This window comes from Haliotis cracherodii, unplaced genomic scaffold (assembly GCF_022045235.1).
Source record: "Haliotis cracherodii isolate W230 unplaced genomic scaffold, xgHalCrac1.p SCAF_12, whole genome shotgun sequence".
Lineage (NCBI taxonomy): Eukaryota > Metazoa > Mollusca > Gastropoda > Lepetellida > Haliotidae > Haliotis > Haliotis cracherodii.
The window spans coordinates 42,828,671-42,972,849 of NW_027266267.1; the positions used below are offsets into that span (position 1 = coordinate 42,828,671).

Consider the following 144,179-nt stretch of genomic DNA (forward strand, 5'->3'; position numbering starts at 1 on the left):
ACAGTTACCCACAGACAGTTGATACAGGGAATATGTGCCGTGCAGGTAGGTGATGTAGACTACTCCTGAGAATGTTCTATGGTACTTTGTAATACAGTTATCCACAGACAGTTGATACGGGGAATATGTGCCATGGATGTGGGTGATGTAGACTACTCCTGAAAATGTTCTATGGTACTTTGTAATACAGTTATCAACAGACAGTTGATAGGGGGAAGATGTGCCATGGATATGGGTGATGTAGACTACTCCTGAAAATGTTCTATGGTACTTTGTAATACAGGTATTCCCAGACAGTTGATACAGGGAATATGTGATGTAGATGTGGGTGATATAGACTACTTGTTGTTCTGTGCAACTTTGTTAAACAATATTACTCAACTCTGGGACTATGTACGGTAGAACTGTGTAATATTGAAGACCACAGTCAGACACTTGTTTGTGGGTTTCTGAGATATTTCATGTCATTACAAGCCTTAGATGAAGACAGTTTGTGGAAAAGTGTAGCTTCTTTGGGTATCCTTGACAGCAGTCATTAGTAGCATTCACATGGTCATCTGTTTCTCTTTGGGGGCGGTCGGGTAGCCTAGTGGTTAAAGCGTTCGCTCGTCACGCCGAAGACCAGGGTTCGATTCCCGACATGGGTACAGTGTTTGAAGCCCATTTGTGTGTCCCCGCCATGATATTGCTGGAATATTGCTAAAAGCGGCGTAAAACCATACTCACTCACTCACTCATGTCACTATTACCAATCAATAATGTATCGATTCCTAAAGCTACAATATTATCAAAACCTTATGGATGTAATCAGTTCAATAAGGAATACGAACCTCCCCGAAATAGTGTGTGCTTGGCAACTCACTCACTCACTGTTTCTCTTTGGCTGCTTTTATTATCTTGTTTATATAGATTTTATAGATATAGTTAAACAGATTTTGTAGCAGAAAACTTGGATCCTACATATAGTCTCAGTATCATCCAAATAGTCCCTGGTGTGTCAGCAAAATGTCCAGGGTTCTGGCTTCAATAAAGTGGTAAATGTTGATGATCAAGACCCGAATGGTTATTGACATTTGAATATTTTTTGTGCACACTTCTCCCTTTTCTGTAGATCAATAACACCATCAAATTAATATCCGTAATGAATTGAGGTTGCAAATTAAAAGCTCGGAGTTACCTCCCTTCATAATATTTGACTGGTGGTTTTTAATTTTGGTTTACTGTATTGATACTTTCGCAGAATGAACTTTGTGGAAAAGTAACCTATCCGTTATTTAAGCTAGTGAAATTTGAAACTTTTAAGGATAGCTAGCCCACCTGTCCAACAATAGTTTGAGACTTTTTCACACACTGGTAGTGTATACAAATCCTTGATATCATATTCGAAGTAATAAACGCCCAGGGCGCTCTCAATATTATAGAAATAGGGGGCTCTTATTAGAATATTGTTTTGGTGAAAAAAAGAGAGTTGAAAGATAAATTTCGTGGTTTATGCTGACAGCCTGAAATGTTTTATGTGACAGATATATTTTTCCAAAATTTTAATTGCCCATAATTAATGATGCATATAACACACGAGTGCGTATTATATCGAATAAATAAGTCTTTTGTACATTGATCAATCGGAAGGGGTGCTAATTGGGATTTTTCACTAGCCAATATATTAGCAAATATCGCCGCGGGCGCTTATTACGTGGAATACGGTATATTGATGATATGCCACACCATGTCAGCCATGTTCTTGCAAAATAGATACTGTAAATCTTGAAATTAATGCGTCTCCATATAAATATGACTGCTGACTCCTACCCAAAAATGCTGTGCAGTGAGGCTGCCTTATCGTTGATAGTCATTTTGGGGCCATTAATGCAAAGTTTAGTTAATGTGAGCGAAGACCACTCGCATTTTTCACGATTTACGGTGATTAGTTTTGTTTAAATCACGAATGTTTGGTTTTTGTGTACAACTGGACATGTGCACGATGTTTAATGGACTCCACCTGTATTGAATGCATGTTGAGTGCGGCAGTATCTGGGAGGTTTGTGTGTTAATGACGTTTGTTTTCTGTGGACATTCCATCATTCAGTTTACCGCCTCCATGGTCTAATGGCAGAGCGTCTGCCTGGAGAGCGGAAGGTCCGGGGTTCGATCCCCAGCTGCGTCATACCAAAAGACGTTAAAAGATGGTAGTTGTTGTTACCCTGTCTGGCGCTCGGCATTCAGGGGCTAAAACAAGGACTGGTCGGCTCGGAGTCAGTATACTGTGTCTGAGTAGGGTATTCATGTTAAACTGCGGCATGGTATCTCAGTGGGCTAGCACTATAAATCAGTATCAGGCTGGACTAGTACAAGCAGAAACACACACACACACACATACACACACACATACAGGTGCATGCACGTCGCTGTATAAGTGCAATTATCTTGGACGCGACGTTAAACACCATTTCACCTCACCTCACCATCATTCAATCAACATATGTACATATTTAAATACATGGGATTTGTTTGGACGGTCCGGGATATGAGACCACACTTTATCAGAGTGTGTTTGTGTTTTGTCGTTTAATGCTACACCTCGCAATATTCCAGAGTCTTTTTAATAATCCAGTGATTGATTTGTGAACAACGATCCACACCCGATCCATTTGTTGCCTCTTGCGAACAGCATGGGTTGCTTTTAATAGAGGATCCCCACCCGAGGCATGGTAAATGATAAGAAAGTCATAACGTATTAAGTATTTTAGATATAAGGATCCGTGAAGATTGAGGTAGAATTGGTTTCAGCAACCCATGCTGTTCGTAAGAGGGGATTAGGCTTGTCATTAGAGGCGACTACGCTTGTCGTAAGAGGCCATTAGGCTTGTCATTAGAGGCGACTACGCTTGTCATTAGAGGCAACTACGCTTGTCGTAGTTACATACTCTGAGGTAGTTACATATTTTGTCACATTTTATTTGAGAATGTATTTCAAATGTTGATGCAGATTTTGCTGATTTTGAGAATGTGTTTCAAATGTTGATGGACAATTTACTGATTTGCGAATGTAATTCAAATATTGATGCAGATTTTGCTGATTTTGAGAATGTGTTTCAAATGTTGATGGACAATTTACTGATTTGCGAATGTGTTTCAAATGTTGATGGAAATTTACTGATTTGCGAATGTGTTTCAAATGTTGATGCAGAATGTGCTGACTTGCAAATGTATTTCATCACTAATCATCTGTTAATTTTGTTCATTGTTAATAAGATAAAATCATCTTCATTAAAAGATAATGGAATATTATTGAATTACCTTATCTATCACGTGAGCATAGCATTATCCAAATGGTGTAATTGAATGTGTGGATAAAATCATGCTAGTACAGGGACAGTGGAATTTATTGGTATTCTAGGAAGTTCAATTTGTTTGTCCCGAACCCCAGATAACTAAAACATTTGACGTCCCCATGAATTCGACTCAATGAGGTTCAACTGTAATGGGTGATCCTTCATATCACAGGCAAGCCAGGGATTGCTGTGACTGTTCTCAATCTGCATGCAAAACATAAACACCCATGAAGATCCCGGGTAGAATAGGTCTTCAGCAACCCATGCTTGCCGTGAAAGGTGACTATGCTTGTCGTAAGAGGCGACCAACAGGATTGGGTGGTCAGGCCTGCTGAATATTCTGGTGCAGACTTGATTATTTACAGACCACTGTAATATAGCTGGAATATTGCCGAGTGCAGCTTTAAACAACAAACAAACCAAAACAAACATGAACAGAGTTGGTAAATGTGCTGAGGGCGTAAGTAACACTGATTTTATGAATGCTTCAATCAGCTTCTGGGTTGCCATTGATGGGATGTGTTCCCTCGGGGTCAGCAACTTGTTCTGTCCTGGATGAATGTGTATTAAGAAAGTACATTCTCCTTTCAGTAGCTTTGGAACATGACTCCCACGACATTGTTGATGTGGCCTGTTTTGTTTGTTTGTTTGTTTGTTTGTTTGTTGTTTAATGCTGCCCTTTGCAGTATTCCAGTTATGAGACAGCGATCTGTAAATCTGAGTCACGACCAGTCAATCCAGTGATTGACATCATGAGCATCATTTTATGCAATTGGGATACAATGACATGCATCAACTGAGTTGGTGACCTCTTGCGACAAGGATGGGTTTGCTGAACACCAGTTCTAGCCCAGATCTTGACGGGTCTATGTGGCCTGTACATACACAATCATCAATTTGGTTTCAAACAAGAAATAAACTCAATTATAAGATTTATTACTTCAATTTTATTTACATTACATTTTTGTCAGACCAATTTATTTTACAGATAGATGGTATTCTACGGATACCTGATAGCTGTGTCATGTTACAGATAGATGGTATGTTAAAGATAGATGGTATTCTAGGGATATCTGTTGGCTGTGCCATGTTACAGCTATATGATGGTGGTCTGCAACAACTGTGTGATGTTACTAGAATGGTATTCCAGGAATACCCAACGAGTGTGTGATGTTACAGTGAGATGGTATTCTAGGAATACCCAACAGATGTGTGATGTTACAGAGAGATGGTATTCAAGGAATACCCAACAGGTGTGTGGCGTTAAAGAGATAGTATTCTTGGAATACCAACAGATGTGTGATGTTACAGAGAGATGGTATTCAAGGAATACCCAACAGGTGTGTGGCGTTAAAGAGATAGTATTCTTGGAATACCAACAGATGTGTGATGTTACAGGGATGCTATTCTAGGAATACCCAGCAGGTGTGTGATGTTACAGAGATGGTATTCTTGGAATACCAACAGATGTGTGATGTTACAGAGATGGTATTCAAGGAAAACCCAACAAAAGTGTGATGTTACAGAGAGATGGTATTCTAGGAATACCCAACAGATGTGTGATGTTACAGTGAGATGGTATCCTAGGAATACCCAACAGATGTGTGATGTTACAGAGATAGTATTCTAGGAATACCCACCAGGAGTGTGATGTTACAGATATGGTATTATAGGAATACCCACCAGGTGTGTGATGTTACAGAGATGGTATTCAAGGAATACCCAACAGGTGTGTGATGTTACAGTGAGATGGTATTCTAGGAATACCCACCAGATGTGTGATGTTACAGAGATAGTATTCTAGGAATACCCAACAGATGTGTGATGTTACAGAGATGGTATTCTGGGAATACCCAACAGATGTGTGATGTTACAGTGATGGTATATCTAGGAATACCCAACAGATGTGTGATGTTACAGAGATGGTATATCTAGGAATACCCAACAGATGTGTGATGTTACAGAGATGGTATTCTGGGAATACCCAACAGATGTGTGATGTTATAGTGATGGTATTATTGGAATACCAACAGATGTGTGATGTTACAGAGAGATGGTATTCAAGAAATACCCAACAGGTGTGTGATGTCATAGAGATATATTTAGGAATACCCAACAGTTGATGTTACGAGCTAAGTGGCCTACCTAGTTTCGTCAGCCTTGCATTCATCAATGAGTCATCTTATTGTCCCACCAAGGAGAGGCTGACAGTCTCGTGTGTGTGTGTGTGTTCTTTGGCTGGCTTACTGTCCTGGTTTTATTGGACTGCAAGATACAACAGAGCTGAAGGTAGGTGAATTATATATACAAAGTGCCTGAATTTCCATGGGTCCCAGGGACTGACACCCCCTGTTATTAACAAGGGCCCATGAAGTTGGGGTTGAGTATCTCCGGGGAACCCTAAAAGATCTTTCCCATTGTCACTCAGGGACCTAGAAATATTTTTTACAAGTAGTGTACACACTAATTAACAACAAAAACACATGTCAATCTGGTTGCAACTCTTTATTTTGTATCCTTTGTTATGATATACGGTCTCAGGTTGTAATGTCCGGCTAATATTTTTTTCAAAAATGTCTGTTCGCCCGGAGGGAGGAAGGTCCGGGGTTCGATCCCCAGCCGCCTCATACCAAAAGACGTTAACAGGTGGTACTTGTTGTTACCCTGTCTGGCGCTCGGCATTAAGGGGCTAAAACAAGGACTGGTCGGCTCGGAGTCAGTATACTATGTCTGAGTGGGATATTCATGTCAAACTGCGGCATGGTATCTCAGTGAGCTAGCACTATAAATCGGCATTAGTCCAGACTAGTACAAGCAGCCACACAAACACACACATGTACATGCACGTCGCTATATAAGTGCAATAATCTTGGACACGACGGTAAACCCAATTTCACCTCACCTCATGTGTTAAATCCTACAGTTAACATGCTTCAAGCATACCAGTCATTGATCAAGTCAGATGGCAGTCCTGTGTGAAAACATTTGTTCATCTTATCGATTTGATTTGTTTGCTTCAGGGGAATGGTTGGAAGGGTGGGGGGGTCTTTGGGGCACCTGATGGCATCAAACCTGTTACACAATAAATTCTTACAAATTTCTTCCCCATAAGTTTTTGTAATATAATATTTGAAAGAGAAATCACCACAAAAAGTGTCTAAGCCTCATAAGCATTGTGTTAAGATTTTGATTACCGTATTTGATGTAATAAGCGCCCAGCTCTTATAAGCACCCATGGCACTATTTGCTAAGATATTGGCTAGTGAACAATCCCAATTAGCACCCCTTCCAATCCATCAATGTACACAAGACTTATTTCTTCACATATAATACGCACTCGTGTGTTACATGCACCCTTAATTATGGAAAAATAAATTTTGGAAAAATATATCTCTCGTATATAAACATTTCAGGCTGTTAGCATAAACCATGCAATTTATCTTTTAACTCTGTTTTTTTCACCAAAATAATATTCTAATAAGAGCCCACTATTTCTAATTTTGAGAGCACCCTAGGCGCTTATTATGTCGAATACGGTAGTACTGGAAATATCGACTCGTGACACTGATGTAAATATGTGATTTCCAAGTTGTATTAGTCATTGCAGGAACTTAAGAAATAGTTGGGTTTTTTTTCAGTAAGCAAGAAAACATTTCAGTCAAAGATATTGATATTGATTGACAATAATTATTGTTTTCTATATATAAAAAATATAATACCGGTATGCATGAATATCGGAAGATTTTTCTTACTGACAAAAAAAGAGAAACGTTTTACTCACTCACAAATATATTTACAACATGAGGTATCAGGAAGACAAGGGAGACAACTGTGAGGCTTTTTTTAGATTACCTCCCCCTTCCCCACTGTACAGCTCTATTGGTCACACACAACCAAACGTTTTCCCATGATGAGGTGAGGTGAGGTGAAATGGGGTTTAACGTTGTGTCCAAGATCACTGCACTTATATCGCGACGTGCATGTATGTATGTGTGTGTGTGTGTGTGTGTGTGTGGCTGCTTGTACTATTCCAGACTGATGCCAATTCATAGTGCTAGCTCACTGAGATACCATGCCGCAGATTAACATGAATACCCCACTCAGACACAGAAAACTGACTCCGAGCCGACCAGTCCTTGTTTTAGCCCCTTAATGCCGAGAGCCAGACAGGGTAACAACAAGTACCATCTTTTAACGTCTTTTGGTATGACGTGGTCGGGGATCGAACCCCGGACCTTCCGCTCTCCAGGCGGACGCTCTACCACTTGACCACGGAGGCGTTTTTTCCCATGATAGACGTCTAAAGTGACATTACATATTTTTCAACTAGCCATTCAACAGCCATTATGTGTACAAGTATGCTCAGCATGGCCTTAAATCTACAATAAAAGCTTGAATTTTGCCAAGCTAAGCCAGTTCCTTTTCCAAGTACAGGAAGCTAAACACACTGACACCAGTTCCGCACCAAAATTGTCACCTGCTTGAAAATATCTGTTGTCACATTCAGGATATGTCATCTTGTTAAAAGGACAGTACTAAATACTGAAAAGATGGACAGTTTTAATTACTGGGTGGATGTACGTTGATGAACTTATACAATATCATCCAGTGACAGCTGCAAGATATCTCACTGCACACTCAAACTACTCAAAGAAGAGGAGCAGGCGGAACAACTGATTCTGATTTGGTGTAGTAGAACATATAGACAAATTTGAAAACATTTGAAAACATATGCACTTGGCAAATTTCTTCTTCTCAAGGCAAGCATGTCAACTAGCCTATATCAAAGCCTAGTTTCTATTCTTGGCTCTTTTCTTGGCTCAACCCTGGAGCCACCTCGTGTAGATCACAAGTTGTGCCCCTTGTAATGAAAGGTGATATCCAATCAGATCGCTGTTCTTATCTCGTATAGCTTCACAATCAAATTTAGCTTCACAGATGGCGACTACCAAAGGCGACGACCTAGATGATCAGATGACAAAAACATTCGTGATTTCATCCCTGATACAAAGACATAGGCAATTGTAGGGGGGTTTAAAAGATGAAAAAGGCATATTTGTGTGAACAAAGTCAGGCAGCGGTAAGTCACTTTCATACGAAGGTGTACCAGTCGTGTATGTTTGTGGCAGTTACATATTTTGACTATTTCTTGTATTTTACCTTTTCAGTATAATTCATGTACATAATTAAATGCAGTTGTAGTCATTCTTTTTTCATTGCTCAGCCTACTTTAAACACTTAACCATCAGTCACATCACTCTTACCAAGCATGCTTACTGCATGGTTTGTTTGTGAATGTCACACCCTGTGAACTAATACAATAGCCCCAGCCTTCTCCCTACTCAAGCCTTTTGTCTATATGGCCAGCTTGGGTACTCAGCCATGCTGTATGCTGGACGCCTAAGGACTGTGGTCACTCCACATATGCCTCTCCACGGATAAAGATATATATATATATTCACGTGTTTTTTCACAAGGATCGTTTTTGGGGAACCTTAGATCAAATTCCAAGACAAGTTTTGCACTACTGTGCAGAAACTTAGCGCGGCATCGTCCCCAGGTGTGATATCAACCCAGGCCCACACACCTGGATGGTTTTTCTTTAAAATCACATTCGCATTTCTGCAAATAAATATTGGCCATTGAAGAACACAGCAGTGTCTGTGGTCTGTGGGCATCGGACCCAGTCCTGCTACATGTTCATTTTGGGAAACGTTTGGATTGAACTATGGATAAGTGTGATAGTACAATCATATTTAGCACAGGAAAGTGGGCTCAATATGGCAAGGGTGGAAACAAGACTTTGATGAAAAGGCTAGAGGGTGGTCTTGCCTCAGGAAGATGGGCAAATATATGATTTATTTATCATATATGTAGTTTCTTAGAAACAAAGCAAGTTTTGTTAAACTTCAGTTCTTTTTCCTGTCCCGGATGCCCACTGCAGGCTCAATCTTCACTATGAAAGCAGCAGGCCTAACCTGTAGGTTCTACTAAACCAAATCAAAATCAGTCGTTCGGCCAGCTGCTGTGGGAGAGATCAAATTTAGATTGAGAAATCTGGCAGCCCTGGTTGGTTGATATTGTGTAAGATTTTTATGTTTTCTAAATGTATATCCTTCCACTAATTCAAATTGACCATGTTTTTCTGTATTTAGTGTTGTTGTTTTTCAACATGAGGACTGATGCTGTTTGTGACCATGGACATTTTCAAGCAGGTGACATTCGGTGCGGAATCAGGGTTTATGTGCTGAGCTTCCTGTATTTCGAAAAGGAACTGGCTAAGCTTGCCCAAATTGATGATTTTCTTAAAGTTTTCAGACCAGACTGTGGAGACGTAATTGTACATGCAATGGCTGTTGAATGCCTATTCACTGAAAAAAGTATATAACCTCACAATAAATATCAATGGGAAAACATTTTTTGTGTAACCTGTGACATGCAGCACCTTTAAGACAAGGGAGACAACTCTGTAAGTTATTTTTCAGATTACCTCCCCCTTCCCCACTGTTTAGCTCTGTACACAACAACATGAGGAATAAACATTGTATTTAGCGATATTTAGCGAAATTGTATCAGTGATATTTACCTGGTGGACTAGGTGGGTCACACAGGTGGTCTGCTCACGCTTTGCAGGATCCGCAGGCCTCACACATATTCTTCATGATGTGAAGTCACTGAAACATTATACACAAGTTTAGTTTAATTGAGAGAGGAGTCGATAGTTTCATTGAGAGAGGAAGGGGGCACAGGTGGCCCAGTCATCTAAGGCGCCGCGATTTGCTGTGCAGGGTTGCGTCCCTTGGGCACGCCAGAAACCTATGATCGTGGGTTCGAATCCCGGTTCGCCCTGATTATGTTTCTAGGTTTGTCAGCACTATACCCGTGCTCGTGGGTTTCACCGAAGTGGTAAACGTCTGAGACTTGCATCACTTTGGACTTTCCTCCCACATTAAGCTGACACACCGTGATGTAACTGGAATACTGTTAAAAGCGGCGTTAAATCCAACTCACTCACTCACTCACTCACTCACTCATTGAGAGAGGAGTCGGCAGTGTTTCAGTTATGTCACAGTGTCTGCTTATGTGCTATAAAGGCTTGACATGACTTAAATCACCAATGGTAGTGCTGCACCATGACCGTGGAATATAAGTATTTTATGAAAAGCATATCCCTCCAGTAATTAAAACTGACCATGTTTATTCAATATCTCATGCTGTCTTTTTCAACAATGGACTTATGCTGAGTGTGACTGTGAATATTTTCAGTTAGCAGGTGACATTCATCAGGTACGGCACCAGGGTTGTTGTGCTTAGCTTCCTGTTCATTGTAAAGGAACTGGCTAAGCCAGCCACCATGGTGATTTTGTTGGTTTTCAGACCAGACTGTGCAGACATGTACATGTACTTAAGAATTGACCTTCACTTTGAGAAATGTCAGAGAGCGTGACTGCATGATTGTTCACTAATATCCACGCTACGGCCCATCCTAATGAACAAACAAAGAAATGCACATCTAAACTAGGCTGACATTGACCGTCTCCAGCAATCTATGAATTTACCTTAATGTCTGTTTGACGCATCTTTATTCACCTTTCAATGATCGGCCAGTTGATCAATGATGACTAACACATGTAACTGCCACAGGTTCATTAACAGCTTCGGAAATCTCTCCTGTCACGTTTATCGCGTCGGCCATTTTGACGTCTTGTATTTGATGTAAATGTATTATGACGCGCTGTCATTGTCACCGACTTACTGAGGTAGTTCTTTACAGACCTTTCTCATCTAATGAGGATATGATTTTAACACATGTCGCAAGCTCCGACGTTCATACAGTTTGGCCCTCACTCTATGAAGGTTCATACTCCAATGAACTTACACAAAGTGAAAGTCAATTCTTTAATTTTTTTATCACAATTTCTTACCTCAAAGGATGTAGGCCTAGATCTAAACACAATTTTATTTAGTACGTGTGACTTCATGTTTACACTGACAGCCAAACAACAACCAGCTGTATTGCGGAGTAAAATAGTTCCTCAAAAAGAGAGGTGACATAGGCGTATGGATGCACAACTTGCTCTTCAGAAACACCTTACGCAGCACACGTGTTCAAATCATATGCTCATTAGATGAGAAAGGTCTGTAAAGAACTACCTCAGTAAGTCAGTCACAAAGACAGCGCATCGTAATACATTTACATCAAGTACAAGACGTCAAAATGGCCGACGTGATAAACGTGACGGGAAAGATTTCCGAAGTTGTAAATGAACCTGTGGTTTTATGTATTATCCATCATTGATCAACTGGCTGATCATTGAAAGGTGAATAAAGATGCGTCACACAGACACAAAGGTAAATTCATAGATTGCTGGAGATATTCAATGTCAGCCTAGGCACGGATCGTGTCGATACTACGATAGTTTAGATGTGCATTTCTTCGTTTGTTCATTAGGATAGGCCGTAGCGAGGATATTCGTGAACAATCATGCAGTCACGCTCTCTGACATTTCTCAAAGTATAATGAAACGCTGAGACCAAGAATAAAGGTTCTAAATGATCAGAAAGAACGCTTATGCATGTTTTCCTGCTAGGGAATTCCCAGGGGTTTCCCCAGGAATGTGGAAGTAGTCCGTCAGTGTTAACGTCATTTCAAGAACACTGTCTCGTGAAAAACGTTTGAAGGTCAAATTTTGTCGTTCATACACTTATGAACGTCAATTTCGCGGTCATGTGACCGACCTCTCGTCCAATGGAAAAGCCGTATATCATGTAAACTTCAAATTAAAAAATTATTTGTTGTTGAATGCCTATTCAATAAAAAAGTAAAACCTTACAATAAACATCTATGGGAAAACATTTGGTTTTGCATAACCTGTGACATGAGGGATCATGAAGACAAGGGAGATAACTATGTAAGTTATTTTTCAGATTATCTCCCCCTTCCCCACTGTTCAGCTCTGTACACAACAACACGAGGCAGTGGTTACCATGAGTAAAGAACCTAGCTATGCTTGACATTTTCTGTACACGGACAGTTGTCTACATAGTATCTTTACCGTTGATGTTTGTGGAAGGAGATTTGTCAGTGTTTCGAATGGTAATATCCAGTTAAAGGAATAAACATTGTATTTAGCGAGCCTTGGGAAGCAAACTAATATTGTTTCTTCCTAATACATGCTCATTTGAAAACTCAACTTAAATATGAAATCTCTTCTGATTACACTGGATTCCCTAAAGAGACTTTCGTTAAAAGAGTTAAGAAAGCTACTAGCCCTAGAGACTTGTGCCCATGTCATCAGTGATATTTACCTTGTGGAGCAGCTGTGTCACACAGGGGGTCTGCTCACGCTTTGCAGGATCCGTAGGCCTTGCCCATGTCATCAGTGATATTTACCTGGTGGATCAGGTGTGTCACACAGGTGGTCTGCTCACGCTTTGCAGGATCCGCAGGCCTCGCACATGTCATCAGTGATATTTACCTGGTGTACCAGGTGTGTCACACATGTGGTCTGCTCACACCTTGCAGGATCTGCAGGCCTCGCACATGTCATCAGTGATATTTACCTGTTGGACCAGGTGTGTCACACAGGTGGTCTGCACACGCCTTGCAGGATCCGCAGGCCTCGCACATGTCAGTGATATTTACCTGGAGGATCAGGTGTGTCACACAGGTGGTCTGCTCACGCCTTGCAGGATCCGCAGGCCTCACACATGTCATCAGTGATATTTACCTGGTGGACCAGGTGTGTCACACAGGTGGTCTGCTCACGCCTTGCGGGATCCGCAGGCCTCACACATGTCATCAGTGATATTTACCTGGTGGACCAGGTGTGTCACACAGGTGGTCTGCACACGCCTTGCAGGATCCGCAGGCCTCGCACATGTCAGTGATATTTACCTGGTGGATCAGGTGTGTCACACAGGTGGTCTGCTCACGCCTTGCAGGATCCGCAGGCCTCACACTTGTCATCAGTGATATTTACCTGGTGGACCAGGTGTGTCACACAGGTGGTCTGCTCACGCCTTGCAGGATCCGCAGGCCTCACACATGTCATCAGTGATATTTACCTGGTGGACCAGGTGTGTCACACAGGTGGTCTGCTCACGCCTTGCAGGATCCGCAGGCCTCGCACATGTCATCAGTGATATTTACCTGGTGGACCAGGTGTGTCACACAGGTGGTCTGCTCACGCCTTGCAGGATCCGCAGGCCTCGCACATGTCATCAGTGATATTTACCTGGTGGACCAGGTGTGTCACACAGGTGGTCTGCTCACGCTTTGCAGGATCCGCAGGCCTCACCCATATTCTTCATGATGTGAAGTCACTGAAACATTATCCACAAGATTAGTTCAGTTGAGGTAGGAGTTGAGTGTTTCAGTTATGTCACAGTGTCTGCTTATGTGGGATAAACATGATAAAGGCTTGACTTGATATAAATCACAGATAGTAGTCCTATACTATGACTGTGGAATATAACTATTTTATGGAAACAAAACTTGTAGATATATACAAAAGCAAGTCTAGACAGCTCTAGCAATATCTAGCCACCTCTATTCCACAGCATCAGAAAAATGATTCAGGAAAATTATTTGTTTTAATTTTAAAGGAGAGAAATGCATTGTGTAATGATAGATTTCATTGACTATATGTTGGTCGACATAGATAGAGATTTCTTGTGAATACGGAAGGGTTTTGTTGCTTTTATTTATTAGAAGTTGATGGATGACAAAGGAGACATAATTTATGGATAACAACTTCAATAATATACTATTATAGCAATGCCTTGGTATAGATCCTTGTACTGTTGTCAAGCTAGACAGCTTGTAAGCTTTTTGCATATTTTATGCGAGTTGGCTGAAAAATTAACCACAAAGAGCCTAACTACAAAGTGAGTGAGTGAGTGAGTTTGGTTTTACGCCGCTTTTAGCAATATTCCAGCAATATATCACGGCAGGGGACACCAGAAAAGGGCTTCACACATTGTAACAATGTCAGGATTCGAACCCAGGTCTTCGGCGTGACGAGCGAACGCTTTAACCACAAGGCTACCCGACTGCACTCCTAACTACAAAGGATGAACAGTACATCCTAAATAGTTTGCATGTATTCAGTACAATAATTCCCATACTTACAGGCTGCACTTTACCCAATACCAACCAGGCAGCATCTGTCTGCCGGCATCAAGGTGTCTAGGTGTTATGTGTTGATAAAGTATCTCCAGCTTAAAGGGCAGTCAGCTTAACAGAGACAGTGTTCCTTTCTTTGCTCCTGTCCTAGGTGGGCGGTGGAGATCAAGGTGTCTAGGTGTTCTGTACGCGTTGATAAAGTATCTCCAGCTGAAAGGGCTGCCAGCTTAAGGGGGGCGGTGTTCCTTTCTTTGGTCCTGTCCTGGGTGGGCGGTGGAGATCAAGGTGTCTAGGTGTTCTGTGTTGATAAAGTTTCTCCAGCTGAAAGGGCTGCCAACTTAAGGGGGACGGTGTTCCTTTCTTTGCTCCTGTCCTAGGTGGGCGGTGGAGATCAAGAGTCTTGAAGATGATCCAAGATCAGGAAGAACTTCATCTGCCACCACAAAGGACAATTGAGATAAAATACTTAATGTGCTCACGGATGAATAACAACTCAAATGCATCACACAGCACTACTTGAGAGTTGAGAACATCTTGAGGAATGAACTGGGCACACCAAAGGTTTCAGCAGAACTTTCAAGCCACCCCTAGCATCTAGACATTTTCAAATATATTTATATGATCATTTCATCAAGTTTTGATCACTAATTGTTCAGAAATCTATTTCCTATGAAATTTGATTGCAGCAATTGAAAATATTACAATTGTTAACGTAGGTAATGGCGTGATGGCTTATACTTTAAGGGAGATAACTGTTGCATGTTACTTTTCAGATTGCCTCCCCCTTCCCCAGTACAAACTCAGAGTTTCATCAAGCCTGTGAAAACTGGGAGTCACCATGACTCACTGCATGTTTGTTCAGTCATGAGCACAATTTGGATGGTCATGCATGACTTTAACTTTTGTATGATCATTACAAGAAATTTTAACCCTTGTAAAAAGTGTTGGAAGAGTTTAAGAATGCAGCTTGCAAATGATTAATAATGTTAAAAAAATAATTTCCAAAACAGCCTGTTGGACTTTACTGAATACAGTTGTGTGCTTCAAATATGACTGATCGAAAAAGCAAACTTTTAAGAAATTTTTTGAGAAAAATCATGTCAAAATAATATGCAGAATTCATGCATCATGTGTTTGTCTGTTTGCTTGTTAACTGTTTAACACCGCACTCAGAAATATTTTAGCCATATGACAGCGGTCTGTAAATAATTGATCCTGGATCAGACAATCCAGTGATTGACATCATGAGCATTGATCCACGCAATTGGGATACGATGACATGCATCAACCAAGTCAACGAGAGTCTGACCACCAGATCCCATTGGTTGCCTGTTACGACAAGCATAGTCTCGTTTTACGACAAGCATAGTCTCGTTTTACGACAAGCATAGTCGTGTTTTATGACAAGCATATTCGTGTTTTACGACAAGCATAGTCCCCTTTTACAACAAGCATGGTCACGGCTGGCCAGGCAAATGTTGTGACACTGTGCTGTCTCAGACAGTCGACTGCAACACGGGTTCTGTGAAGACTTCCATTGTCATCCTCAAAACTCCTAGTTCTGACCTTCACACTGGGCAGATGGGATTACCACTGGATGTAACATTACGTCCACATTACATTGCCTGGTCTAGTTGCTTTACGCGATCATCCAATCTGTCCAGTTGTAGTATGTGATGTCAGCTGAGATCATGACGCCGCCGCCACCGTACCTATCGAGCTGTTGGTCTGCTACCAGATCATACCTCTTTCCATGCCATCTGACCGCCTCCGTGGTCTAATGGTAGAGCGTCCACCTGGAGAGCGGAAGGTCAAGGGTTCGATCCCCAGCCGCGTCAAACCAAAAGACATTAGAAGATGGTACTTGTTGTTACCCTGTCTGCCGCTCGGCAAGGACTGGTCAGCTCATAGTCAGTATACTGCGACATGGTATCTCAGTGAGCTAGCACTATAAATCGGCATCAGTCTGGACTAGTACAAGCAGCCACACACACATACACGTGCATGTCAGCGCTATATAAGTGCAATAATCTTGGACCTCTCTCCATGCCATCTCCTAACGTGTTGACTACCATCTGTAAAGTGTAACCATAATCGATTCATCAGAAAACAACGCCGCTGTTGACGACCTCCATTCCTGCATTCCTCTCATTTCTGGTGTCCCCCGCCATGATATTGTTGGAATATTGCTTCATTCTGTAATGCGTAGCAATAACCACTCGATTCATCAGAAAACATAGTGTTTCTACAATGCCGCTGTTGAAGACCTCCAAACTGGGCGTACTGTTGTCTGATGTATTTGAGTGCCACAGTCAGATGCATTCCCTTGTGTTTTTAGATTTACTGCATCCTGTGTTTGGCCAGTATTGATCATGCCTGTTGCGTGCAACTTTTCATTGAACCTGATCAATGAACCATGTGGTTGTGACTCATTGGCTCATGCGAGTAACCTGGATGTGTCACATGGTTATGTGTGCAATGTCCAATGTTGAGCAGTTTTGCTATTCGCATTCAGTAACTGCATCTCGTGCAACAAAGATGGCCACGTCATTCTTACAGGTGAAATGACAGGGGTTCCCTTAAATGATGTTCATTATATATATTCAATATTATTAAAACACATCTGTGACATCATGTTATTGTTTGAGCGCTCCATTATTTTTCAGGAATGGAGAGTTGATTGTGTTCTCAACCGCTGTTGCACGTGCTCCGTCGCAAGCTGTTGTTTCCAATACATGTTTTATGCTCTTCACAATGGCAAAGTGTAGGAGTAGAGATGTGTTTTAAGTAGGGGCACAGGGTAGCCTAGTGGTTAAAGCGTTCGCTCATCACGCCAAAGACCAGTGTTCGATTCACCACATGGGTACAACCCATGCCCATTTTCTGGTGTGCCCCGCCGTGATATTGCTGGAATACTGCTAAAAGCGGCGTAAAACCCAACTCACTCACTCACTCACTCGTAACTCTCCGTTCCTTAAAAATAATGAGTCTGAGAGGACTCAACTCCATTTTGTTTAAGGAATGGAGAGTTACTCAGGCATTCCTCTCTACATAACCAAAGATATCCCAGGAAATATGCCTGGTGGCCTAAAGCAGATGTAATTCCAGAGTAACAGGTCTTCAGCAACCCACCTTGCCGTAAAAGGCGACTATGCTTGTTGTAAGTGGCGACTAACAGCTTCGGGTGGTCAGGCTCGCTGGTTGAAACATGTCATCCATCCCAATTGCATGGATCGATGCTCAAGATGTCAATCACTGGATTGTCTGGTGGTCCAGACTCGATTATTTACAGACTGATGTCACATAGCTGGAATATTGCTGAGTGCGGCGTAAAACAACAAACCAAACCAAAACCTAAAGCAGATGGCAGAGGTTGTAAAATCTAAGGCCCTGGAGTAAATAACTTACACCTACCTGCCTTGTGTGAATTCTGCTTGTCAGCCGTCCCATGACATGACATGACACAGTCAAAGCCTGCCTCGTCTTCCTAGGTTCAGTCCAGGCTTCAAAATGAGACCTAACAACAAAGATAGTTTGGTATGACACAACTTAGCAGTATATTGTTTGACAACCAGGAAACCTGCAAACAAGATATAGCTATATTATTCAAGTTGTGTGATGACAATCTTCTGCAGCTTAAAATCAACATATATCATATATTTCTGGTGAATTTAGCCTCACGAAATTTACACAATCCATCTCTTGTTATTCTGTTTTACCATCTGCACAAATATATCTCATTCCGAAATTAAATTTAAATGATTCAAGACCTCTTTTATTGCAGTTTGCATATCACTTTCAAACAAGTTTTAAATCCTAGCTTTTTAACCCAATACCTGCAGCTTTTGTTTCATGTGACCTTTTAATGCTGTTAATATTGTATGTTTCATGTTTCATTTCGTCTTGGCTCGGCTCAGCTCGGCTCGGCTGAAAATATAAATTTGATATGTGTATCACACTTACTCTACATGCTCTAAGGGAAAGAAACATTCTATTTTGGCTCTGTGAAACAATAGTTTTCATGGAAAAATTCTGAAGATCTATAAGGAAAAACAATGCATAGAAGATTACTGTTTATAATAAATGACATGTTTATCTCATCCAGTGAAGTGGCCTGGTGATTAAACCGCCCGATCATGACTCAGAAGGCTGAGTTCCCAGACGGGTGCAATGTGTGAAACCAATTTCTTGTGTTGCCCACGGTGATATTGATGAAATATTGCTATAAGTAGTGCAACATCTGAGTGTTGAGTGAGTCACCTGACAAAGATGATATTTTGACAGATGCAAGTCATGAACATATCAGCTTTTCTGTGTGATTTGATGAGATTAACATGTTATCTGACGAAAAAAATACAAATATCCTGTTTGCATTTTATTGATCCGTTGTGTCATGAGTTGATGTTGCATACAAATTGTTTGTTTGTTTGTTGTTTAATGCTGCACTCAGCAATATTCCAGCTGTATGACAGCAGTCTGTAAATAATCGCCGAATCTGGACCAGACAATCCAGTGATTGACAACATGAGCATCGATCTACACAATTGGGATACGATGACATGCATCAACCGAGTCAGAGAGCCTGACCATCCCATCCCGTTAGTCGCCTCTTACAAGGCCAATGTTGTGACACCGTAATGTCTCAGGGTGGATCTTTGCTCATGATGTCAATCACTGGATTGTCTGGTCCAGACTCGATTATTTACAGACTGCGGTCGTATAGCTTGAATATTGCTTAGAGTGGCATTAAACAAATAAATAAACAAACAAAAACAAACAAACAATTTGTATGCATGTTTAAATCATGACATTAGTGCGGCGTTAATAAAAAAACCATCATCTTATATGAAGCAGTGAGGTTATACAAGGTCACAGTGACCTCAACTTCATCCTGGCGTTGTTTTACCAAATTTACCTAAATTTAAACCAGGATATTCAATTATTCATACTTACATATATATTTCATCCTGTTACAGATGATGCATAATACAGATGGTCACATCAACATTGATCAAGGTAGACAACTCATGTATACATTATTTTTAATTGCCTCTCCAGTTACTTTATCCACTGTGGGAGGAAACACTGGCTGTATATAGTCCACAAGCATTACAGGTTAACACTGGCTATATATAGTCCACAAGGAACGCAGGTTAACACTGGCTGTATATTGTCCACAAGGACTGCAGGTTAACACTGGCTATATATAGTCCACAAGTACTGCAGGTTAACACTGGCTATATATAGTCCACAAGTACTACAGGTTAACACTGGCTATATACAGTCCACAAGTACTAAACGTTAACACTGGCTGTTTATAAGCCACAAGTACTACAGGTTAACACTGGCTGTATATAGTCCACAAGTACTGCAGGTTAACACTGGCTATATATAGTCCACAAGTACTGCAGGTTAACACTGGCTGTATATAGTCCACAAGTACTGCAGGTTAACACTGGCTATATACAGTCCACAAGTACTAAAGGTTAACACTGGCTATATATAGTCCATAAGGACTTCAGGTTAACACTGGCTGTATATAGTCCACAAGTACTGCAGGTTAACACTGGCTGTATATAGTCCACAAGGACTGCAGGTTAACACTGGCTGTATATAATCCACAAGTACTACAGGTTAACACTGGCTATATATAGTCCACAAGTACTGCAGGTTAACACTGGCTGTATATAGTCCATAAGGACTGCAGGTTAACACTGGCTGTATATAATCCACAAGTACTACAGGTTAACACTGGCTATATATAGTCCACAAGTACTGCAGGTTAACACTGGCTGTATATAGTCCACAAGTACTGCAGGTTAACACTGGCTGTATATAGTCCATAAGGACTGCAGGTTAACACTGGCTGTATATAATCCACAAGTACTACAGGTTAACACTGGCTATATATAGTCCACAAGTACTGCAGGTTAACACTGGCTGTATATAGTCCACAAGTACTGCAGGTTAACACTGGCTGTATATTGTCCACAAGGACTGCAGGTTAACACTGGCTATATATAGTCCACAAGGACTTCAGGTTAACACTGGTTATATATAGTCCATAAGTACTGCAGGTTAACACAGGCTGTATATAGTCCACAAGTACTGCAGGTTAACACTGGCTGTATATAGTCCACAAGGACTGCAGGTTAAAACAGGCTGTATATAGTCCACAAGTACTGCAGGTTAACACTGGCTATATATAGTCCACAAGTACTACAGGTTAACACTGGCTATATACAGTCCACAAGTACTAAACGTTAACACTGGCTGTTTATAAGCCACAAGTACTACAGGTTAACACTGGCTGTATATAGTCCACAAGTACTGCAGGTTAACACTGGCTATATATAGTCCACAAGTACTGCAGGTTAACACTGGCTGTATATAGTCCACAAGTACTGCAGGTTAACACTGGCTATATACAGTCCACAAGTACTAAAGGTTAACACTGGCTATATATAGTCCATAAGGACTTCAGGTTAACACTGGCTGTATATTGTCCACAAGTACTGCAGGTTAACACTGGCTGTATATAGTCCACAAGGACTGCAGGTTAACACTGGCTGTATATAATCCACAAGTACTACAGGTTAACACTGGCTATATATAGTCCACAAGTACTGCAGGTTAACACTGGCTGTATATAGTCCATAAGGACTGCAGGTTAACACTGGCTGTATATAATCCACAAGTACTACAGGTTAACACTGGCTATATATAGTCCACAAGTACTGCAGGTTAACACTGGCTGTATATAGTCCACAAGTACTGCAGGTTAACACTGGCTGTATATTGTCCACAAGGACTGCAGGTTAACACTGGCTATATATAGTCCACAAGGACTGCAGGTTAACACTGGTTATATATAGTCCACAAGTACTGCAGGTTAACACAGGCTGTATATAGTCCACAAGTACTGCAGGTTAACACTGGCTGTATATAGTCCACAAGGACTGCAGGTTAAAACAGGCTGTATATTGTCCACAAGGACTACAGGTTAACACTGGCTGTATATTGTCCACAAGGACTGCAGGTTGACACTGGCTATATATAGTCCAAAAGGACCGCAGGTTAACACTGGCTGTATATTGTCCACAAGTACTGCAGGTTAACACTGGCTGTATATTGTCCACAAGGACTTCAGGTTAACACTGGCTGTATATAGTCCACAAGGACTGCAGGTTAACACTGGCTGTATACAGTCCACAATGAATGCAGGTTAACACTGGCTGTATATAGTCCACAAGGACTGCAGGTTAACACTGGCTGTATATAGTCCACAAGTACTGCAGGTTGACACTGGCTGTATATTGTCCACAAGTACTACAGGTTAACACTGGCTATATACAGTCCACAAGTACTAAACATTAACACTGGCTGTTTATAAGCCACAAGTACTACAGGTTAACACTGGCTGTATATAGTCCACAAGGAACGCAGGTTAACACTAGCTGTATATTGTCCACAAGGACTGCAGGTTAACACTGGCTGTATATTGTCCACAAGGACTGCAGGTTAACACTGGCTATATATAGTCCACAAGTACTGCAGGTTAACACTGGCTATATATAGTCCACAAGTACTACAGGTTAACACTGGCTATATACAGTCCACAAGTACTAAACGTTAACACTGGCTGTTTATAAGCCACAAGTACTACAGGTTAACACTGGCTGTATATAGTCCACAAGTACTGCAGGTTAACACTGGCTATATATAGTCCACAAGTACTGCAGGTTAACACTGGCTGTATATAGTCCACAAGTACTGCAGGTTAACACTGGCTATATACAGTCCACAAGTACTAAAGGTTAACACTGGCTATATATAGTCCATAAGGACTTCAGGTTAACACTGGCTCTATATAGTCCACAAGTACTGCAGGTTAACACTGGCTGTGTATAGTCCACAAGTACTGCAGGTTGACACTGGCTGTATATAGTCCACAAGTACTGCAGGTTAACACTGGCTGTATATAGTCCACAAGTACTGCAGGTTAACACTGGCTGTATATAGTCCATAAGGACTGCAGGTTAACACTGGCTGTATACAGTCCATAAGGACTGCAGGTTAACACTGGCTGTATATAGTCCACAAGTACTGCAGGTTAACACTGGCTATATACAGTCCACAAGTACTAAAGGTTAACACTGGCTATATATAGTCCACAAGTACTGCAGGTTAACACTGGCTATATACAGTCCACAAGTACTAAAGGTTAACACTGGCTATATATAGTCCATAAGGACTTCAGGTTAACACTGGCTCTATATAGTCCACAAGTACTGCAGGTTAACACTGGCTGTATATAGTCCACAAGGACTGCAGGTTAACACTGGCTGTATATAGTCCACAAGTACTGCAGGTTAACACTGGCTGTATATAGTCCACAAGGACTGCAGGTTAACACTGGCTGTATATAATCCACAAGAGCTACAGGTTAACACTGGCTATATATAGTCCACAAGTACTGCAGGTTAACACTGGCTGTATATAGTCCATAAGGACTGCAGGTTAACACTGGCTGTATATAATCCACAAGTACTACAGGTTAACACTGGCTATATATAGTCCACAAGTACTGCAGGTTAACACTGGCTGTATATAGTCCACAAGTACTGCAGGTTAACACTGGCTGTATATTGTCCACAAGGACTGCAGGTTAACACTGGCTATATATAGTCCACAAGTACTGCAGGTTAACACTGGCTGTATATAGTCCACAAGTACTGCAGGTTAACACTGGCTGTATATTGTCCACAAGGACTGCAGGTTAACACTGGCTATATATAGTCCACAAGGACTTCAGGTTAACACTGGTTATATATAGTCCATAAGTACTGCAGGTTAACACAGGCTGTATATAGTCCACAAGTACTGCAGGTTAACACTGGCTGTATATAGTCCACAAGGACTGCAGGTTGAAACAGGCTGTATATAGTCCACAAGTACTGCAGGTTAACACTGGCTATATATAGTCCACAAGTACTACAGGTTAACACTGGCTATATACAGTCCACAAGTACTAAACGTTAACACTGGCTGTTTATAAGCCACAAGTACTACAGGTTAACACTGGCTGTATATAGTCCACAAGTACTGCAGGTTAACACTGGCTATATATAGTCCACAAGTACTGCAGGTTAACACTGGCTGTATATAGTCCACAAGTACTGCAGGTTAACACTGGCTATATACAGTCCACAAGTACTAAAGGTTAACACTGGCTATATATAGTCCATAAGGACTTCAGGTTAACACTGGCTGTATATTGTCCACAAGTACTGCAGGTTAACACTGGCTGTATATAGTCCACAAGGACTGCAGGTTAACACTGGCTGTATATAATCCACAAGTACTACAGGTTAACACTGGCTATATATAGTCCACAAGTACTGCAGGTTAACACTGGCTGTATATAGTCCACAAGTACTGCAGGTTAACACTGGCTGTATATTGTCCACAAGGACTGCAGGTTAACACTGGCTATATATAGTCCACAAGGACTGCAGGTTAACACTGGTTATATATAGTCCACAAGTACTGCAGGTTAACACAGGCTGTATATAGTCCACAAGTACTGCAGGTTAACACTGGCTGTATATAGTCCACAAGGACTGCAGGTTAAAACAGGCTGTATATTGTCCACAAGGACTACAGGTTAACACTGGCTGTATATTGTCCACAAGGACTGCAGGTTGACACTGGCTATATATAGTCCAAAAGGACCGCAGGTTAACACTGGCTGTATATTGTCCACAAGTACTGCAGGTTAACACTGGCTGTATATTGTCCACAAGGACTTCAGGTTAACACTGGCTGTATATAGTCCACAAGGACTGCAGGTTAACACTGGCTGTATACAGTCCACAATGAATGCAGGTTAACACTGGCTGTATATAGTCCACAAGGGCCACAGGTTAACACTGGCTGTATATAGTCCACAAGTACTGCAGGTTGACACTGGCTGTATATTGTCCACAAGTACTGCAGGTTAACACTGGCTATATACAGTCCACAAGTACTAAACGTTAACACTGGCTGTTTATAAGCCACAAGTACTACAGGTTAACACTGGCTGTATATAGTCCACAAGGAACGCAGGTTAACACTAGCTGTATATTGTCCACAAGGACTGCAGGTTAACACTGGCTATATATAGTCCACAAGTACTGCAGGTTAACACTGGCTATATATAGTCCACAAGTACTACAGGTTAACACTGGCTATATACAGTCCACAAGTACTAAACGTTAACACTGGCTGTTTATAAGCCACAAGTACTACAGGTTAACACTGGCTGTATATAGTCCACAAGTACTGCAGGTTAACACTGGCTATATATAGTCCTCAAGTACTGCAGGTTAACACTGGCTGTATATAGTCCACAAGTACTGCAGGTTAACACAGGCTGTATATAGTCCACAAGTACTGCAGGTTAACACTGGCTGTATATAGTCCACAAGGACTGCAGGTTAAAACAGGCTGTATATAGTCCACAAGGACTACAGGTTAACACTGGCTGTATATTGTCCACAAGGACTGCAGGTTGACACTGGCTATATATTGTCCAAAAGGACCGCAGGTTAACACTGGCTGTATATTGTCCACAAGTACTGCAGGTTAACACTGGCTGTATATTGTCCACAAGGACTTCAGGTTAACACTGGCTGTATATAGTCCACAAGGACTGCAGGTTAACACTGGCTGTATACAGTCCACAAGTAATGCAGGTTAACACTGGCTGTATATAGTCCACAAGGGCCACAGGTTAACACTGGCTGTATATAGTCCACAAGTACTGCAGGTTAACACTGGCTGTATATTGTCCACAAGTACTGCAGGTTAACACTAGCTCTATATAGTCCACAAATACTGCAGGTTAACACTGGCTGTGTATAGTCCACAAGGACTGCAGGTTAACACTGGCTGTATATAGTCCACAAGGACTGCAGGTTGACACTGGCTATATATTGTCCAAAAGGACCGCAGGTTAACACTGGCTGTATATTGTCCACAAGTACTGCAGGTTAACACTGGCTGTATATAGTCCACAAGGACTGCAGGTTAACACTGGCTGTATATAGTCCACAAGGACTGCAGGTTAACACTGGCTGTATACAGTCCATAAGTAATGCAGGTTAACACTAGCTGTATATAGTCCACAAGGACTACAGGTTAACACTGGCTGTATATAGTCCACAAGCACTACAGGTTAACACTGGCTGTATATAGTCCACAAGTACTGCAGGTTAACACTGGCTGTATATAGTCCACAAGTACTGCAGGTTAACACTGGCTCTATATAGTCCACAAGCACTACAGGTTAACACTTGCTGTATATAGTCCACAAGGACTACAGGTTAACACTGGCTCTATATAGTCCACAAGCACTACAGGTTAACACTTGCTGTATATAGTCCACAAGGACTACAGGTTAACACTGGCTGTATATAGTCCACAAGGACTACAGGTTAACACTGGCTCTATATAGTCCACAAGTACTGCAGGTTAACACTGGCTATATATAGTCCACAAGGACTACAGGTTAACACTTGCTGTATATTGTCCACAAGTACTGCAGGTTAACACTGGCTGTATATAGTCCACAAGGACTACAGGTTAACACTGGCTGTATATAGGCCACAAGGACTACAGGTTAACACTGGCTGTATATAGTCCACAAGGACTGCAGGTTAACACTGGCTATATATAGTCCACAAGTACTGCAGGTTAACACTGGCTATATATAGCCCACAAGGACCGCAGGTTAACACCGGCTGTATATAGTCCACAAGGACCGCAGGTTAACACTGGCTATATATAGTCCACAAGTACTGCAGGTTAACACTGGCTATATATAGTCCACAAGGAACGCAGGTTAACACTGGCTGTATATAGTCCACAAGCACTGCAGGTTAACACTGGCTATATATAGTCCACAAGTACTGCAGGTTAACACTGGCTATATATAGTCCACAAGGACCGCAGGTTAACACTGGCTGTATATAGTCCACAAGTACTGCAGGTTGACACTGGCTCTATATAGTCCACAAGTACTGCAGGTTAACACTGGCTATATATAGTCCATAAGGACCGCAGGTTAACACTGGCTGTATATAGGCCACAAGGACTGCAGGTTAACACTGGCTATATATAGTCCACAAGGACCGCAGGTTAACACTGGCTATATATAGTCCACAAGTACTGCAGGTTAACACTGGCTGTATATAGTCCACAAGTACTGCAGGTTAACACTGGCTATATATAGTCCACAAGTACTGCAGGTTAACACTGGCTATATACAGTCCACAAGCACTACAGGTTAACACTGGCTGTATATAGTCTACAAGTACTGCAGGTTAACACTGGCTGTATATAGTCCACAAGTACTGCAGGTTAACACTGGCTGTATATAGTCCACAAGTACTGCAGGTTAACACTGGCTGTATATAGTCCACAAGTACTGCAGGTTAACACTGGCTATATATAGTCCACAAGGACTGCAGGTTAACACTGGCTATATATAATCCACAAGTACTGCAGGTTAACACTGGCTATATATAGTCCACAAGGACCGCAGGTTAACACTGGCTGTATATAGTCCACAAGGACTGCAGGTTGACACTGGCTGTATATAGTCCACAAGTACTAAAGGTTAACACTGGCTATATATAGTCCACAAGGACCGCAGGTTAATACTGGCTGTATATAGGCCACAAGGACTGCAGGTTAACACTGGCTGTATATAGTCCACAAGGAACGCAGGTTAACACTGGCTATATATAGTCCACAAGGACTGCAGGTTAACACTGGCTGTATATAGTCCACAAGGACCTCAGGTTAACACTGGCTATATATAGTCCAATCGGACCTCAGGTTAACACTGGCTCTATATAGTCCACAAATACTGCAGGTTGACACTGGCTGTATATAGTCCACAAGTACTGCAGGTTAACACTGGCTATATATAGTCCACAAGGACCGCAGGTTGACACTGGCTGTATATTGTCCACAAGGACTGCAGGTTAACACTGGCTATATATAGTCCACACGCACTACAGGGTAACACTGGCTATATATAATCCACAAGTACTGCAGGTTAACACTGGCTGTATATAGTCCACAAGCACCGCAGGTTAACACTGGCTATATATAGTCCAAAAGGACCGCAGGTTAACACTGGCTGTTTATAGTCCACAAGTACCGCAGGTTAACACTGGCTATATATAGTCCACAAGGACTGCAGGTTAACACTGGCTGTATATAGTCCACAAGGACCGCAGGTTAACACTGGCTATATATAGTCCACAAGGACCGCAGGTTAACACTGGCTGTATATAGTCCACAAGGACCGCAGGTTAACACTGGCTGTATATAGTCCACAAGGACCGCAGGTTAACACTGGCTATATATAATCCACAAGGACTGCAGGTTAACACTGGCTATATATAGTCCACAAGTACCGCAGGTTAACACTGGCTATATATAGTCCACAAGTACTGCAGGTTAACACTGGCTATATACAGTCCACAAGTACTAAAGGTTAACACTGGCTGTATATTGTCCACAAGTACTGCAGGTTAACACAGGCTTTATATAGTCCACAAGTACTAAAGGTTAACACTAGCTGTATATAGTCCACAAGGACTGCAGGTTAACACTGGCTGTATATAGTCCACAAGGACTGCAGGTTAACACTGGCTCTATATTGTCCTCAAGTACTACAGGTTAACATGGCTCTATAAAGTCCACAAGTACTACAGGTTAACATGGCTCTTTATAGTCCACAAGGACCGCAGGTTAACACATTTGCTATATATAGTCCAAATACATGACTATCTTTTGTTAAAACAATAACAAAGAGAAGTGAGAAAACACTAAATTAATATAAATTCCCTTGTATTTCGGATGGTGTAAATATTATCATTATTGTATTGTGGGCTGAAAATTATCACTGAAATGTTTTGTCTGTTTCCTGGTCGTTCATCTGCAAGGACAACTTCCAGGCTTTACTTTACTTTACATTAGGTTATTGGATTTTTTTCAGTATCGATAACACCTGCATGTATATTATTATTCACGTTAACCCGGTATATGGAGTGAGTGAGTGAGTATGGTTTTATGCCGCTTTTAGCAATATTCCAGCAATATCACGGCAGGGGACACCAGAAATGGGCTTCACACATTGTACCCATGTCCGGAATCGAACCCTGGTCTTCGGCGTGACCAGCGAACGCTTTAACCTCTAGTCTACCCCACTACTCCGGTATAAGGAAATTCCCTGCTATTTACAGAGTGGTGAATCATAAATCAGTGAACTAGCCCTGGGCAAATAAATTCAATGCATGGAAGACATTTTGACAAGGAAACAAATAGAGGAAAGTGTGTCCTTTTATGTTTTCATTAGCTAATTTTGTCATGCTTCCTGCTTGTGTTCTGCTCTTCTTTGTCAGAAGGAGTTTTAATTTACCAAGGAATTGTAATCACATCACAACTGTTATGTAGATCAGAGCTCCAGATAAGCTTTTTGTGTGGTGGGTATTTTACCCATGCATTTTAAAATTATTGGGTATCAGTAATTCTATCTGGGTATTCAGATTTCTGTTACCCACTAGTTTTTACACATGTCGGTATTTAAGTTAAATATTTAAAAACACTATGCATCTACTCCCTGCAAACTGGTGTCTATGGTTTCGAGAGCTTTATAGGACTCAAAAATATGATACTTCCACAAGAAAGTGTGATGGCAAATGATCATAATGTAACTGTCATCGTGGAATTTGACAAGGTTGACGGAATGCCCGTTTATAATTTCGAAATAAGTTGCTGATTTGCAAATCGAATATCCAGGGCTACTTCACAATATTTTGATTTTCATTTCTAAATAAGGAGAATATTAGCAGAAAACCTTTATTATCCGAAGTGAGTGAGTTTTAACTACCAAGGAAACAGATCAAATTTAAGGAAGTCAATATTCACATTGACCCAACAATAAGATTGACATATACTAATCAGCAATTGCTAAGGATAGTCATCTTTAGTCACAGGTGTGGCCCTTACCAAATGTTGAATAGTATATGTTGGTCTGTTTCCATGTGAATTAGTTGATAGTTACAATGTCTGCATAGATTGGTAAGGAGTAATGGTCAGTATGTGGGGTCCCAAGTCATGTTGATAGCACACGAGTACTGATCTAATGTATCGCACGTTATTTCTGCGTGCTGAATCCCAACGCCATACACTGTCTTCTGATTAGCTAGTCTGCATCAGGAGATTATGGAATGAATTTCTACATTACCGCTAATCAGCATCTAGACTGTAATACCTTGTGTATCGGCTGATCACTGTCTGAGTCACTGGACTACCTTAGGCTGGATTAGTCATTAATTACCTCCTGAAGCAGGCAAATAAAGGCTGTTAGTGTTATTGCTGGAACATGTTTATACCAGGATCAGCGTGTTAGGTGATTAAGCGTTTAAGATTACTTTATTCATATAGTGACGTATGTGTATGTGCATTTGTACAAGTCAAGACTTATGCCAGTTTTATTGTGCTAGCCCACTGAGATAGCATGCTGCAGTTTAATACCCACTCAGACACAGTGTACTGACTCCAAGCCAGTCCTTGATTTAGCCCCTTAATGCCGAGTGTTAGGCAGGATAACAACAAGTACCATCTTTTAACGTCTTTTGGTATGACGCGGCCGACGATCGGACCCTGGACCTTCCGCTCTCCGGGCGGACGCTCTACCACTAGACCACGGAGGCGGTCTCAAATTCCCACAACTCATACTACTTGTTATATTCCTAATCGAATGTTGAAATAAAAGCTACTGCCCTACTCATATTCATATTGACAAAGAACAAATTTCCCAAATTTTGTTGGTGTTTTGATTTGGTAGGACGTGTAATTCAACCACGAAATTCCACTCTCCATTAGGATTATTAGTGTGTATGATAAGATATGATAGTGGTGCCTGAGGTGAGAAGAGTATAAACATAAGTTAATCATTATACATGTATAAATTTATATTTGGTTTGCAGGTATGCCATTAATCCCTAAAAGTATAAATAAAAAGATTAAATTCCCTATTTTATTGTTTCACTTATCATTGGTAGTGGCAGCAGATTGACATGTTTGTAAGTTGGAGTGACCTCCCTTTCTTGTTTACTGTCCAAGCTCCGCCCCAGTGCTTGACACCTTCATTACTCTCCTGGCATAGAGAGCAGTGTTGGAAATAAGAAAAAGCCAGGCTGCCATCAGGACCCAAACTTTAGAAGCTGGAAGCTCTGACTTTACCATCTTCCCAAGGCAAGGGTGTTAACTAAATTTAAAAGTCCAGTTTCCACCCTTGCCGAACAAGGTAGGAATTTCTTGACTCTATCGTAGTGCCACCAGTGGCTGTTCTGAGTTATGTCCCTTCTATGTCCCTCCTATCGATTCCATCTCTTCAAACTAAATGGCGGCGCCCAGTCAAGATGATCTGATCAATAATCAAGATCTATATTCTAAAAAAATGGGTCTTCCTTTGCGAAGTGCATCAAATCACATGAGCACCTTGAGCAGAACCATGAAAATATTTGGAAAATATCTGTCGACAGTATACATGCTTTGCAAATCCTGCAAGTTACCGAAGTCTGCACGTCAGTTTATGAACCGGATGTCGATTTCCTGACACGATTTTGACTGAACTATGCATATAGACTGGTTAGTCCAGCCTTGTTTGGCAAAGGTTGATACTGGATTTTTATGGTCAGTTAATTCCCTTGCTTCAGGAAGATGTGACTAAACTCTTCAGGTCCTAATTTAAATAACTGCAGCAGATATCTACAAATACATTTACTGCAGGTCATAAGGACCCACACATCTTTGAAACTACAGGCCCTACACCAGATCCACATGACACGGGCCTACGGGCAGGCACTTACTTCAAACACTGATTAGAGTGAGTGAGTGAGTGAGTTGTGTTTAACGCCGCTTTTAGCAGTATTTCGGTTATATCGCGGCATGTCAGCTTAATGCTGGAGGAAAGCCCAAAGTAATGCAGGACGTTTACCACGTTTACCACTTCGGTGAAACCCACGAGCACGGGTATGGTGCTGACAAACCTAGAAACATAATTGGGGTGAACCGGGATTTGAACCCACAATCATAGGTTTTTGTGCCCAAGGGACGCAACTCTGCACAGCGAATCGCGGCGCCTTAGACCACTGGGAAACCCGTGCCCCTACTGCCAAAAGAAATACTAACCGTAGAAACATAAAGAGAAATATGTATGTTTACAATGTGAACCACTTCATGACAAAACTAACAATCAGTCAAGTGTTACCACAGAGTGACTTTATTCTTATCACGATATGCTGCATGTGATTTCCAAGTGAACAATCCCAATTTGCACCCCTTCCGATTGATCAATGCACACAAGACTTATTTATTTGTGTATAGTACGCACTCGTCTGTTATATGCACCCTTAATTATGGACAATCAAAATCTGGAAAAATATATCTGTATTATTTCAGGCTGTCAGCATAAACCACAAAATGTATGATCTTTCAACTCTGTTTTTGATCACCAAAATTTTATTCTAATAAGAGCCCCCTATGTCTAATTCTGAGAGCGCCCTGTGCGCTTATAACGTCGAATATGGTAATATACAAATAAGTTTTTGCAGAACAAATTGGACATTTTTTATTCAATTTTATTTATTTTTTCTTTACATTCCAATCGGGAATCAAACAGACATCTGTAATCAAAGAAATTATTAAAACTGTACCAATGATTATGTCTAAACAGTACTCATGAAGAATCAGACTTTAGCCACCATGTTAAAATGTACTGGTCGGATCCCAGCCTCACTGTTCCAATTTCCCTGTTTGTACAAATTGTCTGTTATCTGAAACGTTATCAGCTAACAGGCTGCTTTTCCCGTGGGCTCAGGTTTAAATTCATGCATTCTATCTGACATTTTAACCTTTCCCTGGGCATAAGGCCAGGCTGACTATTGTGTGTGTGTTGCGTGTGTATTACAGATTTGGATAGTGAAACAATTGGTTGGTTGGTTGGTAGAAAAAGTTAAGACAAATTTTAAATCCAAAATCTGACCGTGGCATTTCCGTCTTTTGGATTGGTTGGTCTGACTTGGTTGATGTACTTTGTACTTGAAATGATGAATTATCATTGGAAAAAAATGTCTTCGTCTTATAAAAATCCCTAGTGTTATTTTTGACGTTGATGCAGTAGTTTGTCGTCAGTGGTATATCACCAAGATCATTCTGAGTTTGTTTTTTTCTGAATTTTAAGGTTTTATGGTCAGGGGATGCAGAAATCAATCCAAAAATATGTGATGTCAAGTGTCATATGCCATTAAGTTAGATTTTTCTGAAGGGGATACATGCTGTTGCATGAATAGCGTTGTAAATTAGATTGTATTAGAAATTTAAAAAAACTGTTGTTATGTCAAGTTAACACGCACAGTGTCTGAAATAACTGCCTGCACATGGCTGGTAAATTTTCTGTCAGGCTGCGTGAAATTTTCCTCTACCTGTCCTCCGACTGTTTTGCAGATAATTTTAAGACTTACTTACATATTCATATTTATCATAACTTCTTGTAGATTCTCAAATGATTGTTTGCGTTAATTAAACTGAATCAAGGTGCAATTTTGAAATATTTATAATGTCTGAATGCGGGTAGGTAACTTTGAAGATTGCATGGCTGTTTTGTTGGGTTTTAAAAATATTTCAAACACTGGACACACATCAGATAACTTTTTGAGCAATTGAGTTTTTACTCTAGGGTTTCCATTTTATTTGGGTTTTTACATTTTTCATTGCGTTTTTACATTTTTCATTGCGTAACCAATATTTTTCCGACTATCTATTCATGGTTTTTTCCCAAAATGAGTGAACATTTAAAACAGATTTTTAAAAATTGAAATATGTTTAATGTTTTAGATGTAAATTTCTGTTCTAACTATATAGGCTTCATTCGGAAAGTAAATTAGCTTGTAATTGTGTTTTGGAAATTAGCTCCTTTGTATACATGCTGAAAAAGCTTCATTGGGTATTTACCTGTTTTTATAGATTTGAGTTTTTCATTTAACGCTTGCGTTTCTGTACGTAAGTTAATTGAAAGTAATTGGGTTTTGAATATTATTTTTGGGGGGTGGGGTGTTGTTGCAAATATGCTGCTTATATCTGTAGCTCTGCCACATAATGATCGCCACCATCGTGTACCCCAAGAAACGATGACTCCTCTAACACATCCGCTACCCCTTTAACAATGTCTGTCTACCTGTAGCACACCTGGCTGCTCCGGGTATGTTCTGGCATGTTCTGGCTTATCATGTAAAACAGGGAGGCTTCAAATCACAGTCCATTGTTGTATCAACTACAAACAAAAGCTCAGACTCATATTGTAAACAAGGGAACAAATTCACCTCTGATCCATTGTTATCTGGTAATCATTTCTGGAAAATACTGACTGACTTGTCTTGCAAATGTGTTTATATATATTTCAGCAATGAATTATCAGTTGACAAGAGCTGGTTCATAGGCAGGGAATATTCTTGCATATGCGTGCGAGCAGGCATGATCAATGTCACAGCGATATCACTTACCTGTGTGGTTACCTGGTCGATCGAGGCAGGTGTGAAAGCTCTGAATGTTAGATAGGAGAACGTAGTGCGTCTCTCCGATGTGGATGTTTATAAATTGTGTGAGAGGTTGGGTGAAGGAATGGTTCAAGAACTGTATGTTTTCTATGCCTAAATCAAAAGCATATGTAATGCATGCTTTCAAAATAGTGCGCATGTTGCAATCCTAACCAACATTGTTGTGGGATATTGTAGTGTTTTCATATAATATTGAGGTTGTTTTTTCCCTTTTATTCATATATTTAGTTTATTGATTAATTACTGAAGACTTATTTGTTCATGTGGTCAGGGAACATTGATAATAAGGTATTGTATGCGAGGGAGACTTTTAATGTTTCAATTTGCAGATTGACTAACTAAAATATCAAACTAAACTATTATTTACTAGCTGCTTGTCTGTTCGATTTGTGATAAAATCAAAAGAACCACAATAAAAACCTGAACAAATCTAAAGTTTGAAATAATAATTATTTGATAGGCATTACTTGGAAGTTGACGGATGACAAAGTAGACACAATTTATGGATAACAACTTCTTTATTTTACAATGGTATAAGGATCTAATCCGAGAAGTTGTTTTATCATCCCAAACTGGCTCCCACAGGAGATATCGCTTAGGTGAGATGAAGCTTTACCTACATTGTAGATATCACTGCTATGAAATCGCATCACAATGCTTTGCTTTGCAGTTACCATTACGTCACAATCAAATGACATCACTAATGGCTCTGCTACTGAAGCTGTTATCAGTACTTTTCACACTTAAGACACTGTTTATTACTTCTACAAGCGGAAAAAGTTGGAAGAATGATGTTGGATGATAAACAAAATCTCACCCTCGTGTCTTTTGATATCAAATATATCAACACTCATTGATAAAAGCCACAGAGTTTTTCCACTTTTATCAATGAGTGTTGATATATTTGATATCAAAAGACACGAGGGTGAGTTTCTCAATGTCCATAAGTTGTGTCTACTTTCAAAATAATAACTGATGAAATGCAAAATATGACCTGCAAGCACCTGCTGATGAACGTCAACTGCCTGGCCAGGATAGCTCTAAAAGTTAAAATATTATGTTCTACAAATTTGTTTCCTTGACAGACCCTGAGATAATATGATAGTTTTAAACACCACTTAACCATTCAATAAAAACCATTTGCCTGTGTCTGATCTGTTACACAATGTCTCTTTTCAAGGATACAAAAAAGGCTATTTTCAAACTTCTACCTGTGCTTGCCACCTGTTTGGCGGGCTACATTTGTTCATTCACTACTGTGGGGTTAAGGTAACTTTTAAATATGGCAAAGCATTTTGATTGAATAAAAACTTTCCTTTCATCAGTTTTCACCTGCCTGTGTTTTTTTCAAGAGCAGCATATTTTTGCGGAAAGGCAGCTGCTTCGTTTAGCTATCAACCATGGTGATTTTCTGCAGTGCTTCTAACAGATACATGTATTGTGCATTCGGGAATATCAAGTTCTCTGTGGATGTATATTTCACTGCACTGCCTGAACTTTCATAAGAGGACAACGAGGAGCTTAACATTAATTTTAAAAGCACAAGATATATGCCTATTTGGTGGTATAAAAATTATAAAGAGCTTATTTTGACAATATCACTGTCATGTGAATTCATCAGTGTGTTCCTAATAGATCATGTTTGTTATGGTGCCAAACTGTCAAGGTAGCATATTCCTGTCACCTTCTCCGCCTGCTGTAGGGTTACAAGGTGAGGTGAAATGGGGTTTAACATCGCATCCAAGATTATTGCACTTATATAGCGACGTGCATGTACGTGTATGTGTTTGTGTGGCAGCTTGTACAAGTCCGGACTGATGTCGATTGATAGTGCTAGCTCACTGAGATACCATGCCGCAGTTTAACATGAATACCCCACTCAGACACAGTATACTGACTCCAAGCCGACCAGTTTAGCCCCTTAATGCCGAGCGCCAGACAGGGTAACAAAAAGTACCACCTTTTAACGTCTTTTGGTATGATGCGGCCGGGGATTGAACCCTGGACCTTCAGCTCTCCGGGTGGACGCTCAACCACTAGACCACGGAGGCGGTCTGGAGGGTTACAAAGGAGGGTGTACACCAAGTAGTAAATGCAGTGCGAGGTCTGTGCCAGTGAGCAATGCTGAATAGAAATCCAACTTTAGTTGATTTTCCATTATGCTCACTCACTCACTCACTCACTCACTCACTCACTCACTCACTCACATGGGTACAATGTGTGAAGCCCATTGCTGGTGTCCCCAGCCATGATGTTGCTGGAATATTGCTAAAAGCGGCGTGAGGGTGAGATGTATGTAAGATGGATGTGGTTTATAAAATACTTCTATGGGATGGGAATAGACTCTGAGTGTTGTCAGTTGAATAACATCCATGCTAACAGGACAGTAGCTTCTTTCATCATGAATTTTTTTTTTTTTACTGTCATGTGAATTCACCAGTGCGTTGGTGTGAGTTAATCCCCTGAAAGTCACAGGAAACATTCTTTTCTGCCTACAATGAAGTATGTTGGGTTTTGGAGTAGGTTTTCATGGGTGTGCCTGCGACTCTCTCATGGGTGTGCCTGCGACTCTCTCATGGGTGTGCCTGCGACTCTCTCATGGGTGTGCCTGCGACTCTCTTTTCAAAGAAACCACACGTTTATTCATTTGGCATATTGGCGACATACTTTCGATAAAATTATACTCACTGCCAAAAGAGTGAGTGAGTGAGTGAGTTGGGTTTAACGCCACTTTTAACAGTATTTCAGTGTCAGCTTAATGTGTGCCTGCGACTTTCTCATGGATGTGCCTGAGACTCTCTTTTCAAAGAAACCACACGTTTATTCATTTGGCATATTGGCGACATACTTTCGATAAAATTATACTCACTGCCAAAAGAGTGAGTGAGTGAGTGAGTTGGGTTTAACGCCACTTTTAACAGTATTTCAGTGTCAGCTTAATGTGGGAGGAAAGCCCAAAGTGGTGTGGAAACTCACAAGCACGGATATCATGCTGACAAACCTGGAAACATAATCGGGGCGAACCGGGATTTGAACCAACAATTATAGGTTTCTGGCGTGCCTAAGGGACACAACTCTGCACAGCAAATCGAAGGCGCCTTAGACGACTGGGCTACCCGTGCCCTACCACCAAAAGAAATACTGACCATAGAAACAAAGAGAAATATGTATGTTAAGATAGATGTTTCCAATGTGAACCACTTCATGACAAAACTAACAATCAGTCAAGTGTTACCACAGAGTGACTTAATTCTTATCACGATATGCTGCATGTGATATCCAAACTTTACACGTTAATCCTACATGAGACAAATAGTGCATCTTGAGTCATGGATCTATGACGTCACATGTGAAGCGTTCATGAGCATCGGTTGACACGACGTATCAGTATGTTTGTTTGTGCATTGAGTGAGTGAGTATGTTTTTACGCCGCTTTTAGCAATATTCCAGCAATATCATGGCGGGGGACATCAGAAATGGGCTTCACACATTGTACCCATGTCGGGAATCGAACCCAGGTCTTCGGCATGACAAGCGAACGCTTAAACCACAAGGCTACCCGACTGCCCCGTTTGTGCAGTGAACCAATCTTCATATGTCAACCAACATGTATGATATTCGCGTTTCTTTTGGCGATGAGTATTTATGATTTACTGAACTTGAATAGCCAATCCTGCACAAGACAAAGGGTACATCTTGCATCGTAGATCTATGACGTTGCATGTGATGTAGTTCTGAGCATCGGTTCACACAACATGTGGAGTGTGTCAGTGTACAACTTTGGAGCAGTAGCCTGAACTATAATTTCCAGGTTTGTTCTCAGTGAAACCTGTTAGTTCCCCACACATCATGGTGAGACCTTGACTACTCAGTGAAACCTGTTACTTCCCTTCACATCATGGTGAGACCTTGACTACTCAGTGAAACCTGTTACTTCCCTTCACATCATGGTGAGACCTTGACTACTCAGTGAAACCTGTTATGTCCCTTCACATCATGGTGAGACCTTGACTACTCAGTGAAACCTGTTACTTCCCTTCACATCATGGTGAGACCTTGTCTCCTCAGTGAAACCTGTTACTTCCCTTCACATCATGGTGAGACCTTGTCTCCTCAGTGAAACCTGTTACTTCCCTTCACATCATGGTGAGACCTTGACTATTCAGTGAAACCTGTTAGTTCCCTTCACATCATGGTTAGACCTTGCCTCCTCAGTGAAACCTGTTACTTCCCTTCACATCATGGTGAGACCTTGACTACTCAGTGAAACCTGTTACTTCCCTACAGATCATGGTGAGACCTTGACTACTCAGTGAAACCTGTTACTTCCCTTCACATCATGGTAAGACCTTGACTACTCAGTGAAACCTGTTACTTCCCTTCACATCATGGTGAGACCTTGACTACTCAGTGAAACCTGTTACTTCCCTACAGATCATGGTGAGACCTTGACTACTCAGTGAAAGCTGTTACTTCCCTACAGATCATGGTGAGACCTTGACTACTCAGTGAAACCTGTTAGTTCCCTACAGATCATGGTGAGACCTTGACTACTCAGTGAAACCTGTTAGTTCCCTTCACATCATGGTGAGACCTTGACTACTCAGTGAAACCTGTTACTTCCCTTCACATCATGGTGAGACCTTGACTACTCAGTGAAACCTGTTAGTTCCCTTCACATCATGGTGAGACCTTGTCTCCTCAGTGAAACCTGTTACTTCCCTTCACATCATGGTGAGACCTTGACTACTCAGTGAAACCTGTTACTTCCCTTCACATCATGGTGAGACCTTGACTACTCAGTGAAACCTGTTAGTTCCCTTCACATCATGGTGAGACCTTGACTACTCAGTGAAACCTGTTACTTCCCTTCACATCATGGTGAGACCTTGTCTACTCAGTGAAACCTGTTAGTTCCCTTCACATCATGGTGAGACCTTGTCTACTCAGTGAAACCTGTTACTTCCCTACACATCAAGGTGAGACCTTGTCTATTCAGTGAAACCTGTTACTTCCCTACACATCATGGTGAGATCTTGTCTACTCAGTGAAACCCGTTACTTCCATTCACATCATGGTGAGACCTTGACTACTCAGTGAAACCTGTTACTTCCCTTTACATCATGGTGAGATCTTGTCTACTCAGTGAAACCCGTTACTTCCCTTCACATCATGGTGAGACTGTAACTACTCAGTGAAACCTGTTACTTCCCTTCACATCATGGCGAGACCTTGACTACTCAGTGAAAGCTGTTACTTCCCTACACATCATGGCGAGATATTAATTTGAGTGCACTGTGACACAAGGTGAGAGGGGCGGTCGGGTAGTCTAGTGGTTAAAGCGTTCACTCGTCACGCAGAAGACCCGAATTCAATTCCAGACATGGGTACAATGTGTGAAGCCCATTTCTGGTGTCTCCCACCGTGATATTGCTGGAATATTGCTAAAAGCGGCGTAAAACCATACTCACTCACTCACTCACTCACAAGGTGAGACATCCAATGCATGCCTTTGTCGAGGTGCTGGTGTCGGAATCGGAATCGTAGGGGACACTTCTATATCCAAGGTCATCTGACAGGAATTAAGTCCTAAATATAAACAACCGTCACAATGAAAAGTGACATTGTGGCACAGCTCGATCCGGATGGCTGTCCATGTACAATTCAAAAGGGATTAACAATTGGCATTACATCTAATGAAGTCTTTAATAGGCATTTAGAAGTTGGGAGAACTTCTTATGGATAGCAACTTGTTTTATTCTCTGTGAATTCAAGGGAATGATGAAGGAGCTAGAAGTAGCTCGACAATGTCGTACAAAGAATAAAAGAAGCTGCTTTCCAGAAAAAAAGTGTCACGTATTCATACATCTCAAGGAATGGAGGGGGCACAGTGGGCCCAGATATCTAAGGCGCTGCAATTCGCTGTGCAGAGTTGCGTCCCTTGGGTACGCCAGAAACCTAGGATTTTGGGTTCGAATCCCGGTTCGCCCGATTATGTTTCTAGGTTTGTCAGCACCACACCCGTGTCCGTGGGTTTCACCGAAGTGGTAAACGTCTGAGACCTTCATCACATCGGGCTTTCCTCCCACATTAAGTTGACACACCGTGATATAACTGGAATACTGTTAAAAGCAGCGTTAAACCCAACTCACTCACTCACTCACTCACTCACTCACTCACTCACTCACTCACTCACTCACTCACTCACTCACTCACTCACTCACTCACTCACTCACTCACTCACTCACTCACTCACTCACTCACTCATATGGGTACAATATGTGAAGGCAATTTCTGGTGTCCCCAGCCGTGATGTTGCTGGAATATTGCTAAAAGTAATGGCAATTAAATAATTGTGGACAGATCCATGGCTGTTGAGTAATTTGCCTTCATAATTAAATGTTCATTCAGACAAAGTTGCCCCGAATTGATCGCTGTGACAACCTCATGTGACTTATACCGACTAGATGCCTGTGATAGACACAGACAAATGTTACTGAGCATGTAGGATGCCATGGGCGGATACAGGGTGCGCACCCCCCACCCCCCCCCCACCCCTTTTATTTCGAATAAAATCTTTATTTCTGTATAAATTACCACCAAAGACAATAAATAGATCCTAATTGTGCACCCCCCTTTTCATAAAAGCTGTATCCGCCCATGAATGCGTTGTCACGCCCACACAGTGCAATCATCTAGGACAGGAATAACTCATGACAGGAAGCTCCGGAAGCAGATGGTGTAGTGGAGACAGATTGGGACTGCATCACATGACTCACCACTATACAGCATACCTCAGTAACTACATCCTGTCTCTACAGATGCACACCATATTACGTGACAGTTATAATATAGAGTATTTCAATGTTTATTATTCAATGTGTTTTTGGAATGTATGATGTATGAACATACTAACCGTATTCGACGTAATAAGCACCCCGCTCTAATAAGCGCCCACAGCGATATTTGCCAATATACCGGCTAGTGAACAATCCCAATTAGCACCCTTCCAATTGAACAATCGAGACAAGACTTATTTATTAGTGTATAATACGCACTCATGTGTTATATGCACCCTTAATTACGTTGAGTTCAATTCTGGAAAAAATATATCTGTTGTGTATAATATGCACAGACTTTTCTTTTGTATCATTTCAGGCTGTCAGCATAAATCAGAAAATTTACTAACTTTCAACTCTTTCACCAAAATAATATTCTAATATGAGCCCCCTATTTCTAATTTTGAGAGCGCCCTATGCGCTTATTATGTGGAATACGGTAACTGCTTTTATTCCAAATGAATATAGTGGTAACGAGTTATAAGCTCTACAAATAAAAAGTTATTGTGTGTAGTTGTGTCGTTTGATCATGCCAGAATTTGCTTGTCATGGTTGCAAGTTCAAGATTCGCCAGGGGAATCAGTGAAACCTATTACTTCCCTTCACATCATGGTGAGACCTTGACTAATTGGTGCAACCTTAAGAAATAGATGATAGGTGGCCCAGTCATCTAAGGTGCCGTGCAGGGTTTGGTCCCTTGGCCACGCAAGGAAGCTATGACTTGGGGTGGGAGTCCCATTTTCCCCGAATATGTTTCTAGGTTTGCCAGCATCATATCCTGGCTGGGAAACCTGTGAACAACACAACAAGGTTCAATTACAGCTGCCGGTCACATGTATGCATGGCTGTATCATGAGATAACATTTATACTAAATTATCTTATAATAATTAGATCCACATCAAGGTTCAATTACAGCTGCCGGTCACATGTATGCATGGCTGTATCATGATATAACATTTATACTAAATTATCCTATAATAATTAGATCCACATCAAGGTTCAATTACAGCTGCCGGTCACATGTATGCATGGCTGTATCATGAGATAACATTTATACTAAATTATCCTATAATAATTAGATCCACATCAAGTGCTTTTATGAGTTATCATGGTGTAATATTTATACATCATTACATATAATTATAGTTTAGCAAGTAATACTTATCGTCAGGTAAAATGGATATATAAAATATCAGTAGTTTCAGTTATAGCTTTTTAGATAGATGCTAGCCTAAGGTAATGGGAGCCATCTCCTAGACATACTATTCAATAAGACAAGAGTTATGTCTACATAGTTTAATAGGTTTGAAGCTTTTAGATAAATGCCACCCTAAGGTATCAAGATCCCATCTCCCAGACAAAAGATATGTCTACATAGTCTTATAGATTACCTTGAACTATTTATTTAAGTATATCTGTCATCACCTATATTAGAATAACATTCAGCAATTACTTCAATTAAGATTTATTAAGGATTAGCCCCCATACAAGCTTGTCTATAGTGCATTAAGGATTAGCCCCAACACAAGCCTGTCTATAGTGACACCACAATCTCTTTCAAAGCATCCAGTAAATATGTCAACAAGATTAGTGCCAATCCAACAGGATTAACAGGATTAAGTATTCCCCTCTGTCTAGCCATTCATTTAGCATAGGGCACAACCAATCGTGTATCAACTAATCATATTCCATTTTATTGTTCTAATTTTTGTTAAATACATACAGAAACCACATGTTAGGGCAAGAAGGGGTTTGACTCTCATACCAAGCAGATCTCTCTCCCACAGCCCAGAGGGTTGTACCGACTCTCTGTGGCACCCCCAGCTATATTCTATGATTTTGTAAATTGCTCATTGTTAATTGTTCTTGTAAATTAAATTGTGATTAGTCTCCTGTGGCTCCGACTCTTTGCTGACTAATTCCCCAAGAAAACCAGCACGCCATTTGGACGGTTTTTTTTCATCCCATAACAGTCCATGATAATTGTGTTATGAGCTGTTCACGTGTGAAAGGTACATAAAGAGATGTGCATCGACTCAGATTACTGGTAAATGTAGGTGTTTGTACATGTGTGTGGGTGGGGGGGTGGGTGGGGTGGCTTACTATTGTTAATACTAAACATTGTACCAAATAATAAAGGTATTGGGCAATTCATCAAAATTGGAATAAAATGGATATGGATGGATTTTTCATAAGCAGTCGTCTGTAACACCTACTCATAAGTCTCCATTAGCACCAGCAACTACCCCAGGGTGTGGCAACAAAGGTCTTCTTCTATGGAATACCGTATTCGACATAATAAGCGCCCCGCTCTAAAAAGCGTCCACGATGACATTTGCTTAGATATTGGCTAGTGAACAATCCCAATTAGCACCCCTTCCGATTGATCAATGTACACAAGACTTATTTATTCCGGTATAATAAGCACTCATGTGTTATATGCACCCTTGATTATGAATGATTGAATTATGGAAAAATATATCTGTCGTACATAAATATTTCAGCATAGAATAAGGACATACACTTTCAACTCAGTTTTTTTCACCAAAATAATCGCCCCCTATTTCTAATTTTGAGAACGCCCTGGGCGCTTATTACGTCGAATACGGTACTTCTCTGTTATATGACCACAGTATTGGCTCATCGCCAGTTCATTCATTCTAAAATCTCTTCCCAAGGGCAGTTACGATGCATGTACAATTGTACGCTGCAAGGTTTTCACACCCAAAGCAGTTAATATTCATATATACAATCAGTTTGGAAGCTGCCATTATGTCCAAGCCCACAATGGATTTTCAATCCAGGGTAGCGTTGAAAGCCGCTGGGTCATCCGTGTCAAGGGAAAGTATGGCCCCAGCATGCATATGAAGTGATCAGACTCCTTTGAGATATCAGTGAGTGTAAGAGACACCCATTAAGTACATCGATTTTTCGTGCTGGTTCTATTAGAGTTGCATTATGTCATTCTGTCTGATTGGATTGTTCCTAACTTAACGTGCTGCTGTACGATGTACAGAGAAAACTCATGACTGGCACTTATCTTAGATGTTTTCCCTTAAGGACCCAACAGCATATTATACCACCCATATTCCATCTCTCGTCCCCTTCTCGTCTCTATCAGCCTTCCCCATCTCTGCTCTATCAGCCTATACTCGCCCCCTTCTTGGTTCTAATAGCCTGTATTCACCCCCTTCTCAGCTCTATGGGCCTATACTCATCCCCTTCTCAGCTCTATCAGCCTATACTCATCCCCTTCTCAGCTCTGTCAGCCTATACTCATCCCCTTCTCTGTTCTATCAGCCTATACTCATCCCCTTCTCAGCTCTATCAGACTATACTCACCCCCTTCTCAGCTCTATCGGCCTATACTCATCCCTTTCTCAGCTCTATCAGCCTATACTCATCCCTTTCTCAGCTCTGTCAGCCTATACTCATCCCCTTCTCTGTTCTATCAGCCTATACTCATCCCCTTCTCAGCTATATCAGACTTTACTCATCCCCTTCTCAGCTCTATCAGCCTATACTCATCCCTTTCTCAGCTCTATCAGCCTGTACTCATCCCCTTTTCAACTCAAGGAGACTTGAGGGTTCCTTAATGATCAAAGATTCCCTCACAGAATGTATTTAACCAGATCCATGACTTTATTTCTGGACCACATGTGAGTCTGTCTAAGCTGTTCTGTCAATAAGTAGACAGGTGCTTTAGGCCCTACATATATGAAAACATGGTGAAAAGCACACCCACACACCTGCAAAATTCCCACACCCACTGGGACTCACTGTCCACTCACCCACACACCTGCACACTTCCACACCCACTGGGACTCACTGTCCAACTTACCCACACACCTGCACACTTCCACATCCACTGGGACTCACTGTCCACACACCCACACACCTGCACACTTCCACACCCACTTGGACTCATTGTCCAACTTACCCACACACCTGCACACTCCCACCCCCACTGGGACTCACTGTCCACACACCCACACACATGCACACTTCCACACCCACTGGGACTCACTGTCCACACACACACACACACCTGCACACTTCCACACCCACTGGGACTCACTTTCTCACTGTCCACCCATCATACAGTCCAACTATGATTTGGAGGGAAACAGATGTTTTCAGAACTAACACTCACATGGTTGTATGTGTAGCATGCACATATATAAGGCTAAAACCAAACCTACAACCACACTTACAATCGCAGATAAGACAAAACCTACAACCACAGCTACAATCACACCTACAACCACAGCGACATCCACTGCTACAACCACAACCACAGCTACAAATCACAGCTACAACCACACCTACCACCACAGCTACAACCACAGCTACAATCACAGCAACAATCATAGCTACAACCACACCTACAACCTGAACTACAATCACAGCTACAATCACAGCTACAACAACAGCTACAACCACACCTACAAATCAGAGCTGCAACCACAGCTACAAATCACAGCAACAAACACACCTACAATCACATATACAACCACAGCTACAACCACATATACAGCCACAGCTACAAATCACAGCAACAACCACAGCTAAGATCACAGATAGAACCACAGATACAACCACACCATCAACCACAGATACAACCACAGCTAAGATCACAGCTACAATCATACGTACAACCACGCCTACAACCACATCAACAATCACAGCTACAACCACAGCTACAACAACACCTTCAACCATGGCTACAATCACAGCTACAACCACACCTTCAACCACAGCTACAACCACACCTACAATCACAGCTACAACCACACCTACAACCACAGCCACAGTTACAACCACACCTACAACCACAGCTACAAATCAGTTACAATCACAGCCACAACCACAGCTACAACCACAGCTAAGATCACAGCTACAACCACAGCTACGATCACACCAACAACCACTGCTACAACCACAGGTACAACCACACCTACAACAGCTACAATCACAGTTACAACCACAGCTACAATCACAGCTACAACAACACCTACAACCACAGCTACAATCAAACCTACAACTACACTTACAACCACAGCCACAGTTACAACCACACCTACATCCACAGCTACAAATCAGAGCTACAACCACACCAACCACAGCTACAACCACACCTACAATCACACTTACAACCACAACCACAGCTACAAATCAGGGGTACAACCACGCCTACAACCACACCTACAACCACAGCTAAGATCACAGCTACAAGCAGAGCTACAACCACACACAAAACCACACCTACAACCACAAGTACAATCACAGGTACAACCTTAACTACAATCACACCTTCCACACCTACAACCACACCTACAACCACAGCTACAACCTTAGCTACAATCACACCTACAACCACACCTACAACCACACCTACAGTCACACCTACACCTGCAGTTACTACCACACCTAGAGGCAAACCTACAGTTACTCCTACAATCAACGTACAACCACACCTACAACCACATCTACAACCACACCTACAACCATAACTACAGTCACACCTAGAACTACAGTTACTGCCACACCTAGAGGCAAACCTACAGTAACTCCTACAATCAACGTACAACCATGGCTACAACCACACCTACAACCACGGCTACAACCACAGCTAGAACCACACCTACAACAGCTACAATCACACCTACAAAAGCTACAATCACACCTACAACTTTAATCACAATTGCAACCCCAGTTACAATCAGCCACCATCGCGGCTTAGATGTACAACTACTCAAATAGTATAGTAATATGACTCCCGACTAGTTTAATACAGTAATAGCTGATATGATACAGTACGACTGCGGACGTTCTGTCGCCCTTTACAACAGATCCTAGGACGTTGCATATGCCCGGGTATCTAGACACTTCACTTTGCCGCGAAAGTTGTGGTGAGTGTTGATGGGGTTATTTATATCTAGACTCCCAATAGCCTGCTTGACATGCATTTTACCAGGCTCAGCCCCGTGATGGCGAATAGCCTTCTTTGTACACAGATATCCAGTGGTGTATGTTTGATTCGTGTAGTATTTTGTCTAATACACTGAAACATCGAACATCAACACACTGAAACAACAAGCATGTGTCGTGTGCACAAAGAGTCCTCCATTGTTGCAATATTGAACAGTCGGTGTATATTTGAAAATTAATATACTGCTGCATAAAATGAATGGTTTCGTGGAAACAAAGTACGTGGGAGTGGCACAGCTGTGCAGTCCACGTATACAGCGCATATGGTGTAGCATAGTGTATACTGTGGAATGAATGTTGCATGTGCGGTGTCCAAATGAGGTGAGGTGAAATGGGGTTTAACGTCGCGTCCAAGATTATTGCACTTATAAAGCGACGTGCATGCACGTGTGTGTGTGTGGTTGCTTGTACTAGTCCGGACTGATGCCGATTTATAGTTCTCGCCCACTGAGATACCATGCCGCAGTTTAACATGAGCAACCCACTCAGACACTGTATACTGACTCCAAGCCGACCAGTTCTTGTTTTAGCCAAATGCCGAGCGCCAGACAGGGAAACAACAAGTACCATCTTAAAAGTTTCTGAAGATTTTAATTGATATATTTCGGATAGAAAAATCAATTGTACACAAAAACAATACAATAAGACAGTTTGACAGAAAATGGAAAGATTTGGCAAATGAATTTTCTAGTTGATATGTCTCTATTTTTTTATTTATTTTTTTATGTGCTGTAAGGAATTAGCTTCCCACCTAGTTGATAAACATGGCTAATGTAGCCTGCCCGTTTCACCATTTGTAAACATTGCTGTACACCTGTAGCCAACTTAAACTTGCTGACTTGCTGTCTGCTGTATAGGTATGTAACCTATACCTAATAAGTAAGCCACAAGACGCACTATTCAATAGGGAATCATACATACACACTAGTATCTAAGGTCATTTTTTATGTTTGGTATATTCTTGTAAAGCGCCTTCATGTTGAGCACAAGAGCATGCATGAGTGTGCGGGTTTAGACCTTCACATTCAATGTCAGGGTAACCTCCCAAAACCCCTACATCCCATTTCCCCTACAGCTTAAGACAACAAAGTTAACGGTCCATAGCACTGCTAATCCCTAGTCTGTTACCTATTTCATACAATTTCATACAACCCAAGAAACACGAATAGATTGAGATAAACAATTGACATAACAAACTCAACATTGCGAAGACCAGCCTTGTTGATGTCATGTTAGTACTTACTTACTTACTTACTTTGGAGATTTAACGTGCGCTTTCCGACTGATGCGTATTTCGCCCGGCCAGGCCATTTAATGTGTTTCCGAAAGGGGCGAAGGTGGTCTGTGCAACCCAACAGGGGGCTTTAGGGGTTGCTTATATAGAATTTCGGAATTTTGAGATTTGGAATAGATGCCGATGGGGTTGGGGAGGAGAACTAAGGGAGCTGGGTATGGTGGATGATTGTTTGTTTATGTGATTTTGATTTGGTAGGCTAGTCAGTTTCAAGTATCTATATACTAAACCTAGCCATCTCAAGTGTAAATCGTCTCATCTCAGTTTCTCAGTGTAATAATTGTTTCTTCCTATTGTTATTTTTGTAATTTCTAAAAAATGTCTTCTCATCATACAAGCATCTTTCATTACACTTACATTAATTCTTTTTTTTGTAAACTTTCCTCTAAGTCACCTAATCCCCTACAGATCTACCCCTTTCATTTACACTACCTCTACTCCAGACCATAATCTCTCCTTTAGGTGAGTTCATAATGCCAGACAGGTAAATGCCGCGTGTATAACTCTGTAATGTCATATACTGAATTGAATAAAAAAATATTTAAAAAACAAAACAAAACAAATACCATCCTTTAACGTCTATTGGTATGACGCGCTTCCAAATGTATTGTGGTAAGTACAGGGAATCATACATACACACTTGTATCATAAAGGTCATTTTTTATGTTTGGGAAATTCTTGTAATGCGTGGGCATGTTGAGTATATTCACAAGAGCATGCATGAGTGTGCGGGTTTAGCACTTCATATCCAATGTCAGTCATGTTTCCGTTTGATTACATGTGTCGAGAATAGATCGCATGTGAATTGATCCTTTGTACTTTTGATTTCTCTTTGTGAGTCATGACTTTTGACTTCCCTGTGTGAGTCACGGATGGATTATGTAGCCTGCATGCATATGACCAAGTAAGGATAATACGAGAGGCGTTAACTGTGGAGATGTGTGGTCTTGGGACGTCAGGAAGAAAAAAACACGTCCTCACTTTACACTGACACGGGGCGGTCGGGTAGCCTAGTGTTTAAAGCGTTCGCTCGTCACGCCGAAGACCCGGGTTCGATTCCCGACATGGGTACAATGTGTGAAACCCATTTCTGGTTTCCCCCGCCGTGATATTGCTGGAACATTGCTAAAAGCGACGTAAAACCATACTCACTCACAACACTGACACGATAAAACAATATCGTGGTCACACATATTTTTAGCCTAGAAATGAATCGTCATGGCTGAATAAAAGACTAGAGTGGAATGTCAGTTATCGCAAACAAGTAATCAACCAGTAGCAAACAGCATGTGTGAAACATGAGTTCCACAAGATTGATGATTGTTTGTTTGTTGTTGACACTGGTAATCCATAGGCTGGGATGATGAGCCACATCCTAGGCGAGTCTTACTTAAGTTTAGAACTTGTAATCATAATCTACCTATTGAACCTGCATGGAAGATGGAGAAAAATACATTTAACCGAAAGGAAATGCCAACTTTACAAATTATCTGACATAGGTGATGAATTTCATTATTTGTTTATTTGTCCATCTTTAGAAAACGAAAGAAAATTTTTTTACACAGATTCTACTACATTAAACCCAATATGCATAAAATGAATTTACTTTTTAATAATTCACGACTAGGAACATTGAGAAAACCGTCCAAATTCTGTAAAATCATCATGTCATTGTTTAAACCTATCAAGTAACTCTCCCTCTTTTTGAATTGCACATATATTGCTACCACAGTAAATCTGTATAAATATGCATGCATGCACCGCCAAGATGTTTTTGTATATTACTATATTTATATGTATATGTATTATGTTGTTGAAATAATTTTGTACCTCTGATGCCGCTGATAGCGGCCTGAGTGTAAATAAAGTTCAGTTCAGGTAATCAGGACGGGTGGTCGGGTAGCCTAGTGGTTAAAGCATTCGCTCGTCACGCCGAAGACCCGGGTTCCCGACATGGGTACAATGTGTGAAAGGTATGGTTATACGCCGCTTTCAGCAATATTCCAGCAATATCACGGAGGGGGACACCAGAAATGGGCTTCACACATTGTACCCATGTCGGGAATGGAATCCGGGTCTTCGGCGTGATGAACGAACGCTTTAACAACTAGGCTACCCGACCGCCCCTTGAAGTATATCAGAAGAGGAGAGTGAGGGGGTGACTGCTAGAAGAATGAAGTTTTGGAACAAAGGAGATACATTGTTGTTATCAAATTTCCCATTTTGTCCTTATAATGTTTTCCTGATTGTGACAATGATCCACATTGATCTGCGGCACTTTTTGCTTAATGTAAACGTACATCTAATGTGTTTGTGGTATTTTAAATGCAACATGCACAACATGTTGTATGTAACCACTAGTTATATGTGTGATTTCTCATTCTAATGTGGGGCGGTCGGGTAGCCTAGTGGTTAAAGCGTTAGCTCGTCACGCCGAAGACCCGGGTTCGATTCCCGACATGGGTACAATGTGTGAAGCCCATTTCTGGTGTCCCCCGCCGTGATATTGCTGGAATATTGCTAAAAGCGGCGTAAAACATCACTCACTCACTCACTCATTCTAATATTTCCGGTATTACAATCTTGATTTCCCTTGGGGTTTTAGTTACATTGTCTGCTGTAACTATAAACCACTTGGTCCTTGGGTATAACACACCTTCTTAAAATACCAATTACCATATGAATTACGTTCATGAATAAACTAATCCGCTATATCAAATTAAAGATTGTTGAGAAATAAGCTCCATAACCGCAGAGGTAAGAGACTCAGTCGGGTATAAAAGCGGAATCTAACATACACTCTGAGGTGAAGTGAAATGGGGTTTTAACGTCGCGTCCAAGATTATTGCACTTATATAGCGACGTGCATGTACGTGTGTGTGTTTATGTGGCTACTTGTACTAGTCCGGACTGATGCCGGTTTATAGTGCTAGCTCACTGAGATACCATGCCGCAGTTTAATATGAATACCCCCACTAAGACACAGTATACTGCCTCCGAGCCGACCAGTCCTTGTTTTAGACCCTTAATGCCGAGCGCAAGACGTCGTAACAACAAGTAGCATCTTTTAACGTCTTTTGGTATGACGCGGCCGGGGATCAAACCCCGGACCTCCGCTCTCCAGGCGGACGCTCTACCACTAGACCACGGAGGCGGTCATATACACTCTGAGAGACTTCCGACCTGTAGATCGGCATGCATGTGTCGGTGACGAGAAACTACCAAATTTCTAACCATATTTTATGAATATATTCTGGGACTTCAGTAGTGAAAGACATGCACTTTCCTGACGCCTGTTTCCAGCAAATACTGGGAAAAGTAATCTGGCACATGTCCATGGATACAGGTTTTGTGTTTGCTTGGTATTCTGGATGTATTGAACAAAACACGGTGTAAAAATAAATTCTTCGTCTCTACCTTTCAGAGAAAAATGTGCATGTTTGGAAAAAGTGACGGACAAAATATCTTGCCTTGTCACCCACCCCTAGAATATTAACTCATCGCTCCTTAGTGGTATGGTCAGATAGGGATTCAGAACTGCACCGTGAACCTGTCATGCGGACACAACTACAGAAACCACCTCTGTGTGGTTGATGTCTTTTCAAATGGAAATTAATGTTTTGTGTGATTGAAATTAAACGGAATATCTGTTTGTACCGATAGCTAAGTGAAGGTTTCTGTTTCAGACTGTCTGCCTGGTCCACGTGTGAATAATGCAACACGTGGCAGATGCTTCCTTCCCCAGGACTCATGACGTGGAGTTGTGTTGAATAAATCATGTCCAAACAGTCTCATATTCACTAACATATCATATATAAATTATTGATAAGATGTGCTTGTCATACAACTGTTTCTAGCATAATTTATTATGTGTTTCAGTGTTAAAGACTGAGTTTTCCGAAGTTGAGAAAAGGGATAAATTCATTGCAGTGAACATAACACTTGATATTTCACTGCTGTGCACGTAACACTTTGACGGAACTATTGTCATACAAGAGTGACCTTCCCTAAAATTGTCTTCCTTTATCGTATATTCTGACCCCTACACAAACTGTTGACTTCCTTTTTATGTTAGTTCCACATTTACGAGGCAAAATAATGACAGATGGCCATTTATGGATTAATATACCTTCTTGCCATTTGTTATTCTCTTGAAAATGTTTCGTTATAAACTGTAAATTTCTCATTTAACTCGTCAATCGAGTCTGTACTTTTCGCACAGCGCCAGTTTTGTTACTTGACCAGCGTGTATTCTTTCGCTTGCAACAGCGGCCTCGTAGTTTTCAAGAATATTTTTGGTTATTGTTGATTTTCTATATAATAATAATATCTATTTGCATGATACAGAATTTTCGTGACCCTACATTTTTAGTCTCAAATACAAGAGCTGGTTAACTGTCCCCTGTCTTAGGCAGGGAGAATTTACGTTTCAAGGTTTTACATTTGTAATGAAATAATTAAATTTACCAATAGACAGCTACACAAAAAAGTATATAATAAATAGGATATTCCGCATGTCACATGAAATATCACGTTTCTCTCATCTCGTGGCGGGCAAAAGGAGATATTTCACTCGACACATGAAATTTCCTCAATGTACATGTTTCCTTACTTTCGCAACCATGCATCTTATCAAAGAAGCCCTGTCGACTGAACCCACACCACACGGTTTCTACATGCTTGCAAGGCCCGTCTGTGTTGGAGAAGGAAATCAATTACAGCATCAATGAATAATGAACCGGAAGTATTTCACTTTCAGCAGTAGAATATCAACCAGGTTGGCTGTTTGAGGTAGTTTCGCGTGTGTAAAGTCAAACGAGGGGGACACCGACAGATGACATATATCCTGTTGGATAGGTCAGTGCGGGCAGACACAAGGAAGAAGATGTGACCCTCATGACCTGCCTGCTCTGAAATGTCGTGGCAGTTTTACAAAAGCAGTAGTAATACATATTAACATAATGATTAAGTATGTTTATACATTATGTTCATGAATGTCCTGAATGAAGGAAATTATGAAATATAAAGATTTTTTTGGTTAAAATATTAGGTTTCTTTAACAAGGGCGTAGTCGACATGTACGACATTTGTTGGGTTTACTTGGGTGTTGACCGCCGTCATATAGCTGGAATATTGCTGAGTGCGGCGTAAAACAACAATCCATCCAACCAACTTGAGTGTTCTTAAGCAGAGAAAGATGTCTCGTTTGTTTGTTTGTTGTTTAACGCCGCACTCGTCAATATTTCAGCCATATGAAGGTGTTCTGTAAATAATCCCGTCTGGACCAGACAATCCAGTAATTGACATCATGAGCATCGATCCACGCAATTGGAGTCGATGACATGCATCAACCAAGTCAGCGAGCCTGACCACCCGGTCCTGTTAGTCGCCTCTTACGATAGGTATAGTCACCTTTTACGGTTGCTGAAGACCTATTCTACCACGGATTGTTACGGGCCCTGTCACGAGCAGATCATTCATTGCCAGCTGGTATTGGTTTTAGTTATATTGTATTCACGTGGGTCATAATGACCTGGAATAATCGATGTCTAGTTATATGGCTATGGAGTATTAATGATATTTTACTTATGTAGGATGTGTTGTCATGACAACGAGGTCAGCTGCAATGGTAACTATCCCATCATTAGCAGATTATCCATAGAATTAGGTTCTCGATGGGTCTTGGAAGAGAAAATAAAGCATGAGATACCTTTGTAGGATGTGTCTTTGAATTGTTTTCTACTTTCATACAGCATGCACGAATAGATCCACTATGTAGTCTGTACATGTGCCACATAGCGATCTTAGCACTATCAATGTCGTAAATCAGCCTTAAAGCATGGGAACTGTGCAGGTGTGTCTTAAAATCGCTCTATAGAACTGGGCCCTGATATTGAGGTGATGTCACGAAACTACAACTAATATATAACTAAACATTCTACGCTTGTTAAGGCTAGAATAGGTCTTCAGCAACCCACGCTTGACATAAAAGGCGACTCTGCTTGTCGTAAAAGGTGACTAACAGGAACGGGTGGTCAGACTCGCTGACTTGGTTGATGCTTGTCATCGATTCCAATTGCGTGGATCGATGCTCATGATGTCAATCACTGGATTGCCTGACCCAGACTCGATTATTTACAGACCGCCGTCATATAGCTGGACTATTGCTCAGTGCGGCGTTAAACAACAAACAAACCCAATTCACTCAACGAACATCTGGGTAAAAGACAATGAACGAGTAACACGAGCATATCTAAAACAGTGACACCTCGTTAATCCGGACAGTGGTGTCCGCATTAAGCCAGACCTGTGTTAGGAAATAATGGTTATGAAATAATACGCCTTGTATTTTTTATCCCGTTAGTCACCTCTTTCGACGTGCATGGGCTGCTGAAGACCAATTCTAACCCGGATCTTCACGGGGCCCACTTTTGTATTTATGTACCCAGCAGTGTTAAGGAAACCAGCAGCCGGAATAATGAGGTGTCAGTGTATGTATTGGTAGCACTGCCAAGTGTAACAAAAAATGTAAGACTCGATTTGCTAAAGCATTTATTTCCGATAATCAGTTATTGCAAAATAGCAAATAAAGAATAAAAATAATCTGACAATTTTCACGTTCAGTCATGAAGATATTGAATACAAATAAGCGCTGGTAACCAAAAGACTAAACTATGTACATGCTTGTACTGGGCGGTTCTAGTATATATACCAATTAAGTACCACCTGATGCAAAATCAAATTTTGAAAAATATAATGACAAACCTTGGTCTGAAACCCAGTTGAAAACCTTTTGGATTACTATATGAGGATCAATTAAGTACCACCTGATGCAAAATCAAATTTTGAAAAATATAATGACAAACCTTTTGTCTTGTTTCCAACAATGAACCACCCCAGTCAAATTTTAATTTAACACATATCGGAAACGTTTTGTGGTGCTTTAATGATGCCAATGTGTAAATATATTAATAAACACCAACAGGTAACCACATACAGCGTGTGTATGAATAATACTGTTCACATTTGAATTGGTTCTGTATCCCTGATTTTGTGATGTCGACATGGCAGCATCACCAGTATCATCATGAACAACAGTAACACGAACAACGCCTGACTTTGTGATGTCGACATGTCAGCATCATGAATATCATCATGAACAACAGTAACACGAACAACACCTGACTTTGTGATGTCGACATGGCAGCATCATGAATATCATCATGAACAACAGTCACACGAACAACGCCTGACTTTGTGATGTCGACATGGCAGCATCATGAATATCATCATGAACAACAGTAACACGAACAACGCCTGACTTTGTGATGTCGACATGGCAGCATCATGAGTATCATCATGAACAACAGTAACACGAACAACGCCTGACTTTGTGATGTCAACATGGAAACATGAATATCATCATGAACAACAGTAACACGAACAACGCCGGACTTTGTGATGTCCACATGGATACATGAATACCATCATGAACAACAGTAGCACGAACAACGCCTGATTTTGTGATGTCCACATGGAAACATGAATATCATCATGAACAACAGTAACACGAACAACGCCTGACTTTGTGATGTCCACATGGAAACATGAATATCATCATGAACAACAGTAACACGAACAACGCCTGACTTTGTGATGTCGACATTGCAGCATCATGAATATCATCATGAACAACAGTAGCACGAACAACGCCTGACTTTGTGATGTCGACATTGCAGCATCATGAATATCATCATGAACAACAGTAACACGAACAACGCCTGACTTTGTGATGTCAACATGGCAGCATCATGAATATCGTCATGAACAACAGTAACACGAACAACGCCTGACTTTGTGATGTCAACATGGAAGCATCATGAATATCATCATGAACAACAGTAACACGAACAACGCCTGACTTTGTGATGTCGACATGGCAGCATCATGAATATCATCATGAACAACAGTAACACGAACAACGCCTGACTTTGTGATGTCGACATTGCAGCATCATGAATATCATCATGAACAACAGTAGCACGAACAACGCCTGACTTTGTGATGTCGACATTGCAGCATCATGAATATCATCATGAACAACAGTAACACGAACAACGCCTGACTTTGTGATGTCGACATGTCAGCATCATGAATATCATCATGAACAACAGTAACACGAACAACACCTGACTTTGTGATGTCGACATGGCAGCATCATGAATATCATCATGAACAACAGTCACACGAACAACGCCTGACTTTGTGATGTCGACATGGCAGCATCATGAATATCATCATGAACAACAGTAACACGAACAACGCCTGACTTTGTGATGTCGACATGGCAGCATCATGAGTATCATCATGAACAACAGTAACACGAACAACGCCTGACTTTGTGATGTCAACATGGAAACATGAATATCATCATGAACAACAGTAACACGAACAACGCCGGACTTTGTGATGTCCACATGGATACATGAATACCATCATGAACAACAGTAGCACGAACAACGCCTGATTTTGTGATGTCCACATGGAAACATGAATATCATCATGAACAACAGTAACACGAACAACGCCTGACTTTGTGATGTCCACATGGAAACATGAATATCATCATGAACAACAGTAACACGAACAACGCCTGACTTTGTGATGTCGACATTGCAGCATCATGAATATCATCATGAACAACAGTAGCACGAACAACGCCTGACTTTGTGATGTCGACATTGCAGCATCATGAATATCATCATGAACAACAGTAACACGAACAACGCCTGACTTTGTGATGTCAACATGGCAGCATCATGAATATCGTCATGAACAACAGTAACACGAACAACGCCTGACTTTGTGATGTCGACATGGAAGCATCATGAATATCATCATGAACAACAGTAACACGAACAACGCCTGACTTTGTGATGTCCACATGGCAGCATCATGAATATCATCATGAACAACAGTAACACGAACAACGCCTGACTTTGTGATGTTGACATGGCAACATCATGAGTATCATCATGAACAACAGTAGCACGAACAACGCCTGACTTTGTGATGTTGACATGGCAACATCATGAGTATCATCATGAACAACAGTAACACGAACAACGCCTGACTTTGTGATGTTGACATGGCAACATCATGAGTATCATCATGAACAACAGTAACACGAACAACACCTGACTTTGTGATGTTGACATGGAAACATTATGAGTAGCATCATGAACAACAGTAACACGAACAACGCCTGACTTTGTGATGTTGACATGGAAACATTATGAGTATCATCATGAACAACAGTAGTACGAACAACGCCTGACTTTGTGATGTCAACATGATGTCATCATGAACAACAGTAACACGAACAACACCTGACTTTGTGATGTTGACATGGAAACATTATGAGTATCATCATGAACAACAGTAGTACGAACAACGCCTGACTTTGTGATGTCAACATGACATCATCATGAATATCATCATGAACAACAGTAGTACGAACAACGCCTGACTTTGTGATGTTGACATGGCAACATCATGAGTATCATCATGAACAACAGTAACACGAACAACACCTGACTTTGTAATGTCAACATGACATCATCATGAATATCATCATGAACAACAGTAACACGAACAACGCCTGACTTTGTGATGTCCACATGGAAACATCTTAAGTATCATCATGAACAACAGTAGCACGAACAACGCCTGACTTTGTGATGTTGACATGGCAACATCATGAGTATCATCATGAACAACAGTAACACGAACAACACCTGACTTTGTGATGTTGACATGGAAACATTATGAGTATCATCATGAACAACAGTAACACGAACAACGCCTGACTTTGTGATGTTGACATGGAAACATTATGAGTATCATCATGAACAACAGTAACACGAACAACGCCTGACTTTGTGATGTTGACATGGAAACATTATGAGTATCATCATGAACAACAGTAACACGAACAACACCTGACTTTGTGATGTCAACATGACATCATCATGAATATCATCATGAACAACAGTAACACGAACAACGCCTGACTTTGTGATGTCCACATGGAAACATCTTAAGTATCATCATGAACAACAGTAGCACGAACAACGCCTGACTTTGTGATGTTGACATGGCAACATCATGAGTATCATCATGAACAACAGCAGCACGAACAACGCCTGACTTTGTGATGTCGACATGGCAACATCATGAGTATCATCATGAACAACAGTAACACGAACAACACCTGACTTTGTGATGTCGACATGGCAACATCATGAGTATCATCATGAACAACAGTAACACGAACAACACCTGACTTTGTGATGTCCACATGGAAACATCTTAAGTATCATCATGAACAACAGTAGCACGAACAACGCCTGACTTTGTGATGTCAACATGACATCATCATGAGTATCATCATGAACAACAGTAACACGAACAACGCCTGACTTTGTGATATCAACATGGACACATCATGAATATCATCATGAACAACAGTAAAACGAACAATGCCTGACTTTGTGATGTCAACATGGCATCATCATGAATATCATCATAAACAACAGTAACACGAACAACGCCTGACTTTGTGATGTCGACATGGCAGCACCATGAATATAATCAAGAACAACGTCAGCATTGGGCACCCGTTCCCCAGTCACATTCGCTTATCATATGTACACAATTTGTTTACGATATATTTGAAAATATTTTAAGATCAAAAACGTTCTATGTACAACGCTCCTTCTTCATTGATACCTCCCTCCTTCGTAATACTGAAATACTTGTTTCTGTATCACATGCACACCTTGTTAAACAACAACCTTAGCTAACACCTAATTCTGATTGTAATGAGATTGTGTTAAGCAATTAATGATTGAAATGATAAAAAAAGAATAAAAAAGTTAAAAGTATAAGAATTATATATTAAACGTGTAAAAATGTATTTACAAGTATATCTGACACTATTCCGAAAACAAACGAAATCAACCCGTGAATTGATCTTGCAAACGATACACTCATCTCAGAGTGCTGGGGCAACTGGCGAACTTCAACCCGTAATGCTAAAGTCCATATGGACAGAGGTTGACTAGACTTGCTTTGTACTACACTAAGGTAGTCAACAGAATACCTGCCGGTGTAAAACAACACAAATATAACAAAATGTAATGCTGTTTGCAGTAACGGGGATATCAAAACACGTATTGGCATGATTGCAGTAGCATGATAGAAAACTATTCACTAACTTATGAACACCATTATGCCAAGACTTATAGCAACACCAAGATGCCATGCCCTATAAGAACATCAAGATGACAAGCATCATATAAACTCCAAGATGCGAAGCCTGATAACAGCATGAGGCCAAGCCTTACAATAACAATGGCAGGATGCCAAGTCTTATACGAACACCAAGATGCAAAGTCTATATATCAACGAACACATACGTTGTGGCGATGTTGGCAAAGAGAGATCAGATAAACAAAGTGGGTATTCCGTATGTACAGTGCTATAGACGCTGTGGGCATTTCTAATACACAGTCATTGTAGGTATATTTCATTTGTACAGTCATGGTGGGTATTCGATACGTTGAGGCACACGGTCATGGTGGGTATTCCATATATACAGTCAGTCATGGTGGGTATTCCATATATACAGTCAGTCATAGGGGGTATTCCATATATACAGTCAGTCATGGTGGGTAATCGATACGTAGAGGCACACAGTCATGGTGGGTATTTCATATATACAGTCAAATAGTCATGGTGGGTTATCGATACGTAGAGGCACACAGTCATGATGGGTATTCCATACGTAGAGGCATAGTGTCATGGTGGGTATTTGATACGTAGAAGCATACAGTCATGGTGGGTATTCCATACGTAGAGGCATAGTGTCATGGTGGGTATTCGATACGTAGAGGCACACAGTCATGATGGGTATTCGATACGTAGAGGCACACAGTCATGGTGGGTATTCCATACGTAGAGGCATAGTGTCATGGTGGGTATTCGATACGTAGAGGCACACAGTCATGGTGGGTATTCCATACGTAGAGGCATAGTGTCATGGTGGGTATTCGATACGTAGAGGCACACAGTCATGGTGGGTATTCGATACGTAGAGGCACACAGTCATGGTGGGTATCCGATACGTAGAGGCATACAGTCATGGTGGGTATTCGATACGTAGAGCCACACAGTCATTGTGAATATTCGATACGTAGAGGCATACAGTCATTGTGGGTATTCGATACGTAGAGGCATACAATCAATGTGGGTATTCGATACGTAGAGGCACACAGTCGTGGTGGGTATTCGATAGGTAGAGGCACACAGTCATGGTGGGTATTCGATACATACAGCCACACAGTCATTGTGAATATTCGATACGTAGAGGCATACAGTCATGGTAGGTATTCGATACGTAGAGGCATACAGCCATGATGGGTATTCGATACGTAGAGTCATACAATTAGTATGGGTATTTGATACGTAGAGGCACAGTCATGGTGGGTATTCGATACATACAGGCACACAGTCATTGTGGGTATTCGATACGCAGAGGCACACAGTCATGGTGGGTATTCGATACGTAGAGGCATACAGTCATTGTGGGTATTCGATATGTAGAGGCATACAGTCATGGTGGGTATTCGATATGTAGAGGCATACAGTCATGGTTGGTATTCGATACGCAGAGGCACACATTCATGGTGGGTATTCGATATGTAGAGGCACAGAGACATGGTGGGTATTCGATACGTAGAGGCATACAATCATGATGGGTATATTCCATATATACAGTCAAACAGTCATGGTGGGTATTCGATACGTAGAGGCACACAGTCATTGTGAATATTCGATACGTAGAGGCATACAATCATTGTGGGTATTCGATACGTAGAGGCACACAGTCATGGTGGGTATTCGATACGTAGAGCCACACAAACATTGTGGATATTCGATACGTAGAGCCACACAAACACTGTGGATATTCGATACGCAGAGTCACACAGTTGTGGTGGGTATTCGATAAGTTCAGTCATACAGTTATGGTGGGTATTTGATGGGTACAGTCATGGTGGGTATTTATTTGGGTACAGTCATGGTGGGTATTTGATGGGTACAGTCATGGTGGGTATTTGAGCGGTACTGTGGGTATACGGTGGGTATATGATGGGTACAGTCATGGTGGGTATATGATGGGTACAGTCATGGTGGGTATCTGATGGGTACAGTCATGGTGGGTATTTGATGGGTAAAGTCATGGTGGGTATCTGATGGGTACAGTCATGGTGGGTATATGATGGGTACAGTCATGGTTGGTATTTCATGCGTACAGTCATGGTGGGTATATGATGGGTACAGTCATGGTGGGTATATGATGGGTACAGTCATGGTGGGTATTCGATAGGTTCAGTCAGGGTGGGTATTTGATGGGTACAGTCATGGTTGGTATTTCATGCGTACAGACATGGTGGGTATTTGATGGGTACAGTCATGGTGGGTATTTGATGGGTACAGTCATGGTGGGTATTTGATGGGTACAGTCATGGTGGGTATTTGATGGGTACAGTCATAGTGGGTATTTGATGGGTACAGTCATGGTGGGTATTTGATGGGTACAGTCATAGTGGGTATTTGATGGGTACAGTCATGGTTGGTATTTGATGGGTACAGTCATAGTGGGTATTTGATGGGTACAGTCATGGTGGGTATTTGATGGGTACAGTCATAGTGGGTATTTGATGGGTACAGTCATAGTGGGTATTTGATGGGTACAGTCATGGTGGGTATTTGATGGGTACAGTCAGGGTGGGTATTTGATGGGTACAGTCAGGGTGGGTATTTGATGGGTACAGTCATGGTGGGTATTTGATGGGTACAGTCATGGTGGGTATTTGATGGGTACAGTCATGTTGGGTATTTATTTGGGTACAGTCACGGTGGGTATTTGATGGGTACAGTCATGGTGGGTATTTGAGCGGTACAGTCATGTCGGGTATTTGAGCGGTACAGTCATGGTGAGTTTTCCATATGAACAGTTAAGGTGGGATTCCATATGAACAGCCAAACTGTCATGGTGGGTATCCCATATGAACAGTCAAACAGTCATGGTGGGTATTTGATGGGTACAGTCATGGTGGGTATTTATTTGGGTACAGTCATGGTTGGTATTTATTTGGGTACAGTCATGGTGGGTATTTGATGGGTACAGTCATGGTGGGTATTTGAGCGGTACAGTCATGGTTGGTATTTCATGCGTACAGTCATGGTGGGTATTTGAGCATATATACAGTCAAACAGTCATGATGGATATTCCATATATACAGTCAAACAGTCATGGTGGGTATTCCATATATACAGTCAAACAGTCATGATGGATATTCCATATATACAGTCAAACAGTCATGGTGGTTATTCCATATGACCAGTTAAACAGTCATGGTGGGTATTCCATATGAACAGTCAAACAGTCATTGTGGGTATTCCATATATACAGTCAAACAGTCATGGTGGTTATTCCATATGACCAGTTAAACAGTCATGGTGGGTATTCCATATGAACAGTTAAACAGTCATTGTGGGTATTCCATATATACAGTCAAACAGTCATGGTGGTTATTCCATATGACCAGTTAAAGAGTCATGGTGGTTATTCCATATGACCAGTTAAACAGTCATGGTGGGTATTCCATATATACAGTCAAACAGTCATGGTGGGTATTCCATATATACAGTCAAACAGTCATGGTGGGTATTCGATAGGTAAAGACATACCTTTAACAAAACAAGTATCACATCTTCAAACCAAAGTTACATGGAGTAGGGAGATGAAGTTGTTCACTTGACAATTGAACATGTTTCATTATCATACCTCCATGTCAGAATGATGAGATCTAATTGGTTCACGTGATTTTGATAAAATACAATGTATCCCGCCTGGGAGGGAAATAAATTGATCAGCGGGAGATTAAGTCCCTTATACTTCTTCACGAACAAGTCAGGCTGCACGTGGATTTCTGACAGCTAGAACAAATCCCTTATAACCCGCTTCGAAGCAAAAGACCACCATCTTTTTCCGAGTCAATGAAAGTCAGCTCATCAGTTTACATCAGCTCAATCGAACAGTTGTTTTCTATCAATTTTGAATTTGTTTTCATTCTTTTACAGTGTCATATTAAAACATGTCGGTAAGATAATTTAGTTGTAGCAGGATCACTCAGGATACATTGGGGTTTATGCGTCCTACAAGTGGGATAAAACCTAACGACGGAGGCATAAAACCCCCGTGTATCCCTCACGATCCTGCCACAACTTATAGCATATATATATATTTACATGACGATGATACTGCTGAAGTAAAGGATGAAGTAAATGTGTACCATCTACATGATGGAAATATCAGACTAACAATTTTGAGCATTCTAGGCGCCTGTATCCAATTCTAAAAAAATACATTGACTTCAAAATGCCAAACTTATACAGATGACCATAAAATGAAACATTTACATATAGCTTTACACATTTACGTGTGGGTATTACTTTCTGTGGGCACAAATGAGATCAGATTTTCTCTACGAGATCAAGGTTATTGATGCAAATGCATTGTGTCATGGATCTAATTCCTATTATATACTCGACTTCCGTTATATCGCACAAGGAAAATTAGGACGCTGTTTCAAACTATTTTATTATTATTATTATTTATAATATTATGTATTTATGATTAATTGATTTATTCTAAATACTATTATTAACTTTACTACCATTCCTACCACTACCACTACTACTACTTCTACTACTACTACTACGATATTTAAACTGTTAAAAAATAATATTTCTTACCAAAAAGGGATGATTGAGGTAGCTTTGTGGTTAAAGCGTTCGCCTCTCACGCCGAAAGCCCGGATTCGTTCTATGTCGGTCTTTGCTTCGACAATTATTTATTTAAGCATTATTATGTATCATTACTTATAACAATATGTATTTATGATTGATTGATTTATTCTAAATACTATTATTAACTTTAGTACCATAGCTACTACTACCACTACTACTACCACTACCACTTCTACCAGTACCACTATCACTACTACTACTACCACTACTACTACCACTACTATTACCACTACTACTACTACTACTACTACTACTACTACTACTACTACTACCACTACCTCTTTTTCCACCACTACCACTATCACTTTTACCACCACTACCACTACTACTATTACCACTATCACTACTACTACTACTACCACTACCACTACCACTACCACTACCACTACCACTACTGCTACCACTGCTACTACTACTACTATATTTAAACTGTTCAAAAAATAATATTTCTCACCAAAAAGAGATGATTGAGGTAGCTTTGTGGTTAAAGCGTTCGCCTCTCACGCCGAAAGCCCGGATTCGTTCCATGTCCGCCTTTGCTTCGAAAATACATGAGCGTAACCTGGCTTTGTTCACTTTAGAATCTTCCATGTAATCATTTACTCCCGTTGTTGTTTGGATCAATATCAGTGGAAATAAACAACCGATTCGTGATAACGGTAGGATCACATTTGGGTAATTAGACGAAATAGAAGTCGGCAGATTCATAACTGTGTACGAGGGTTGATCAGCGTTATGCATTCAACTATTTGTATTATTATTATTATTATTATTATTATTATTATTATTATCATTATTATTATTATTATTATTTTATATATTTTTTTAATTATTTATCATGACTTATAATATACCTTCAAAACTGTCACTACGTACAAAATTATAATATCAACTGAAATATACAGGCTTTAAGTAAGAATTGATCGCCATTTCAAGTGTCGTGTAAAACTTGAATACAGTTCGGACACAACCTTGAATAAACACATTTGGGTGTATTATCGTATTGTTAACCTTGTGTAAATTAAAAGCACATTAGAAAGGAAAAATAACCGTTCAAAAGTGTAATATGATAAAAATGTAGACAACCGTATTCCTCATGTGAGGGTGATATATCTGTATTTATACATGATATATATGAATATATATTTTCTAAATTTTAATCCCAAATACTAAACATATTGGTGGAGCGTTGTTGTTTTTTAAATGATGTGAAAGCTAACATATGTACAGATTCACTTAAGAGTCATCCCCATATACAAATGCCGTGAAAGTTGTCTCTGACTTAAACCTCAATTTGGTATGGTCGGGTACGGCAGGCAGTCTGATTAAGGTTTAAAAAAATAATTTATAACTAATGACGTCAAGTTGATATATATTTCATCATGGAGGTGCAGGAAATGAATCTAATGAAAATGTTTCTGAATAACGGTTAACTTAAGATCGTAATAAGAGTTCAAAACGTCAAAGAAAGAAATTAATATTTCAACGCAATAACCTCGTAAACATCGAAATAAAACCTTGATATTCTCAGGTTTTGTTCATCTTCATTCCCAGAAATTCTGCCTGCGGCGCTCCTCCCACTCCTCCTCCTCAACCTCCCAGATCTTGTCCGGCATCTGTGGCCCGGGGGTGAGGGAGAAGTCTATCTCCTCATACACCACGGGCTCCTCCCTGCTGTGTATGACGGATATGCCGTCAATCAGGGTGGGCGGGGCAAGGTCAAGGTCGGCATACGTCAGACCGTCATCGTTCTGAAAGCGTAACAAACTTCACTAACAACCGTCTAACTTTCTTTTAGATTAAGTTTATCAGAGAATATACGTATAAATCCACCTTCTACAGTTACTGGACCTACCGTTTCGCCGCAGTTGTTGCTTTCTGCTTTGTATTGGTCTGGGAAGTTGATGAGAACTGCTCTCTCATGCTGGAGATAACAAAAATAAATATGATCTTAGTGATCTCCTCAGTAATCTGAAAAAAACATATTATGTAATTTATTTTTGGGCAGTCGCGTAGCCTAGTGGTTAAAGCGCTCGCTCGCCACGCCGAAGACCCGGGTTCGATTCCCGACATGGATACAATGTGTGAAATCAATTTCAGGTATCCCCGCCGTGATATTGCTGGAATATTGCTAAAAGTGGCGCCAAATCATCCTCACTCATGTTATTTTTGTATATTCCGTTCATTCTTTCACGTTGCTTGCCCCCACCCCTCCCGCTGGTCCACACACAGCTTAACGAAACGCACACTAAAGGCAATAGATTATACTTTTTTCAGCAAATGTTTTACAGCACAACAATTCCAATAAACGCAAATGCAGACTTACCGATGGTGCTGCGCCTTGAAACGCCCTGTTCACGAACTGTTTGGATATAACCTTCTGGACAGTGGCATACACTTCAGACCCTGCAGAGGGGAGAACCAGGAAGTATCAATTATTTGTACCTTCATCAGGTGAGGTGAGGTGAGGTGAGGTGAGGTGAGGTGAGGTGAGGTGAGGTGAGGTGAGGTGAAATTGGGTTTAACGTCGCGTCCAAGATTATTGCGCTTATATATCGACAGCATGCACGTGTGTGTGTGTGTGTGTGTGTGTCTGCTTGTACTAGTCCGGACTGATGCCGATTTATAGTGCTAGCCCACTGAGATACCATGCCGCAGTTTAACATGAATACCCCATTCAGACACAGTATACTCCGAGCCGACCAGTACTTGCTTTAACCCTAAATGCCGAGCGCCAGACAGGGTAACAACAAGTACCATCTTTTAACGTCTTTTGGTATGACGCGGCCGGGGATAGAACCCCGGGCCTTCCGCTCTCCAGGCGGACGCTCTACCACTTGACCACGGAGCCGGTCGCCTTCATCAGTCACATAGGGGGCGGTAAGGTTGGACCAAATACCGAAGTCCTTCGGGTTTTTAGCCGTTTACCTATTCCGATCTGATGCTGACAAACCAGGAATCATAACCAGGGAGAATCTTGGATTCGAACCCATTATCATAGGTTTCTGGCGTGCCCCAGGATCGACACTATGCAGGATCGACACCCTCAGAGAAAAAGTGAGTGAGTGAGTTGGGTTTAACGCCGCTTTTAACAGTATTCCAGTTATATCACGGCGTGTCAACTTAATGTGGGAGGAAAGCCCGAAGTGATGCAGGTCTCAGACGTTTACCACTTCGGTGAAACCCAGGAGCACGGGTAAGGTGCTGACAAACCAAGATACATAATCGGGGCGAACCGGGATTCGAACCCACAATCAAAGTTTTCTGGCGTGCCCAAGGATCGACACTATGCGCAGCGAATTGCAACGCTTTAGACTACCGGGCCAACAACCCACCCTGAGAGACAAAGACAAACGGACACGCCGTAAGGTAGCATCAGTCAGGGCGTAATAACCACGTCATGTTTCAAGCATCACCTCAGTTGAGACTTACTGCCCACAAGTAAAAAATAAACGGACACGCCGTAAGGTAGCATCAGTCAGGGCGTAATAACCACGTCATGTTTCAAGCATCACCTCAGTTGAGACTTACTGCCCACAAGTAAAAAATAAACGGACACGCCGTAAGGTAGCATCAGTCAGGGCGTAATAACCACGTCATGTTTCAAGCATCACCTCAGTTGAGACTTACTGCCCACAAGTAAAAAATAACAGGCCAAACCTTCTCTTCTGCCCCTTTTTTTGTTCACCTTGGCATACAGGTCTGGAGGCAGAAGCAAACACAATCATAAACAAATAACAACAACGAAATAATAATACCAAAAATTGTGTTTGGTGTTTGTTGTTTAACGCCGCAATATTCAAGCTGTGAGACGGCTATATGTTAATCATCGAGTCTTGACCACACAATCCAGTGATTGACATCACGTACATCGATCTACGCAATTGGGATGCAATGACATCAACCAAGTCAGGGAGCCTTACCATCCGATACCGTTAGTCGCCTAACGACAAGCATAGTCACCTTTGACGGCAAGAATAGCTAGACGAAAACCAATTCTAATCCAGATCGGGGTAGTATCAATGGTAGATGCCTGAGGTAGTGGTTACCTAACTGCGTCGATTTCTACTTTGAAATCTTATTTATTTACGAAACGGCTTATCATGCACAACATCGCGTCCCAGTTGCGTAGATCGATGCAGTTGATGTCATTCACTGGATTGTCTGATCCAGACTCGATTATTTACAGACCGCCGTCAGATAGCTGGAACATTGCTGAGTGAGGTGTTTAGCAAAAAACAAACAAACAAACAAACAAAATCAAACCTGTATGTACTTACATACATGTGCAAATTAGAGGTTATTAAATGACAACAAATTGATCTTAAGACTACTACTATTTCTTGTATGACCGCTGTCATATAGCTGGAACATTGCTGAGTGCGGCGTTAAACAACAAACAAACAAAAGATTAGTCGTTCTTGTGCCCGTGGTCATATTGAGCATTTTTAGAGAATGGTTTGTATGTTTTATATGTTATAGTGTTGCTTTATGTTTGCTTTATGTATCTGGCGTGGCTTGTTAGAGAATACATGATAGAACATTGAAGGCTATAGTGTTGCTAATACCGATTTCTTCCTCAAGAGGTGTTCAAAGTTTGAGATACGGTGTTTTCCAGAGCCAGCGGAACATTTGACGTGAATTCATAAAACTCTCATGAACGTTTATTCTGACCTGCTATCACCCATATGTGTAAACATATACCAGACATGACATGACAAACTGCTAACAGACTTGTTAATGCTCGTTGCTACGACTGCATGGGTCATGTGTAAGGGATTGGACACGACATTTGCAGTGTCTTGTCTGAAAAGCTTCCTTGTTTTCGAACACTATTCTTCTAAAAGGAACTTCAATGTCAGCTGACATATTTGTTAGAGGGTTCATCTTGTTTCTAATATTTGAATACATGACTAGAACCATGTTCTCAGGTCCTCTTCCGGGCGAACAGGAAGATAAAAGAGTCATGGATGCATGATTTAAAAGCGATATTGATGAGAAGCAGAGGACTTCAAGTACAAGGAATCCGAAATCATTTACAGGGAATGAAGGAGGGTGTGGGTGTGGAAGGGGGAGGGGGTGGGGAGTGGGGAGTGGGGGAGGGAGAGGGGTGTATTGCTGCCGGTTAGACACACATCTCTAAACAATTTCATGTTGAGTAACGATGAACAAAATATCACGTGATTTACAAAAAGCCAAACTCTTTCTGCTCTTGTTAATGTGCTTCGTGGTGACTTAGGATATAAGACGACGGTCTGTAAATAATCGAGTCTGGACCAGACTATTCTATGATTGACATCATGAGCATCGACGCAATTGAGATACGATGACATGCATCAACCAAGTCAGCGAGCATGACCACGCGATCCCGTAGGTCGCCTCTTACGACAAGCACGGGCTGCTGAAGACCAAATGTCCCCCGGATTATCTCGGTGGCAGTGTCAGTAGAACGTGTGGCTAAACTTTTAACAATGAGGTCAATTACGGGATGACCATTCGATAATATAACAGCATCTTATCTCCAACAAACTCTAGCAAACACTCTAGCAAACGACTCAAAAGTGTCAAAATAGTGTCATATTCCAATTTAGTACAAAAAATCGATATGTTTCTGAGGAAATGAAAATGAAGCTTAATACGAATTAAGATAATATTATATACATTCATATATCATAAGCGTGTGTTTATGAATTACTGGATGGTATGAACGAATTTACGCGTTTAATTCTACCGAAGCTTTTAATACGGCCTCTGATACAGTTGATACACTTGGCTGCATTTACTGTTGTGATGGGGATATAATAATGCTTATCTAGCTTCTAGAGCTATCCCCTGACCTCTACATTCCACAGCTAATCCTTAAACTGTAGCTTCTAGAGCTAGCCCCTGACCTGTACATTCCACAGCTAATCCTTTAACTGTAGCTTCTAGAGGTAACCCCTGACCTTTACATTCCACAGCTAATCCTTTAACTGTAGCTTCTAGAGGTAACCCCTGAACTGTAAATTCCACAACTTATCCCTTAACTGTAGCTTCTAGAGCTAACCCCTGAACTGTACATTCCACAACAAATCCTTTAACTGTAGCTTCTAGAGCTAACCCCTGACCTGTACATTCCACAGCTAATCCTTTAACTGTAGCTTCTAGAGGTAACCCCTGACCTTTACATTCCACAGCTAATCCTTTAACTGTAGCTTCTAGAGGTAACCCCTGAACTGTAAATTCCACAACTTATCCCTTAACTGTAGCTTCTAGAGCTAACCCCTGAACTGTACATTCCACAACAAATCCTTTAACTGTAGCTTCTAGAGCTAACCCCTGACCTGTACATTCCACAGCTTATCCTTTAACTGTAGCTTCTAGAGGTAACCCCTGACCTTTACATTCCACAGATAATCCTTTAACTGTAGCTTCTAGAGGTAACCCCTGAACTGTAAATTCCACAACTTATCCCTTAACTGTAGCTTCTAGAGCTAACCCCTGAACTGTACATTCCACAACAAATCCTTTAACTGTAGCTTCTAGAGCTAACCCCTGACCTGTACATTCCACAGCTAATCCTTTAACTGTAGCTTCTAGAGCTAACCCCTGAACTGTACATTCCACAGCTAATCCTTTAACTGTAGCTTCTAGAGCTCACCCCTGAACTGTACATTCCACAGCTAATCCTGTAAATGTAGCTTCTAGAGCTAACCCCTGAACTGTATTTTCCACAGCTAATCCTTTAACTGTAGCTTCTAGAGGTAACCCCTGAACTGTAAATTCCACAACTTATCCCTTAACTGTAGCTTCTAGAGCTAACCCCTGAACTGTACATTCCACAACAAATCCTTTAACTGTAGCTTCTAGAGCTAACCCCTGACCTGTACATTCCACAGCTAATCCTTTAACTGTAGCTTCTAGAGCTAACCCCTGAACTGTACATTCCACAGCTAATCCTTTAAATGTAGCTTCTAGAGCTCACCCCTGAACTGTACATTCCACAGCTAATCCTGTAAATGTAGCTTCTAGAGCTAACCCCTGACCTGTATTTTCCACAGCTAATCCTTTAACTGTAGCTTCTAGAGCTAACCCCTGAACTGTACATTCCACAGCTAATCCTTTAACTGTAGCTTCTAGAGCTAACCCCTGAACTGTACATTCCACAGCTAATCCTTTAACTGTAGCTTCTAGAGCTGACCCCTGAACTGTACATTCCACAGCTAATCCTTTAACTGTAGCTTCTAGAGCTGACCCCTGAACTGTACATTCCACAGCTGATCCTTAAATTGTAGCTTCTAGAGCTGACCCCTGAACTGTACATTCCACAGCTAATCCTTTAACTGTAGCTTCTAGAGCTAACCCCTGAACTGTACATTCCACAGCTAATCCTTTAACTGTAGCTTCTAGAGCTAACCCCTGACCTGTACATTCCACAGCTAATCCTTTAACTGTAGCTTCTAGAGCTAACCCCTGAATGTACATTCCACAGCTAATCCTTTAACTGTAGCTTCTAGAGCTGACCCCTGAACTGTACATTCCACAGCTGATCCTTAAACTGTAGCTTCTAGAGCTGACCCCTGAACTGTACATTCCACAGCTAATCCTTTAACTGTAGCTTCTAGAGCTGACCCCTGAACTGTACATTCCACAGCTAATCCTTTAACTGTAGCTTCTAGAGCTAACCCCTGACCTGTACATTCCACAGCTAATCCTTTAACTGTAGCTTCTAGAGCTAACCCCTGAATGTACATTCCACAGCTAATCCTTTAACTGTAGCTTCTAGAGCTAACCCCTGACCTGTACATTCCACAGCTAATCCTTTAACTGTAGCTTCTAGAGCTAGCCCCTGAATGTACATTCCACACCTAAACATGTACCTTTAAGTTTATAGCTAGACCTGTGTAGCTTCTAGAGCTAAAACCTGCCACTTTAGCTTCTGTAGCTGTATGTTCTTGTTCTTACCATATGACTGTAACACGTTGTGCTTACCCTGTGACTAAGATCTAGTTCTTACCCTGTTACAGTAACTTTGAGAGCTTACCCCGTAAGTGTAATTTCTTGAGCTAAACATGTAACCATAGCTACTAGAGCTAAACCTGAAGCTATATGTTCTCGTGCTTACCATGTGATCGTAACGTCTAGTGCTTACCCTGAGGGCCCTCTGATACATTCAATGTAACCGTCTGGTTTTACTGTTGTAATTTGGGATATCATAATTTTGACTAGTGATGGCTCTGACAGAAGCATCCGATTGTGTATCATCCTTGGAGGGAAGTTCCTGACTTTGAGGAAGTCACAGAAAGTCGCCTCTGACATACTTGAAACATAATGGTATGTAGGAATTACGAGGCGTTGCTGAAAGGTTCTGAGCCCAACTGTGAAGGATGTATGGCACACCCGTTACAGTTTACATGTATTATACCTTCCCTATATATATACTGTATGTATTGGTATTAACCGACAATTCAATACCATAGGAAGACCTGCCATACTTACCGCTGGGATCTTGCTGAAACTGTCCTTCATTGTCACCCATATTTGCGTCGCCAACTCTGAAAAGAGAGACATGTGAAGTGAAGGAAGAAGTAACACACAGCTTACTGTGTTATACATTCCAAAGCTTGAGCTTTAGACCCTTGTGTTTACCCTCTAGCTATAACGTCTAAAGCTTAACTTGTACAGGTAACCATGTAACCTTTACTTGTACAGGTAACATGTAACCTTTACTTGTACAGGTAACATGTAACCTTTACCTGTACAGGTATCCGTGTAACCTTTACTTGTACGGGTAACCATGTAATCTTTACTGGTAGAGGTAACCCTGTCACCTTTACTTGTAGATGTAACATGTAACATTTACTGGTAGAGGTAACCCTGTAACCTTTACTTGTAGGGGTAACATGTAATCTTTACTTGTAGAGGTAACATGTAACCTTTACTTGTACAGGTATCATGTAACCTTTACTTGTACAGGTAACCCTGTAACCTTTACTTGTAGAGGTAACATGTAACCTTTACTTGTAGAGGTAACCCTTTGACCTTTACTTGTACAGGTAACTTAACTTAAATGTGGATGTATGCACTATTCTTCTTCTTTTCACAGTTCTTTAAATGTTCTACCGTCAACAGTTACCCGCTGTGACAGTGTATCAGTCGTGGAAGGAAGAGCCCATACCTGTATACTTCACCTCCTGAAACAGATAATAAATATCCCAGTAAATGAACACGTTCAAAGCAAATCATGAATTTAAAAGTATTCAGAATCTGCACTAATTGTAGTAAAACAACTGATTATAAATGCCTGGCAAGATAGATGCCCCTAATATCAGCACAATCCAGATTCTTTTCTCTCAATCATAACTAAGACAATACCTTTCTTGATTCTGTTTTTGTAAGCAACGACGACGACGAGTACAGCGATGACGACGATCAGGACAGAACAGACAGCAGCCACGTAGACGACGGAAGGGACGCCAGCTTTATAACAAATATAACAAAAACATTGTTCATGATTCTAATGTTTCCTATGTATCTATGGCATAATCTGACATTTTAATTTGAATATATGGTGAACTACATTGCAAGTGTGGAAAATGTTAGGAGTTATGGGCACAGTGTATTTTTGTCGAATTATGTATTACCTTAAGAATGGGTTACTGCCTTCAATGCAGATCTGTTTGTATTTAACTTTGAAATAAAAGAACTGTTTTTGACATTTGAAGAACCTGAAAGTTCCTGATCAATAGTTCGTGTTAGAATGACTCATTATTTTGAATCTCTGTGGGTTAAAGCAAAGTTGAAATGAATGAAAATGAAATTGGTCATTACAGGAGTGATCCAAATAAATGTTACAGGTTCTGTCTATCACCAGCAATGTTGTAGAACTCTTACAGGAAAAGTCCAGCGTCAGGATCCGTGATGTATTCCCATGCGTGTTGTTGACGTGACAGATGTACTGTCCAGACATAGATCCTTCTTCAGCTGGTATATACAACACAGCCTCCCTCTGTCCCGTGATCACCCTCTGTCTGGATTTGTCCCACCAGGTCACATTGCAGGCGGGGTTACAGTCAGCAGAACATGTCACTGTGAGAGGTTTCCCTTCTTTTGCCTTTAGCCTGTCACTTGCACCGTTAAACTGTATCTGGTCAGGTCCATCTGGAATGTTTGACGTACTATGGTCAGTAGTTCCACACTGTATCACTAGCTAAACGGAAAATGCTACTGAACGTGATAACGGTTCAAATTGATCCTGAATACTGTGTACGCGTACAGTTTGGTTTTATAATATATGTGTTAATAGCGAGATAAACATGTGCAGTTTGTTTCTGTGACATGTACGTGTGTGACTACTGGAAAAACACATGTGACGGAGGGGCCAATAATGTACAAGGGGGAGGGGTAGGATGGGGAAGGAGGGATTAATGAGTGAGTGAGTTGGGTATAACAACGCTTTTAACAGTATTCCAGTTATATCACGGCGTGTCAGCTTTATGTGGTAGGAAAGCCCGAAGTGATGCAGGTCTTAGACGTTTACCACTTTGGTGAAAGCCACAACGGTGGGATCGACACCAGCTTTAGTAACCTCACGTGCTGGAACATTTAATAAATATACAAAAGCATTGTTTAGGATTCTAACGTTTCCGATATATAACACATGGAATAAGCAGTCACTTTAATTTTTAAATGTGGTGAACTTCAGTCAAATTGTCGCAAATCTTATCGGAGTTATCGGAACAGTTTCGTTTGTCGAATTAGGTAGTAAATAAACAATCGATTTCTGTCTTTAATACAGATTTTTGTTTAGTTGATTTTGAATGAACAGGAACGCTTTGCCATTTGAAAGAATCTCAAGAATCACATTGATGTGATGTCACATCACCAGAATATAGTCAAAATTACCTGTTTAAATGATTTATCATCTCTGTGGGATTAGAGAAAGTTGAAATGAATGAAAATGAAATTGGTTATTACAGGAGTTATCCAAATAAATGTTACAGATTCTGTCTATCACCAGCAATGTTGTAGGAGTCTTACAGGAAACGTCCAGCGTCAGGTTCCGTGATGTATTCCCATATCTGTTGTTGACGTGACAGATGTACTGTCCAGACACAGATCTGTCTACAGCTGGTATATACAACACAGCCTCCCTCTGTCCCGTGATCATCCTCTGTCTGGATGTGTCCCACCAGGTCACATTGCAGGCGGGGTTACAGTCAGCAGAACATCTCACTGTGAGTGGGTCACCTTCTACTGCAGACACGTTGTCTCTGTTGACATTAAACTGTACCGTGTCTGGTCCATCTGAATAATAGAAATAATCTAATCATTTTTCTATCATATCTTCTACTTTTAGCCAGTCACTTGTACTGTTAAACTGTATCTGGTAAGGTCCATCTGGAATTTTTGATGTACTATGGTCAGTAGTTCCACACTGTATCACCAGCTAAACGGAAAATGCTACTGCACGCGACAGCGGATCCTTCTGATCCTGAATAATGTGATGTACGCGTACAGTTTGGTTTTGTAACATATGTGTGAATAGCGAGATAAACATGTGCAGTTTGTTTCTGTGACATGTACGTGTGTGACTACTGGAAAAACACATGTGACGGAGGGGCCAATAATGTACAAGGGGGAGGGGTAGGATGGGGAAGGAGGGATAAATGAGTGAGTGAGTTGGGTATAACAACGCTTTTAACAGTATTCCAGTTATATCACGGCGTGTCAGCTTTATGTGGTAGGAAAGCCCGAAGTGATGCAGGTCTTAGACGTTTGCCACTTCGGTAAAACCCACGACGATGGGAGCGACAACAGCTTTAGTAACCTCACGTGCTGGAACATTTGATAAATAACAAAAGCATTGTTTAGGATTCTAATGTTTCCGATATATAACACATGAAATAAGGAGCCAATTTAATTTTTAAATGTGGTGAACTTCAGTCAAATTGTCGCAAATCTTATCGGAGTTATCGGAACAGTTTCGTTTGTCGAATTAGAATAATAAACAATCGATTTCTGTCTTTAATACAGATCTTTGCTAATTTGATTTTGAATGAACAGAAACGCTTTGCCATTTGAAAGAATCTCAAGAATCACATTGACGTGATGTCACATCATCAGAATATAGTCAATATTACCTGTTTCAATGATTTATCATCTCTGTGGGATTAGAGAAAGTTGAAATGAATGAAAATGAAATTGGTTATTACAGGAGTTATCCAAATAAATGTTACAGATTCTGTCTATCACCAGCAATGTTGTAGAAGTCTTACAGAAAACGTCCAGCGTCAGGATCCGTGATGTATTCCCATATCTGTTGTTGACGTGACAGATGTACTGTCCAGACACAGATCTGTCTACAGCTGGTATATACAACTCAGCCTCCCTCTGTCCCGTGATCACCCTCTGTCTGGATGTGTCCCACCAGGTCACAGTGCAGGCGGGGTAACAGTCAGCAGAACATCTCACTGTGAGTGGGTCACCCTCTACTGCAGACACGTTGTCCCTGCTGTCGTTAAACTGTACCGTGTCTGGTCCATCTGAGTGGCATAAATAATGTTATCATTTTCCTGTCATAACTGATGGCCACACAGCCATAGCCGCCGTCATAAAGCTTGGATATCGCTGGTCTTTCAAGTGTAAAAGTCAGTATCGCTAGTGTTGGGGGTCACAAGGTCATGCACCATAAGTAGTCCGCCACAAGAATGAACCCAACTTTAGAGCGTTGTCCTCCCTAACCCTTGCCAGGATGGCCGAAGCAAATTACGGTTTTTACTTTGATCAGCCATGGGGTAAATAACATACAAGTCAACGAACTTGTCAGCAAAAACGCTGTCCCGCTGTATCCAAAAGCAATGGACGGTGACAACATGTCTTGACCATCCTACCGACAGCCTCTTTTAATGTTCCTCGAACCATTTTTTTATTCAAGCTTCAAGTTTCCATGGCAACCTTTCGCGAAATACCTAATTTTTGTTAGTGTTGCTCCTACTTTGATTTTGGTTGCCCGTGAAAGTATTTTACTTGTAACACAAAATTCATAATACCACAGTACATTTAACACATATGTTAGGCCCCATTACTGACTATACACCCAGGCCGAATTGCAATACATTTTGAAAGAAGAGGGACGATTAATAACCTTAAATGTGTTTCTAAATATGGTTGACGTCGTGGCCATGTGTAAGATCGGATCGGAGTCCCAGGGCATTGTAGAAATATAAAAACTAAGATCATTGTAGCCTTGTAGGTCAGAAGTAATGTTGAATATGCAAATGATACTGATGGACGGGCGGACAACTAATCACGCAATATGCCCACTTGACTTTCCGTCAGGTGGGCTAAAATCATCCATGAATTGTATAATGACTGTCATCTAAAGTAGAGAGTGTGAATACAATGCCATGTACGTACTCAAAAAGGTCACTGTACCATTGAAAGTGAACAAGAAAGGGATTTCACAGTGTACATGTTACCTAAAAGTCTACCTGTACACGGTACCATGTAGTTCCGTATATCCAGACATTTTACACAATGAAAAACAATATTAAACAATAGCATAAACGATATGCATTATATATAAACCTGCACCTTCTGTACACGATGCTTTTAATATCAATTCCACATAAACTAACTTCGACTCACACAGAACATTCAGAGTGTATCCCTGACTCCAGTCTGACAGGACGCCCTCTTCTTCACATTGACACGTGTAGACCCCCTTGTACCCCTTGGTGACGTTGTCTGTAGTCCAGACTGCCCCCTCCACGTGTACCCCGCTCTCCACCCTCCAGTTGTTTCTCCTCCAGGTGTAGGACATGTTCAGGATATACGGGTAGAGAGACCGGTCTAGAGGAAGACTCCGGGAGGTGGAGGAGCAAGTCAGCGTCACAGGACCACCTGATACAGGGTAGGCAGATGTCGAGCTGATGTTCGGTTGTGATGGTTTCTCTGAGAACAGTGTGAAAGAGAACTATCTTATAATTGTCGGCTCACTGTATGACATAAAAGAGAACCTTAAGGTAAAGAATGTATACACACACTTCGTCGGGACTCAAACCCACTTTTCACATTGTTAGCTGGACTTGAATATTTATTCGAATCAGTCAATGTGTCTGTAACAATCCCCCCTGGAAGATCCGGGTTTGAATTCGTCTTGCATGAGGTGACTTGGTTGATGCATGTCATCGTACCCGTCTTACGTAGATCGATGCTCATGATGTCAGTCACTGGATTGTCTGGTCCAGACACGATTATATACAGACCGCCGTCTTATAACTGGAATTTTGCGTTAAATAACAAACATCTTAAGATCATATATGTGATTTTCTATCCATTTCTGCGAGAGTCAATAACTGCTTAGGGAATAAATACTGAATTCACAAATTAATGTCCAAGTACTGTTTACCGCCTCTGTGGACTAGTGGATAAAGCGTCTGTCCGGAGAACGGAAGGTCGGTGGTTCGATCCCCGGACGCGTCAGACCAAAAGACGTTAAAAGATGTTACCCTGCCTGGCGCTCGGCATCAATAGAAAAATGACTGGTCGGCTCGGAGCCAGTATACTGTATGTAAGTGGAGTACCCATGTTAAATATGTCGAAAGGTTTCTCAGTGGGCTATAAAACTGGCATTAGCCCAGACTAGCACAAGCAGCCACACACACACAAACACACACACGCACGCACGCACACACACACACACACACACACACACAAACACACACACACACACACATATGCACGTCGCTATGTCAATGCAATAATTTGTAACGCGACTTTAATCTCTATTTTACCTCACCTTACCAAGCGCTGTTTATTAGCCTCAGTCATGTTTATTATTTTCCTCAGCAAATGCCCATATCCATATCCGTAATACAAATCACTCTCTGTGATAGCAGACACAGTTAGCCCATCCTCACTTATCACTTGTATTATGTCTCCATTCTTTTACCTTGATCATCGATGATACAGTTTGCCACACACACATGTGTTCGAAGTATAAATGTCATTTCTGGTGCACTACTCGCTATCCTATCATGTCCCCACAGCGCCTTCCTTGAAAACAATCTCTTCAACTAAAATCCTAAACTGATAATGGAAAACTCATCTTTAGTTGTGGATGAATTTACCCTTGCATCATTTACAAGTCAGGTAAAATATTCCTTTCATTGTGTCACAAAAACGAGCGTCCAATATGGAATTGTCTATTTCGGAGATACACCGATCATACTCAGATCATCTGATTACTTACGGAGTACAATGAGAAGCTGACTCCACATGTTAGCAGACCTGTTACTGTCATGGGTAACACATTGGTACACTCCGGCGTCGTGCACGTCGACACTGTGGAAGAGGAGACTGATGACCGTCCTGCCTTGCAGAGATGTTTTGACACTCAGCTGAATCCTTGTCCCGATCTCTGTATGTGTGTTGATAGTTGGAAACACATGTGTATAGTTCTCCACTAAGAACAGGACCTTGGAATCATTAGGCTTGAGCTTCCCATTAGGTCTGACAGACACAATCTGAAACTCCGGGACAGCTGGAAGTACATTCCAGGACATGTGGACTCTTTCCCCGACACGGGCAACAGTGTTGTTCTGGGAGGCTGAAACAACACATTAGAAACATCACTATACAGTTGGTGAAGTCAAATGTAACTTCAGAACTGTAGGACAATGCTTACTATGACACCTGCTGATCTACCTGATGTCCACAGCAAATTTAACATAACTAACTATAAAGTTTGGGTTATTATCTGCTATAGTACTCAAAAGATGTTGAGGACCGCCAGATTCTTTCATTTACTATAGTTAATATGTCACGGCATGACAGATTAAATATAGTAATCTGAAATAATTGGGTGGTCTAACTACTTGCAGTTTTTCACAAACATTATGACTTTCACAACATCTGACAACCATTGAGAGGCTGAAACAACACACTGGTAGTCATAAATGTATTATTTAGTTGATGAAGTACATTTTGTTTTCATCAGTTAAAACACATCCCATATGCAATAACGCATGAAATCTACCTAATGCCCTGAAGTCATGTAAATGAAAAACTTGGCGTCGGGTAGCCAAGCCAAGCCAAGCCAATATTCGCTCATCACGCCGATGATACTTCTATTACAATTACACCTGTTTTTTATGTATCCCATCGTTATATTACTGAAATATCACTTAAAAGTAGCATAATAACCCAATCACTAACCCCTCCCCCATGTGTTGGCTGGTGTTATTTGTATCATTTATTGTTAATGCATGTATTGTTACTCATAAAACATCTATCGCAGTAGCAACCTTGTGAATGCGAAGCCGCATGGACAATCGTGTTTACAACACAGGGTCGATGTAAAGATCTGAATATTCGTGTTACAGTACTTCTGGGATTTAGATCGTCTCTTTGTCGATGCTGTTAGTGGAAGCCTGATATTTTCTTTGAATTCGACATCCCTTTTTATATGTGTGCCTGTCAAAAGAGGCGATAAAAACGGATCGGTGGTCAGGCTCAGTGACTCAGTTAGTTGCGTGTTATCATGCCCCGTTGCTCATGGTATCAATCACTGGTTTTCAGTCCATTTCGCTGAAATACTACTGATTATTGCGTAAAACAAATACCGGTAACACAAAATGACCTTTCTCTAACAGGAAAAAACATTATTTTTAAATGTTATTTTGTTTGACGAAGATATCAAGTTATATTCAAGGGCTGAAGTTCATAACCCACATGAATGATCAGATGTAAACACTTACCCGAAAAATTCAATAAGCCTCCATATAGAATTACAGCTTCTAGACAACAAATATATAAAAACATTTTATCAACTGTTTACATTCATCAAGTGTGTTGACTGTCATAAATAACTGAAACACTACATGTCGTTTTCCAAACTATTTGTGAGTCAGGAGTGTCATGAAATATTTCCGTGTTGGAATGGGTCAGCGTTTATTGAAAAGGTTTAACTTAATGGAGGAAACGAGTATCGAAATTGACACGTTTGAACAGTGTATATATTAATCTGCAGAATAACATTAATGTTATAAACATTCCAAGGCATCAGATATGCTTACAATTAACATATAACACTGGAATCGATTCCGTTCTGTATTGGAAAGTAAAATTTAAAACGGATAACGCAGCATATACACGAATACTGGTTATTGAAAATGTAACAAACTTGTTGTCTTGAAATAGTTAAAAACTTTATATATTGGGAGCACAGCTGTCTTAATCTGAGCAGCAAGCGTTTTGCAGGTCCTTGACAAATTTGACCGCGAAAAAATCATTAAACCTAAATATTTATAATAGGAAAAAACTCTCATATTTACATTACGAAACGACATTTTTTTCCTTTTGCGCGACTACACCACCGTTTCTAAATGCAACTATATTTGACAAGTCTAGGTTTAGCGCTCGCCCCCAAGAGCCACAAAACTTTTGAAAAGCGTCCAGTTGCTTTTGCACACCATTTAATGATTAAGAAAAGATAACTTAATCATCAGCAAATAAGAGTAGAAGTAGATCCTTAATTTCTTGAGTTACAAATATCCCACTGCTGTATTTCTCATAAATAGCATCAACAAGTTCATTAATAAGAAAGGGGGTTGTCGGGTAGCCTGAAGGTTAAAGCGTTCTCTCGTCACGCCGAAGACCCGGGTTCGATTCCCGACATGGGTACAATGTGTGAAGCCCATTTCTGGTGTCCGCCGCCGTGAAATTGCTGGAATATTGCTAAAAGCAGCATAAAACCATACTCACTCACCCATTAATAAGACAAATGAAAAGTTGTGGACACAAGGCGCAGCCCTCTCGCACACCAGCTTCTCAGTCCAAAATGTCGGGAATATACCGAAATCTAATACCTTATTAAACAAGTCTCCCAAATAAGCAACTAAGAAAGCACCCCAGGATTTAAATAATTCCATTAGGAATACCGTCTTCACCGGCGACCTTGTTCTATTTTAAATAATTAATACACTTTAGTACTATTTGATAGTGATCCATAAACACTTGCTGATGATATAGTCGGAATCGCACAATGAAAGAAATGTTTTTTGTGTCTTTTATTCACTTATGATGCATATGTTGAACGAAACCCATGAGAACATGTACGGTGTTGACAAACCTAGATGCATAATCAGGGATTCGAAATGACAATCATAGGTCTCTGGCATGTCTAAGGGGCACAACTCTGCAAATCGAATTGGCCCCCATTGATAACTGGGCCACCCCTAACAGGAGGTACTTTATCATTATGGCGATAACGTACTTTCATCGTATGTTTGTATCATCTGCATATTCGTATCTATTCCAAATAGATCGCTGCATATTACACTGCTCCGACACCAAGGCTCTCACGTAAATTAGCACACATTGATCATATAACCAAGAGAGCCGCACCAGCTATGTTAGCATTCCTTTTCTGTTTCAACACCATGATTTAGCAGATGGGAAATGTCCTGATGACGTTGCGTAACACGTGACCATTCTGCACGGAAGACGCTATGCGGGAATATGCACATGGGGAACGGTAGGTTTGTTATTGCTCAATACTTAAGTTTTAGTTCATTTTATAATATGATTACAGTGATATCAGTGCAGTATAGTAATATGAACAAATGATCGTTATTGTTCACGTCCCGCGATGGCGCCAGTTGTCATAGTGCCGCCACATGTGAACAGTAGGGTTGAACCTAGTAAAGCGTTTATCAAAGCATATGGCGCACATAGTATCGACTTCATTTGTGAGGCGGATAACGTCGCGTTCAAGATAATTGCACTTTCATAGCGACATGCATATGTGTGTGTGTGTGTGTGTGTGTGTGTGTGTGTGTGTGTGTGTGTGTGTGTGTGTGTGTGTGTGTGTGTGTGTGTGTGTGTGTGCCACGTCGACCTGTTGGTAGAAACTGATTCATAATCCAGGAATATAGGTCTGTGCATATAACAGTAGGGTCAATCGTGTGTGAAAAATGGATGTTTAACCCTGTACTGATTTTATACTGATTATGTCAGTACTTACTTTAAACTTGAGGATCACGTGATAAACATGCCACCTTATCAATCTTGTCTCCTTTTCAGTGGAGTGTCTGTTACTTTGCATCCAACTATGGCTTGCCACCTCCTATTCAGGTATGTCAATCATTGAATCGATTTGAAATTAGCTATTTCTATGAAATAGTCTCTCTTTTGCCCTGCATAGTGCTTTTGGGGGTGCCTCACTGTGTCGTATTAATTGTTTGGGAATAATGCATCTATTGGTGGATTCGTAATATCTGTCGTTGCATATGCAGAAACACCAACATGTTCAAGGGAGGTAACGCATTGTTAATGTTACAAATTCAGGTCCCTTCGTCAATGCGTCAACATGGATTATGTATCTATGGGTCCTCAGCCATGCACACCCCATATACGATACATATAGCGTTCATACTTTGCATAAACTAATAGAATGAGGGGTCACCTCCAAAATCACTTGTGTTTGTTGTTGTTCAAGATAGCGGTCAAATCAATCAAGTCACCGATCGAGCCTGACGTACCGATCCATTTAGTCATCTATTGTGACTGGGGACCCATAATCGCAGTCATACTACCCACTTGGTGTCATGTTGTTCATAGCCAGATAACGGTATATTCCCGCTTATTAGCATGTGAGTGAGTGAGTTTGGTTTTACGCCGCTTTTAGCAATATTCCATCAATATCACGGCGGGGGACACCAGAAATGGGCTTCACACATTGTACCCATGTCGGGAATCGAACCCGGGTCTTCGGCGTGACGAGCGAACGCTTTAACCACTAGGCTACCTGACCGCCCCTATCACCATGTGTACCGAACCAAATGTAAATATCTGAGGTTGTTTTTGTTTGTTCTTTATCTCCACAGTATTTTAGCTAACAGAGGCAGTCTGTGAATATTCGGGTAATGCAGTGATTGATATGAGCTTCGATCAACTCGGAAACGATCACATGAAATTAACCAAGTCACTGACATGGACAACCCGAGAATCCTCTTACGCCCATCCCGTGAAGATTCCGGGGTAGAACAGGTCTTCAGCAACCCATGCTTGCCATAAAAGGCGACTATTCTTGTCGTAAGAGGCGACTAACGGGATCGGGTGGTCAGGTTCACTGACTTGGTTGATGCATATAATTGATCCCAATTGCGTAGATCGATGCTCATGGTGTCAATCACTGGATTGTCTGGTCCAGATTCGATTATTTACAGACCGCCGTCATATAGCTCGAATATTGCTGAGTGTGGCGTTAAACAACAAACCAACCAACCAATCCTCTTACGCCAAGCATAAGTTGCTGGGGACCTATTCAAACCCGAACTACCCACGTGTCATTTGAGGTGTTAACAGAACTTTGTTCTGTTCATTATCCGCATTTGATAAAATAGTATGCAAATGTGGTTTAATTTGAGGACGCTTGCGGAATCCTATTTAGAATTTTAAAATTAAGAGATTTTACGTTTGCCTCAGTGTTTATGGAAACGTGTCATGCATTCTGTGGAGCTTTGGGTGTGATAACATGAAGTCGGATGTAGCGAGTCTTGACCACTATAGGTGCCGCATGTGATATCTGCTGCAATTGGGAGGGAATGTTGAAATTTTCTCACTATTTACTTAAAACATAATTTAATGTATGACCGCCTCCGTGGTCTAGAGGTAGAGCGTCCGCCGGGAGAGCGGAAGGACCGGGGTTCGATCCCCGGCCGTGTCATACCAAAATACGTTAACACATGGTACTTGTTGTTACCCTGTCTGACGCTCGGCATTAAGGGGTAAAACAAGGACTGTTCGGCTCGGAGTCAGTATACTGTGTCTGAATGGGGTATTCATGTTAAACTGCGGCATGGTATCTCAGTGAGCTAGCACTATACATCGGTATGGGTTCGGACTAGTACAAGCAGCCACACACACACACACACACACACACACACACGTGCATGCACGTCGCTATATAAGTGCAATAATCTTGGACGCGACTTTAAACTTCACCTCACCTAATTTAACTGTACAGACGTAGCTGATTTTAGAACAATCCACATTGATTGATTTCGGGCCCTATTCAGTTGTATGTGACCATCACGCCAAGAGCGTGGCATGGCAATATGCTCTAATCAAATCAGGTTAATATCTAAATATATACTTCTCAAAAGAAGTTAAGAACACTGTGGTTAATTATGACTGATTGTTTTGCAAAAGTACAATCTTATAATTGTGGGTGTTCTATAACTTGTTTTCGGTAGTATATGATGTTACAGTGTGTCATACTGTTGTTCGTAAATATTCTTTTTGACATTTTATGTATGTTTAACTTGAATTGTGTCTCTTGTCTTGTGCAAATCTACATGTATAAAATTATGTACTTGCATATAGTAAATTGATAAACACCGCTGTGAGTGAGTGAGAATGGTTTCACGTCGCTTTTAACAATAATCCAGTAATATCACGGCGGGTAACACCAGAAACGCTGGCGTTACCACAGTTGATATGTGTACTTGTGTAAATTACACATATGGAGAGACATAATAATTAGTGTGACCACATAGTTAAAGTTGATAACAATATGAAATGCATTACTATGATTATCTATAACATATGTTAAATCAGCTATCATTGTAAGATTTTATGTATATCTTAAGATAGTTTTGTCAAAATTATGTATGTGTGTGTGTGTGTGACTCATTGTCTGTGTAAAAATGTAGTAGATAACTACATTACTCACATCAGATCGCACAATTGTTAACCATACAGTTTAAATGGATATGTATATTCCCGCCTGAGCCTATACTATAATCGGATATCTAGTCTCCCCTGGCGGGAAAGCTAAACTTTATTTTACAAACACTTTAGCATTAAATTTAATTCCCGAAGACAGTTGATCGAAAGTAATTATAAGAAACAAGTTGTTTTTGAATAATATTTAAAACGCCTTTCATTTCTATTGTCCAAGGAATGGGGTTACGGGTTAATGATTTAAGGTTGAGACATATATCTAATCCATCATGTATAACTTTTGTCTGCATAATGTACACGCATCTTAATCAATATGATTGTGATCCCGAAATCGGACGAGCAAATATTCGGCTTCTATTATGAACAAAATGAAAATATGAACAGTGACTATTCCGATGCAGTCTGTGAATCTTTCTTAATTACTACACAACAAGAAAATAAACACGTGTGTGTATACAAGCTAAACGAGAAAAAATTGTGTATTTATTTGTAACATATTTATCTACTACTAGATGTTAAAAAAAATCTAATTATAAGAGGCAAAATAGCGGTGAGAATTACAGTAATGGATCACTAAATATCAGCAAAAACTGTTTTAATGTACGGCATTCTGGGAAATATCGCTTTCTCGCTCTATCGCTTTCTCACTCTTTCACTCTATTGCTTTCTCGCTCTATCCTTTCTAGCTTTCTCACTCTTTCGCTCTATCGCTCTATCGCTCTATTGCTTTATCGCTTTCTTGCTCTATCGCTCTATCGCTTTCTAGCTTTCTCGCCCTATCGCTTTCTCTAATGACTAACCATAGTCATATGAAAGAATCGGGTGTTCTTAAACTTCTTTTGGATAGTATGTACTGTAAATTTTGAAATTACCGTTAGAGTTAATTATAAATGCAAAACATGAGAGAAGACTTAATTAAACTTTGCATTTATGTCTCAGAAATGACTAATGATGAGACGGCCTCACTGCACACTTTGAATAGCGTAAATACCAACTGAGAACAATGTGTCATCCAAAAACTAGAAATTCCATAATGGACACCCGGTAGTATTACCATTGCTTGGGTGAGGACTTGCACTTTGATGACATCTACTCCGCAAACAGAATACACATTGATATAACCCAAGTGTTGTTTTTAGCAAAACACTATTGTTATTGTACGTACTACTCAGCACTAATGAGCGGTGTCATTTCCTGTTTGTTTTGATAATTTGGTCTGGGGGCGGGGGATCCAATAAAACTCCTAAATAGGGCAATACATCAATCAAATTCCTTTTTACGCAGAAATCCGTGGATTGTTATAAATACACCTACGTCTGTACAGTTAAATTATGTTTAAGTAGATAGTGAGAAAATTGCAACATTCCATCCATATGTATAATTTGAAAAATCTCAGCTCTCATTTATGATTCAAACCCACCTCAGCCTCCGCCCACCGAGGTCAGGTTTAACAATTCATTAATGTTGTTTTACGTATATACTTTTTATCGTATAGAAACACATAACACATGCGGCCCATATAGTGGCCAAGAGGGAATATTGCTATACCGCGAGAAAGCAATAGAGCAAGAAAGCAATAAAGCGAGAAAGCAATAGAGCAAGAAAGCAAGAAAGTGAGAAAGCAATAAAGCGAGAAAGCGATAAAGAGAGAAAGCCATAGAGCGAGAAAGCAATAGAGCCATAAGCGAGAAAGCCACAGAGCGATAAAGTGAGAAAGCAATAGAGCAAGAAAGCGATAGAGCGAGAAAGCGATAGAATGAGAAAGAGAGAAGATGATGGAGCGAGAAAGCAATAGAGTGAGAAAGTGATAAAGTGAAAAAGCCATAGAGCGAAAAAGCAATAAAGCAAGAAATCGATAGACTGAGAAAGCGAGAAAGCAATAGAGCGAGAAAGCGATAGAGCCATAAAGCTAGAAAGCGATAGAGTGAGAAAGCAAGAAAGCGAGAAAGCAAGAAAGCAATAGAGCGAGAAAGCGATAGAGCAAGAAAGTGAGAAAGCAATAGAGCGAGAAAGCAATAGAGCGAGAAAGCGAAAAGCGAGAAAGCGATAGAGCAAGAAAGCGATAGAACGAGAAAGAGAGATGGTGATGGAGCGAGAAAGTAATGTCCCCACTCGGCCAACATACGAGTCACACTACTACGTGTTTTGTAATGTGTACTTTCTCCTTTGATCTTGCAAGTATGGCCTTACTCATCACATTCAGACCTCAACTATATATAACAATGTGCCTATAATAATCTGCACGGTGACCCTTGGCTAGCGTTTTCCGTTCATCAGTGTTTCAGTGTTTTCTACCTTGGCTTTATAAACGTCTTCCGAAAGAATCCATCATGGCAGTGAGCGTGTTTGAATACCACAACGTGAAAAAGAGATCGATTTGCGTATACTGATTTTATGATATATATTTTAACCATGCCGTCTTGTAAAACTTAATATATCTTGCAACTAACTGGTATATTAACACAACTAACCCTTTTATTATTTATTTTGCAGAAATCATCACAAAGAAAATGGATAATGTGGTTTCTTGTGAAGGAGGAAGGGGAGAGTTTCCCTGGAATGATGATACTAAACCTCTTCTTAAAGTTGAATATTATTTCCAAAACAAAATTATTGCAAAATCATCCCGTCCAAATTTCTCATCGGTACGTTTTTTTGTCATTACTGTTTTACCTCGAATAGAATACTTTTATAGGACATCCTTCCCTGTATTTTATCTCATTGCGGAGAAGGTCAAATATTGGAGTCAGGAGACAGAAAAGGGCAAGAAAACGTTCTATGGTTACACTCACGAAAAGTAGCAAGCTCTGATCATGTGGTCCATGACAGTCAAACGTCGGGATAACATGCAGATGTTTGTAAACGATGAATTAACTATATGTTCAGTCTTTAAGGCAAATAACAAAGCTAACAAATAAATAAATGGACTATGAACGTTACTTTAATTGGTGAATTAATGACAATACGATATGCAGCACCAGCACCTTTAAAACCTAGGGCCCGTTTCTAAACAAAAACATCGTAGTGCTAAGATGATCGTAACTCACATACTTTATCATATACTTACGGAGTTGTAGCGCTACGATTGCTTTGTGGAAAGAAATTCGCCATGCAAATGCAACCGAGTCCTAGGAGGTTTGTTTGTTTGTTGTTTAACGCCGCACTCAGCAATATTCCAGCTATATGACGGCGGTCTGTAAATAATCGAGTCTGGACCAGACAATACAGTGATTGACCTCATGAGCATCAAGCCACGGATTTGGGATAGATGACATGCATCAACCAAGTCAGCGAGCCTGACCACCCGATCCCGTTAGTCGCCTCTTACGACAAGAAAGTCACCTTTTACGGCAAGCATGGGTTCCTGAAGACCTAGTCTACCCTGGATCTTCACGGTCTCCTAGGAAGTGAACTATGTTCACACATAGTGTAGTTTACCTCCTAGGATACCCGTGAATATTCGGTGTAGACTAGGTCTTCAGCAAACTATCTTCACACATAGTGCTTATATTTATCTTTTCGTGGTTGTCGTATGTTTTGATCTACATTGAGTAGCAGCAAAATACAGCGAAATTACAAATTATGCAAAATGACAAACGCATATGACGTTTAATTAACCGCTATCTTAAACTTCGTAGGCATAACTTCAGGACCAGAACGACATACACATGAGCACAGCAAATAATTGTAACTGGTGGGATCTAATAAATAGCTTAATTTTTGTCTTGTGGAATTTGGTCATATAAAAGAGAAAATCACGCAAATACTATTGCAGCGTGCCAAAAGGGTATGTCTAAAGTGAACCATATATTCGCTGGATGCGTTCTTAAGGTGCTGAGACCTGCATCACTTCGGGCTTTCCTCTCGCATTAAGCGGACACGCCGTGATATACCTGGAATACTGTTAAAAGCGGCGTTAAACCCAAATTACTCCCAAGGTGCATCTCATGTTGCAGGTGGTGTACAAAGACGAAAATCTGAAATCGCGTCTATTGAAAAACGACAACATTGCTTTCCGAATTGAACATGTTACGGAAAAAGACAGAGGGGAATATAAGATCGTTTTAACCTATACCGACGGGGACAGACTCGAACTCGTTGGCTCATTGGACGTGACAGGTAATTGTTATCGTTGTGCTGATATAAGTGACAACATTTTCAAGAGGGATTCGAACTCACAGCTGACGGACCCGGCACAGTTGTAGAGCTGTTACAAGAATGGAAAGTGTGGAAGGCAATGTGATCGTATGTCGTGGATCTGTTCCGTCGTCCGTCAGTTCAAAGGTCATTCTAACCATTAACATGGTCGCCTCCTTAAACATGAACTTATCAAAATGTGTTTTTCACAGCAACTGCTCCACAAGCCACTGGCTACTACATAGTATATATCCTTGTGTGTAGTACATTGTCACTTTTTTCTGGACTTTGATTGGCTGATTTGGAAGGTCGAGAATTATTAATAACCTATAGGAGGTACCCTGGCTCTAGTTGAAGCATTAAACAGGAGACGACTGTATGATAAATGGGGATCAGCATATGATTTGAGAGAAGAGTTGTAAAAAAATCAGTATTGTTTTAAGAATGTCATACACGAACCTCAGCTTTAGTGAGTGAGTTGACTGAAACTATTACAAACATTACCTTTGGGATTAATTTGCATCAACCATGAAGTAAATTGTAGACATAAATAAAGTTGATGTGCCTGATTGAACTTCATGTAGTGCTTCATTTAGAAAATGCGTTGAACAGATTCTGCTACTCTTAATACCACAATTGTTAGATTGAGTAATTTCATTGACAAAACATATTTCCCTTTTGCAAACTGAAGATAAAACTTCATGCAAATATATATTGCAGTGCCTGGCTGTGGAAAACTCAAAATAACACGTGAAAGCAACAACCCCAACGTTTTTAGATGTGGGAAAAAGACTGGCAGTGATCTGTATACATGGGTAAGTGAACATCAGAGAACAGATACTTTGCAAATATGTCGTGCGATGATTAAACGTTATCAAGCGAAGCTAAGGAGACAAATTGTACATTCTGTTGATTTGCTTATTGTATTGTAACAGAAAGTTCAAATTGTATCATTAACTTCCTTGATAACGTTAAATCTTGACATGATGTATTTGCAAAGTTTGGGTTCGCTGACACATTGGCACATTATTATTGGTACATCAAACCATGTGCGTAGCTGCACGTGCAACATGATCATCAACAGTACAAAAGTGCTGGGATTCCAATTGCCTGACACCCGTGTTTCACAGGTTATGGAGCCGCAACACATTTCACGACTGTTGGACACAGTGCTGACAGTTGACAGTTGACTGTACTGTGGGAAGCAAGGCTGACAGTTGACTCTACTGTGGGGATGTAGACTTGAAAGTTGCCTGTTCTGTGGGATTAAAGGCAGACAGTTACCTGTACTGTGGGATGCAGGACTGACAGTTGACTGTACTGTGGGTGGGGTGTAGAACTGAAAGTTGACGGTACTGTGGGATGCAGGGCTGACAGTTGACTGTACTGTGGGTGGGGTGTAGAACTGAAAGTTGTCGGTACTGTGGGATGCAGGGCTGACAGTTGACTGTACTGTGGGTGGGATGTAGAACTGAAAGTTGACGGTACTGTGGGATGCAGGGCTGACAGTTGACTGTACTGTGGGATGCAGTGCTGACATTTGACTGTACTGTGGGATGCAGGGCTGATAGTTGGCTGTACTGTGGGATGCAGTGCTGACATTTGACTGTACTGTGGGGTGCAGGGCTGACAGTTGACTGTACTGTGGGATGCAGGGCTGACAGTTGGCTGTACTGTGGGGTGCAGGGCTGACAGTTGGCTGTACTGTGGGGTGCAGGGCTGAAAGTTGACTGTACTGTGGGATGCAGGGCTGACTGTTGGCTGTACTGTGGTTTGTAGAACTGAAAGTTGACTCTACTTGGGGATGCAGGGCTGACAGTTGACTGTATTGTAGGATGCAGGGCTGACAGTTGACTGTACTGTGGGATGCAGGGCTGACTGTTGACTGTACTGTGGTTTGTAGAACTGAAAGTTGACTCTACTTGGGGATGCAGGGCTGACAGTTGACTGAACTGTAGGATGCAGGGCTGACTGTTGACTATACTGGGGGATGCAGGGCTGACTGTTGACTGTACTGGGGGATGCAGGGCTGACTGTTGACTCTACTTGGGGATGCAGGGCTGACGGTTGACTGTACTGTAGGATGCAGGGCTGACTGTTGACTGTACTGGGGGATGCAGGGCTGACTGTTGACTGTACTTGGGGATGCAGGGCTGACTGTTGACTGTACTGTGGGATGCAGGGCTGACTGTTGACTGTACTAGAGATGCAGGGCTGACTGTTGACTGTACTGGGGGATGCAGGACTGACATTTGACACAACTGTGGGATGTAGGACTGACAGTTGACTGTACTGTTGGATGTGGGAGTTATAGTTCACTATATTGTGGGATGCAGGACTGACAGTTTACTAAACTTAGGGATGCAGGGCTGACTGTTGACTGTACTGTGGTTTGTAGAACTGAAAGTTGACTCTACTTGGGGATGCAGGGCTGACAGTTGACTGAACTGTAGGATGCAGGGCTGACTGTTGACTATACTGGGGGATGCAGGGCTGACTGTTGACTGTACTGGGGGATGCAGGGCTGACTGTTGACTCTACTTGGGGATGCAGGGCTGACGGTTGACTGTACTGTAGGATGCAGGGCTGACTGTTGACTGTACTGGGGGATGCAGGGCTGACTGTTGACTGTACTTGGGGATGCAGGGCTGACTGTTGACTGTACTGTGGGATGCAGGGCTGACTGTTGACTGTACTAGAGATGCAGGGCTGACTGTTGACTGTACTGGGGGATGCAGGACTGACATTTGACACAACTGTGGGATGTAGGACTGACAGTTGACTGTACTGTTGGATGTGGGAGTTATAGTTCACTATATTGTGGGATGCAGGACTGACAGTTTACTAAACTTAGGGATGCAGGAATGACTGTTGACTGTACTGGGGGACGCAGGGCTGACAGTCAACTGTACTGTGGGATGCAGGGCTGACAGTTGACTGTACTTTGGGATGCAGGGCTGACAGTTGACTGTACTGTGGAATGCAGGGCTGACAGTTGACTGTAATGTGGGATGTAGGGCTAAGAGTTGACTCTTGCGTGGGATTCAAGGCTGACAGTTGACTGTACTGTGCGATGCAGGGCTGACTGTTGACTGTACTGGGGAATGCAGGGCTGACTGTTTACTGTACTGTAGGATGCAGGGCTGACTGTTGACTGTACTGGGGGATGCAGGGGTGACTGTTGACTGTACTTGGGGATGCAGGGCTGACTGTTGACTCTACTGTGGGATGCAAGGCTGACATTTGACATATCTGTGGGATGCAGGACTGACAGTTAACTGTACTGTTGGATGTGGGGGTTACAGTTCACTGTATTGTGGGATGTAGGACTGACAGTTTACTGTACTAAGGATGCAGGGCTGACTGTTGACTGTACTCGGGGACGCAGGGCTGACAGTTGACTGTGCTGTGGGATGCAGGGCTGAAAGTTGACTGTACTGTGGGGTGCAGGGCTGACAGTTGACTGTACTGTGGGATGCAGGGCTAGTAGTTGACTGTACTAGGAGATGGATGGCTGACAGTTGTCTGTACTGTGGGATGCAGGGCTGGAAGTTGACTGAGCATTAAGATGTATTGGTGACAGTTGAATGTACTGAGCGATGTTGAACGGACAGTTGACTGTACTGTGGGCTTACAGGCAGAGAGTTAACTGTACTCTAGGATTTAAGACTGACAGTTGATTATACTGTGGCATGCAGGGTTGACAGTTTATTGTACTGTGGGGTGCAGGACTGACATTTGAAATTACTTCGGGATGTAGGACAGACAGTTAACGGTACTATTGGATGTGGGGGGTGACAGGTCACTGTGCTGTGGGATGCAGGACTGACAGTTAACTGTCCTTATTGATGCAGGGCTAACATTTGACTTACCTTGGGATGCAGGGCTGACAGTTCACTGTACTTTGGGATGCACGACTGACATTTGACTGTACTGTTGGGTGCAGGGCTGATAGTTGACTGTAATGTGGGATGCAGTGCTGACATTTGACTGTACTGTGGGGTGCAGGGCTGATAGTTGACGGTACTGTGGGATGCAGTGCTGACAGTTGACTGTACTGTTGGGTGCAGGGCTGACAGTTGACTGTACTGTGGGGTGCAGGGCTGATAGCTGACTGCAATGTGGGATGCAGTGCTGACAGTTGACTGTACTGTTGGGTGCAGGGCTGATAGTTGGCTGTACTGTGGGGTGCAGGGCTGACAGTTGGCTGTACTGTGGGGTGCAGGGCTGAAAGTTGACTGTACTGTGGGATGCAGGGCTGACTGTTGGCTGTACTGTGGTTTGTAGAACTGAAAGTTGACTCTACTTGGGGATGCAGGGCTGACAGTTGACTGTATTGTAGGATGCAGGGCTGACAGTTGACTGTACTGTGGGATGCAGGGCTAGTAGTTGACTGTACTAGGAGATGGATGGCTGACAGTTGTCTGTACTGTGGGATGCAGGGCTGGAAGTTGACTGAGCATTAAGATGTATTGGTGACAGTTGAATGTACTGAGCGATGTTGAACGGACAGTTGACTGTACTGTGGGCTTACAGGCAGAGAGTTAACTGTACTCTAGGATTTAAGACTGACAGTTGATTATACTGTGGCATGCAGGGTTGACAGTTTATTGTACTGTGGGGTGCAGGACTGACATTTGAAATTACTTCGGGATGTAGGACAGACAGTTAACGGTACTATTGGATGTGGGGGGTGACAGGTCACTGTGCTGTGGGATGCAGGACTGACAGTTAACTGTCCTTATTGATGCAGGGCTAACATTTGACTTACCTTGGGATGCAGGGCTGACAGTTCACTGTACTTTGGGATGCACGACTGACAGTCGACTGTACTTGGGGATGCAGGACTGACAGTTGACTGTACTTTGGGATGCAGGGCATACAGTTTATTGTACTGTGGGATGCAGGGCTGATAGTTGACTCTACTGCAGGATGTAGGACTGGCAGTTATCTGTACTGTTGGGTGCAGGGCTGCTAGTTAACTGTAATGTGGGATGTAGGTCTAAGAGTTGACTCTTGCGTGGGATTCAGGGCTGACAGTTGACTGTACTGTGGGATGCAGGGCTGACTGTTGACTGTACTGGGGATGCAGGTCTGACACTTGACTGTACTGTGCGATGCAGAGCTGACTGTTGACTGTACTGGGGAATGCAGGGATGACAGTTGACTGTACTGGGGAATGCAGGGGTGACAGTTGACTGTACTGGGGGATGGAGGGCTGACAGTTGACTGTACATGGGTATGCAGGGCTGACTGTTGACTCTACTGGGCGATGCAGGGATGACTGTTGACTGTACTGGGGGATGCAGGGCTGACAGTTGACTGTACTGGGGAATGCAGGGGTGACAGTTGACTGTACTGGGGAATGGAGGGCTGACAGTTGACTGTACCTGGGGATGCAGGGCTGACTGTTGACTCTACTGGGCGATGCAGGGATGACTGTTGACTGTACTGGGGGATGCAGGGCTGACAGTTGACTCTACTGGGGAATGCAGGAGTGACAGTTGACTGTACTGGGGGATGGAGGGCTGACAGTTGACTGTACCTGGGGATGCAGGGCTGACTGTTGACTCTACTGGGCGATGCAGGGATGACTGTTGACTGTACTGGGGAATGCAGGGGTGACAGTTGACTGTACTGGGGGATGGAGGGCTGACAGTTGACTGTACTGGGGAATGCAGGGATGACTGTTGACTGTACTGGGGAATGCAGGGGTGACAGTTGACTGTACTGGGGGATGGAGGGCTGACAGTTGACTGTACCTGGGGATGCAGGGCTGACTGTTGACTCTACTGGGCGATGCAGGGATGACTGTTGACTGTACTGGGGGATGCAGGGCTGACAGTTGACTGTACTCGGGGATGTAGGGCTGACTGTTGACAGTCATGGTGGCTGCTGGACTGATAGTTGTGTGTACTGTGGGATGCAGGGCTGACAGTAAACTGTAAGTTTGAATGCAGTGCTGAAAGTTTGCTGTACTGTGGGGTGCAGGTCAGACAGTTGACTCTACTGCAGGATGTAGGACTGGCAGTTATCTGTACTGTTGGGTGCAGGGCTGCTAGTCAACTGTAATGTGGGAGGTAGGGCTAAGAGTTGACTCTTGCCTTGGATTCATGGCTGAGATTTGACTGAACTGGGGGATGCAAGACTTACATTTGACTATACTGTGGGATGAAATGCTGACAGTTGACTGAGCGTTAACATGCATTGGTGACAGTTGACTGTACTGTGGTTTGTAGAACTGAAAGTTGACTGTACTGTGGGATGGAGGGATGACAGTTGACTGTACTGGGGGATGCAGGACTGGCAGTTATCTGTACTGTGGGATGCAGGGCTGACAGTTGACTGAGCATTGGGATGTATTGGTAGACACAATTTTATGGATAACAACTTCTTTAATACTGTAAAAAAAGTGACGTTTCGGTATAGATCCGTATACCGTTGTCAAGCAAGACTGAATGACGGTTACTTACTTACTTACTTACTTTGGAGATTTAACGTGCGCTTTCCGACTGACGCGTATTTCGCACACGGGCCCGGCCAGGCCATTTAATGTGTTTCCGAAAGGGGCGAGGGTGGTCTGTGCAACCCAAGAGGGGGCTTTAGGGGTTGCTTATATAGAATTTGGGAATTTTGAGATTTGGAATAGATGCCGATGGGGTTGGGGAGGAGAACTAAGGGAGCTGGGTATGGTGGATGATTGTTTGTTTTTGTGATTTTGATTTGGTAGGTTATTATGGTTTTAGATGCGTTTTATTAGTTCCGTTTTTATTAAGAATACGCCTAAGGCCTTGAAGTTTTCTAGTTTATTTTGTGGGTTTAGTATTGCTTCTAGAGTGAGAGCCTTGTTTATATTGAGGGTGGTTTGTAATGCGGTTCGATGTGTTAGGTAGTGTGTGCAGTGGATGAGTGCGTGTTCTGGGGTTTCTGGTTGTTTGCAGTGTGGGCAGTTACCTGTAGTGTGTTTTTTAAATTTTTTTAGGTGGTTATTTAGGTTGGTGTGTCCTGTTTGGAGTTTAGTGATTACTCTGTCGATTTTTTTGGATGGATGGAGAATTTTTGGTTTGGTTAGTGGTTTGCTGCGCACTCTTTTGATTTGGCTATTTGAGTTTAGATATAGGTTATGCCATTTTTTGTGATTTTTTGTTTGTTTACACTTTTAATTTCTGATTTTGAGATGGGTAAGTTTAAGCTTATTTCTGGGATTTTGAGGGATAGTTTAGCTGCTTTATCGGCGTTTTCATTACCGTATATTCCTACGTGGGCGGGTATCCACAAGAAGGTTATTTGTTTGCCTGCTTTTGTTAGGTCGTTGGAGCTTTTAAGTATTTGATTTATTAGTTTAGGTCGGTTTTTGGTATTTTTGTTTTGGAGGGCTTGTAGTCCACTTAGGGAGTCAGTAAGTATTAGGATTTTTTGGTTGTTTTTGGATTCTTGATTGTGGAGGGCTGAGGCCATGCCCATTAGTTCGGCCGTGAATATTGATTGGTTATTTGGGAGTCGGAAGGATTGTGTGGTTTTAGTTGGTTGTGTGGTATGGACTCCGAAACCCGTGTGTTTGGAGGTCGGATCTGAGGATCCGTCCGTGTAAATGTGACACCAATTTGGCCAATTTTTGTGTATGTATGCTAGTGTGGTAGTTTTAGCTATGTTTGGGTCGGTTTGTTTATTTATTTGGCTAGCTAGTGTTGTGTCTATTTTGGGTATTTTAAGTTTAGGGGTGAAGATATTTGATTGTTTGCAGTTTTGTTTAAGATTTTTAATTTGGTGTTCATTTAGGTAGTTTGTTATTCTTTGGGATATTGGGGTAAGTAAGGGGTGTTTACGAGCTAGAGCTTGGTTTTTAGGGCTGATGTTTTGGTTTATTAAGTTTTGGATGAGAGGGTTTGATTGGGACGCGGCCCAGAAATTTAAGCTTAGCTGTTCCCTGCGTAGACTTAGTGGCATTTCTCCTGTTAAGGCCTGAAGTGAGGTGTAGGAGGTGCCATGTTGGGTGCGTGTAATGAGTTTGAGAGCCTGATATTGTATTGAGTCAAGTTTTTTAGATAGAGAGTTGTTTAGGGTGTTGTATATGGCGCAGCCGTAGTCTAGTTTTGATCTAATTAGGGATATGTAGAGAGAGAGGAGAGTATCTTTGGAGGCTCCCCAGTTAGAGCCAGTTAGGCATCTTAGGGTGTTTAGGTCTTTACTGCATTTAGTTGTTAGGTTTTGGATGTGAGCATCCCAGGTGAGATGTTCATCGAAAATAAGTCCTAAGAATTTGGTTTGTTTTTGAAATTTGATTGTTTGATTGTTTAGCTGGAGGATTGGGGAGGCGGGTTTCATGTTTTTATGTTTGAATACTATTCCTGTTGTTTTTTCTGAGTTAAGGGAGAAGCCCCATTTGTCAGCCCATTGTTGTATTTTATTAAGAGATTTTTGGAGTAGATTTTTGGCCATTTTCATGCTTTTAGTGCGGATCCAGATGGCTCCATCATCCGCGAATTTTGATGTGTTTACTTTAGGGGATAGACCCTCGAATAGATCGTTTATCATTATATTGAAGAGGGTGGGGCTGAGGATACTGCCCTGTGGAGTGCCATTTTCTAGGGGACATTGGTCCGATAGAGTTTGGTCTATACCCACGGTTATTTTACGATTGTTTAAGAAGTCCTGGATGTAGTTTATTATCTGACCTTTGAGTCCTATTTTTTTAAGTTTTTGTATTAGCCCATCGTGCCATACCATGTCGAAAGCTTTAGAGAAGTCTAAGAAGATGCCTGTGGTATATTGTTTATTTAGTTGTCCTGTCTTAATATCTTGTTCTAGTCGGGCGAGGTTATCTAGGGTTGAGCGGCCAGGAGTGAAACCGTTTTGATCTGGGTTTATGGTGTTATTTTGGGTTAAGTAATGTTGTAATCTATTTTTAGCCATTGATTCCATTACTTTACATAAGTTTGAAGTTAGGGATATTGGTCTATATGAGTTAGCTTGATTAGCTGGTTTATTAGGTTTAGGGATTGGTATGACTAGGGCCTGTTTCCAGGGAGTAGGAACCTGTCCGTTTAGGTAGATGAGATTGTATAGTTTGAGTAGTGCCTGGAGCAGTTTTAGGGGGAGTTTTTTAATTATTTGGTAAGAGGTTAGGTCTAATCCTGGGGCTGTGCCCTTTTTTCTGTTTTGGATTACGTAGAGGAGCTCCTCCATTGTGTAGGGTTGATTTATGTCTAGATTGTTATTGTTTGGTTCTTTTGTGGGTTTGTTTTCTGTTTTAAGTTTATCTTGGAATTTTTGGCTGAAGTTGGTGTTACTGCTAACGGCCGAAAAGTGGTTGGCGAGATTATTTGCTTTTTGGGCGGGGTTGGTTGAGTTGTTAATGTTAGGGTTTTTTTTATGTCGTTTTAAGCCTCTAATGGCGTGGATTTTGCGCCAGACCGTTCTGGCATCTGTACGGTTATTTATACCTTCGCAGAATTTTTTCCAGTCTCTACTTTTGGCTATTTGGACTAGTTTTTGAACCTGGTGGTTTAGTTCGTGGGCTATGTTTAAATATTTGTAGTCGCGTTTTGCTTTATTGAAGGCTGATTTACGTTTTCGTCTAGTCTGTTCTATTTCCTCATTCCACCATGGTACCGTCGGTTTGCCTGTCTTAGATGTTTTGAAGGGGATGGAGGTTTTGGCTGCGTTTATTATATAGTCTGTTAGGTTTTTACAATAGGTTTCTGGATCATTATTTTCTATTTCGTTTAAGTTAGCTTCGTTGCAGATATCTTGGAATTGGTCCCAGTTAGCTTTGTTGTAATGGAATTTTGGTTCTTGGTTTTCTGTTTGGATTGGTACGTTTGTATTTCCTATGGTTATGTTTATGGGGAAGTGGTCGCTGCCTAGCGGGACGTCGTGTACTTCCCATTGAGTGCTTTGGGCTAGATCTGCGGTGCATATGGTTAGGTCGATAGCCGACATTTTTTTGTTTATCTTATCGTACCTCGTGGGCTGGTTGCTATTAAGGAGTACTAGGTCGTTTGTTTCTATCCATTCGGAGATTAATTTGCCATGATTATCTATTTTATCATCTATGCTCCATGTAGGATGGTGAGCGTTAAAGTCTCCTAGGAATATAGTAGATTTATCGCTTATTTTGAGTAGTTTGTTTAGATCCTCAGGTTGGACTTTTTGTTCCGCCCAGTGGTAAATATTTATGATGTTTATGTTTCGGTTATTTAATGTGATTTTAATGCCGTTGGCTTCTAGGTTTGGCGTGTCTATTTTTATTTCTTCGTAATTTATATCTTCCCTGATAAATATGATTAGTCCTCCTGCGGCTCTTCTTGTTTTCGGTTTAGCTCTGTCAGTTCTAACTGAGTTGTAGTTAGGTAGTGTGAATTTCGATTTTTTTGAGAATTTGGTTTCCTGTATACAAGCAATGTGAGGGCCTTTATTTAGTTTAAATTTAGTTTTTAGTTCATGGCCATGGGAGGTGAGTCCGTTGGCGTTCCACTGAAAAATATTTAGTCCTTCCATTATTGGTTTCGGGTGATTGGTGATTTAGTTTTTAGTTTTTATTTTATTCGGTGAGTTCTTTTAGATGGAGGTTAAAGAGGAAGAAGGGAAGATCGGTTAATTTTAGATTGAAAGCTACTTTGTGGAAGGATTCCATACTAGCTTTTGGTGAGTTTTGACTATGCATATATGCTAGGAGTAAGGTGAGGTTATTTAGGTTTGGGGTGTTGGCTGGTTGGGAAGTTTGGTTTGTTTTAGTTGGAGTAGTGTCTATTGTTTCCTCAGTAGTGGAGAAATCTTCGTCATGGGTTGGATTAGGTTTAGCTGGTTGAGTTTCCATGGGGGAGGCATGTGATGTGGAGGGTTGTGAAGGTGTTGGCGGGATGGGTGTAGCTGATGTTTTCTTAGTGTTTGTGTTTTGTTGTTGTGCTTGCTTGTGGGAGAGCGTTGTTGCCATATGGGCTGTAGGGTGCTTGGATGAGGGTCGTGTTGTGGTGGTCATTTTGAGGTTTGTTTTGCATGCGGGGGTTGATGTTTTGGGAGGGTTCGTGGTTGGTTGAGTGGCTGCTTGTGTGTGTGAGGTGGGTGCGGTTTCTCGGTAGGGGTCCCAGACAGAGCTGTCGGTTATGGGTGTGGTGTTTGTTTGTGGGATGGTGTTTAGGTGTGGTGTAGGGAGGAGTGGTTTAGATGCAGGTGTAGCAAATTTTCGTGTTTGGATTTTAGCCGTTTCTATGTTTATGTGTTTGTTGGCCTGCTGGGTGAGTGTGTGTCTGTGTGGGCATTGGTTTGAAAGTGAGGTGTGTTGGGTGGATTTGCAGTGGATGCACCAGGGTGTGCATGTGCCTGTGCAGTCTGTTTGTGCGCATTTTTTACATTTAGTTTTAGGGTAGGTGCATTGGGAAGCAGTGTGGTTGTATTTGAGGCACTTTGAACATTGCTTAACCTGCTTTATATAGGGTTTGACTTCTAAGTTGGTGTGGGCTCCGAAGGATATGTGTTTGGGGGCTTCAGGGAATTTAGCGGTTTTTTTAAAGTTGATTATGACAATGGAGGTTGGGACCGTTTTTCCGTTTCTAGTTGAGGTTATTCTGCGCGTGCTGGTGATTAGGGGTTGAGGGTTTTGGTCTTGGTTTATGTTAGCTTCTAGAGAGTATAATTGTAAGTCCTCAGTTGTTTCCCTTGGGTTAACCCTAATTACGCCTCGTGTATATTGTTGCCAATTAGGTGTTTGTTTGATTACCGTGACGTGGAATATTTGAGTTATTTTATTTGCTGCGTTGTAAGATTCTCGGTTAGGAAAGATTATCTGGTATCCTTTGTTGGCTTTTTTAATATTGTTGTAATTTATTTTTTGTCTTTTGAACCAAAGTCCTATTTTGTCTGCCGAAAGTTCTAGTGAGAGAGTGGTGCCTGAGCCTGCTGAGAAGAAGTAGAGGGCGAAGGTGGTGAGGAAGGCGGCCGGGGAGGGTGTTGGCGATGGAGGTGGAGTGGATGTGTCGAGTTTGCGTTTTTTGGTGTTTTGTGGTGGCGAGTTAGCTGGTGAATGACGGACATAGTGCAGAATATATATAGCAAGTGGAGGATAAACAGTAGAGGATTAACAGTAACAACAAGGGCATACATGAGAGGGATAACATAGGTAGGTGTGACAACAAAGGGATTATGCTATCACAACACGATGGACAGAAAACACATAGCTAGAAGCCAAAGGGGGCATGAAGCCAATAAACAGGTGATTATTGTTTGATGAGTTCATAGTAGGCGGATGGGATGAAATAGCCTTGATCTCTGTTGATTGATGGCTTGTGGCGGCGAATGTGGACTGCTTCTGTTAGTTTTCTTTTGGTAAAATCATGGAGGTTGTTGGCGAGGATTTGGAGGTTGTCCCAGTTGATGATGTGATTGGGACAGTTGATGATATGGTCCGAGATGGCTGATTTGCTGTCGGATTTGATGGTGGAGGTTTTATGCTCTTTGATTCTGGTGTTGATTGGGCGGGATGTTTCACCTACGTAAGATTGCCCACAGTTGCAGTCAATTAAAATTAAAAGTGTAAACAAACAAAAAATCACAAAAAAATGGCATAACCTATATCTAAACTCAAATAGCCAAATCAAAAGAGTGCTCAGCAAACCACTAACCAAACCAAAAATTCTCCATCCATCCAAAAAAATCGACAGAGTAATCACTAAACTCCAAACAGGACACACCAACCTAAATAACCACCTAAAAAAATTTAAAAAACACACTACAGGTAACTGCCCACACTGCAAACAACCAGAAACCCCAGAACACGCACTCATCCACTGCACACACTACCTAACACATCGAACCGCATTACAAACCACCCTCAATATAAACAAGGCTCTCACTCTAGAAGCAATACTAAACCCACAAAATAAACTAGAAAACTTCAAGGCCTTAAGCGTATTCTTAATAAAAACGGAACTAATAAAACGCATCTAAAACCATAATAACCTACCAAATCAAAATCACAAAAACAAACAATCATCCACCATACCCAGCTCCCTTAGTTCTCCTCCCGAACCCCATCGGCATCTATTCCAAATCTCAAAATTCCCAAATTCTATATAAGCAACCCCTAAAGCCCCCTCTTGGGTTGCACAGACCACCCTCGCCCCTTTCGGAAACACATTAAATGGCCTGGCCGGGCCCGTGTGCGAAATACGCATCAGTCGGAAAGCGCACGTTAAATCTCCAAAGTAAGTAAGTAAGTAAGTAAGTGCAGTCAATTTTGTAGACTACACCTTTAGCCTCTTGGGGTTTACATGTGTTCCTGCCGTTGGCTCTAAGCAGGGTGTTCAAACAGCAAGCCAACATCGACACCCACTTCACCAGCTCAAACTCCCTCAACACCCTGCTAAGAGCCAACGGCAGGAACACATCTAAAGTTGTTATCCATAAAATTGTGTCTATCTTGTCATCCGTCAACTTCTAAGTAATGCCTATCAAACAATTCAATTGGGATGTATTGGTGACAGTTGAATGTACTGAGCGATGTTGAACGGACAATTGACTGTACTGTGGGATTACAGGCAGAGAGTTAACTGTACTCTAGGATTGAAGACTTACAGTTGACTGCACTGTGGGATGCAGGGCATACAGTTGATTGTACTGTGAGATGCAGGACTGACATTTGACATTACTGTGGGATGCAGGACTGACAGTTAACTGTCCTTAGTGATGCAGGGCTAACAGTTGACTTACCTTGGGATGCAGAGCTGACAGTTCACTGTCCCTTGGGATGCAAGACTGACAGTCGACTGTACTTGGGGATGCAGGACTGACAGTTGACTGTACTGTGAGATGCAGGGCATACAGTTTATTGTACTGTGGAATACAGGGCTGACAGCTGACTCTACTGCAGGATGCAGGACTGACAGTTATCTGTACTGTTGGGTGCAGGGCTGCTAGTTAACTGTAATGTGGAATGTAGGGCTAAGAGTTGACTCTTGCGTGGGATTCATGGCTGAGATTTGACTGAACTGGGGGATGCAAGACTTACATTTGACTATACTGTGGTATGAAATGCTGACAGTTGACTGTACTGTGGGATGCAGGGCTGGTAGTTGAATGTACTAGGAGACGCAGGGCTGATAGTTGTCTGTACTGTGGGATGCAGGGCTGGAAGTTGACTGAGCATTGGGATGTATTGGTGACAGTTGAATGTACTGAGCGATGTTGAACGGACAGTTGACTGTACTGTGGGATTACAGGCAGAGAGTTAACTGTACTCCAGGATTGAAGACTTACAGTTGACTGTACTGTGGGATGTAGGACTTACATTTGACTGTACTGTGGGATGCAGGGCTGACAGTTAACTGAACCGTGGGATTTAGAACTGACAGTTAACTGTACAGTTGTATTCATGGCTGACAATTGGCTGTACTGTGGGATGTAGGACTTACATTTGACTGTACTTTGTCATGCAGGGCTGACGGTGAACTGTACTGTGGGATTTAGGACTGAAAGTTGACTGTACTGGGGGACGTAGGACTGACAGTTGACTGTACTGGGGGATGTAGGACTGACAGTTGACTGTTCTGGTGGATGTAGGACCGACAGTTGACTGTACTGTGGGATGGAGGGCTGACAGGTGACTGTAGTGAGGTATGCAGGGCTGACAGTTGACTGTACGGGTGGATGTAGGACTGACAAATGACTGTACTGTGGGATGTAGGACTTACATTTGACTATACTGTGGGGTGCAGGTCTAGCAGTTGACTGTACTGTAGTATGCAGGACCGACATATGACTCTACTGTGGGATGTAGGACTGACAGTTAACTCTACTGTGGGATGTAGGACTGACAGTGGACTCTACTGTGGTATGCAGGGCTGACAGTTAACTACTGTGGGATGTAGGACTGACAGATGACTCTACTGTGGTATGCAGGGCTGACAGTTAACTCTACTGTGGTATGTAGGACTGACAGTGGACTCTACTGTGGTATGCAGGGCTGACAGTTAACTCAACTGTGGGATGTAGGACTGACAGATGACTCTACTGTGGGATGTAGGACTAACAGTTGACTGTACTGTGGGATGCAAGGCTGACAGTTGACTGTACTGTTGGGTGCAGGGCTGACAGTTGACTGTACTGTTGGATGCATGGCTGACAGTTGACTATACTGTTGGATGTAGTTCCAACAGGGGACTATACTTTTGGATGTAGAACTGACAATTGACTGTACTGTGGGGTGCAGGGCTGACAGTTGACTGTACTGTGGTATGCAAGACCGACAGTTGACTCTACTGTGGGATGCAGGGCTGACAATTGACTGTACTGGGGGATGTAGGACTAACAGTTGACTGTACAGTGGGATGCAGGGCTGACAGTTAACTGTTCTGTTGGATGCATGGCTGACAGTTGACTATACTGTTGGATGCAGTCCCAACAGGGGACTCTACTTTTGGATGCAGAACTGAAAGTTGACTGTACTGTTGAAAGCAGGGCTGACAGTTAACTGTAGTTAGGGATGTAGGACTGACAGTTGACTGTACCGTGGGGTGCAGGGCTGACAGTTGACTGTACTGTGGGATGCATGGCTGAGAGTTAACTGTACTGTTGGTTGCAGTGCTGACAGTTGACTATACTGTGGGTATTCTTTTGCATCGGTCGGGTGAATATATCATGATCATCTGTAATGAAACGTGGTGAAGATACTAAATCCGTACGTCACATGTGTGTACAAGGTTGACCTCGTTTTATTCTTTTTTGTTTTGGATAACCTCGACCTTCTCACACTGGAACAACTTTTTCATTTATAAAAACATCACGAGGCGTCATTCGCTTTTACAACTACGAGGGAGAACTGAACGAATCTCATCAAAGTGAGAGACATTTACATACACTTTATTAAACCAAACAAGATCGTCACACGCATCAATTTCGCTTTGCATTCCATATTATTTATGCATAGAGATACTACTGCCCTTTTATAATCGAGTTATATCTATATGCAATGTACGACAACCGATAGGTCGAGGGTCCCTATGAGAATGATGCATCCGACCAATTTCGCGACTTTCAACGTAAAAACGAAGAAATGAAGTCAGTTCAAACTATATGGAAAGATATCAAGACTTACCATGGATGCTCTGCCATCAGTGTCCCCATTCGAAGCATATTTTGTGATATTGCATCCGAAGGTGTGAATAAACATACACGACTGCATGAACAGTTTAAAGTGAACAGTTCTGATACAAATCATTCGGAAACACCGTGAAAATGTGCCTGACTTCTGTTTTTGTGGACAAAACATGTCAAATGTGAAAATAACATCTGCTATTCATCTCTACCGTTAAACGCTGTGAGTAGATCACGACTGTCGTTTCTTGTTGCGGTGGTGACATTTCTCTTCGTCCAAAGCTGTCACCCACATGTAAGTTGACAGGTGTTTGTTAATTTTCACTCTGATTTCCCTCTTCCAAAATGGTACCGACAGGATATAAATTCAGCTGATCAAGGAAACCGAACCATTTTGATTGCACAGCCGGGACCCCGTCGGTGAGATGAACCGAGTGTAGTCCGAGATTCAAATCGCGGCGCTAAATGACTTTTTTAAGTTTTCTTACAGTTGTCATTTAAGACTTTATGGAATACACAGAATCACACCAAATTCCTGGACTACTTCTACTAATCGACTTTGACAGGGCATTCGATACAGTTGACTGGTTCTTCATTGATACAAGCTTTTTTTTCAATTTTGGACGATCAATACGTTCGTGGTTCATGACATTATATAACGGGATGGAATCCAGTGTACTTGTAAATGGTTATGGTTCGCCTATGTTTGATATACAAAGGGGGTGTCGTCAGGGTGATCCACTCTCTCCATACATATTTATTCTCTGTGCATAGATTCTTGTCAAAATGATAAAAAAAAAAATTATCAAAGGGGTAACAATAGACAATGTAGAATTTCTAATCAATCAGTTTGCAGACGATACAACATGTATTTTAGACGGTTCCGAACAATGTCTCTTTGCTGTGTTTAATGTATTAAACGTCTTTGCCAGATTCTCAGGTCTAAAAGTTAACATTGAAAAAACGCGTCTCATATGGATTGTATAAAAAAACCCACTCAAATATGAAATTATGCCCCCAACTTAATCTCAACTGGGACCAAAGTGACTTTGACCTTCTAGGAATTACATTTACCCAGGATCTTGATGATATGATAGTAACAAATTATACAGAAAAGATTAGAATATGTGAACAGCTAATATCTATTTGGTCAGCCCGCAACCTTACTCACCTTGGCAGAAACACGATTTTAAAATCGTTAATTATTCCTAAGCTACATTACTTATTCAGCTCACTACTTAATCCAAACACTGATGTTGTTAATGCGTTTCAAAGAAATTGTTTTAAGTTTATCTGGAAGAATAAGCCTGACAAAATTAAGAGAAACTAAATCATTTGTGAAGAAAGGATGGAGGGTTCAATGCCCCAAACATTAAAACAACAATCCAGGCTAAAAAAATATCAATGATAAGACGCATTCTTACTTCGAAACCCAAGTGGAGTTATCTAGTTCAAAAGGCTAACATCCAAATCGAAATTGCAAAGAACTATGTGATGACTGGTTTTCCAGAAAAGCGCAATGACCCTCTAAATATCATCTTTTTGATAACAAAAGATCTTATATTTAAAAGTAAGTTAAATAAGAGACTCCCGTCATTTCCTGTCTTTTGAAATAATTGGCCTATTCTATAAATGTTGGTCAACTTGCTATGATCTATTTAGATGATTAATCAACTATGTACTGGAATGTCACATTTCATCAAATAAATGTAAAATGATTGAAAATTTTTTTATAAAAAAATAAAAATAAATTGGATAAAACTGATATATATATGCAGACATATAACAATGTCAGCATTACATCAATGTAGATTGATGCACATCAAGTAAATGGTTATCTAAATCGTATATATGGACAACTCTGTACAGGTGCCCTTGTGTCCGCGTAATCGTAATGTATATCAATTATTACGTAAAATATAACGAAGCCACCTCGTACTGACCATACAGTACAAGTGTATAATAATGAAGAAGTACTAACTAACAATATTTAGCATAGGCTTTGCTGTTTAGAGCAGCAGGACGAACAATACATATAACTATGTGATGAATGTGAGAAAATACATTGAAACACGGATAGTAATAGAACATTGCAAGCACTATTGAAGATAAGGAATTGAACTAAGAAAAGTAATGTAATTTAACATAATTAACTGTATCAAGTAACCATTATATGAGACATGAATTCCGAATAAAAGTATTATCTCTGTAGAAAATATAATGAATACAGTATTGTCGCAGCAATGAATAGTAATAAGTAAGTAGGAATAAACATTCGCCTTGTAATTCAGTATTGGTAAAGGAGGAGAAGATGTTGCTTTCTTTTAACATAGAACAGGATAAGCATTAACTTTGAACATGGAGCATTTTCAGATAATAATATATTTCAAAATCGAAATAATTTTGTAATCAAATATACTCGCTTTACCTTACCGACAAGCGTTAACAACCCTGACAAATGACTGGTACGTAAACATTGTTAAACAAGGCATTTCATTACTAAAAAGTTCGTGCATGAATAACCATCTTGGACATCTTGTCGTAACCGTCCTCGCCTGCTAGACAGCTTACGCTAGTTAATAACCTAACGGATAGGATGGTGCCCACCATATGGTTTACGTCAGAAATAAAGGAAAAGCCACTCCTGTTTAAGAACCATAAAAAACACCTGTAGTGGAGGGAAAGCATCGTATTAATTGAAACGCTTTTAACCAAATTCGTCCAGAAATATGCATTCTTTGCGTCTGTATTTGTACTGAAAACCTGTTGAATACGAAACTTTTTTGAGAATGATTTGAATTATCCGAAATAACCCGTGCCACTTTCATGCGTTGTGAAATAAGGCGAAAATCAACTTGAAATTTCTTGTCCTTTCTTCGGATTTCATAAAAAAACTTTATCATCAATTAATAAATGTTGGATCTTAAAAGCGGAATCTTCAAGAAGAGGTTGTATAATTTTTAAAATTGTTTTAATATGGATTAATTGAAAGTTTCCGATAGACATTAGGTGGATATAATTTTGAATCAGTTGTCTTTTTCTCACAATGACAAGGACTTTTAAATATACAAATATGAAAGCTTGAATCTTTTCAATGCGACCATTGCACGTCAGTATTATGGTTCTTATGCCGGTTAAAAGGATTGTACCTGGTTCTATTTCGAGAGCCACTGAACGCAGCCCATTTATGCGAAATTGAATACTGTAAATCGTGAAATAAATGCGTCTCCAAAAGAATGCGAACGCTGGCCAATAGCCAAAAATGCGACTCAATATGAATGTGACACCCCCTCCTCTCACTTACTTACTTATATTGGAGATTTAACGTGCGCTTTCTGACTGCAAGCGTATGATGATGAACAGTCAAGATATTAAACATGACAAGTAAATCAAGATCCCGACTATTTGTGACCTGTCTCTTGTTTCTTATGATCTGACTTGCTACATGGAATGTGCGTGGCGTTATGCATGCTGCTACTGAATTTGCTGATAAACTTGAAAGTTGTAGCAATATTTGTTCGTAAATGGGAATGTTGTGTCTCGTCTGTGATAAACACCCCAGATGATGATCGAACGATCAGTATCAAATTGACTATGAACAATGTTGCTGTTTTTATTATAGGAACATATCTTCCATCTAGTAATGTGCTGGACAGTGTTTATTGTGAAGCGCTTGACTATGTCATGCAATTATATGATGTGTATTCACAACATTGACAGACTATCATACTTAGTGACTTTAACACAGACTTACGCACTCCTGATAAACTGCGTTCCAAGTACTTAAGCAGAGTATTGAATGAAAGATCTCTGTACTCTGTGATCCCCATCGATGACGTCCCTAGATATACATATTTCACCAAAAGTGGAAATATTAAGACTATGCTAGATTACATTTTTGTAAATGTAGATTTTACACCTAATGTTGTCGGATTTGTCATTGATACAAATGTATCTTACTCTGTATCAGATCATTTGCATATTCTTGTCTGTCTAACTATAACAACACCTATTAGCCAATATGGAGGTGATAAACTTAACTGGCGCAAAGCAACTGAGACGGATCTAATGCTTTATCGTTATGAAACTGGCTTCGTGATACTGTTTTTGCAATTTCATACTACCAGACGCCAGTAGACTTTATTCAATATTACAATGAATACATCACCTCAGCCCTTCAAAATACAGCAATAATGTACATTCCTTCATCAAAATTCCAACTTAGGCTGAAACCGTACTGGGAAAAAGGATAATCTTAAATCATTACACAATAGTATGCGCAAGTGTCATAAAGAATGGAAGGAAAATGGTAAAACTCGTGATAAAAGCAACATCTTTTTTGCTAGATACAAAGAAGCCAAACGGTTATTTAGAAAACAGCATCGGATCTCAAAACAAAAGCTGATAGATGATAGATACAAAGAGGTTTATGAAGCTGCTGAGGTTGATGTTCATGAATACTTCAGGGTAGCTAAACGTTATCGTAAAAACAAAGGTCATATTAAAAAACTTGTCTATTCAGATAAATCATCTAATGACCCGAAAGATATATGTGATATGTTTGGCGAATATTACATAAATCTAGCTGCCCCGGATACTGATCTGAAACATGATGTTCTATTTTCCTCTTACGTCAAACAACGTGTTAATGACTTTAAAAATGAGGTATTAGATAGCACCGATTCTTATGACAATAATGGTGTAGCTATAGCATCTCCCCTTTCAAAACCCTGCACTGAACTGATGTATACTGTCAAATCTCTTAAAACAGGTAAATCACCAGGGCATGATGAAATCTCAAACGAGCATATTAAAAAAGCAGGTGGATCTAACATCACCATCTCATGGTTTTATTCAATACAGTTGTGCACTATGAATATATACCTTGTGAGTACAACATAGGTCAAATCCTCCCAATTCATAAAAGGTCATGGTAGAAGCAATAGCATATTACAGTGAAAGACGTTCTCCAGTCTACTGTGCATTTCTAGATAATGAAAAAGCCTTTGACAGGGTATGGCAAGATGGACTTTTTCTAAAACTTTTTGACCTTGGTATCACGGGTAAAACATGGCGAATACTACGTAGCTCTTATATGTCTATGTAATCCTATGTCAGCTTTGCAGGCTATAGATCAGACTTGTTTCATGGACGCCAAGGAGTTGGTCAAGGCAGTGTTATATCTGCTTGGCTCTTTACATTATATATAAACGATCTGTTATGTGAGCTGGAACGCTCTAATTATAAGCAGGGGCTAAATCTGCCGTGGGCACATACTCCAGGCCAGCTCTTGGCAGATGATACAACACTGTTTAGTAGTTCACCAATAGGCCTTCAAGATCTTCTCAATGTTGTTAATCAGTATGCATATAAATGGCAGCTTAAGTACAATGTCACGAAAAGCGCTGTTCTAATATTTGATGTGCAGCGTACATTTACCTGCTCCCAATCCCTGTACATGGGCAGTATGTCAGGATTAGCTCTGATAAGTCTTCCTTAGAACGAACACAATTAGCTTGTGAAAAGTTAAAAATGTTAATAAATAGTAATAATGATACTGGACTAAAGTTTGGAGGCATGAATCCAATCTCAACAAAAAGGATCTGGGAACGAGTGATACTCCCATGCGGGCTCTATGGATGTAATGTCTGGGGACTATTAACCCTCAAAGAATACGATATGCTAGAAGTTATTCAACGTTATTTCAGTAGAAAATGTACATCAGGTACTGTGGCTATCTCTCCAATCCTTTATTGACTAACAGTCACTGTTACTATTTGGAAAACTATATCGGTCCAGCTACAGCTATGTTTTTAAAAAGGTATTCATTACTCGCCTTGGGCAGTTTAGATACGAAATAGCGTTGGATAACTTCAGAAAACGATGTGCTTTGTCACCTGTATATAACATGCTTAGACTCTATGCAGAAATAGAAGATTTTCTAATTAAATGTAGCTTCCGAAGTGAAAAGGCATGGTCTGATATTGTTAAGGAAAGGATTATTTTTGCAGACCAGGAAGCTGTATGCTCTAAGCTGCTATCTAGACTTAACTTAAATAGATATGTTTCGCTACGTAATGATAAAGAACACAGACTCTGGCTGCTTGCACTTGGACGTCCTGAACAGTTCCCAAACCTGTCTTATAAGAATGCTTCATTGTCACGCATTTTGTAGTTATCATTTCTCATAATATTGTTAAATTGTACTACTGTACAGCTCTGTAATTATACATAATATCATATATGATACGTATCTTCAATATCTGGAGGAAATAAAGAATATCTTTCTATATCTATAAATAACTATTTCTTTCTAACTTACTGTTGTTGTTGCTTTAAGAGTTCGCCTTCTGCCTTAGCAATTTTGGCTGACCTGTCCTTCTTTGGGACTCCCGTGTGTGAGTTTGGTACACATATCTATTGTGAGTTTGGTATATTACATACTTTCTGTTTTTGCATTAATATGATTTCTATTTTCGTATATTGATATAATTTCATTTTGATCCTTGTCTGCTCTGTTTATATACGTTCGAGTACCTGTCCATCTCTCTGAAATAGAGTTAGTTTGGCCTTCGCTCCTGCATCACTTGAAAGGGTAAATCCCCATTTATTGCACCATTGATCTACTCCGCCCAGGGCTGACTGGAGGCGGATTTGTGAAATATATCTGTGCTTTACCCATATTGCTCCGTCATCAGCGAATTTAGATGTTTGATGTCTAACTTGCTTACTTACTTACTTACTTTGGAAATTTAACGTGCGCTTTCCGACTGATGCGTATTTCGCACACGGGCCCGGCCAGGCCATTTAATGTGTTTCCGAAAGGGGCGAAAGTGATGTGTGCAACCCAAGAGGGGGCTTTAGGGGTTGCTTATATAGAATTTGGGAATTTTGAGATTTGGAATAGATGCCGGTGGGGTTGGGGAGGGGAACTAAGGGAGCTGGGTATGGTGGACGTTTGTTTGTTTATGTGATTTTGATTTGGTACATTATTGTGTTTTTAGATGAGTTTTATTAGTTCCGTTTTGATTAAGAATACGCCTAAGGCCTTGAAGTTTTCTAGTTTATTTTGTGGGTTTAGTATTGCTTCTAGAGTGAGAGCCTTGTTTAGATTGAGGGTGGTTTGTAATGCGGTTCGATGTGTTAGGTAGTGTGTGCAGTGGATGAGTGCGTGTTCTGGGGTTTCTGGTTGTTTGCAGTGTGGGCAGTTACCTGTAGTGTGTTTTCTAAAAGAAATTTAGGTGTTTATTTAGGTTGATGTGTCCTGTTTGGAGTTTAGTGATTACTCTTTCGATTGTTTTTGATGGATGGAGAATTTTTGGTTTGGTTAGTTGTTTGCTTAGTACTTTTTATGATTTGGCTATTTGAGTTTAGATATAACTTGCTAAAATTATATTGAATATATAGTATACCTGCAGTCCAATATCTTGATATTTCAGCCAGACTCAGTTTTAGCTTGACATTGAGTTAATTTGGGTAAAGGTACTTAAAAATTCAAAGCATGTGATGTTTCAACGATAACTTTAGTTGCGTCTCCCATTCAGAGTCGGTGAGTAAATTAGTGTAGACGCTAATGTTTACTTGTTCAAAGGCGATTAACATTTCACAAGTATTTGTGTTTGCAAGTTAGCATGTGAGTTTAATTTCATTTATTGTACTTCAAAGCATGTGATGTTTTCTCAAAAAGTTCAGTTGCGCCTCCAAATCAGAGTCGGCAAGTAGAGGCTAGTTTCTAATGTAAACTTTTGTTTAATACTTCACAATTATTTGTGTCTGAAAGTGACCATGTGAGTTCAATTTCATGTATTTCAGTACCAAGGTAAACAAATAATAAGGTGCCAGGCAATAGTAGCCGTTATCGTTTCAGGCGAGGTGACGTTTTCGCCAATCGGTGCCGTTTTCGCTCGGTGACGTTTTGCTGAGGTGCCGTTTAAGCTATAACCCGTTTTGTATTATGGCCCACGAAATATTTACAACGTCACCGAAGAACAGTGTAGCCCGTAACTTACCCTATTAAAGAAGTAGCAGAATGAATATACGCAACCTGGCCCAAACATTGGGACCACCTTTTTCGTCCGATGAGAACACTACCTAGCCCTCCTCCAAACATACGTGACGTAATACAGGCACACCGGAAAGAATGGCACCGAATACCGAATTGAAGCTAATTGGGGACACACGCGATAGGGAATTTTAGGTCCTATGGAATTCGTTTCGGCAGATATTCGAGACTAATTATTCTCATGCGTTGACGTGTAATATCTAATACCAGTCATATTCTGTTTACAGTGACTGCAAACTGACATTATACCCCATGTCCTTGTCGTCCACGTGGGTCCCGTATTTTCACTGCCAGTGCATTATAACTCTGTATCATTGCTGTCTACTTGCTGATTTGAAATATTTTATCAAGTCTGGTGTATATTTTGGTTTAGTTTCTTTTGCTCGTCAGTGTACTTATAGCAATAGCAATACTTGCTACAATTTATGTTCCCGCATGTGATTGTGTTTCGTGGTTAACCCAGAAATCGGTAGGCACAGAACTTGCTTGTGAAATAAGGAAATGACCACACAAGATCAATGAATAGTCCATTAATTATGTTTATAACAACACACAATGGGACAAATAAGTGGCAACAGCAACAAGTATCAGGCGTTAGAACTAACGTCTTAGCACTCACGAATGTTTAGAATATTGTCTCAGTTGAATATGAAGAGGCATGTGTTGAAGCCAGACAAGTGTTAGAAGCTGGCGGGAATTCGATGTTTCCAAATAGGTATCCAGTCATGTCGAAAAAACCCAGCAAGACGTTAGAAATTCTCCCAAAAAGAAGCTTCTACAGTGAACAAACCTGTCATGTACATGTACACCACAAGGACATTTAACTACAAAATCATTCAGAAAAGCTCCATTCATTTCTGCTGCCTGCGGTTTACTGGCCATGACAATATGTGATATATACTGAAACATTTTGTAAACGCACCAACATGTATTAAAGAAAATATCACAATATCTGTGAAAGAGCATTAAAAATCCGGCATGGTCTGGAGTTTAAGACACTCCTAAACGGTTTTAAGGACTGCGTCGTCAGCAAAACACAACAAAGAACCATTCTCTAAAAGCACGAAAATGCGAGTCGTCATTATTTCTTCGTGCAGATATGGGGCATAAAGTGAAGGCGTTCAAAAAGCCACCCGAATTTAGGCGGTAGCTTATCCCTAGCACAGAGGACGCAATGTGGAAATTGACGCTTGAGCAACGGGAACGTGCCATGGCATGATTGATGTTGGCATGACTACGAGGGCCATAGCAGCAACGTTTTGGTGTCACCACAGTACGATTACAAGATTGTGCCAGCGATTTCATCAGACGGTACGTACCAGAGACCGACCAAGCTCAGGGCAGCAGCGTGTGACAACAGACAGTGAAGACCGACAGATTGTTAGGGCTCATCTGCGAGATCAGACGTAAGGTTAGCGTCGCATGTGCACATATCGACGTGAAACTGAGTCTTTGAAGAAGTCGTCACTGACCAATATCACGACAGGTTTCACTTCACGTAGCGCTTATATGGGACTAAGAGAATATGAGACTCGAGACCCATTGGTGATTAACCCTGGGTCGAAGTTACATTTTCAAAAGCAACAGATAAAGACCATAATACGTACCATTTCAGTATCTTGTAACACAAGAGGAAGAAAGTATTTCAACATCGAATATGTTTCATAGTACTACTGTGTGCGTATTCAAACGTCAATTTTCTGCACCATCTGCTTAAATTAAACTTCATGGAGTACATGAAAGACAATAATCACGTGTTGACAACTATGGCCGTGTGAGTTTATATGTGCTGTAACAATCATGGTTCTGACGCCCAATCCTCAACAAATTACACAAGTTTCATTACCACAACACAATGTCCGTATCGGGTATAACCCCTGCCGACCAGGATAACATCACGAACCCTCCCCCTCATTGACTATACGAGACATTGAATTTGACGCCGAGGTAATCCAACCTATTCCTGATGAAGGGCCTGGTGACATTTTTCAAGACTTTGCGTTGAGGGATTCCTCTGATGCACTTTCCGACCGATAATGTCCCAACCATGCTCAATGGGATTATGATCTGGACTCCTGAAAGGCAGGGCAGGGAAAGGTTGATATTGCTTATTGACGTAGGAATTTGACAACGGCATGTGCACGGTGTTGCCTTACGTTGTCGTCCATGATGACTGGCCTTATTAAGAGAGGGTTTTGTATTATGGCCCACGAAATATTTACAACGTCCCTGAAGGACAGTGTAGCCCGTAACTTACCCTATTGAAGTAGTAGTAGAATGAATATACGCAACCTGGCCCAAACATTGGGACCACCTTTTTCGTCCTATGAGAACACTACATAACCCTCCTCCAAACAAACATTAATTTTTGTTAGGTGGTTATTTAGGTTGGTGTGTACTTTTTTTATTTGGCTATTTGAGTTTAGATATAGGTTATGGCATTTTTTGGTGATCTATTGCTTGTTTACACTTTAATTTCTGATTTTGAGATGGGTAAGTTTAAGCTTATTTCTGGGATTTTGACGTATATTCCTACGTGGGCGGGTATCCACAAGAAGGTTATTTGTTTGCCTGCCTTAGTTAGGTCGTTGGAGCTTTTAAGTATTTGATTTATTAATTTAGGTCGGTTTTGGTATTTTTGTTTTGGAGGGCTTGCAGTCCACTTAGGGAGTCGGTAAGTATTAGGATTTTTGATTATGGAGGGCTGAGGCCATGCCCATTAGTTCTGCCGTGAATATTGATTGGTTGTTTTGGAGTAAAAGTTTTACACACACCTTTTATACTATTTCAGGGTTTTTAGAATAAAATACTCCTTGAAATAAAGTAAAAGGTTAACAATGTGAGTAAAAGTGTGAATAGGATTAACTAATAAAAACAAAGTAGATAAGTAAGTGTTTGATATCTGGGTTAATTGGTTAATCCTTCTAACTGAGAAGGCATTGAAACTTAATAAAGTATTTTGATAACTAACCAAAACAAACAAAGAAACATGCATTGGCATGTCTCACATTAACCTTTAAATTATTTTGTGTCTGAAAGGCCGTGCGGCCGATGTTGTTTCTAAAACTACTGTTGATACCACATGTATGTAAAGCAACATCTTCCTTTTCTCTCGCTGTTACATTGTGGACCATTCCATTTTTCACCAGGTAAGATAGCATTTCACTACTCTCAGTCTGCCTACACTAATTACTAATTTATACTCAGTCTGCCTACAAAAAGTGTAGGCAGATTGAGATGTAGGCAGGTTGGAGGTCACCTATCCTTTTAGTGTGTAAAGCACTGCGAGTGAGTGGCAAAATGTTTGTGCCACACACACACACACACACACACACACACACACACACACACACACACACACACACACACACACACACACACACACACCATGTCCACACACATAAATCGGCCATGTACACACACACATCGGCCATGCATAAACACATACACACACAACTCAATCATATAGCTCAATCATGCATACACACAACCCAGTGATGCTGACACATAACCCAATCATGCAATAAAAACTCAATTATGCACACACAAATCAGTAATTCATAGATAACACGGCCATACATACACATAACTCAGTCATGCCTACACACAAATCAGTCATGCATATACACAACGAAGTAATACATACACACAACTTAGTCATACACACACACAACTCAGTCATGCATACAGAGAACCCAATCATGCACACCAAACTCAGCCATACCATAATAATTCCTTACTTCAGAGAAATTTAAGCAAACATTGTTACGATATTATTCGGTGAGACCAGTAAACTACAAAGTATGAAAATATAAGAATTCAACGTCAACTATGATTCATTTCTTTATTTCAGTAAAAAGGCCATAGGCCCACGTACAAATACTCATTGAAAAATACAATATGAGGCAGATGACAGAGGGTATTAAGTGACAGTATTTCAGATTGCAAGTGCTTCCAGTATATACGTAACACAATTAGTTACAATACTAGGGCGGTTACAAGATAATAGTGTAATATATTTAAATAAAGTAGGATTGGAAGAGTAATAAATAGGTAAATACTTATTTCTTAAAAATCTGTAACGTGGGCAGACAAGCATAAAATGAAACTCATCTTCAGTTTCCTGTAAATTACAAAATCTGCACTGCCTATTACAATACTCTATACCGCATCTTCTACCTACATTTACCATCAATGGCAACTGGCAAACTCTTAACAAACAAAACATACGTCTATAAAGACGGCTTGTGATTTCACAGAGATACTTTTCAACTGTTAGCAATGACTTATATTCCTTATACATTGATAATTTACTTATTTCACGAACTTTACAATACCAGTCCTGTTGGTTACAGTCTTTTAACCTTTGAATAAATGCATCAATAAAAAGGGGTCTCATTACAAACTTCCTGCGAAATCCACACGTGGCCAAATCCATAACTGAATAATAATCTTTTGACACAAGTTACCCATGTATTGCGATTACCTTTATCTAAAGATTTCAGCATTAAAAAACATTGCTTAGGGTATCTATAACTGGGTAAAGATAACAATTTCAATCAATATTTAATACATCTCTTGTGATAATCAATAAATAATCCATATCTACCACATTCGCCAAGGGCAGCAACATTTGAAACATGACTTCCAATTCCAATAGTAAATTTACAGAATTTAATCTGAAATTTTTCAATTGCTGCAATTTTTGAATAGCCCCATATTTCTGAAGTGTATAATAATACAGGCTTAATTTGACTGTCAAATATTTTAAAAAGTATATGTACGGGTATGTTCTTCAAACAATGCTGTAATTTCTTAACAACGAACAGAGCCCTATTTGCCTTCTTAACAAGAGAGTTGATACCAGTCGTCCAACACAGCCGATTTGAAAATAACAAACCAAGATAATTATAATAGGTAGATACATTAACATTAACATCTTCAAACCTCCATTTCTCAGTACTCCTAGGTTTTCCACCATTTCTAAAAACTAAAATTTCAGCCTTACTAAGGTTAACTTCTAAACCCCATTTAGTACAGAAAGATTTAAGGATATTAAGTTTTCGTTGGAGACCAACTACAGTATCATCAATTATGCACAAATCATCGGCACATAATAACAACAAAATGTCTAGAGATTCTTGACTCACAAATATTCCACTCTCCCCAGAGGACTGCAACATTGATTCTAATTCAACACTAAGCAAAGAGAATAATAGTGGGCTAAGGGTGCAGCCTTGGCGTACACCACTTAGCGTTTCAAAGTAGCAAGTTGCTGTGCTATTTGATAACTTTACAGCCGATTTTACTTTTAAATACATATCTTTAATGACATAAAATAACTTTCCATGTATACCCTTATTTAACATGACATACCACAACACTTTTCTATTTACACAATCAAAGGCTTTTCTAAAATCAACAAATAAACAGTAAAATCTGCTATAGCTTTAGATAAGTATTTCTGTATTAGACTTTGCAACACAAATATATTATCAATGGTGTTGTATCCAGCCCTAAAACCTGCCTGAGACTCTGGTATCTTATCGTAAATGTCACAAAACATAGTAAGCTGTTTATTAAGAATAAAAGTAAATATTTTACCCAATACATCACTAAGTGTAATACCCCTATAATTGTTAACATCAAATTTGCTGCCTTTCTTATGAAGGGGAGTAAGTAAACCTCGAGCCCAATCCTCAGGAAAATTACCACTCTGCAAATAGCGTTATATGATATAACTAGATAAGGAAGAAGATTATCCTTGCAACACTTTATCATTTCTGGTAGAACTCGATCGGGACCAGCCCCCTTACCATCTTTCAAATGATAAATAGCATGTAAAATTTCTGGTTCAGTGATTTCACAATTCAAAATATCATTTAATTCTTCATCATTGCAGACAAAACAGTTAGATTCCTCGTGTTCATAAACAAAACTCTCAGCAGAAGCAAGATTATCATGATCAACATCATAATAAGTTATATTCAAAATATTTTTAAAGTAGGAGACCCATTCTGATGGAGCTATAAACTGAGTTGCATTACTGTTTTCTGATACAAGTCCCTTCACTTGGTTCCAGAAGATCTTAGGACTACAAGTATGAGACGTTACATCCTCAAGTAATCGCTCTTCAAAAATCAATTTCTTTTGTCTACACATATTTCGATACGCATACTGTCTAAACTGTTGTAAATAGTTCAGATCACCAGTTATTCTAAACATATTAAGAATACGATATTTCTCATGTTTCAGCTCTTTACATTCGCTATGTAACAGCACAATCAACACCGCGAGAAATATCACCCTTGAAATCATCAAAACTATGTGATGATAGCGAGTCCCAAAGTAACTCAGAAAACGCTTCAGCCTTACCAGCACACCATCGGTATCTACAAACAGATTCTGCATTATCAGCATTCATGTTACTGATAACATTCTCTGTATCTGTTACAGCAAACTTAAACACAATGGGAAAATGATCTGACTCACATCTTGTGGCTACACTGAAATCATAATTAGTACTAAATAATTCAGATGAACATAAACAATATTCAACCATGCTGGCAACCCCACCAGCAAAGCATGTAAAATCCCCGCGGGGATCTGATATTGTCTCCGATTCACCATATGTATATCAAGAGAACAGCATAAATCTATTAAATCACAACCATAGGAGTTTACATGATCATCAGTCCACTTTCTAGATATGCTAAAACTGTCAGTTTTATAATTCAAATATTCCAATGAAGGAATGTATTTGTTGCCATCCTGTAAAATATAATCCTTTAAGTTGCCTGTTCTAGCATTCATTTCACCCGTAATCACAAAAACATAGTCTTCAATATCAGCATCTGTGATGCACGAGAGCAAACAGTTTTCTAAATAATCAAACCCTTTCTGCAGTCTTGGGTCGCTCCGGACGGATGAATATACAGGGTGAATATACACACACCCATATAAATTATCATATGTGTAACCAAAAGTTTCTTATCCAAAAGCACAAAAATACAATCAGTAAAGTCAGACCAGATCTTCTTGATGTATTGACTTGCAAAATGGCTAACACAAACGGCAACACCGCCTCTGTTATTAAAGTCCCGTTATTCAATATAAACCATACGGTTTGTAAATATAGAAGAAATGTCATCTTTATTTACATTGTTCCATATTTCAACAAATCCAATGACATCAAACTTCAGACAATACTGTATAAAGTCAGAGTCAGATGGTTTCTGTTTCAAACCATGAACATTCCATGTTACTATTTCAAACCAAGTACTCGCATGAATCTCTGGCGGCAACTGGTGGACCGGGCCATCTTCCTAGCTTATGCCGGGCGAGCTGATGACATCATCAGACGCACTCACTGCACGTGAAAGTCCTGGCTAGTGACCGTATACAGCTTATCAAACCGCAAAAATACCTTAAAACCTGATTCACGCGCCTGAAACATCCTCGGGAGAAATTTCTTTCTCTTCTGTCGCACCAATGGGGAGAAGTCCTCAGTTATAAACATACCAGTGTCCTTCAAAGCTTTAGATGCCCTCAGAATAGCCTGTTTGTCCTTGTCGTCTGCTAGCTTAACAATAATAGCCTTCCCCTTCATAATGCGATGTGCCCTTTGAATGTTTACATCATCTAATAACTGCAGGTCGTTCCTAAGGACATCTTTTACAATCAGTTCACAATCAGTCAATGACTGTGTTTCATTACCTCTCGGTACACCGTGAAATATCAGATTGTTACGCCTGCTCATATTCTCAAGGTAATCAAGTTTGTCATCCATTGCTTTCATCTGATCTTTCAAATGAAAATTTTCCTCTTCTAGGGTTTGACATCGGTTACTAGTCTCAGAAATCTGCTCTAAAACCACCTTCAGTGTACTCTCAACAGTCTGAAGTTTCAGATTCATATCATCATTAGAACGCTGAATTTTGTCTATCTTACATGACACTCCTCTCATCCAACACAGCTTGTAAAGCTTTTTCACTTGCCTTTGAGGATAATGTAAGTTGCTTCTCTCCACCTTTACCACCAGCAGTAGATCTAGTTTGTACGCCATCATTAGAATCCGGACCTGGGTTGGGTTCGACACCTCCTATCAGTAACAGTATGAGAATGAGGTTCAGCACAACCAAGCGGGTATGTATACCAACCAGCGCGTAAAAACGAGGGGTGCGTCCACGTCTGGCCTTATTTGCTTTTCTCGTCAATATCTTAATGATGACTGTAGCAAATCCTCCTACAGCCCCCGATATTGTTCCAGACACATTCCCATCGTTGTATTTCAATAGTTTTTATATCACTGACCTCAAATTCTCTTTGAAATACACTTTCACTTCAGACACATGAGTGAGTCGACTACCCTGTCCGCCATGTTGCCACCTGCCCGTTCATCCGTCAATTAGGATGGGTTCATTGAAGTGTGAACGATTTAAAAGCGCTGGTTAAACTGTGTGAACCTCCGAGCTTGCATACACGCCATTCAGCCGTTCATACACATAATTAAATCATGCATACACACAACTGAGCCATGCACACACACACACTCACACACGCACGCACGCACACACACACACACACACACACACACACACACACACACACACACACACACACACACACACACACACACACACACATACACAAATATATATTTATTAGTGAGTCGACTACCCAGTCCGACATCTTGCCACCTGCCCGTTCATCCGTCAATTGGGATGGGTTCATTGAAGTGTGAACGATTTAAAAGCGCTGGTTAAACTCAGCCGTTCATACACATAATTCAATCATGCATACACACAACTGAGCCATGCACACACACTCACACACACACACACACACACACACACACACACACACACGCACGCACGCACGCACGCACACACATACATTAATATATATTTATTACCCATATGGGCTCAAATATGCAGTGTAATAACTTTTTGATATTTGCACAGTGTGCAATTAGTGATTCTCGAAGCTGATTGGTCAGTGGAACAAAGATCAATTTTCATTGGACAACGGAACTCTTTTTTTCTTATCCCATTCATTCACAAATCCACGCCTTTCCCTTCAGATGTTTTACGTGCTACAATCTCACTGAATCGAGATTTTTAAGACAAGACACATAGTTTCATATTAACAACATGATTTCAAATTATCATTTTTTTCATTTATTTCACATGATTTTCAGTTTACAGTAAAAACCAAAACTAAGTCCCCGTTTGTAAACAAACATTTGACATTTGAGACATGTCAAAGTAAATGACCTCGTTAAAGCGGACGGAGATCTGACTGACATGAAAAGTTATTCGTATAATTCAACAGCTACTACCTGTACGTGTGTGCACAGTTTGGCCTTAGAGCAGCAATAAAAAAATAAAAAATGACTAGCTTAGTCAGCTCCTTTTCCGAGTACCGGAAGCCAAACACAACAGCCCCAGTTTCGCACCAAATGTCACTTACTTGAAAATAGCTGTGGTCACATTCAGCATAAGTCATCATGTTGAAAAAGACAGTACTAAATATAGAAAAACATGGTCAGTTTTAATAACTTGATGGATGTACATTTGAAAGACATAAAAATCTAACAGAATATCCTCCAATCACAGCCTGCAGATATCTCTCGATTTGTACTGAAGGCTACGAAAACCGCACTGTCCAAACTGGTTCTGATTTGGTGTAGTAGAACCTTTAATGTCTTTGTTGTCAAAACTGCATATGACCAGATTGAATTTCCAAGATTCAGATTGTGATGTTGCCAGAAACTGTTTCTAGGGCGCCACCACCAAGTCCTGGTTTGCGTCTGTGTTAAAGGGCTTGCTGTTTGATTAATTTTTCGACCACCCGAATCCAAAAACCGGACTTTGTATAGACAGGTTTGCCTTTGTGAACGATGATGACATCGATAACTGCCAATGAAAATGAAAACACAATGAAAAAGACTTAACTTGACAAGTTGACATGAAAAATAAGACTACTCACACTTTCAACCATGGCATGAGAATAAAAACAAATTCATTTTGCAACAATATTTAGACTTTCCGAAAGACATAATAAAGATACACTTTTTCGTACAATTGTGTAACGTTGTGTGAAGAAATAAGAACGTGACACTTTTTTATACAATGTATACGTTTTTCGTAACCGCGACGTCTGCAAAGTAGAATCTACAGCGCTGAGCGGTATGCAGGCTGACTGACGTCCGGGGACCATATGACTATGAGGGTTAATGACACAGGAAAAGTGCAACTAAACGTTATTTGCAAATTTATCATTTCGGCATGCACATCAGACAGTTCAGAAATCAAACTGTCTACTTTGAAGGAGATCAAGGGTAGCACATATAGAGTGTTACCTTAGCGACATGATTACCAGCATCTGGTTGCGAAATCGATGCACTTTTCTGAACCCGGAGAGGTTTTGAAATCAAAACAAAAATAATTAAAAATACAAGGAAAAGAAAACTTACCCTAGCGAGCTGATCCTGTGTCCGATATTGAACTAAATGAACTTCGTGAAAGCGGACAGCTTAACACCAAGTTTCCAGATACCGTGTTTGTCTATCAACAGGTATTCGACCATTATGAATCACATCAAAATATCAACAAACTCCCGTCATCTGACTGTGTCCACTCCGCGTTTGACAAATCCTCCTGAAATCCCACATGCACATGTTTCCCATCAGTGACACTTGTCTCAAATCACACACGATGTTCATTTAACTTGTTGTCCGGATTAAACTGTAACGCCGGTTCTCTTGTCATTCGTGCTGGTTTCGGCTGTCTCATATCTGGGTCAAGTCGGGTCATTCATTCCGACACTGTGACAGCAATCGTACTTTTCAAAGTTTACCTTCTTTTCGTAACTTTTCCTCTTCTCATCGTGAAATGCATGTATCTGCCGATTCACGACGGGGGCTGTCTGTCAGTGACGAGATCTTGTCAAAACAAGCTTTGATTAAAAAACCTGATGAACCTTTTTAGAAACCTGTCTTCTTAATCAATGCTAGATAGTGTACGCTGTGCAAATCGGACAGAAATATAACTGCAATAATGTGATCTTTACAATTTTTTAACAGAACTATATTTTTCATGCGTAACAACACGTTAATTAAGTAATGGGGTTGGAATGAGTGAACAGTGTTTTTTCACACGCGGATTGATACAAAACAGCTGATTCTTCATCGGCGACAGTTGATTGTTATTTTTCTTGAAACATGTCTTTAATATGAATATGGGTAATAAATAGAATTAGAATAACCCACTCGGCACGAGTGATTACGGAAAATATGTCACGAGTGAAATTAATGTTTGAAGTTCCGAGCTTTAGCTTCACATTTCACATTTTTCACAATTTTCACATTTGTTACATTTGGCCAATTTCTAAATGATCACATTGTGTGTTCATAGCTTTCGGTCAGTTGTCAGAGGGGTACACGAAATACGTGATCTAGACTACCAGTTGTAGGAGTTTCATTTTGGAAACTCGAAGGCTGAATGGTTTAGATCGCTGACTTTATGTGCTGGCGATTAGGTGCCTCACTCTGGCAGTGTGGGTTCGAATACCGAATGAGACACCAACCCCAAAATTACGAGATTCTGTACTTTACCCAAATTCTCCCAAATATAACATTTGTTACATGGCATTGTGTTTTCATATGTTTGTGATGATTTGGGCCTTTTGTTTACCATGAGCTGGTGTTTTGGCTGTTTTCTTTGACTGATCGGTTTGATGGTTGTGTGCCTTAGTTTGATGTAACAGAAGACATAAGGTATAATTTGTGGGCTTGTGTCTTCCTCTTCCCCTTGCGTTTTGCAGTGGCTTTGTATCTGTGAGCAGGCGGATCAGCGTTCTCGAATTGGATGAGTGACTCTCTTTGTTGCAATTTGTGCACCAAGTGTTACTGTTTTCCCTGCAAGAGACTCGGGAGTTTGATTTCATAAATGCATGCCAATTGATTATGTGAGCCTCTTCCACAATTGTTTATTCTAATGATGATTTTGTGTACGGGTCACGACGTATATGTACACCAAGACGCCTGATAAATGGTTTTGAATAAGCTCTGCATTAAGATCACAAAGATCAGGTGAGGAGATAAAAGTCAATCAAACACGGATTAGAGCTCATGTTGCGGTTCAAACCCTATTGTTTGCTGGCTGACATACTTCACTCGATGTCGTTCATTAGGGGAATATACCGGATGTACCTATATAGAATGGAATGTGACCTTATCAACGCCGCCAGAGCAATAAAAAAAAACTACAGCCACGCAAATATGTATAAATACATGTATGTATCCATGTACCATGGTGAGTGTTTTTTGGAATAAACTTGACTTGAGTTTGTTTTGTCAATTTTGGGAATGTGTTGTCCTTTATGCGGGATCGATATGCAAGATGGTGAAATGCGAGCCGTGCTATCCCAGTGTTCAACTTAGTTCACTGCAGGAGCGTTCAGATTAGCTGCATTTGACTACGCAGCATACCTATCAAACAAAGCGTGCAATTTTAAACCCTGACACAAGTCCACAAGTCAATTCATTGTTTGGCCCTTTCCATCATGCTAACCCAGCGTTATGTGTGATAGCTTTTCTGTAACATCAACTTTCCGTTACAAAATTATGTCAATTTATGCTTTTGAGGATAAAAGCTCCCGACGGTTTTGTCATAGTTTTTTCTATAACAACAACTTTCTGTCAGGAAATAAAGTTTAATCAAATAATATCTGTAAATGAGTACGCCTATTCTTAAAGTAAATTCAGTGTAGGTAATGCGCTAATTGATCGCCGCATACCAGATATTTTATATTTCACATATGCGATTCCAAACACTGTCAGCCCAGCTGTGAGCCAGAGATTTCCATATGCAAATCTATCTGACCAGACTAACACAAGGGGTCACCAATGAAGGGAGCCAGTGACTACTGAGTCAACTTTATGTCAGATTGTTGGCGCATATGGCCTGTCCGACTGTGAGATAAGGGTCAGTTAGACAATTTAACAATCTAACTGAATTTAAGTATTTAATAATGGTCGCAATTATCCAGGGTTACAACCAATAAACTGATGTCACCTATGATGTAGTGACAGAAATCCATAACTTTGTTCCCATCATACTATTGTTTTGGACATAATATTATACATACTGAGCTAAGACATAAGGTTATTCAGTTAAATTGTGATTTATCTTCACTAGGAATTTAAGATGCAGTAGAATGGTTGTGAGTGAGTATGGTTGTACGCCGCTTTTAGCAATATTCCAGCAATATCACGGCGGGGGACACCAGAAATGGGCTCCACACATTGTACCCATGTCGGGAATCGAACCCGGGTCTTCGACGCGACGAGCGAAAGCTTTAACCACTAGGCTACCCGACCGCCCCGTACACTGTTTGTGTGGTAGTAAATGTGAAAATGCACATTTTCTTTAAATGTGACTTGTTCAACCGAATAAAAGACACTTTTCTTAAATATATAAGAAGTAGTGTCGAAGATACACCAACTGATCTCAGTTTGATATTAATTGGTAAAGTAACATATGTATACTTATGACACAAACAGATCTGCGTATACTATACTGTTCTCACTATTCTTTTACCTTTCCTATTCGTTTCTCTCCTACTGTTGTTTTTGAAAAGTACCAAATGTAAATGAATAGTGTAAATACATGGGAGCAGGTGTCCTAAGTTGGAGATCTTGTACCCACGCCCCATTCCATTTTGTAAACATAATATGTTTAAACTAACACACGCACGTACGCACTCACTCACTCACTCACTCAAACAGAGGTGGTTGTACGAGAGCGCGACGTTATACCCCATTTCCATAGTGTGTGAAATAACACCTTTCCACAACACCTGATATCATCCCTTTTGGATAATATTTAACTTATCGGATTATGATTTAGTCGAAATCGTGGATAGGAGCTTACTTGGATTTTGTCGCTTTTATTCACATCCGAGTAGACAATCTTGGTTGGTGCAGATAGTTAATATAGAAATGCACATGCATAATATTTAAGTGCTTTTAACTCTTACAGGTTTTCACTACGGGTGTAGCAGACAGAAACACAAATGAATCCGAACTTACATTGGATGATTTGCCCCAAAGCGGCTCATTTTACTGCGTACGGCTCTCCGACTGTCAAAGGTCACCATACTTCAATTTCGCTTCGGGTGAGTCAACAGAGTTCTTACGGAACCACTTTTGCCAAACATATTAGATGTTTACAGTTTTCATATCATATCATCTTACCCGAATTATCATGAAAGTAAATTTTGCCTCGTTGGTAAATATTGGTTCTCAAAATGCTCCAAAACATTTGCATTGCCATTGGAATGTTCTTCATCCCGCCCCAGTTTCCTGAGATGTGATACATTATTTTAATGTATGCATACGTTTGTTTCTTTGTTACCGCGCGTAAGATAACATATAAACTACAGTGAAACAATACTGAGTTAGACAGTTTTTCTGAGACTAACGACAACTTGATTTATTGGTGCTTTAGATATTTCCGTATGTCATCTGCCGAGATACAATGTCTAACAAACAGATTTTCATAAAATAGTATCTAGCGGCTTCAGCGTTTAGGACCGATGTGGCTGCAGTAAGGTAGCGATATGATATGCAATGATATGCAATGATGTCATTCACTTGAGTTGGTAATTCTTTTTCGGTGAGACCATTTTTTGTTATGTCCCTTTTCGATCAAAAGATTTGTTTTGCCACTGCATATTGTACGCTGTTTACATCTGTGACATTCTCCAAACTCATGAACTGTTGTGAAGGTTGGGACAATTATTCGTAAGAAAGAAACACGTATTACAAGAAACACGTTCATTTAAGCAAAGATGTGCGAAACCAAATATGTCACTTTGTCTGTCGTCAGTGCACTTTTAGCTCATTTAACGTCAAGTGAGTTCACGCCGTGTCCGTCGTCCGTCGTAAACATCTTCCGCTTAGAAACCACCTGACGAATGAAGCTGAAAGGTGACATGCTTGTTCCTACCAATAATGACGTATACACCCCAATGTGTCAAAAGAGTTCGAATCCGATATTCAGGACGGCCACCACGTATACTGATAAGGCAAGTTATGGCCATTAATCAGTCAGTTTTGTTAAACTGCAATGCTTTCACGATATTTTACATTTTGACCTTTATTTGACTTTAACACTTTGACCTGCCGCGCACCCATCAGTATTAATATGTCAGTTATATTCCAAACTTTGCTATTTGTTCAGTTTCAATACACACGTTCTGACTAATATCATAATTTTTGCATTGTTCTGGAAATACTTTTGAGTTCTCTCATATTGATCTTTGTAAACGTCTTCTCCCATGAAATTAGCAGCGTGACGAGCTGAATTTACGTTTCTCCTTTGTAGATAATATACAGTACATATGTTTATATATCCACTGATGGCGTTATGCTAAACATGATGTGTATGTGGAGTACATATATTTATATACCTGCTTATGGCGTTATGCTAAATATGATTAACAGATGTATACAGAGCTCATGTTAGAATTGACTTTCACGTTGTGTGAGTTCATTGGAGTATGAACCTTCATAGGGTGAGGGCCAAACTGTATGAACGTTGGAGCTTGACTCTATGTTTACACTGACAGCAATACAACAACCAGATGTATCGCGGAATAAGGAGGAGGCGCATGCGCGAGACAGGCAGGTCACGGATTTGAATGCTCCGACTGTAAAGTGAAAAACCTGTCATTTCGTAAGTCTTAATCGCCTTTTACATGTTTTAAATCAGATCGGATATTATTTTTGTGCTCCGTCTTTGATTTTACGTCAAGAAGAAACTTTTACACGAGATATTTTATACTTGCAACCTCGACTATGTGTGACGTGTTGAGAGACAGTGACAGTGAATTTGTTGCTGCATTCATAAGCCAGTCCACATGTGAAGACAGATTAGAACGAAAAAGAGCAAGAGACAAAGAAAGCAACGAAGTTGTACTAGGCAAGACGAATCGAAGAAAATGAAAAGTTCGGTAAATGCGAGCGAGCAGGACACAGTCGGCCCAAGCCAACATGGCGGGCTCAGGGAAGTTTCAAATCCAGCCAATGACTGTTAAAGGCATGTTTACCTTTCTGGTTAAAGAAATGTCACAAATGAGAACTGATCTCAACGACAGAATGTCAAACTTTGAGAATAATCTAGAAACAAGGCTCACTGAGAAAATAGCAGCAATAATTGAAGAGAAGATAAAGTTAGAAATAAACAGGGCGAGAAATGATATAGACTCAAGATTAGATAACTTTGAAAAGAAAATACAACAATTTGAAAAGACTTTCTCAGAAGCTGCTTAATCCAAACCTCAAGACAGGATCATAGAGAGATCTGTTGTTATCAAGAATCTGCAGGTTCACACAGACGAAGTAACGGACCCGCAAGTTACAGTTAACAAGGTAACGGCTCTTATCAGGGACAGGTTACACCTACCAGACGTGAATATCTCTAATGTTGAGAGGAAGAAATCCTATGGTAAATACCCTGGAGTAGAGTTAGCAACTATTGACACTTTGGACCAGAAAACAAAACTTATGAAGGCTAAATCATCTCTGAAGAGCTCCCGTAAGTATAGTAACACTTTCATTGAAAACTGTACAACGTTGGAGGAGAGAATGCATAGCAACAATATGAGAACATTACTAAAGGAAATTGGGAAGGAAAATGTATATACTGTGAACAGAAGTGGACTTATTTCTAGGAAGAAAAATACCACAACTCACCGGGCCTAGGGGGTCAGGCTTGGTCTGTGGAACGTCGTAGGATGGTCTCTAATGAATGTAAAAAATAGACATTTTAGGGAAAATGCAGTTGGGTACTTTGACTATGATATACTATGTCTCTGTGAAACATTTCTACGGGATCAAGAGGACATTAGTCTGGATGGATATGTATGGTTCGGTAATAATAGAACAAACCTGAATACAAAGGCTAAACGTGGATCTGGCGGTGTGGGGGTTCTTATAAAGACATCATTTTTATCTAGATATAAAGTTGAAGCACTGTACAGTGACCAGGAGGATATGTTATGGCTCCGTTTGTCTTCTGATACGACAGTCGAGAGTCTATGTTTGTGTGGAGCGTATCTACCTCCAGCCGCTTCTGCAAGGTCACATGATGCAGAAGAATTATTTGATATTTTACTTCAACATGTTTATGAATATCAAAATCTTGGAACAGTTATCATCGCTGGTGACTTTAATGCACATCGAAGGTGTTGACAGTGTAGGGGAAAGGAATGCGATAGACGAGAGCGTTAATGCTGCTGGGTACCTACTACTAGACTTTCTTATAGACTGGAATATGTGTGCTGTGAACGGTAGACTTGGAAACGACAACTTCACTTCTGTGTCGCATAGGGGTCGGGCTGTACTAGATTACATTATTGTACCTCATGAGCAGCTGAATGATGTGTCAGATTTTAACGTGCATGTTATGTCAGACGTACAGAATTTTACTACTCAGATGGGATGTGACTGTATTCCTGATCATTCTGTGCTGGATGTAACGCTAGACTTACTTGCAATTCGACCAGATCTAAATAAGATAAAGACATTTACTGAGAAAAACACCAACAACAGGCATTATTGTAGGCGAAAGCCATATTGGACTGATGATTTACAAGTGTTAAGGGATGGGGTTGGTGTAAAGGAAAAGCGCTGGGTGTCTTTTAAAGGTTGTGTTCATCGTAAACGTGTTCTTAAAGGCGTTTTTCAAGATGCAAGAAAACTGTTTGACAAAGCAAACCGCAAGGCGAGTAGATCATACCAGCTACAGAAACAAGAAGAACTAATCAGTTTACAGAACATTAACAGCGGCAGAGAAAAAAGATAGGTCGACTTGGTATAGCCAACGACAGAAAGTCTAGTTCCGTTATTGCTTTGGAGGTTTTGATGCACGACGGGTCCGTGTCCTGTGAGACTGACGCTGTATTGGATCACTGGAAAACCTCCTACAGCACGCTTTATAACGGTAGTGAGAATATACAGCGTTTGAACGTGCTCATTATGATACAGTGTGTGAACGCGTGCCTAGCGGTACCGTTGAGTGTGCAGATTATGATCTGTCGGATTTGAACCGCTCTGTCTCAGTCCAGGAAGTTGACGTTGCTGTTATTCAGATGAAGACAGGCAAAGCGGCTTGGGTAGACGGTATACCAGTAGAAGTACTACGAAATCCTCATTGTATTAACTTACTTCACCATATTATTAATTATTGTTTTGAACATTCAGTGTCCCCCCTCAGTGGGGAGCAGGACTAATAACTCCTATTCCTAAGGACAAAACCTTCCCGTCAGATCCGCATTACTCTCATATCAATACCCTGTAAAGTCTACACGTGTATACTGAACTGTAGGATACAGAAGTGGCTGGAGTCAAATAATATTCTTGTGGAAGAACAAAATGGTTTTAGACCTAAGAGAAACTGTACTGATCATTTATATGCACTTTATAATATTGTTAATAACCGTAAAGCCTCTAAACGATCTACGTATGTCTGTTTTGTTGATATTAAGAAGGCGTTTGATAGGGTTAATCGCAATTGCCTTTGGTACAAGCTTATGTCTGTTGGTATTCATGTTAAAATGTTACAAGCTATACAAGCCTTATATATGGACGTAAAGTGTGCAGTTAAGCACAATGGTTTTATCACTGAATCTTTTAATGTTACCTTGGGCGTTAAACAAGGGTGCAAGTTATCGCCAACGTTATTTTCCATATATATTAATGACTTGGTGTTAGAAATCAATAAGTTAAACTGTGGCATACCTATTGAAAGTTCTGTGTTATCAGTTTTGTTGTATGCTGATGATATAGCCTTGTTAGCCAAAGACGAAGACTCGTTACAGAAAACGTTAAATGTTTTTAATATATGGTGTCCAAAATGGCGTTTGGATATTAATTCAGACAAAACCAAAATCATGCATTTCAGAAACAAGTCTGTGGCTAGATCTGAGCGAGTATTTGTATGCGGCAAATCTATTATTGATTATGAAAGCTCTTACAAATATCTTGGTTTAACTTTTAATGAGCATTTAGATATGCACAAAACAGTCCAGGTGTTGTGTAAATCGGCTAGCAGAGCTCTTTCTTCATTGTATTCAAAGTTTAAACACGCGGGTGGCATGTCCTACGAAGTATTTAACAAGCTTTATAAAGCTCTTGTAGAACCTGTTCTATTTTATGGTGCTGGCATTTGGGGTTTGAATAAGTATAAGGAAGTAGAAATAATTCAAAATAAGGCTTGTCGTTTGTTTCTAAGAAAAAATGCCCCAGTTACTGCTATTAGGGGGGGATATGGGCTGGTGTTCTGTTAAAGTGCCACAGCATGTTGAATGCTTTAGATTATATTTTAGAATTCAGAATATGCAGGCCCATCATCTTCCTCTTATCATTCATAATTGGTCCAAAATCCGATCACAATCCTGGGATAAAAAAAATCGTAAATATTTTAGCTCACTATAATTTGTCATATTTACCTTATTGTGGATACAGCATTAAACTGCTGAAGATTGTGATATGTGGTAAACTGCGCTTTGGGATGACAAGAATAATCCAAATGGCAATAAATTGCGCACATACAGAATGTACAAATCATTACCTACTGCTTAGCCTTATTTATGTCATGTACGCTTTAGAGATCATCGAAGACTTTTAGCATCGTTTCGATGTGGTATTTTACCTTTACATGCTGAGACCGGCCGTTACGCCATGCCACCTACCCCACTGTTGGATAGGACTTGTAAATATTGTCACGCCAATTCTATTAATGATCATGTAAATTATGTTGAAGATGAATGTCACTTTTTAATAGAATGTCCATTTTATGATGATTTAAGATACAACTTAAGGGGCATTCACACGGTACAACTAGTTGTATACAATTTGTTGCATGCAACACATTGCATCATGTGAACGTGCAAGTCGGTCCAACTTTTGACGTATGCAATTTGTTGGACGCGAGTTGTACGAAATAGGACATGCTCTATTTTCATGCGACAAGTTGTATGAACGCAGCCAATCAAAACGCGTATGAAAATCACGTGACATTTACACGTCAATTTGTAAACAAAAATGGCGACGCCGATTCACGTCGATAACTCCTGTTTTTCGGTATCCTAAGTGCCACCACTCAATAAAGGACCTATGAAAAGTAGGTACGTAGAAGACCACTGTACGAAATTATATATTTTGACATTTGCATCGGTCTAATTCTCCTGGTTAAACTGTTCATCGTGTTATTTGAAACGACAGGCTATGTGACTGTACACTGTAGTGTAGACCAAGATGAGATCAGGTCCATAATACGTTTCTAAAACTTAAAATACATCATACATGTGATTATCTATTCAAATAACGTATAGCTACATGAGAAGTTCAATTACAAAACCATTGGGTGCCTGCTCTTTGTCAAAACACCAATCATCATTCTGAAAAGACTTCCATACCCCTATATTCGTTTTCGAAACATAAAAACTCTGGACCGAACCTCCATGTTGGATAGTGTTGCAAAATCACGGTTCTTTTCGCGTCACATCACATGTCTTTCACACTCAGTTACGATGCATACATCCCTGAATTCATCAAACCATTAACAATCAATTGAACTTTTATCTAAGTCACTAATACAAACGGTCCAAATGAAATCAACCGCAATATTCAAGTGTGAAACCAAACCCTGTGCTTTGAAACCTACCAGTGGGCCTTCTCATTTAAATGTAAACAAAGCAAACTTCTAGTTTTACTTAACATTTTCTACTATTCCGAGAGATTCGGTCGTTAATTTGTTGCATACATTAGCTCAGATTATTACGAATATGCATGGGTCGACAATCGTTGCAAGAATTGAGGAATTAATAATTAGAGTCCAGATACTTATTTGGAAAAGTCAACAGAAATCGTTCCACGTGACACCATGACTGACGCAAAATCACGCACACTGACGATGGTAGTAGTTTGCCTTTCCACGTGGTATCGAGGCGAGAAGGGAAACAAAAAAGCAAATAGAACTTGTTGATTTCAGATTGATTTCGATTACTTAACTTACTTGACTCATTTGTGTATATATGTGATCCCAGCATTACGGTAAAACCTACTCCAAACATTCCGCGTACTGCTATCACTGAACTCGCTATGTTATGACGGGAGGTTACCAGTAGTGATGTCATATTAATATACGTCAGCATCAACATCGTTGTACTTATTTGTTATTTTCTTTGAGGTGCGAGTGAAGCAGTACACAACCCATTCAGTTCGTGAAGTAGTTTACTGTTTCAATCTTGAATTATAATTTGAATATCTCTTCAATATCGTCTCACCCAGTAAAATAATGCACTGCTGCAAAATGGGTACATGTATGTAGTACTGTTACTAATATAATCTAAAATGCCATAGAATTTATGAAACTCATTATAATCAGCTGTTTGTTTGATCATAGAAATTGACATTCATCGTGTTATTCTTCCCATAAGATGATATGTGAATGTAACACACTGCAACATATACATATTTCCTTTGGAGAATTGTGAAATATTCATTGTGGCAAATTCATATATAGGTTAAATAAAACAGGCACTTCATTTATTAAATTAAAGTAAATATATACCTGAAGGAAATTCGTCACATTATATTTTTATTAATGTATAACTCATGTTTGGACAACTACTTGACTTGAATTTTATCGTTTAATCATTCAATGTCCCAGAAAAGGAACCGATGTGGTTATTAAAATCGATAGCTGTGTGGGAACTTTGTAGATACACATAAACAAAAAGATACTAGAATGTATTGTCCTGAGCCAAAGCAGATGCTCACCACGGACATGACGGATTCTGGGTATTGCTATGACTAGGTTAAGAATTGCGGAGTTATGCCCCTTTTTGTCTTCGTACATGTGGACATTGCCCTCGTGTTTTGACGTCATGTAACGGAAAATTTGTTTTCGGCACATAAAACAAGTACGTTTTCGTATCGAATGTGTCACGTTATACATTTAATTTCCCATCATGGGGTTAAAAATCCAATAATATACAAGTCCGTTAAATTGCAAAGTCAGAGGTTGGTACAGTACCGCGCGACCGCAATTCTCGCACAGCGTTGATTTTTCAAAGCGCTGCGTCTGAACATTAACTCGGCAACCAAGATTCCAGCGATAATGTAGTGAATCACAAGTTTTTTGTCAGAGATCTCGCGAGACTCGAGTTGTATGCAACTCGCCGCCGTGTGAATGCCGAGTTGTATACAACTTCAGTTCGTGCAACTAATTGCATACAACAAGTTGTATACAACTCGTTGTACCATGTGAATGCCCCTTTAGCAAAAGAAGCAATTTCAGTAAATAATGCGTTTCATTTTATGAGTAGTTTAGAAAAGTTTATTGTTATTATGAACGAAGAATCGCTACAATGTATTTAGCCAAATCAATTTACAACATGGTTAAAAGAAGGCAATTTCATTTTTAAGCCAAGTATGTATGTATGTATGTATGTATGTATGTATGTATGTATGTATGTATGTATGTATGTATGTATGTATGTATGTATGTATGTATGTATGTATGTATGTATGTATGTATGCATGTATGTATGTATGTATGTATGACTTGCATCACGCGCCTGCATCACGAGATATGTATTTATGTATATGTGTCTATGGATGTATGTGTATGTGGGGTGTATGTTAAGTATGAGTACTTTTATGTGATAAGGGTGAACTTGACCTTATTATCAAGGTCATTGGGAGCATTGGCATTTCTGCTTCTCAGCAAGATGTCTGAATGTATTTAGCTTTTGATGCTTAGTTGGTCTTACCATTATCACAGTTAAACGTTAACAAGTCATATATTCCTTTACCGAACTTGATCCTGACATAATATTTTACACCAACTCTTCACAACCAATCTACTTGCAAATATGTACTTAGGAATACTTTCGTGTCCTCCTTTAACAACATGATTTGAGGACGGCTACTTCACACTAAACGGGGCTTACATGCAACATTAGTACTTAAATATCCTCGTATTTAGTAATGTAACCGGGGTTGTGTAGATATAAAGGGAACAGAAGATACAGGCTACGGTTGTGAGTCTTTATTACTTTGTCCATTGACAGATATACACCCTGAAACACATGTATAGAGAATAAATACTAGTTTAGGATACACATATCCACATATATAAAAAAATACAACAAATTAACATCACAAACGATTTCAATTTCAAAATGAGTAATTCTAATATCGTTCCTAAGAAATATACGCAATAAATAATACTATACAGCAATGATGACATTTTCATCAACACATTTTGATAGAGGCAACCATCCAACTCCAGGATAAGACAAACAGTTATCATTTGAGAAAATGATGACGAGCAACGGATTTATTTAAAATTACACTGTATAGTTTGGCAAGTAATAAATGGTTACACAACATTTCCATAAACATCTATATTAACTTTATATAGTCTGGCCTTTAAGCAGCAATATAAACAAAACATTTGTCCAGCTTACTCCGTTCCTTTTCCGAGTATAGAAAGCTAAACACATCAGTCCCGGTTACCTTCCAAATGTCACCTACTTTGACATATCTGGTCACATTCAGCATTAGGCATCATGTTAAAAAAGACGGCCTTAAATATTGAAAAACATGGTAAGTTTTGATTACTGTATGGTTTAAAAAACAAAAACAATCACAGCTGCCACTGAAAGCAAAACCGGGGGAACAACTGATTCTGATTTGGCGGTGAGGAACCTGAAGTGCTTGCCATATTTTGCATACTAACTCAACAACAATTTGTCTAAATGACTAAAACAGGCAATTGCGAATGATATGATTCGGGTGGATGGGCAATTAAGATGTTTAAATGAACAACGGTCGGGTCACGGAACTGTGAGACGAATTGTTCACGTGACGAGGCTTCTGCTGCCGCTTGTTTGTCCGCCCCTGGCGGATATTAATTCCACAGGTTCTATTACGTATTGTGCAATGTTAATTTTAAGTATCTTATACAGTTTGGCAAGCTATAAGTGTAGTTTGTTGTTCATGAATGGAGACTGAGCATCACATGAAACTATATTCTGAAACTATACTCTGCAAAAAGGAAATGCAAAAGTGTTTTTTGGAAGTATATCTTATATATGATATGAATAATTACGCAGATGGTAACCGATTTTTCAGAATTGGCACACGTCATTTTCCATATAGCACACATAGAACAGTAGATCTTAAGGTGAAGATCGTCTGTGTCAGTATCATGTATGGCATACGGTCACGGTTAAGTATGGGTGTTCACGATGTCTTGATAGGCATTTACCTGCCTTTACACGAAATTACATATTTTCTAAAGGATATAATAAAGTCATATTCTATATCTAGTTTTGATTGATATTGTTCCTTTTTCATGTAATTCTCGGAATGAATATGACAATTCTTCTGATCTCCTGAGGGTACTTGTAAATGACACTTTGTCGTATATGCACCTTGTATAAAATTACAACAATCTGCAAGACGATACTGCATACAGAGCATATCATAACTATAGTTTTATACGATATGTTATGTATACAGTTATCAATACACATAGTGTAATTTATTGCGGATAATCCCCATCAAAACTTATTGTAAGTGTCAGTCAATATTTTACTGATCAGTCAGACATTGCATTACTTTCTGGATTAGTTTAAAATTCATAATGGGTGATATCACTTGCAAATATATTCTATTGGTTTATCGCCATCATTTACTCTATCCATTATGATAGACTACTAGTATTCGTTTATGCGAGTTGTGTCGAGGTGAAAGGGGGTCTAACTTCGCGTTTACGATTATAGCGACGTTCATGCTCGTGTGTGTGTGTGGATTTTCGTTCTAGGTCGGACTAAATCCGGTTTTATAGTGTCAACAGCCCACTGACAAAGATAACAAGGATACTCGACTCAGACAGAGTATATCGATTCCGAGCCGACCAGCCCATGTTTTATCCTTTTAAAGTACTTTGATATATAACGGCCGTGATCAAAACCGACCTTCCATCCTCCAAGCATCACCCACTGGGTACAGCTTGTGAAAGCATACATTTAGAACAAATCTTTGAGATGATGCATACTGATTAAACAAATCCTTTTAACGGCATATGTTGGATGTGTCTGCGCATTTGCTTAGCCTGCACTGTCGACACATGACATCTATATTAAATACACATATCCTTTATTAATGTCGTTTCTTATTATTCATCAGTTTCTTCCGTCTGTATTGCAACAGGTGCAACAGGTGCAACAGGAAGACGACGAAAAAGGGCAACATCAGGTACGTGAAGCATGGTATTACGTGTATGATCAGGCGAAAGTTGATGTCATGCCTTTTCAATATAGGATTGAGGTTAAACAGAAAAGTTGCTAGAAATATCTTATTTATGCTTATACTTATGCGTATAAAAGGGTGAATGAGTATGGTTTTGAGGCCACTCTTAGCAATATTCAAGCAATATCACGGCGGGGACACCAGAAATGGGCTTCACACATTGTACCCATGTCGGGAATCGAACCCGGTCTTCGGCGTGATGAGCGAACGCTTTAACCACTAGGCTACCCGACCGCCCCTATTATATATTAGGGATTTCATTTGGATTTATACTTTGGTGAAACTAAATGGTAGGTTATGAACTTTAAAACAACCGACCAAAGACTTGGCGACTAAAAATCGGGGACATAAGAAACAACCCTTCTTTTCACAAACTGTAAAGTTTTGTTTTGTTTATGATTGTTGTCCTTAAAGTCAAATCCATGGCGGATTGGATTTTAAAATATCTAACTGAAATTGATATGCGTAATACTTGAATATAATATTAAAATAAGAAATTGTAAGTGTGTATTTATAAATTCTATGCTTTCTTTAGTTCCTTTATGTTTTTAGATGTGTTTCCCTTGCACAATATCGTCTATATATGGTTTATGTTTCATCGATACAACGTCTAGCCGTTACACTATCGCATACGCTTGTAATCTAGACGTGCAAATGCAATTTCTACGTAGTGAAACACTCGTAACTTTCTTGCCGTCTGATGAATGAACCTTGGGTCGATTTCTAAGACACTGGGGTTCACAAACCCCTCAGATACAGAATTTGACGTTACCTCAAGGCATCGCCCTCAGTAGTTTGATATGAAGATCATGTATGTCAAAACATCATATGGATGTTCTGTAGCCAAACCTGGAACGTTTCAACAGTAATTCAGTAAGGAACGGTGAATAAGTTAAAATAGGTGAATAGGTTAGAAATCGTGTGTGTGTGTGTATGATATATATAGCTGTTTCACAAACGTCGTGTCAAAATCAATGATCGTATTTAACCTACAATTTAGCGATTTCGTCTCTAAAGTTTCCTTGTATGTTTTAGATGTGGATGAACCGTTTTCCTGTGGTAAGTATGAAATTATTGTACATTTATCACTTGACAAAAGCCTTTACCCATCAAAGAAACATGTTTGTCATACCAGAATAACATAAGTATGCTATTTAAAATGGCTTTTTTCGACAGGTGACGCGAGCAAGTGTTTTACAAACTGTAAACACATAAGTGTTCTAAAAACCAACAGGGAAAATTATGAACCAAACAGTCTCAGAGGGTTTTAGATCATCATTGAGAGATTCCTAAAAGGAACGAATGGTGTGGGTGGAATTGGGTATGACCGTCAACGCAACCGCGTCCGTTGTCGCAACCATGCAGTGATTGGACAACACAGGGGTATCATATCAAGTATATCTTTTCTTTTCCTCTTCGGGACGCAAAAAATATGACGTCACATATCGGCTATAGAAGAACCCTGCCAGATATGAACTTCATGTTGTGCCTTAAACTTAAATCAGTTGATTTCCATGTGCCTACAATGTACTGTCACACATACTTAAAATGTTGTAGCTACGCATTCTCTGCATTTTGTTACCTATAATTGTACATGTCATGGTTTCAAAATGCCTACCGACAATGACTGTGAGAGAAGTATTTTTCATTGAATGTAACATTGTGTGTGAATATATCTCATCAATATATCAAAGGGAAACATTTCAGTTTGTGCAGTTGTAATACTCCCTGATGACATGTTTTCAGGAAAGGAGAGTGACCCTGATGGGAAGTATGATATTTTTGTGGGGTAACATATCGAAATATCTAGATCAGGGGGGATATTGAAATTGAAAATTTATCTAATATCTAAAGACATACTAACCTTCCGAGAAGAGCACATCCGGCTAGACACACATTAGAAACTATGACTCGGTTGATATTTCTTTTTGAAAAACACCCAATCCTGATGAATACTGTATGTAAGCAAGCTCATGTCGTTAGAAAAGCTTACAGATTTTGCGAGAAGTTGGCCGTCCGTCCGCACTTTGTTTTTGACTGTTTGACTGATTATAATCAATCTCGAATATCTACCGAAACAGATTCCATAGGGCGTAATTGTGTGAATGGGCGACTGAAAATTATGACACTGCTCTACCTGAAGCGCCGGCCAATCACACGAATTTCGTTAAAATTCAATGTGACAGTCATAGATTTGAATAGCATTACGCATCGTCTGGGTTTACCGTTGCGTCCAAGATTTTTGAATTTATATAGCGATGTACATGCGTGCGTGCGTGTGTGTGTGTGGCTGCTTGTACTGGTCCGGACTGATGCCGATTTATAGTGCTATCTCACTGAGATACCATGCCGCAGTATAAGCCCCTTAATGCCGAGCGCCAGACAGGGTAACAACAAGTACCATCTTTTAACGTCGTTTGGTAAGACGCGACCGGAGGCCGAATCCCGGACCTTCCGCTCTTAAGTCGGATGCTCTACCACTAGAGCACATATTCTGTCTGATACGATTTGAATAGTCATTGGACTGTCCTCATTTGTCATTTATGATAACAGTTTTAGGTCACGGTAACCCACGTTCAATGAGTAGCTTAGAGATAATTTCGTCTTTACATTACCACAGGACATCATGTTTTCGTTTTGGGGACTATTCTTGGAAAAAACTTTGATTGACAACAAAGTTCAATTCACTCTCAAGGTCTTCCACTATTATGTCCATGATAACTCAATAAGTGTTTACTTTAGTTTGATGCAATTTAGTACATATGTACCATACTGAGGATGGGGCATTGAAAGATGTTGTGTGGCCTATTGGCATGTTTTCCCAAACCAGAAGTGTTTATTAATAATAGTTAGAGGCTCGGGGTCAATTCATAACATCCTGATTCCAACTACCTTGGAAGTATGACTGACACTGCATACACAAATACTCACTGCAGTGACAGGTGATCATTTATGTATTTAATGTTAACAATACATTGGCAGTTCCATATTCATACTGTTTAAAATGTTTAACAAACACTGATAACGGATCAAATATTTATTATACATTGATTACAGTCTGTTTCAAACCATGTGTTCCTCACATGTACGTGATGAAATTTGTTCATGAAAAACATGTACCTTAATGTAGTAACACTGTAGTATTTCATATACTTTCTAATGCGCAATAAAAACTATACCTATATATTTTGAACCTGTTCTCAATAGTTGTCTGCTTTATCGTAGAACTATTTGGAAAGTAATATCTATTTTTTTCGAATTCCTAACAGTCAAGCCGAACCTGAAATAGCTTCAGAACTATGTTTTCATTTTGTATATGAGAATGAACAGCCTCCTGCCTCTGGTACGTATGGTAGTGTAACGTACATGGATGGCCTTGTTTTGACGATATGATATCATTTAGGGTTTGGGTCGGAACAGAAGTGTTAAAGATTTTGGCGACCAGGAAATGTAGCTCAAATATATTTTTATCTAAAATACAAATAACAAAGATAATTACTTCCCATTATTTCAATAGCCCGTATATACTTAAATCCAGTGATCATTATTAGATATTACCTTATCTATGCTTACCAAATGTGTTGGAAATTTCGACGGCGCACCTGAAGGAAACACATGGGTTCCCCTCTTCCTAAACCTCGCAAGGTGACGTCATCTTAAAATTAATAGTCGTACTAAGTGGTGCCAATTCAAAAATAGATACTCCCTTTTATCATTAGCTTCCGGTGTCACACAATGACAGCCATCCCGTGTATTGCACACACCTGGCTGGATCGCTGTTTTGTATCTCTTTTGTTGTCAAACAACCTCCAACCCTCCTCTCGTGAACACTAGCACGGTGGTGATCTCTGACCTCTTGAGCTGAGACGCTGCGGCGAATGTGAACTATTACAGGACTTTAAGTGTAACGGCTTCTCCGTTCCTATCCGTTCATGGTGTTAGGTAGTTATAGAATAACCCACGAGGTACGAGTATATGTCACGAATGAAATTAATGTTTTAAGCGAGGAACTGATAAGCAGTGCATATAAATGCCAATACAAGAAAATAACCAGTCTAGATCGTCCGCCGAAAGAGATTAAACTTTGGCATAGAGGGTAAAATAGTGTGTGAACATTATATGAATGAACCACAGAAAATCGTCCATCGTCCAATCGAAAATCTGCAATCATAACATAAAATAAAAATAATCAGTTTTGGCTTCGACCTAAATATGCATTGAGCCTGTCATTGTGGAATTTTGGTTTCCAGTATCCCCTCTTTTGATAATGTAATTTATATTGATACTGGGTAAATACAATTTACCCAACCCTTTTCCTATGAGCTGCAAAGGGTGTATCTATATCTTTGTTTGAGTTTAAGTGACAAACAAGATTCTCTACTGTGAATGTTCTGGTTATGGGTATCAACATCACATCTGGTCTTCTTCTTACTGCTCTTTTTTTTAGCATCTTACAATATAGCGTGTATCCAGTTTCAAACTACTTTAAAGTACAGGTGGTTTTCTTGGAGTTTTGGACACCTGTAATGGGGTGTAAGAGCCTAATGGGCCTCCCCA

The 144,179-nt window shown here is 40.5% G+C and overlaps 4 protein-coding genes and 1 long non-coding RNA gene across 5 annotated transcripts; 2 read left to right on the top strand and 3 right to left on the bottom strand.

Annotated features, from left to right (window-relative positions):
• The first annotated feature begins 5,535 nt into the window (after positions 1-5,535).
• On the top strand, positions 5,536-53,390 carry LOC139458443 (uncharacterized). The gene is made up of 3 exons (XR_011652673.1): positions 5,536-5,621; positions 19,437-19,476; positions 51,954-53,390. It is a non-coding gene; the product is annotated as an uncharacterized lncRNA (long non-coding RNA).
• An 8,188-nt stretch (positions 53,391-61,578) lies between these two features.
• Positions 61,579-72,737, bottom strand: LOC139458439 (uncharacterized). Its single transcript, XM_071239879.1, has 5 exons — positions 72,685-72,737; positions 67,867-67,908; positions 66,533-66,612; positions 66,062-66,130; positions 61,579-65,957 (listed from the first exon to the last, which is right to left on the bottom strand). Exons 1-5 carry the CDS (start codon positions 72,722-72,724, stop codon positions 65,751-65,753), a joined length of 438 nt encoding a protein of 145 aa, XP_071095980.1. The 5' UTR covers positions 72,725-72,737; the 3' UTR covers positions 61,579-65,750.
• Positions 72,738-73,513: 776 nt separating this feature from the next.
• Positions 73,514-81,012, bottom strand: LOC139457413 (cell adhesion molecule CEACAM1-like). Its single transcript, XM_071238813.1, has 6 exons — positions 80,949-81,012; positions 79,442-79,798; positions 77,836-78,141; positions 75,226-75,492; positions 74,761-74,781; positions 73,514-73,665 (listed from the first exon to the last, which is right to left on the bottom strand). The coding sequence occupies exons 1-6, from the start codon at positions 81,010-81,012 to the stop codon at positions 73,514-73,516; spliced, it is 1,167 nt and encodes a 388-aa protein (XP_071094914.1).
• A 1,828-nt stretch (positions 81,013-82,840) lies between these two features.
• On the top strand, positions 82,841-90,143 carry LOC139457414 (uncharacterized). The gene is made up of 4 exons (XM_071238815.1): positions 82,841-82,877; positions 83,257-83,325; positions 88,432-88,583; positions 89,895-90,143. The coding sequence occupies exons 1-4, from the start codon at positions 82,841-82,843 to the stop codon at positions 90,141-90,143; spliced, it is 507 nt and encodes a 168-aa protein (XP_071094916.1).
• A 31,449-nt stretch (positions 90,144-121,592) lies between these two features.
• On the bottom strand, positions 121,593-122,291 carry LOC139457415 (uncharacterized). Its single transcript, XM_071238816.1, has one exon. The coding sequence runs from the start codon at positions 122,289-122,291 to the stop codon at positions 121,593-121,595; it is 699 nt and encodes a 232-aa protein (XP_071094917.1).
• Positions 122,292-144,179: the final 21,888 nt, after the last annotated feature.

Coding starts and splice junctions, on each gene's coding strand:
- LOC139458439 (XM_071239879.1), bottom strand. CDS start 72,724: ATGGGTGACAATGAAGGACAGTTTCAGCAAGATCCCAGCG. Junction 66,613..67,866: donor AAAAAGGGGCAGAAGAGAAG/GTTTGGCCTGTT, acceptor TCCCCTCTGCAG/GGTCTGAAGTGTATGCCACT. Junction 65,958..66,061: donor GCAACAACTGCGGCGAAACG/GTAGGTCCAGTA, acceptor TTACGCTTTCAG/AACGATGACGGTCTGACGTA.
- LOC139457413 (XM_071238813.1), bottom strand. CDS start 81,012: ATGTTTTTATATATTTGTTGTCTAGAAGCTGTAATTCTATATGGAGGC. Junction 79,799..80,948: donor AGGCTTATTGAATTTTTCGG/GTAAGTGTTTAC, acceptor GTGTTGTTTCAG/CCTCCCAGAACAACACTGTT. Junction 78,142..79,441: donor TCAGCTTCTCATTGTACTCC/GTAAGTAATCAG, acceptor CACTGTTCTCAG/AGAAACCATCACAACCGAAC.
- LOC139457414 (XM_071238815.1), top strand. CDS start 82,841: ATGGCGCCAGTTGTCATAGTGCCGCCACATGTGAACA. Junction 83,326..88,431: donor GCTTGCCACCTCCTATTCAG/GTATGTCAATCA, acceptor TTTATTTTGCAG/AAATCATCACAAAGAAAATG. Junction 88,584..89,894: donor CCCGTCCAAATTTCTCATCG/GTACGTTTTTTT, acceptor CTCATGTTGCAG/GTGGTGTACAAAGACGAAAA.
- LOC139457415 (XM_071238816.1), bottom strand. CDS start 122,291: ATGGCGTACAAACTAGATCTACTGCTGGTGGTAAAGGTGGAGAGAAGC.